This window comes from Prenolepis imparis, unplaced genomic scaffold (assembly GCF_030444845.1).
Source record: "Prenolepis imparis isolate NDT839.2.m4 unplaced genomic scaffold, iyPreImpa1.0 SCAF_8, whole genome shotgun sequence".
In the NCBI taxonomy this organism is placed as follows: Eukaryota; Metazoa; Arthropoda; class Insecta; order Hymenoptera; family Formicidae; genus Prenolepis; species Prenolepis imparis.
In genome coordinates this window covers 11,018,830-11,163,008 of record NW_028141166.1, presented here as the reverse complement: position 1 = coordinate 11,163,008, position 144,179 = coordinate 11,018,830, and the positions used below count along the sequence as shown (strand labels likewise).

The window sequence follows — 144,179 nt, the reverse complement described above, 5'->3', positions numbered from 1 at the left end:
TTCTTTTTTTGACAGCTTAAAATGAGAAGCGGAAATCCTTATAATAATTATATAATAAGACATCAGATAAATGCGGTTATTAATATGTAAATACTGTATATTCTTAATGAAGAAGCAATCTAAACTGCTGCCTTATTACGTTATACAATGATATTTTGCGAGACAAATCAATGCAGTTTCAATCGAATAAAATGTATAAAATAATCATCCTGTTTCGAAATTTAGCTTGTCGTTGCAAAAATATCAACCAAGATTAAAAATAAAAATTTTATTAAAATCTGCTCGAAAACTAAAGATTTCATGATCTGTTTCACATGCAAAAGAGAACAAGACAGACCTTTCTCTACCCACGATACGATCGATCGATCGATCGATCGGTCGGCTGATCATTATGGAAGACCCGCACGCACCCGCGACTTGTGTAAATCCACGATGAGAGTCGGGGGAGGACGAGAGGAGGAAGAAAGGGAGCGAAACTTTTTACGATGATGGATCGCCGGTCGAACCGGACAGAAACGTCAGGTTCGCTGGTTACGGTCCCACATGTTACACGCCGTGGGTGGGGACGCGGGAGCCATACACGTCTCCCTGGGCACACATAAATTCGCGCGAACCCTCATAAATCGCGGACGGGGGCGCGGGGACGTGTCCGCTTCTCGCGGTTTCGTACTCGGCGATGCGGTCTCGTTTGGGAATCGCGTTGGAACCTGAGTCTCTCGGGCCGGACCCCGCGTCGTAGTCACGAAGGCATCCGGTATAAGGCGGCGATCGTCGAACCGCTCCTTCGACCGGTTTGTTTCTCGCCGCGAATATGAATGAAAGCGTCCTTTCGGAGCGCGGCGCGCTTTACTACGGCGATTACCGGCTCTCGATGCGAGACGTATCGCGTCCCAAATTTATATCTCCGTGAAAAAAGTAAGCATTATTGTTATGGCGAGAGTTGATTTTTCTTAACGTGTTCGAATGCCTTTCGTACGATCGATATATAAATTCGATTAAATTGAATGATCAGTGAATTTGTAAAAAAAAAACTGATAATTTAGTTGTCTTATGTTCTAAAGAAAGAATAAATATATTTATATACATCGATGTTTTAAATAAGGGGGAATCCATTGCCAGTAATTTAAATTTAATTAAAATCTAGATTTACTTACAATTATATTATTTAATATATTAATAATTTATTCACATTAATATGTATAAGAATGCCGAATTTTTTATATCGAATTATTTATTATTTTGTACTTATGTTTGTTGTATATGATCAGAGTCAATTAATTATTTTGTACTTATGTTTGTTGTATATGATCAGAGTCAATTAATTAAAACTTATTTTTCTTTTCCATATATTGTATATGACGTATTTGTTCACCAACTGCACGACTGACTGATTCATCTGTAAATCGATACCACCTGCGGATCCACGAGCCAAAAATTACCGGTGTTTTCGTAAAGCGTGATATTTATGAGAAATGTGACATTCGCAAAACATCCGCTCGCTGCTCCTTCATGTGTAAGCAACTCGTCGAACCATTTAAAAGAAGCGAGGAAGGTGGGGCTCTACAGAAGGGAACAACGGCCCTTACATACTTGTTGGCCCACTACGCGATACGCGTTCTGCATTGATATTATTTCATTAACTTTTTGCCAATCGCCCCGCTTGTTGGTATAGTGGATCGTCTCGTCTCCTCCTTTCGTGCCTCCTTTCTTCCTCGCTATAAAACCAGATCATCTCTCTCCTTCCGTCTCGTCCTCTCGATATTATCAATAACCATTGTACATGCACCTGCCTGCACGGATATATATAACGCGTGTTTCGCGGGAGGAATGTAAACGCGGTGATTTCGAACCTGCTCTAATTTCTAATTATTTTCTGATCTGCGATAATTTGATAAATGACGAAATAGCCAATTTTCGATAATAAAAAAAACAAAAATCGTACACACTGATTGATCTGTACATTCATTAAGATTCTAATCGTCCGTAGCCTCGAGTAAATCGACTTCGGTAGCCGCGCGCTTGTCGACGAAAGCAACACGCCGCGGGCCGACTCTGATCGCGCCGCGTCCTGTCAACGCAAACAACACGCCGCGAGCGGACTTGTATGCATGATATTAAAAGAACGCAGCCTCTACGATGACGAGTCAACTATTGCGGACTCGAGGAATGTATGTTACAATTTTCTCCGATTTTTAAAAGCAATAATATTAAAAACTCACATCAAAAATGAATAAAATTATTTACACACTATTAATTTCTTCAATATTCGAGCTGTCAAATTACACGATCTTCGCTCAATAAAAAATCTTTATCAGTATGAAATAATGCAGCACATATCGATTCAAATAATCGATTTTATACATGATTTTTTAAAAGTGAACTATACTTTAAATGAGAGATTTGCAATCTTGTGTAATTAGTTCGCGTATGTGCGAGTTCGTGGAATAATGACATCTCGCAATGCGACAGTCGGGAGTTAATCTCAGGCTTGGTCGGCTCGCTTCGCTTCCTGCATGAAGTTGCAAAATGCGGGTCGCGAATCGCGCGCGGTGAAAAAGAGCAGAGATCGGCGCTTTATTAACGAGGCGTTCCGCAATAAAGCGAGATGCGCGCGAGCCGTATTGCTCTCGTCTCGGGTCGAGAGAACCGCACGGAGGCCGCGCCGTTATCGGGCCAATCTTCCGAACGGTTCCGCGCGAGTTCTTCCTTCGTAAGGAAGGCGTGTTCGAGGAGCATGAAAAGGGATGTAGGTACGCGATACATCCGCTGCTCTCTTGCTTGCCCTCTCGCCCTCTCGCGTCCTCCTTTGTGCGCAAGTCTCTCTCTTGCTCTCTTTTCTTGACTGCGAATGATTTTGTAAGTTTCTCCCGATCCGCGACCTAAAATCTCTTTTGTATCTTCTATCAAGTTTTGAAAATTTTCCATAAAAATATAGCGTTATTATTGACAATTTTTTGGATATATTTCGCAAAGTATATTTCGCAACCTTTTAAATAAAACTCATTTTCGATTCAGCTCCGATTCACACACACACACAATTCCAGAGTAGAAATATATTTTATAATCCAATATTCAATTTCAGAAAGAATAGATAAATCAATATCTATCATATTTATTTAAATAAAAATCCACATATATCTAAATAAGATATAATCTATAAATATTATTGATGTTCGATATTCTATTATTGTGTCGACTTCATTGTCGGAATAGAAGTTACTTTATAATCAGAGTTTTGTTCAGAAATAAAAATTTTATATTTTATTTTAAAAAAAATTTCTTCCATCCAATAAAACTGAAATAATATTTTATTTCTCCAATTTATGCCTAAAGACTAGATGTCAATTCGAATAAACAAAATAAATTATGTAATTCGACTCCGATTTAAATTTCTATATTCGTAATTTACACTTGCTCATGCGAGTTCTTACGAGTTCTTATATAGAATTTATAATATTTATTAGAAATTGACCGAAGTATAATAATTATAACGCAACTTTCTCAAGTTATTCCTAAGACTTCTCGAGAGCATTTCATGCATTTCGTACACCGTCACCTCATTTTTACGAAACTTCTTGTGTGGCAAAATTGATCATATTGTGGTTTCGGTACCGTTTCGTTCCACTTTCACAAAAAATTTCTATGAGAAAAAAAAACTGCATTTTGAAGCAATCAACATATCGAATGATATACTGCGATATATCATTATAGGTACTTGTGCACCTATCTTATCTTCTAACGGAAAATTCATTCTTTCGCATGAGTGATTTCGTAAACCTGCGCTCCTACGCGTTTGAAAAGCGCTCTCTCTCTCTCTCTTAAGTGCACCGACAAGTATGCGAGGCTCGCAACATTAAGAAAGCGAGCTCTTTCGCGTATGTACACGCGTACACCATGCAATCGCAATGGACTCTGCATTAAACATAAAGCTGCCCCACCCCTCACACCCCTTCACCCCGTAGAGGAGGGCCCCGCGCGCGCGAAAGGCGACGCGGATCTCGATAAAAACCAGTCCCATTTTCCGCGCGTACAACCGATCTGACGCTCCGCTATGGTATCGCGAGCGCGTTCCTACCTTCGTATATATCCTCCCTCAGAATTTCTTTCTTACATCTTGGTCGCAGCCTCCCTCGTTGCTCCACAACAAGCTAGTCCAGTTTCATATAAATACGATAATAAATCCTGTCACGTCTAATTCTGAGGGTCTCCTTCTTCAGTCTTCGTCCTCTTTTTCATCATAACGTATATTTTCTAGTCAAATAAGACTTTACTAGGCATTTTACTGGAAGAGTAATTATGCTGATCGTATTTATCAAAAGCGTTCATATATTGGCAACATATCCAGATATAAATTTTTTTAATGATTGTAAAGATCTTTGAAATGTAATAAGTAATAAATACATGCACCCTTAACGCGATATGTCAGTAGAAACAGTTCACTATCACAACTAGATGCTGTCGATGGATTAAAAGAAAGACGAATGAGTACCGGCAAAAATCGTCTCGGGTCCCACATCTTTATTCCGCGCCGCCGCTCGAATTCCACGTAGCGTTCACGAGGCAACGTCGAACGGATCTTCCCAAGGGGAACGTCGCCGTCGTGCGGAGGCGCATATCGAATCCGACGACACGGGCCCCTCGGACCTTTTACGGGCTAAACGCTCGTTCCGAATGCCGTTCTCCTCGATGGAGACTGTGACAAAGCCACGTCGTCGTGCGTTTTCCACTTCTTGTCGACGCTTACGCCGTAAAACGCCGCTGCCATCCGTCTTCCGAGAGGCAGACGGAGGATATATCCTGAACGCATCCTGCCGTGGAAACGCGAGCTCTCGAAGTGTTTATGGAGAACGCAAGACAGAGAGATCTTACCCAATAATAATAATAGGTGCACATTCAATCTAATTTTAGAAAAAGAAACTTCTAATTAATTAAAATTATTAAAAATTTATATAATTATTTAATTAAATTTTATATAGAAGTATAATTTATTATAAGCTCGTGAAAAACGATCTTTTGTATCCCAGAATATTTCAGAGTTACTATCCTGAACTGTCTTGCGATGATATATAATCATGCGAAAAACAACGAGTGGACCGCGTAGGCGTTGATAAGGATTTAACGGCTCATTCACGTCGAAGTGGCCCATAAATATGTTCTCGCGAAAAATCTCAGGAATGCTGTCGCGCGATCCCACGCAAATCGTGATCGATCCAAATCTGGGGACCGGATTATTAATTGCGACGCGAGGTAATTCCGATGTTATGCGCGAAAGATCGACACCAGCTGCCGCAAATTGCATTAATAACTTATTAATCAACGCATTCGCGCCGAAAGTACGCACATGCACTTTCCGCGCGCGGAATGTCGCGGAAAGAATCCGCGAAAACCGCGTAGGCGGTAACCCAGCGCACGCTAGACTTGCGTCACGAGAGAGTAACACATACGTAATTTATTAGCGACGCGGGGAAAGAAAAATGATTCGATTTATTCCACCGTAGAAAGGCATTCGCGGAAAAGTTATGGCGTTTAGAGCGCTCGATGGCGTTTAGATTGCCCGCGGCACGACTTAGTCCAAGGGCTATTAGGACGTAGAGAGAGTCTGCCGTTACGCGAACATCAACTATCCGAATGTTTTATTGTATACGAACAATCTATTACTGAAACGATTTGCACAAGTATCCAATTTAAATGCAAAACACTCCGCGATACAAAAACTTTTTTTTCGCAAATGTGATACGTAATATAAATTGCATCGAATCGCGTGGAGAGAGATGCAAAATTGACTGCTTGATAAATAGGACAAAATCGGATGTATAAAAGAAACAACAGTATATATATCGGAAATGTATATTATTACCTTTCTCTATATATAATAATTTTATTTTCCTAAACTCTTCACTTTTCTCGGCAACTTGCCTGAAATATGCGGTTATTTAAAAACTAAAGACGATAGAGAAAGAAACGTCGACGAAATGTAAGTATGTTGGACGAAAAATAAACAGAAACGTAAAGTAAAAGCGAAAAGTAAAGAGAAGAGTAAGTCGGAGAAAGAGACGAAGATTGAAGAGACGAGAGATCCCGACGCGATCCAGCCTCAGAATCGTTATTGTCATTTCACGTTGCATAATAATACGAGCCTTGATTAATTAACAGTTTGATAGATTGCCTGCAGTCATACGGTATGGGAAATAATGAATCCGGTATATACTAACTAGGAAGATGAAGATGAATTGTTGTAACTAGAAGAAAATGAGAGGCGGTGCAATGATGATGATGATGACGATGAAAATGAGAGACGATAGACAACGAGGCATCGTCGAGAAGAAAAAAACAATCGACATTATATCCATCTCCTTCGCAATTTTTTTCACACGGAATTTAATCGCGAGATCGATTTACGCGGGATTCAATCACTCGGCTCCCCCGGAGTCGATAAACACGTTTCATCACTTCCGTCACGTAGCACCTTAAACAATATGCGAAAGCGCCATCGATTCTCGCATCTCGAATAATACGATGCAAATTTATTAGTGGATAATCTTTTTTTTTGTCTTTTTAGAACTTAATTACAGCCCGATTGCGAACGCACGAGAACAACAAGATTTTTTTTGCCACCATGCCGTCGTATTCCGCGGAGACATCTCACCTGCGGATCGCATCACGTACAGACGTCGATTCGCATTATTTATCAGACCGAGACGGACAGACGAGAGCCCTGTGCGTGGTTAATTTGAAAACGGGTCATAGCCGGAGCATGTCCCACGTCGATTCTTGCGGGATTAATGACAGGCATTAAGGCAACGATAGCCGCGCTTTAACATAAAAGACAATGGGACCCGCTAACAGCTTCGCGCGTTTTCCTTAATGACTGTTGACTGGCAGAGAGTTTCTAAGGTGGCACCTTTGCACGCGAAGCGTGAGACGGTCCCGGACTCGTTGCGCACCGACCGGCAATCTGCTCGTGTACAAATGACACGTTAGGCGACAGAGTTAAAACGGCGAGTTCAACTATTTTACCCTCTCAAGAGATGCTGCGCATCCTACTTCCACGAATCGGCGTACGCCTACCTGCAAGAAGTGCACTGAACGAGGAGAAAACGAGCGCTCGTAGAATGTCGATTAAATCGCGAGAACAGGTCGCGAAAGTGAAGATTTATTGAATAATTCATCGAATAATTAATAATTATCAACGTTATAATTTTATAATCATAATCAATATTATAATTATCAAATAATCAGTAATTGAATCAAATTATATTTATAGCAAAATATATAAATTATTATCTATATCATGGGAATTAAATTTATATTCTATTATGTTCGACTTTTTTAATCTTTAAAATAAAAATTGAGAAGAATCAGAAGAAATTTAATTTTTCAGATATTGGGGGGAGGGGGAATATCGAAATTAAATTAAATTTATTTACATCTAAACCTTTTGGAAGGCTTGCAACTTGTCGCAAAAAAATCACAATTCTAAATCCATTCCATAAGCATATCGCGGTTCCATCCTGTTTCAAAATTAATTAAATTATAAAAATTTAAATGCGTTCGTGTATTCGTTCTTATAAATTTGCTTAAATAACTTTTATATCGTACGGCCAATCCCTTAAAAGAAGAAACGTCCGTTCCTCCGCGTCCTCGAGAGATGCTCTATATAATTAGGTGGTCGTTTAGAAGAAGGCGATCGCCGTAGAAATGCGGGTGCTTCGAGCGTTAATGGGGACCGTCCTGGTCTATCATTACGCGTAATACGGACGTGTAATACCGACTGGTACCTTGCACATTCGTACATACGTGTATACATGTAACGTGTACTTAAAAACGAACGCGTTTCTCTGCCGTTCGGACGAAAGAAGAGAGAGAGAGAGATGCGCGTGGACGAGAATGGACAAGCTATCGCCGTTAACATCAACAACATCCTGGGATGATGGGTACCACCGTCGGTGTTGCAAACCCATCTGAAATTGCACATCCAGGATCTAATAATACATGCCATTAAGCCATCGCTTGTTACATTTCTGCTGAACGGATATAGATATTTTAAATTAACAGAAAAAACAATGAGAAATAATAGACATTTAGATAGAGAAACCTCTCAAACTGGAAATAAACATGAGTGATATTTTGTTATTTTCTATAATTGTAAAATGTTAAATAACAAAAATAATGAAAATGCTATAGTATAAAATGTGTGATAGAATAAGAAAAGTAATAAAAAGTCTTTTAGATTATCATTTTTAGTACGTAAATATGTTTATAAGAAAAAAAAAAAAAAAAAAGCAGAATTCTCGGCAGTTTTATCGTTTTGTCTCGGAAAAGCAGAAAACAGGAAGACAAAATCAGGAGTCCAAGGCGACGATCCTGATGCGATTCCGAGAAACGCAATATTTGTTATCATTAGCATTACTATTCGCACATCAAGCGTCTTCTGCGTGAGAGGATGATCGTTTACCGGTGACGAGAGAGCGAAAACCGTCCGCGGAAACCGACATTACGTAATTAGCTTGAGAGTTTTCATTAGAAATCATTATGAGCTACTGCTTCTGTGCGATTGGCGGCCGGCAACGTTGAGGAAACAGAATTATCGCGGAACTTGAAGATACAAATAAATATGGCATCTCTCTCTCAGTCGGCAGACACGGGGGGGATGCCTGGTCAACTGTTACATTCAACCATCAAGGTCGCAATTTTCTGGTACCGTTATATAAGACGCTATAAATTAATTATCCGCGTGCTTTTGCATCGGGAGGGAGATTATAGTTATCGCGTATTGTGATACCGCGGCAATCATGGAGTCTCGCAATAATTTAATCTCTTCTAGAGACATTCAAATCACGCTGTAGCCAATGCGACACGTGATTTGTATAGACACTGTCATGATTAACTCGTCTACGTTCTAACAATCAACGATAAATATATTTTTTATTTTTTTATTGATAATAAAATATAATATAAGATTATTTTTGTGTCGCCAGTGAAGAATAAAATTAAGCAATTATTGTAAACGACCCAACTGGCTTAATTGATCTTTATTAATTCGATATCATATATAAATATATAGATTACGTTTCGACCTTTGGTTCAGGTCCTTATCAAGTCTAAAATTAAAGGATAATACTATATAGAAGGAATCATTTTATAAAAGCATAGCGCAAACCAAAGGTCGAAACGTAGTCTGTATATTTATATATGATATCGAATTAATAAAGATCAATTAAGCCAGTTGGGTCCTTTACAATAATTGCTTAATAAAATATAAACTTATTAATATAAATTTATTGATATATAGAACAAAAAACTTTGAATACATCAATAGGTAATAAAAAGAACTAATAAGAGCCAAATGCGAGATAAAAAAATAATTTAAACAATAATTTATTAATTTTAAACTAATAAATATTGCCTAAATTATTTAAGAGTTTTTTTACTCGCACCTTTATCTTGCTCGTTATTATCTATTTATTGATATAGTTACTGTATAATTAGTTTAAACATTTCAAATTCTAACAAAAAATACATCGTGTTACTTTCTTGCGAAATAAAATAATAATAAACCGATCAGATTCTGAATTGACTAATTCCAGTTTCTTCCTTTCTATCAAATTTTATGTCCACTAATAAATGCCATTACTCCAAAAAATATAAAACATTTATTAGTTTAAAATTTCATTATTATATCATCAATTGTATTTTATTCAATCGTTTTCAATAGTTCGGCTTTCTACAATCGTACTAAATGTTAAACGTTATCTCCCAGAAACATGTCGTTTGTACATGGTATATCATATCGATTATTCGTATCACATTGTTGCACACAATATCGTGCCGTTGGATCCTGCGATCAAGACATTCTTATTGACGTTCCTGCGGCAGGAATCAAGATCTAAAGCTCGAGGAGCCTTACTGAAGAAGAAAACTGGTAGCCTTGAACGGCCTCCTATCGCAAACATAACGCTCGAGGCATCGAACGGCTCGCATTATCGAGGATAGAAGCTAAACCCCCGCGTATTGTGCTGTCTCATGTTGTCTCTTTCTCTATCTATCTCTTTCTCTCTTTTATTTTCTCGATTTATTCCTTATTTTTCTTTCTCTTTCTCTTCGTAGTGTGTGTTGTCAGAGGTACACGCACAGTTTATAGTTCTTGTCAATAGCTATGAACAGCCCACGAAAGGCGGAAGCGCGTTTACTGCCGGACCCTATGGCCCCTATTCGGATTTGCGATTGTGTTTTGACACCTGAAGACCCTAGCCGATCTTTTTACAAACGCAAACCAATAGTCGAAGTGTGTGTTCTACGATGGTATTTATATTCTTATCATGAGAGAATGGAATCTTTATTGATAAAAAATTAACGAAGGATATTTAATGCAGAAAAAACAACTTGCTCTTCACTACTTTTATAAAGACAAAAAAATATATGTAAAATAATATTTTTTTCATAAAGATAAAAGAAACATAAAATAATATTACAAAATAACTATAATAGACTATAAAACCAAATCAGAACTCAAAATTTATAAAATTGTATCTTTGAGATAAATCATAATATAAATAAAAAATAATACTAATCTATTGATATTTTATCTTGATTGAAATCGAATGATTTTATTATAACTTCCTCTACTGCATAACTATATAATCAATCGATCTAATAAATCGAAATAATAGATTATAGAGAATTCATCGATCCGGAACGTCGTGAGGAAGAAGTTATTAGCTTATATTATAGAAATGTAAAATCATAATCTATAAAAACATGTGCTGTATGATGATTCGTCGCGTGCTAATTAAATCTTTCAAGAGAGTACAAACTGTAGAAATATGAAGAGCGCTATTATATACACAAACGATACAATAAAAGAATATATATTCATAAGATTTATCAAAGGGGGGGATCGATATGAAAAATCGCAGACAAAATTGTGATGTACGGCAGAGTCCTTTCTATAAATATATCGCCCGAGGCTTTGGGAGAAACGGGTTCGCATTTTCTATTCGTACATTCACGTGCACATTCATTCGAGCGATGTGCACTCATGACAGGAGTGATCCGCGAAATTATGATCACCGACAGCAAATAACATCGCAAGATTGCCAACGTCATTATGGCGTAAATTTACTCTAATTAATATTTTATTTTTTCACAAAATATAAATTGTATTATTTTAAAATAGAAAAAAAACTCCAAAAATAAAACAACGTTTTATTTTAAACTCTCTAATGCAGCTGAGAACAATCTAATACTGATGCTTGTAGAATTGAAAGGAATTAATTTATTCGTAATCGCAGAGTTAAAGTCTCTAATTAAACTGTTCAATTCTAATAATCTAATTATAATATTGTTGTATATAAATTATTTGCTATTTTCCGAGTTCAAACCATCATTAGCCTTCTAGGCTTCGTGACAAGAGTGATCCGTGAAATTATGTTCATCAACAGGAAAATTATATTATTTTTTAAAATACATAGAAAAAAGCTCCAAAAATAAAACAACGTTTTTATATTATTTTACACACCGAGGAAGAATCGGGTAATTCTCTTTCGAATATAGCTGATAACAATCTACTGATGCTTATTAGAATTGAAAAGAATAACACACATACACAGAATTGGAGTCTCTAATTAAACTAATTCTGATATGAATATTGTTGTATATAGATTATTTGCTATTTTCCGAGTTAAAACCATCAGCCCTCTGGGCTTCGGCCTCTACAGAGAATTACGCTCGCGACGTTCATACGCTCAATTACGCGTCGGTACGCGCACGCAACGGCCCCTGTGCACGGCGCATTATCCGCTGCTTACGATGGCTGATGGTCGGCTGATAAATTTACGGCCCCGCTCCCGGTACGCTCGGAACGAGCACAAGAGGCGAAGCGGCCCGTGTATTTACGGGTGCAAATGCTTTTTATTATCCATGCATGCGGTAGGTCACTTCCTCTCGTTCGCGTGCCCCATGATTCCTTTAGGACGCGCGAGAGCGGGAGCGCATCTCCTCTCGCCGAGGGGACAATTACGCGATTAGCAGTTTAGCACTTTTTGTTTTCGAGGCAGTGCAGTGTGTGTAACGCGGTATCTTAATGTCGTAATGTCAGGTTGTCATGAAAGATTTGTTGACTTTTCTAACGCGATTCTTAGATTTAATAATACAAGATTCCAGGATTTTTTTTAGAATCTAAGACTTGTTTGAAGATTCAATAGAAGAGATTATGTATAGCAAGTATCTATAATAGAAATAGATCAATTATTTCTTCTTTTCTAGTTTAATATTTAACATTTATCATCTAAATTCAAACATAATAAAATAATATTAAAAAATTTTCTCATATAAAATCATTAATATCTTATTCAAAGGATTATATCAAAAGGTTGAATAAAATTCAGAAAATGTATTTTCCAAATTTGATTATCTGAGAATATATTTTTTTAACTGAAAGTCTCTCCAAATCTCAAAATCTGTATATATGTAGAATTTAAATGCCGTGACATAAGAAATTCAATGCAAAGAAGCTAATAGTTAAAAATAAGATCGCGACGAATATTTACAATCTCATCGGCGTTGAAGGAACAATCAGATATAAAATTCGACAATCGCTTCCACATGCGGCCGATAACGCCAATAATTTAAAATAAATACACGCGAACTTTCCACGCGGAATTGATCAGAATCGATATTGCTCCAACGTTAAGCGGTAATTGATGCGTTACGATAAATTATAATGATCGCGGTCCGCTTGTTGGTAATGATAAATAAATTACGCTGGTCCCGATATTTACGAGAACCGCGCGCGCACGCGGGACTACAAGAGATCTATGGATCCTCTCCTCTCGTAAATATAATACCGTATCGCGATAGCGTATCGGTCGATAATTCAAACCAGCTGATCCTGTGGCCGACGACCCAGAACGAGACGCGCGTTTTAACGTGCGTCAAAAATTTTTCGCCGCTTATCGGTCGCGCGCGTGCTCGTGGCACGAAGAAGAACGCGGATCGCATCTCGCTGAGCTTGCGGAAACTGGAGAACCTTCGGATGCGCTTCGCTGCGCAACCAACCGCGCGCGCGCAATAAGCGCCGAGCAATAAAGTATCCTTAATACGCCCGTCGACCAAATACATTATCGCCTTAACGATTCGGAATGCGGACTGCCAGCCGTAATCAGATGCATGCTTGCGGCATGAAGATTCAACGACGTTGGCGCCAGAGTTCTGGATTCTATTATTGTGATGACTTCAATAAAATTTTATGGAAAGAATTCACTCGCGAAGAGAGAGAGAAAATAAAAGGAGCAAAGTAAAGAATAAAATATATTTTTACATCAGCTGTGTTTCCTATTAAAAGATTAATATAAAACAATGCATTTGTATGTTAATTACAGCCATTCAAAATGTGTAATTGATTTTATGCAAATCAGAAATAAATATCTTAAATGTGCATTTCTCGTTAAAAATTTCTAGTAATTAAAAAAATAATTAGTTCTCTAATTATAAAGGTATAATAAAATTTTTTAATAGTCGGAATACTATCGCGAATATTACAATTATCTTGTTTCAATCTTTTATCAAAATTGCTTTCAATTTTTAAAAAGTTAAACATGTCATATCACAGAATTTTTCTTACATATAATAAATATTGCTGTGACAGAGAAAAAAAGAGAGAAGGAAAAAGGAAGAGCGAGATGCTTGTTTTTTGGGAAGGTGCATCCAACGGGGGCCGAAGACGGATGATTCTTCGGCCGGGTACCATTTGACCCCCATTACCCTCTCATTCGTTCTCCGTTGGTCCCTCGATTTCCGTCTCTTAATTTTTCTGCCGGGCATTGAAATCCCCGACGAATCTCTTCTCAAGAGATGTCGTCTACAAACGCAAATGCATTTCTCACATGACATATCACAATTAATGTTTCCATTACTTCAGTATATATGTAATTTCTCAATTTCTCGTTGTTCCGCGATGCTCACGCGATACATTATCACATCACGACATAAAATCTCAAGAACTTCTTGAAACTTGAAAGCATAAATATTTGATTATTTTTTACATTGATCCATTTATACAGACAACCACACTTTGCACTAATTGCGTATCTATCGTTGTGTCAATGATTCTATTTATACGCAATAGAAAATTTCTTCAATCGATATCATAAATTTCATCTCGTCATTCACCTCTCGAAATGTCTTCCTTATCAATTCACGCGAGCTAAATCGATTTCTCCCCAGAAGTGCATTATTCCATTATCGAATTATCATTTCGAACTAAAACGGTACTAGATTCTGTTACAGATCGATTTTCAACCGAACGCCATTTGACCTCCATTACCCTTTCGTTCGTTCTTTCTCGCTCTTTTACGATCTCTTCCCGTCGTATCTCTCTTTACCTTCTCTCCCTTTCCCATCCCAATCGCTCCGCTGCTGTTTCTCTCAATTTTTCTTCTCCGGTATCGAAACTCCGTCGGTGGAAACGGACCGCCGGAAGAGCGGGGGAGAGAAAGAGAGGGACGCGCTATTTATTCCCAAGAGTGTACACCTAGGGTACACAGATATCTCGCCCCGAGGGCGGTTGCGCAAGGATAATAATTATCGTCCCGGCTGCGCGTACCTGGAGAGTCGTGAGCGGCGGCGATCAAACGAGTCTGCCGAACGAGCGGAGTCGCCGCGAGGTTGGCGGGGACGAGAAAGGGGCCCTGGGGGCCTGGAGAGAGAAACCGGGGTCCCGCCGCCAGCACCTGCCGGGCCAGGGCTCTCACAAACCCACGAGGTCGCGACACGCGGATCGATCGAAGCGGGCCGATTCCTTCGTCTCTTTTGTCTCTGAGCTTCCCTCGAATCGCTTTCATATGCCACCGTAAATATTTTCACTAATCAAACTCTCGACGTTAATGACACATTGTGTAATCACTTCGACTCGGTAATAATAATGTAGATTACAGCCATAACAGGATTAAATTGTAATTAATTATAATAATGATAATTGATAAATTTTATTCAATTTGATTAATTTATTTTTAAGATCTTGTTATATAAAAAATAGCTCGCGCATTTTTCTTCGACTTTTAAGCTCTTTTGTGATGTCACATCATTAAGTTTATTTCCTGATAAAGAAAATGTCATGAATAATTTTATTCAAAAAAATAATCTACTATGCAAATTATGTTTGCATTTTAGTAATTGCAACCTAATGAGTTTTATTTGTATCTGCTTGTATCTAGAAATAAATGGCTCATGTATACTAGTTAGCTTTTCCAGTAAACATTATTGTTTTTCTCTTTTGAACCTATGTTGACTCGGCATGCAAACCGTATATGGAAAACCGTTTATGGAAAATGTATCTATTTCATTTTTTTGACATATTATGCGACCACTATCGTACTGGCCATATATCGCCCTGTCAGAGGTATACTTGTATCGTGGTTCTGCGACAGAAGGACTCTCGAAGGAGCATGGATCCGGTGACGCGGCTCGAGCCTATAAGCCTCACGCTGCACCCTGGTCAGTGGCCCCCGGAGGAATAATATTCCCACGCCTGCGCGCAACATCTCTGGACCCCGCCTTACCGCTTTACCACCGAGGCAAAACAGGTAGAGAAAGTCTATTTAGTTAAATGACATCTGTCCCGATACCCATTAAATTTAATCTATAGACTACGAATTACTCTAGACATTCAAACTTTTTTTTTGTATAAATTTATTATTATTATTTAATTAGCACATTTTAGATATTCATAATAAAGTAAAATTGATAAATTAGAAATTATTACCGAGTATTTCTTAGATGGATACAAGAGACAGCAAGTATAAAATCCGCGCGTGAGTGATGAAAATAAAGAGACCTGACGCGATTGACCATAATACCTAAGGGTCGCGGGACCCTCTCTGCACAATTCTGATAAATTCCCGGTGCCAAAAGCTCGTATATGCAGATAATTGCTAATATGGTAGTCGAACGCGCTTCTTCCTCCTCGTGGGAACGTATTCTCTACGCGTCCTCGCATCGCCCTTGGCCTCCGACGATGGCTACAAAGTCAGCGCACAAGCCGCGCTTATCACTCGCTGGGATTGTAAACCCATCGCGGTACAGCTCGACGTTCCTACGTCGTCGCGTACCGCGATGGACGCGCGATTAGAAACATCTCACATCGATGTGCCTGTCAGCAATTAATGTCTGCCAAACAAACTTGAACATTGACTCAATAGTTGAAGAGAGATTGTATGAATTGAAACATCGATATTTCTTTCAAATTAATAAATTGATCTTGTAATTGTTCTTGCGATGTTATTTTGAACAAAATTGGAAAATCTTTATATTAGGTATAATTTCGATTATAAATCAGAATAATGCAAAAGTTTTTGTAGTTTTTTCAATTTGGTATTCAATGAATTAAAAAAATAATTTTTCGGTAGTTAATTGCCTAATTATGAAAGAAAACAACTAAAAAATTAAGTATGATATAGTAATGAAAACTTTATCTAAATTCCTTTATAAAATTTTATTTTTCTGAAGTATCAATTTAGAATTAATTATATAATAGAATAATTTATAATTAAAATGTATTATTTCTCTCATAATGATTTCCACAATATAATTAATAGCAATTTTATAATAACGATATGAAATAAATGTTTCAATGTTAGAATGAAAATGGTTGCTATTGATATACAGATACTAAATTATTTTCAAAAAAAATTGCTGCATTATTAATTAATTAAATATTTTAGAAGATTGATTAATCGTAGAAATTAAAAGATTCTTCATGATAATCATCATCAAATTCTTCGAAGCGACAAGCGTGATTGAAATTGAAGCTCGCATGTGTATAACAGAATTATAACTCGCTACTGTGGAAAATGAGCCTTGACAATCTAATTGACACGTGTTTTGAGCAGGTAGCCATCGTTCTCATTAAAATACGTGACGGAGAATCGCCGCAGGTAACATCGCTTAGATTTTAATTGCCTAAAAGGTATATTAAAATTCGAATCTACCCGACAAGCTAGTACATATGTCGTGTATATGTTTGCGTGTATGTAGCATTCCACATATATATATCTATATGTATATCTCCACGTGTGTAGAGCAACATCTGGCATCTTTGTCAATTAATTATTATTTTCTCGAGGTACATCTTTTTAATCGTCCAATCTCGATATCAGATTAGAAAAGATAAATGTTCAAACAATTGCTATAATCATGACAAATTAATGTAATTCTAAGATACAAATACCAATACACCTATACGGTTATTCTTTACTCCCTCTAAAAAAGAATAAAGAAATGCAAGTTGTATCAAATATTTCTCCAACTATTATATGTATCGAACGTGTAACACCAGAAAAACGCGTGTTCAGCACGAACGAGGATTCACAAATGGCGTGTATGTATGTAAGTCGCGCAGCACAAAAACGCACAGTGACAACTGGCACCACCAATTCGTCGTCGGCTACGACAGCGAAAATTGCGACAAACGGTACCGCCGTTCCCTGGCTTTTAATTCTCGCCGTCCGACTTGCTTGCGATCGGGAGGGAGCTTGTGACCTACTTTTTCTGTATTGCTATGCGATGCGCGTTGTCGCATCACCAGGACAATGTGCATCGATCGATCAGCTCGAGAAATACACCTGCGGTTTTGCGCGTGAAAATGTTTGCGAAATCGCTCTGGTTGCGAAATCCATGTTTATCGCATATAATCAATGGTGGACATAACTCTTATTTGAATAGTGTGTATTTTGTGTTTCAATAAAATTTTATTTAAAAACTTATTTTTTTCTAAGAATAATAGAGATATAAAAATATTTATTTGACGTAAGAATTAAAGTTGTTAATTTCAAAATTTTTTAAATACTACTTTTCTGTTTATTTACAAAAAGGAGATTATGTCACATATTATAATTGTAAAGCTGAGAGTAAAAAGTTACAATTGAGAGACAAGTATTTCGAGGCAAGAAGGCTCAATAATTAGATCGTTATAGAACCGTTCTGTCCTGTAATTGATATCGAATCATTGACACCATCAACCGCATAGTTTGTCGACTCAAGCATGTAGGTGGGCATGTGGGAGCCGCGTCTGGACCGTATCTCTCTATCGAGTATCCTTCGCGGTCTCCGATATATCGAACGAATCGCGAGCGAATGTTGCGGACGCGAGAGTTCGAGGTGCGGACAAGACTCGGATCTACATGAGAATACCGTGTACAGGCTCCATAACGAGAGACCGTGTAACGCCCACGCGATTGCTCCGCTATCTTCGCTTCTACACGACGGAGTCATATGGCGATCGTCTTCCCTACCGTCGCTCTTTACGCTTGTACCCGGGAAAGATGATGAAGAGGGCAACCTCCCGCGGATAGAAGAAGATCCGTTTTAACGAACGCCCTTCGCTGGATTTATGCCGCCGTTTATCAAACACGGATGAAAACGTAAGCGAAACGCGTAATGAAACGCACTCCGAAGCGCACTCCGAAGCGCAGTGCAGCGAATATGTGACTTTCAGCGACACGCACGCTCGCAAAATACGCGATCATTTTAAGATGTATATATAATCAAACAAAAAATATTTTTTATTCATGCATAAAATCTGACTTTAAACCTGAAAGATCTTTCTATACTAATTGTAAATTATTATTATAATAAGAAAATTTTCTTCTCATATTAATAAATATATATAGAAACAATATTTTTGGAGCCTTATGTAAAGAGAGAAATATTTCAAAAGTAATTGTTTTAAATGTAATTGCTTGAGCAAATTCAAAACGAAGATTCGAATGATAAGCGACAATATAATCGATGGAGTTCAATCGAATCGCTTATTATCTCTTTGAATGCCTGAGCGGTGATGAAGTTTGCAGGATTTATACCGTCGCTTGTGTAATCCACGACACGATAACATTAGCGATATGTCTTTATTAGTTCGCTATCTACGAACTGTCTTCGTGATCAAGTGTTAGCAGTTGATTATGGGCGTGATCTCGACTGCCGCGACTATGAATAAGATCCAATCTGGAGAAAACTCGTTTCCCGGCGCTCCACTTTCGATTATGATTAAACATCGGCCGGTATTCACCTACTTATCATACTCGCATCCCCTTTTATCATCGGACAGGATGGCTCTAGGAAGCTAGAGCGATCGCAAAAAAAATTTATGTCGCGACTGCCGGACTGCCATTAAGTCGATGGATCATCGCGACATCGACGTACCGAATCTATAACAGTAATATCAGATCCTATCGACGCGGTGATGTCTTCCTTCTGCCGGTGCAGGAAGAAACAACGGTGACGATGGAACGTTCCGCGACAGGTAGAAACACCCGTTACGGAGAACGGCTTCCCGGGGCGACTCCGTCGTTTATCAGACACAGGAGGAAGGAAGCCCGCGCGCTCTGAAGGATAATGGAGCGTTTGATTTTTCTTCTTGCTCGCGCGTGATACAGCGACTTCTGCGAAAGACACGCATTTTCATGGGGGTCACGTAGCATCGATAAAATAAATGTCTGTCTTCGCCTCGCGAAGTCGTGTCCGCAGGCCTCTATCTACCGTTTTCTCATTTATCGCGTAATTGATTTTGCAGATAAAGAAGAGTATAGAGAATAAAGAGGTAATGATTTCCGATGGAAGAACAATTGAGTGTAAAAAATACTGTGTTATTGGAGTAATATATCAATTTGTCGATTGTTAATAAAATTATGAAGCATTAAATAAAATTTCAGAATTTTACGGTAATTATTGGATTTTGTGTATTGAAATTCGAAGGCTCATTAATCGTGAAATAGGGTATACATATAAACAAAAACTTTTGTGAGTTCCAAAAATTACTACATTATAAAAATTAAAATATAATACACGCACACATGCAAATGATATACAATACGCTATTATTCAATAAAAGTATGACGTATAAGAAGAACATATGTCAATATCAAAATTAAAAACACTTCATATCTCCTAATCATTTATCAAGTTTATTTCAAAAGTACTTATCAATATTCATTAAACTAATGCTCTCAAAAATACAATTACCACAAAAACCACCTATAACATCTCTGCTTACATAAAATCTTTATCATATTCCACTTCCTTTTTGATGGTATTATTTCATCAAACAATAAAATGCATGTTCTTTTAAAAAAAACACTCATTATAACGGACTTTCCTTTCTAGATATCAGTTATCAATTTCCGAATCGCGTGCTCAATCATGAAGATAAGCGTGAGGCAGATCGATAAGAGTTTCCTACATCGGCCCAATTGGCCGTAATCATCAGATACGATCGCGCTAATGAAAGCGATTATGACTTACGTAAATTAAGATACAAAGTGTACGTAGCTCGCGCAGAATCGATATATCAAATCTATATCGGTGATATAAAATCGCATTAGAAGTATCTTCCTCCTCCGTGTACCGGGACGCGGATGATGAAGAGGACAATCACCAAAGAATCGACAGATCCTTTCTTCAGGGCTTCCTGGGGAGTTACACTCCCGTTTATTAAGAACGAAACAAAGAGCAAAAACCGAACTTGCGTGTCGCAGAGTAATCGAAATCATTCGTGTGTAGTGATCAAAAATAATTATCAAATATATATAATAAGAATGCAACTCAACAATAATTACACAAATTAATTATCTTCAAGAATATGTTGCTAGAAAAAATTGTTAGATCAAATTTACTTTATATAATTACCAATATATATTAAATATAATTATTGCACATTTTTCTTTTGATAGAAATAGACATTTTATTTTGCTATCTGTCAAAAAATATAAAAAATAAATTTTAAACGAACGCAAGTAAGAAAAACTGAATGAAACTCTGAATATTGATATTTATATCGCATAAAGAACCGATATTGCTAAAGATATCTCGAAAGCTACCTTGAGAAATTGAGTTCTTAGGCTGAAGCCCTTCGGAATTCAAAACCCTCGACACGGTAGTCGAGTCTTAATCTGGCTCTAATTCGGCGAGTCTTCCAACAGCTGCGGATTAACGCGGTAGCTAAGCACTAACCGCATGGATGGACGTGCGTTACGTGCTTCTTGCAGTTATCTGCTCGTCAAGCGGACTCGGCGGAAGCCGTCTCGCGAGTTTACATCGATTCACCTCGCCGCGGCGATCATATACCACCATCATGCTGATGTTGCGTAATTGCGGCTTACGACCGACTAAGCAAACTGATGAGCAATAAAATGGTACCCGAGTCCCTTTTGCAAGCCAGATGAGAGCGCGCGACTCTCGAAGCCCGTTATCGAAAATCGATCTGTCGCTTTCATTCTTCGAGGAACTCTCTTATATCAGAAACGTTTTGAAAAAAAAAATAATATTAATAAATTATGGAACATTTTATATAAAGCCAACGTCGATCGATCATTATTACTTTTATAATAATGTAAGCAAGAGATCAGAAAAATTTACAATCTAAAGAAATTTTTTTAATCAGAAGGAATAATATCGAACACGTAATTTAAACTTCATAAATAACATGACTAAAAAATAAATATGCATCTTTGTATGTATATCAAAGATGTGTATATGCATTACGCAGCAATACTATTTTCATTAATCATTAAAGATCAAGTTTTTACGACATGTAGGAAATACTCGCGACCTTTTCTACCAGGAATCGATGTCTCCTGGTTTACGAAGAGAGTTCAAACCGGCTGACATTAATCGAGACAAATGATCATTACGCGAAAAAAGAAGAGAAATCTCCAATTAAGAATCGAGACAATGTAGGGAATGCAATTTGATTCCTTTAGCATCTTACACAGCTTATACCGCGAGATTTAATTTCTTGGTAGTATACAATTAAATGTAGAAGAAATATGTTGTAAAATAATTTTATCGATAAAGAATATTGCAGTATAAAATTGAATAGAAGTTATGAAATAGAATATGCAAAAATATTGTTTAAGAAGTGATTTCAAATTATAATATAACTTAAATAATACATGTTATTAATTTACTGTTGTCTAATTAATTCAATATCTTTCATTATGTATATATTACATATTATGATTTTTTTTTCATATACGTATAAATAAAGTAAACGTCATATTAAAATTTTATTAAAGTTTTCTGGTAATATTATTGTAATTATGAAAGAGAGAGGAAGATGGAATAATTTTATATACATGTGGTATTCTTCAAGATATTATACGCGGTGATGAAACGATACGCTCGGGATATTAAAGTTAAAGTAATAAACTTTTTGAATCTTTTACTTTGTTAATAATCTTTTGATGCGCCGTTAATATTTCCGCGTGATACTTAATCACCGTTAATTTCTCAATTAAATGGAAAATATTCAACATTTTATCGGGAGAGAGATCTTTATCTTTGGACATTTTATTACATTGTCGAATTAACTCTCTCCCGGGTGGCGTTGAAAGAAAAAGATTTGATAATTCGATCCGCGGGAGGGGACTTGGGGAGAGGCAAAATCAATTAGCCGTTAAATTTAATTCGACGTAGCCGCGCAACGTGTCGCAAGAAACACATTGCGTTCCGCGCGGATTCGCCCGCGGCCATTAACAGCTCCGCTTGTCCGTTCCGCTCCGACCGTAATTAATTAAGCTGAGCTTACTGCCTGCTCACTTACCCGTCGGCGTCAACCGATCCTACCAGGTACGCGAATATCAGCAGGAAGTGTCCGCGCGAGACATCTCGCTGACGAAAATATCGTTATAAGTTGCCCCCAGGCCAGCCGCTCAGGGCGTTACGACGAAGCCGCAAACAAATAAATATGACGAAGATGACGCGGTGCCTGTGTGTGTGACTCGTAAATCAGTTCGACTTCGCGCCTGTGGATTCTGCGCCCGAGCAAAAGCTCGGATTCTCATACGCGCCGGACTTGTAAGGATATTTTTCCACGCCACAGTTCTTTTCCCTTCCTTTGGTGCACAGGATATGCCGGAAGTGTCGCCTACTCTCTCCCGCGAGAAGAAAAGAATATAATTCTCTCAAGGTGAAAGAGAATTTAAAAAAAAAAAAGATTTTATATGTACTCTTTAATAATCTCTTGCAGATTCACATAAAAAATCGTATAAATTCGTAAATTTTAAATTCGAAAAATCGCAGCTTTTTTTCACAGATCTAAAGGGGACTTTGAATTTCTTCACGTGATATATATACCGTAATGATAATGTGACAGTCTAAAATCATAAATCGTAGATCTCATATAGGCGTGGCTGTTTTGCGCGACAATCAATCAAGATCTAGTCCGTAATATATTTAAGTAGTACGTTCGAAATGTCCAATTTATCTTCTATCAATCTATCAATCTTCAGTGCTTACAAAGATTCCTTCCATTCGGACAAGTAGAATTAGCCGATGGCTCTCGTTGGGGCGAACGACCGGAATTAGAATCATTATTAGTGGAGGCATGGACTTAATTACTCCTTTCGGTAATTACGCTTTTTTTTGTGGCGCTTCTACTTCGCAATTGGAAAGGAGCGTTTCATTATTGCCTCGTATAGTTCGTGACACGATACGTCATGGTTATAACTACTAGGAAAAATTTAAATATTCCCGACGTTATATTGATTATGCGGAGATGTATAATCTCACGATTCCACAGTCGTCTATTGAAGCACTTAAGTATGGCTGATCATGCACTCTGAATAATAGAACAAGCGGTTTTGAATAATAAAAGATACGCGAGTCATTAATCGAGATCACAATCTACTTGTAAATCCACTTCGTCTCTTCCTTCCCTCTCTTTTTCATCTCAATTGATTAAAGTATAGATTCTTATTGACTGTTGCTGCGCATATAATAATCATTTATGCTGCATCGCGTGAAATTATCAAGCGTTATTTTAGTGTGACGAATTTTATTATTAAATTTTAAAACGTATAACAAACTACGGGATATCTCATGGAATTTTAGTTTTCATAAAATATACGCTAATCTTTATGTTGCTGGGTACAAGAAGCCGAGGACTAAGAAAATAAAATATGCTAATGTCTTGAAGATACAAGAATCCAAGCAAGAGCTTGTCTTGTCCGAGTCTCGGAAGATGTATGGATCATAAGTCAAGGATATCTCTCGTTCCTGCTGATTCGCGACGTTGACGCCGCGCAAATTGTGGTCTGGTCAACGCACAATAAGGGCGTTTCGCGAGGGGATCCATTGAGTTAGGCGGAAAATAATGCGCGGACGTGATGAGACGATGACATCAAAAGAGAGACGCGAGGTTCCTCTCTCATAGCGAGGTCGCGCGAGAACTCGTCGAGATCCGTACTCTCGCGAACAATTATCTTAATAGCGCGAACGGCTCTAACGAATAGCGAGGTTTTTGCTCGGACGGAATAAGGAGAGAGAAAGGCAGGCTACCTCGTCCCTCTGCGGTCTATCGTCCGCTCGCCTGATGAACCGCGAGGCTACGTGAGGCTCGTTATCTCAACGAGAGTACGAAAGAGTCGCTCGAGTACAATCAAGGGAAAGCTCATCGTTAAACTGTAGCGGCATGCAAAAATGTCTGCGAAATCGCGTCGAAAAGAAAATCTCGCTATGAATTTGAATTTCACTCGCGGACGCGCTTTTCTCATTAACTCTCATTAACTCTCCTCGTGCCTCATTCGACAGTGCAATCTTATCTCTTCGCCTTGTTACGCGCTTTAGAAAGTGCAAGACTCTTGTTGGTATATTTTTTTTCAGCAATAAGATATAGTCATATTTTTTCTAATATATGTTAAAAATATTTTGTACTTATAGAGAATTACGATTTTAAAGTGACTTCAAAGAAATTATTCTCAGTCATTTAATGCACTTCTCAGTGCACTCGATTCATGTCACGTTTTTCATGCTCACGTAAGAAGTAAGAACGCTTCGTACAAGTTAAATCATAATTACATTGAAATTATATATATAAAGTTGAACAAAGTAAAATACGCCACATTTTTTTATCGTCACAAACTTACATAGTTGCAAAATTTTTCACCATGACAGATATCTTAAAATTTATTATTATAGACTAAAAAAATTATACAGGAAAAAGAGTATTTAATTTTTAAATGTCCATTTTATTTTTAAAATATTTATATTATCCCCATATTATACTGTTCTTATCATTTAAAAGATCTCTTTATAGATTCCTTCATTTTTGAATGATTAATTTCAACTTAATTCGTTTTAATCTAATCTTAGAATTTCAGCTGAAAAACTCTATACAACAGTTTATACAAGCCCTTACAAGTTTATACATCCTTCGTACAGCCTATAGAAACTAAACAATAAAGTACACATGAAAGAAGGCAGAAGGATGGAGAGAGGCTGCAGAATATACCAAAGAATCCCTGAGACAGGCGATTATTAAACCTTCGCGAAAAAAAAGTGCTGGCAGATTCACGGCGATGAAGAAACGGCGTATAGGCATTTTATCGAAGGCTACCGACGCGACGACTCGATTGGTTATCGAGAATCGATCACCGAGATTGCTGAACGTCGGTCCAGCATTTGGAGTCGTAGAAATCTCCTGTTGCTTCCTTGCGGCTCCTATCCGCTGAAAGATATGACGTTGATTGCTCGTCCGTGGAGAACCCGATGATGCACAGCGCGAGTCGATGACCTCTGCGACGCCCGACCTTTCGAAGAGTGAAGAGAGAAAACCACAAAGAGAAAGAGAGAAAAAGAGAAAGAAAGAAGAGAGAGAGAGAAGAAAGGTTCGCGATAGAAGGAACTCTGACTCCCTGAAACGTCAGTTTCTTCGTCATCCTCTTCGAAAATGACGACGACGCTTCATGGACGTGCATAGCGGGCGGCTCGAATTCTTCGATGATTTCTCCAAGTTTTTCACACCTCGGGATTGCTAGCGATATCCCGTTAGCGAGCAAAAGGTTAAACGACGGCTAATGTTAACGCGAGTCGAACGATGACGTTCGCAAATCGATCGTAAATTCGTGACAATTGCAATCAATGATTATCCTCGCGCTTCGATCAACCGTCAGGCGATCTCTTCTAGGTCATTTCTTTTGCTCAAGTATTGCAAATGCTTTAGTCTAACCAATTAGGAAACAAAACCTAATTACTTTGAGAGGGTAAATCTAAATCGATAATCACGGATCACGACTAATAGTGAACATTAGATATAAATTCACGTATTGGAAAGTATTTATTATCAAATCTGGAATAGGTATCAATTTTTATGGAAATTCTCGATCAGGTCAGAAATAACCTGATGTATAAAAAAAAACCACACACACACGATTAACCGGCTTTCCCTTCGATGGACCGATAAAATTCCCCCCCGAAGAACGGGCTAACCGGACAACGTTAGACATCGTAAAAATTAGGATAACGCCAAAGGTGCCGATCGGACAAACGAGTCGTCTCCGCGCTCTTTTATCTGTTTACGAGTTTCGGAGTTGAGACGAGTCGCGAGGCAGGCGGATAAAAAGTCGATGCCGAACGAATGTTGAATGACGCGGGTGGGGTGGCCAGCTCGTACAAGAGGAAGGGACTTCTTTCTGCAGGAAGAGGAAGAAAGAAGAAGAGAGAGGTTCCTCTTCCACTGCCTTCGTTCAAGGTGAATTCGTCGATAACGTCCCACGCCTACCCGCTCGAATAATTAATCATCTGTTCCCGATGAACTGACGTACCGTTAAAGCGGGCCGCCTTCAGGGTACGTTGATCCTGCGCCGAGTAAAAACAATTTCGACACACAGCTATCCTGCGACATCAGAGAGATGCGCGGCTATATTTATTTTAAGTTGACATGGTCGAATTTTTAGTTTACAAAAAATAAACATATAATAGAAGGCTTTTCTAGAAATGGAAGAATATATAGCAAGACGTAAAGATTAAAGAAACACTTATGTATAAAAAAGACCATAATAAAAAAACCGTAAAAAAGATAATATAATAAAATAAAAGGAAGACATAATAAAAAGTTAAGCATCTTTTAAAATTGAATATGGACGATGAAGAAAGTCAATATGATACTCAATCAACCACATAAATTGACATGTTATTAACAGTTTATAATACTGCCGTGCGAGAGATATTATATTTAATACAGAGATATATATTTAATACAGAATCATTAATTGTAAATAAGAATTTTTTTCAAGAGTGTTAACTTTATATACATAATAATCCCGTAAAAGACATCGTAAAATATCGGCAGCGCATCTTAATCATGTCACATCTTCAGCAGTTCGCCACGGATGTTACGAATATATTGAAAATTCCCGGTTGAAAAGAAAACAAATCTTCTGTTTCTTTTATACAAAACACACTCGGCGAACGATCAAACTACGTACGCAATATGCGATTGGAATTTCGAAGAACTCCCTCGCTTTCTCAACTGTAAAGTTTCGCAGTCTATGGACCTGAAGCTGGTAAAAAGAACTTCTTTCTCTCTTCCACCCTATCTCTTTCTCTCCCTCTTTCTCGCGGTAACTCGATCTCACCGAATTTTACCGAGAATTTTTATGGAGCTGCTTAATGGCGTTTTAATTGCGCGGCCTCGCAGCCTCGGCTGATTAAGCAGTAAATTCGCGTATTCATAAAATACTGTGGTTTACGGATATACAGGGTGTACTTGTGTGTATGTGTATGTATATGCTTCTTCTTTTATCCCGCCGCTTCGTCCCGTCTCCCCTTTTATTATTCATCCCGTTTCTTTTTTTCTCGACGTAGAGGACCTCACGTCGCGAATTATACGCATCGCGGCGTCATTTCGCTCCTCAGCATGTCGCGGTCGATGCAGGAAAATCGCCTTCTCGTGTTTTACACGAAGCGTCAGTCGAGTTCCACATTGCACGCTCGGTGTTCCTTCGCGTTTAAAGATGATATAACGCTATAATTAATCGCGAAGGTGCACTTTCGTCGCGGAATGACCCCCGAAAATTCTTTACGCCAGTCGCGGTGGAGCTAATGAAAAGTAGCAACGGAGAGTTTAATCTTAATTTAACGCTCGTTAAATAAAGCGGCAGCGCGCGCAACCTTCTTAACCGTATGGTATATATAAGATACAAAAATAAGGAAGGAGAGAGAGAGATACGAAGCCGCCGAAGAGTGGATTTTAAATTTATCGCTCGTGCTCGGTGATTTGTTGCAGTAACAGAGTGTGCTGCGGCCTTGATCGGTTTTATAAGTTTATCCCTTTCTAGAATATACACACAGCTATAACGATATAGACAGGAGAAGATGAAAAATACAGCTGACCGCGCGGTAGCGCCGAGCCGTCATCGATGCAACCGGCCCCCGAGATTGCTAGCTACCTTTAATGAGATGGATGCGGTTGCAGATACGCGATATCTGCGCGATAAATCACCGGTGATTCTATCTCGACGAGGCATCAATACTTGCTACTTGCGCGATGTCGCCCGTCCGTCATTAACTCGATCGCGAGGCCGACGTCGAGTCTTGCGGATTCGAGAAAGGAAGACAGAGAGAGATACCAAGAGAGAAAAGATCTCTCCTTTTAGAAGCTCGGCACGGTGCTCGAAAATGAAGGAGGCGTGTGAACGAGAGAACCAGCTTCGTAAAACAGAAGAGGAAGAACACGACGAGAGAGGAAAGAAGAAGAAGATGAAGAGCGAAATGAGGGGGATGAGGGGGGTGTGTCTGTATGCGCGGCGGCTACCTGCAAAACCACTCTTGGACGAGAGCGCTATATATCGCGGTCCCTCCCCCGCGCCGTATCGCTTTAATTTTAAATTAAAATTCATGAACGGGTTATTACCTTTTTGTCGGATCAAGTTACGCACTTTTTCGGGGCCAGGCCGTCGCGATTCTTCCACCCGGCCGCGGCTGTTACCCTCGGCGCGGCGATACTCCCCCTCTCGGTCCCTCAAGGACGTTTATTTAATAAAACGTCATCGGCGCGACTAGATGCTCGCCGCTCGGCAATTATAAATCCTCGTTACGCTGCGAAAAGTATCGAGCATCGTAGATTGCCCACCACGAGCAGCGACTGCTTCGTGTAGTTGTTATTGCGAAATAGGTAGACGCTTTGTATCGTCTTCTTTTGCTCTCAAACGCTGATGACCGATACGCGTGATTATAAATGAGCCATCGAGTGGAATAGCAGTGTAACGTAGCCGTATTTATTTTACTTTAAAAAAAAAAGCAGGAGAATTTTTGAAAATATATTTTATGTAAATTGTTATTTATCTTATCATGATATTCTCTTTGCGCGAAAAAATTGTGTTTAAATATTTACTCCCTTTACTCGTGATTTATGTTGCTATCTCTCGACGAGGGTCTCTTAAATTATATGTATCAGGTATTTTTGAAACAGTTACAAAATCCGTTCTCGGTATTGTTGATATTCCTTCGCGTAAATTGCGAAGGAATTTCTAACACGAAAGGAAGGAAAGTGGCACGAAAGAAGTCGTCTACGGGAATTCGACCGACTTGAAAGTTATATTTACAGAGTTCTAAAGTTAAATGTGTGGGTCGGCATGTGCTCTAATAAAGCTAGGAAGAAATTGCCCTTTTTCGCGTAAAAACCACCTTCGATGATCGAAGGACGACACTTCGTGGTGCCCTTGGTCTTCTCTGACTAACCCAAAATTATTGTTCTCTCCGTGCCGATGATGATTCTTTGAATGTCAAGGACGCTCTTAACGTGGTCCTCTTACCCGACATTGAGCATTATTGTGAAGATCATTGGAGTGACCTTTTGTTAATAATCGCAATTTATGACGCAATATCCACGAGTCTAAATCAAATATTGTACAGCCAATAACTGATAATAATCAAATTCGCACTTTTACTTATGTAAAACTATAAGTATTATATTAATATAATAATACCAGAAACTTGATGAGGAATAGCCATTTTATATTTATAGAGAGACATACAAATATCTATATTTCGATTCCTTCAATTTTAGAATTTACTTTTTGCATTAAAAATTGAGATACAATTTCTATAAAATTATTATTATTTATTATTCTTAACAAAGTGTGTAATAATTGAACAATTGAATATATAATATTTGAAACAATAAAAGATACTTTTATATTATTTTTCTTTTATATAAAACGTCAAAAGTTGTAATTTCGAATTTCAATCGTGTGCAAAATATTAACACCTTGTTGAAAAAAAATGTAGCGCGTGCTTTTTGTATAGATTTAATTAGCGGTAAAATCGTTTACACACATCGAGATTAGATCGTACTTTGTTTTTATACGCACGATAAGCGCATTTTATACGCTCGTGCGCTTCATATTAAATAGCGCATCGTAAAATGCGCTTCTTTCCCCGTGGTTATTAATTTTTTTCACCCCAGCGAAATAATCTCCCTACACAAATCTCGGAGTCGACGAGTTACGAACAAGATCGTTGCTTCTCGCGAGGAGTATCCACGGTCTGCGCGTCCAGCAGGACGTAGGGTACCACGTCATTAATTAGGAGCGCGCACAGCTCCCTGCATCCCGGGGATTCATTTCGGTTCAGTAATGAAACTCGAGCAACATGCAACCGAGGCGTATCGAGCAACAGCAGTAAGCTTCGCTCCGTATATAAATAAAGTGTGTAAAACATCACGAGATCAAAAAGACGAGGGAACGAATTGTCTTTAAAGATCTCTCATAAAAATGTTACAAAATAAACAATTTCTCACTCACCGATACGTAGAACAGCGAAGTTGTAGTACACAGCATATTGATCTGAAAACAAAATATTCAAGTTATGTATATGTATACATATGTGTGTGTCGAATATCTCATCACACAATGCAGTTTAGAAAAAATGTTTTTATTTTGCATACCTTACAGTTACCCCGCTGTCGCCCGATGCCTCCCTGGGCCTCCTCCTCCTCTCTTGGTCCATGGTAGCACTCACGACACTCGCAAAAATACGAATAATTACGATCGCTCGACACTTTACACGGCACTCCCGACACGCGAAACTTTACACGACACTCCCGACACGACGCGTGAATCGCAATGCTACCTGTAACAAATAAAATACATACATATTAGAACAATCTTATTATTTCGCATTATAACATACACAATATAAATATGTAAACTAGAATTAACGATAAATATATTCACGGAACGCAACACATTCGCGCGCGCGACAACAGATAGTTGGGTTATGTTGGCAAGAGATTTTGCATCGAATTTTTCGCGAAATGTATACGTTTCAAACAATTACGCCTACATATTAACGTTGAAATTATGATACGCGATTGATAAATATTACAATATAAAGGTTAGAAATCGTTTCTAATGATTATGCTTACTAATTAATCACAGCGGGACGCAGCTCGAACTGTCTGATACTCGCGGCGTTTCGGTAATGGCTAATGGCCGCGGCTACGAACATCGGCAACTTCATTCTAATAGCGCGCGCGATACTATATACATGACTTAATATTAATAATTAATTAAAACTCGAAAGAAATTCGTTCGAAAAGATATAGCTTTAGAAAGAAAAAATATTAATCGAGAATAAGGTATAACATATTATTTACAACATATTACTATTTTATAACTTTTACCATATTATTATTTTTAAATTTAATTAGCAAATTATAACATACACAATATAAATATAAATATGTAAGTTAGAATATTTAATCAGCAAATTTTCGCTTTATTAATATTTTTTGATAGAAATCAGCTGATTAAAGCGTTAATTTGTGTGCTAATTAATTATTAAAATAATAATGTTATAAAAATTAAAATAATGTTTTAAAGAATATGTTATAATACTTTAAACTCGATTAATATTTTTGACAGTTATCAGCTGATTTCTGTCAAAAAATATTAATCGAGAATAAGATATTATAATATATTATTTACAACATATTACCATTTTAATTTTTTAACATATTATTATTTTAAAATTTAATTAGCAAATTAAGGCTTTAATCAGCTAATTTCTGTGAAAAAATATTATAATCGATGAGTTTAAACAAACTTTATATTATTTTTTTTTTAAATATCATTCTTTTTAACATCAAATCGAATGGCGCGTGCGTAGCACGCACTTGTGTTGTTCTGGTCATACAAAAAAAAAGATTAACGCTGATTTCTCGAATATATCTTGGTTCAACATATTTCTTTATATATTACTAGAGAAAGAATCATCATGAAAGACGTTTAAATTTGCATATCACAATTAATGCTTTGAACGTAGGCGAACTTTGATCGTTTATCTTGTATTATTAAAAATCTAATGTCTTCCGCCGTGTCCTCGTAAAGTTATGTTCAACGACAATGTATTGCTGCATTGCGAGGCACGCAGCAAGGGCGTTCAGCAACACCCTAAGCCATACCGCGCTCTACGACGCTATCCGTCGCAATGAAAAACATTTATTTGCATACCTATCGATTACGGTGCAATTTAAGAGAATATATAGCGGACATGTCCGAAGTGTTCGCATAGTACAGATGCCACAAAGTGAAACTCGTGGCACAGCGAACGAGATAGGCGATCTATATACAGGAGCGGATTTAAATGAGACAGTTTCCAAAATTCATTATTACAAGTGATTCATTAAAAATTTATTATGACAAGTAAACATGTTAAATTCATTCATGTAAACATACCTATTACGTTGCAGAAAAACATTGTATAATAAAAATAATTTCTGTCATATTGTGTTTTATTTATTTAGTAAAATATTCAGTTAATAAAATAAGCTTTCTCGTAGTAATAATAATTTTTCCACTGTATGAATAAAGTTTAAAATTTTTGATTAAGGAAAATTATATATGTATAAAAGTCCGCACATTAATGTATATTGCTACACCGTACTTTAATCGTAAATAAATAATTTTTGTAGCAATTAATATTCGCGCCTTCTCTCGCACATTTAAATATATAATAAAAATAATATGTGAGAAAGGAGGGAAGAAAAACGATGATGGAAATTATTGCTTTGCGGAAATGACATCATCCCTAGATACTGGAAAGATTAAAGAAGTCAGAAATTTGTTCTACAAGATACGTTTATCTCTCCTCGAGAGACTGCCTCTCTAGATCCCAGTCTCACGGGTCCATGGCTAAATCCAGCGCTGGCGGCGGCGTGAAAACTCGTTTCCACGCGGACTTCAGCGGCCGGCTAGACATGCGTAGGTGTGCGTAACGTAGCGTAACGCGCGCGCGTATAAGAGGGAGGCCGGAATAGCAGCCAGGCATTTCCAGATAATGAGCGGCACTTAGGCCCGCGTGGGTGGTTGGAAATAGCCCCGCACCGGACGATACCGGCCGTCGTGTGGCCTGTAATTCGAGCCTCGGTCAGGTGCGCCAGGTCGATTACCTTAATTCTCGAAACTCGTTCCCTTCTCGATTTACAGGCGCACCCAGAGAGGAGGAAGCGCTGCAGCATCCCGAGAGCTGCGGTAACCTCGGTAATACCATCACCTCTTCGCCAGGCGCTAGCGCAGAATTGCTCACTTAACTTTCAGTTTGAAAACAAAAAACTTACGAAATTGAAATATTGTACTTAAACGCGTATCTCGCCGCGATTATCCTCGCCGTTTTATTTAAATCCTTTTGGACTTCTTATTCAAGAAAGGCCCATCATCGCTAATAGAGTAGTCTTGTCCAGAAAAATTGCATATTAATTTATTATTTTATATGTTTTATAAATGTCTTTTTCGCAAAGACTTTTTTTATATTTTTGAAGAGATTCTTATTTTTCTAATCTATGCATTTAATTTGCATCATTTATTCGTGAAAGGAAATTGATTTTAAGATTATCTGCAAGCCTTACTAAAGTATGAGTACAATTTGTCAAGTACCAAAATTTTGTAAAGATTTAAAAGAATTTTTCGCTGAATAAAATGCACGTGCATGCTGGTAAACACGTCAGCGGGTCGCCGCCATCAAACTTAAACATAAACGAGTATCGGACAACGTGTGTAATGACGCTCTTCCGTCTTCGCGCCGACATTAGCCACACCAACCATCAAGTATCTTCGCCGCGATGTTCTCTAGGAAGGAATAATAACCGAACGCGCGTAGAGGAAGCTTGTTAAAACTCTAGTTAATCATGACTCGAACATCGGTCACACGTTGTCGTGCTTAATTCTCGAAGTACGTCGTTCCTCGTTTGTCCTCCGTTTGTCCCACACGATCGCATACCGTCCTCTGATCCTTCTTTATCACGGTTGGAGCCTCTCCTCTTTCTTTCCCTTTTCCCTCCGCGTATCGAACATCCCACATAGATGTATCTCGATCTCCGTATCGCGGAGCTGAAAACTCAATTACCGCTTAATGAATTGGCACGAAGACTCTCCGGGCTCGAAGGAGGTCAACGCCTCCCTTTTCCTTCTCCTCTCTCCTGTTCCTGAACGGGGTCCCGCAACTTACCGATAACAAGCCGGACGGTAACCCGCGCAACCTGCACGTATATATACTTCGGCTGCGAGGAAGATACGGAGCCTGAGATACGGAAATCTCCTGAGAATCGATTCTCCCCTTGCGCGATCAGCTAAACGCGCGCCGTATCAATCAATCGCGCTCATCTCTTAGCACGTACAGATCGATCGGCGACCGCGAGATCCCGTAATCGGCGATTTCCCTGATCCAAGATCGACACCCCAGGGGGAAGGGAAGGAGAGAAGTACCGGTCGCGCGGCCTCAAATTTGATGAGAGATACTGCATTGAACGAGATGGGCGGGATTGAAAAAGTTCCGCGTGCGCCGCTCACGATAATCGCGAGTACGTGTGTAAGATTTAATGAATAAATCTTCCCCCGTGTCTGGGAAGAGTCGTTAAACTTTCGTACTTTCGGTATCGGAATCAGCCAAATACCCGAAACTTGACCGAAAAAAATCCACGATTATATATTACAACTCAAAAAATATCAAAGGATTCGATTATATATTGATTTAAATAGTTCTAAAAAAATCTAACGTGAAATTAAAAGTGCAGAAACATTTTTACTTGAATATATATTTTTTATTCGATCATTCATTCTCGATTTATCCGCGTTCGATCGTGAGAATTGGGATGACCGTTCGAAAAGTCTTGTCGAGAGATATAACTTCATTAAACACAGCTGTGGGAGGATCACGCAGAATTTATCTTGCCACGAGAGGCAACCACTTACAATAAACGAGCAAAGTTTTATAATAAAAAGACGGCATATGGATCATTAGCGCCGAACGAATATTTACGAGCGGCAAGCGCACGAACGCAGAGTTTAGATTCTGTAAAACGTAAAAATTAGGGATATAAAAATTTTTCTGGACCAACTTTCGCGCACATATTGCCTTCCCTGCGCGCTAATAGGTCGTCAGGACATTCTTGTTTTCCTCTTCTATTTTTTTTTCTTTCTTTTTGAACACGTACGAGCCGAAGTAAAAAACTGTGGGTTTCAGGAGCATGTCTGCTCCTCCCATAGAAGTAGGGGCGCAATTAAAAAGGGCCGCATAGAAATCGTGCGATACGCAATTTGGCGCTAAGTCCATGAAATACCGATGACGTTAATCGCCCGCGTTACCTAGCGCACGATCATAAATGTAAGACGTAAACGCGCCGGGAACCGCTATGATTATCTGGAACATTTTGACGAGACTCTTCTCGTCCTAAGAGATAGAGAGCAGGAAGCCGACGAGCTTGTCGAAATGGTCTCTCGAAGGCGCCTCGTTAACTATCGTCAGTAATATTGCACTCAACGAAAAGAAGTTTACTAAAATTAAAATTAATTTTTGAGCTTGTATTGAGCCTAGTATAGTCAGATTGAAATTATTTATACAATATTTCGAGATACTTTCCGTGGATGTGTCTCATGGAGACTTTGATGCTTGATAAAGCCATTAGCCGGGAAAGTTCAACGTCTGCATACGCGATGCTCTAAGAAAATAGCCTACTTACACAATATTCTTTTATAAATATAATTAAATAATTTAATTATAAAATATAATTAAGATATATAATTAACATAAATATTCATTTATCTATCAGATAGGTCCAAAATAAAAGTAAAGTAAAATTGTTTGTTAAAATTCGTACAAAGATAATTTTTAGATCGACTTATGAAAGAATCAGTCTCTCTTTTAATACATCGTCTATCGATTCGCAGATTGAAAAACAATGTTTCAGGACAGAAGAGAGCGGGAGATGTTGCCTTGTCAAAAGAAGTATGTTCCTCGCGAGAGCATGTCGAGGTGTCTTTGGCCATCGCGTGGGCGAGCAACGCCGATAGAGCCTACATGCTCCACGGCAAGCCAGACTTTGTGGTTGCTCGACTTTTTCGATTACCTTCCTGCCTTTTTTATTAGCCGCTACGTCGGGCCAGCACGAGACTTGTCGCCGAGAGAAAGAAAGAGAAAGAACCCGACACTTGACGCGTGGGAGGAACGAACGATCGAGTTTGCTTGGTTAGAGAATCGAATTTTAATAACCTGAATGCTTCGGAGATTCTGATTGATCGCACAGTTCTTGTCGCAAAAGAAGACGGGCGATGACAATCCACGATTGTCGATATAAATATTACAACGAATGTCGAGATTTATACTTGTAAATGTAAAGTGACATTTTTTAATCTTGTGCGCGAAGGCTTTATATCCTCTTAATTATATTATTTTCGCGCAATATATGAGATATTGATTTTTTTTATTAATATCACGATTCTCTCGATTTTACGGCGCGACAATCAATCTGAAATCTATTGAGAATCGCTTATTATCCTCGTGAAAACGATAGAATTTTAATTAAACGTTTCCTTAACCGATATACATAAAATTAGCATACTTAATTCGATCGAATAAAAATATTCTTCGACTTCGGCAGATAATTATCACCGCGACGTAACAGACATTGTCTTAAAAATTACCCTTCATTCCGCAACAAGATACGCTAATGGGCGCGCACCTGCTCGCGAATATTGGCTCTTCCACGAAGACCCCCGCTTCGTCGAAATCGCATCGCGGAAGGTTCAAGGCACTTGCCCTGTAGATTATGCATGCCTGTCCTCCTACTCCCCCCGGATGGCGAAGTGGAGCATCGACTGCACCCACGGAATGAATATGCAACGCGCGTCCATTGCGCGAGCGTTGTATTAAGCCTCATCTTTAGTTGAGGATGAACAAGACAAGCTAACATAAAATTACACAAGTCTACCTGTGCCCATATTTAAACGTTTTTTAATACATAAGAAATCCAAAGATATAATTTTATATATTATGATTGGAATAAAAATGCAGTTCAATAAAACAATACAAAGATAATACAAAAAGTAATTAAAAAATAATACAGTGTTGCTTTTATTTTATATGTATAATTGCATTCTTATGTAAGCTTAATCATATTTTATATTAAAGAAAAAAAGAGCAAGAGAAATACGCTTTACACAATTAATCTTCTATTTAATTGCTTGTAATAGATAATTCAGATTTAAATTAACCAAGTTAACAAATCCGAAAATTTGAATAATTTAATTTTTCAGATATTAAGTTTAAATTATTTTGATAGTTCAGATATCTCCTAACTTATATAATAATTAATAATTTAATAATAATTCGATAAACCAAAAACCCACATGTCTAAATATTAGAAAATTCGAATTATATATGTATTTATATCTTTCTGGACCGATATAAAAACGTTCAGAATAAAGTACCAAGTCTCTTTGAACAATATTTACTAGAAAGCAATTTGAATGCGTTGAGTCTCACACCACTCGATATTTTCATTAAAAATTACGGAAATTATGTGCTCGAATGGATTAAAGACAGAACTCACACGTGCGTGCGGCGGCGAATGGTAACGAATATATGCTGTGGACACGGTACATCGATAAAGACGCGTGTAAAATCGTACACGTGCGTGCCGAGGGTGAAGCGCACACGTGGGTGACTTCTCTCTTTCTCGACTCCACCCACGCCACACGTTCGCTCTTTGCTTGGCTTGCGCGGTGACCGTACCTCGGATGGTAATAAATATCAATGAACTCTCTTCGTACCTGTCCCGCGTTAATTACCCGAGACCATTGCTTACTCACGCAGCTTGAGAGCTCCGAGAAAGATAAAGGTCCTCTTAATTACTCGTAGCGGACGTCCCACCCCAGCGCTTTCATTCAGTTCTGGCTCAAAGGGGGCCGGATATTAAGAGGGTTTTCGAGTTTTAGTACCGTTAATGGTTATAAACATCATATTAATAAGATATAGTGCTTCAACGAATGAATCTGCCATTCGAAATCTCGATAGCCTAAAAGATCGAGTAATTTAATCTTATAAATTAGTTTTATGTCGGTAGTCCGTTAACTCGCGGAATTCTATAACTAAAAGGCATTGAACGCATATTTAATTAAAGTCCTTTGAAAATGCGAATAATGCTGGTAGAAACTTATAAAAATGTAAATAGAATTCACAGCAGGTAATGCATAACATTTAATTAATTATACATATAAAAATTAAATATATGAATATGCTATATAAATATATGCATAGTTGTAACCGTAAAAATACACGAGTTCATCACAGCGGAACAAATATATTATACACGAAACATGAATGTGAACTATAATTTATATTTTTTCATTAAAACATTTAAAAGATAAAAATAATTATGCACTTTTCTCGATACTTTACAAAAGATCAGCAGCCTTTCAAAATTACAGCAAAAAAAGAGATAAATAGTAAAACGAGAGAGAAAAAGAATCACAGAACAAACAGTGAGAAGGTCACTTTCGATACTCAGCTGAAAATGGAGCCGAGAAAGAATAGGCAGATATATCAACAGAGCAACGGCAATGCATGTTTTTTATGTATTTTATGTTGCAATCCCCTTGTCCATATAAACTCTACCGCGTCGGATAAGCCTCGATACTCGCAAATACTTAAATTAAAATTATCTATCGATACCTGAACACGTTTTACATGAAGTTGTTTTCTCGATGTTTCATTCGCGCATGATTTTTATATCTATAAAAATAAAATTACTCTGTGCTCTCTATAATCGAACTTAGCAAGTGCTCAATAAATAGATTGAAATAAAAAGAAATGTGCGATATATAAAAATATAAAAATTTGAGATAACAAAATAATTTTGATTTTTTTGCAAAAATATAACAATATATATAAACTTTGACATTATCGAAACGCATATAAAATTCAATAAATAAGCATGAGTGTTCGTGCGTGAGTTATTTATTTTCTAATTTTAATAATTGTGTCTCATATTTTTGTTTTATCGTCTACATTATTACGAGCGCATTATCATATGCATGTTATCAAAGCCATGTCTCTCAGAGAGATACAGGTACTCCATATAGTATGTAGAATCGATATCCGTCTCCTGAGATCTCGTGATACGTATTCTCGACTCACGCATTATGTCAGCCGAAAGAGTACCGGATTTATACACGAATCGTCGGCTGGCCGGCGCTTTTATCGTCGCGCCGTTCAGGTTTTCAGGGTTGTCGAATCGGTTTCGGTTATCTAAATTGCATCGGAATCGATGTCGGTGCCCACGGTTTTGCCGCGGCATCATAAACCAGCACCTGTTGATACCGACACGTGCACGGGGTGGTCCCGCACGTTGTCGATGGACGACGTGTAAAAAACATGAGGACCGCGAATATTTTTACTTAAAGTATAGTCGTTAAAAGAATGTGGATATTTACAAATGTAGTGACGAGAATCGGAGAAATAAAACAGAAGTTTTACGTACAAGAAAAAATCGACTACAAATGATACACCAAACAATATGTTAGAAGAACTTTTCTTGACAAATCTATTTATCATACCTTTTCGATTTTTAATGTTATAGATAGTTTGATAAATAAGCTCACTCCTAACAAAACTAAAATATCTATCCAATTGAAACATAATTTTACTCTTCATTTGTATTTTTTAATCAACAAAAATCTCTCTTTATTTTCAACATATTTACTGTTTAATATTAAATTGCCTAAAGCACTTTTATTTAAAAGTAATTTTAAATTTATTAAAAAATATATCTTTTTCGGTAGAGAGACATTACATATATTCTCTATTGAGACATCGTCATGTCTCGAGCGAACGAGCCACCAGTAAAGTGGTGCAAAACTTGTTTGAAGGTGTGTATTTTGAGTTGACGCAGAAAGGGCCAACGAACGAGGAATTCCTCGAACTGGTCGACCACACAACTCTTGCCGCGTGCCCGCGTCCGCCAGAAGGTAAGCCAGCTCACTACCTTTGTGGAATATTTCATCGTCTGATTAACGCACGGCCTCTAATCACTCACACGCGCATTTCTCACATAGGTACGGCGCGTACGCGTTAACGTAAGTCGTGTACACACGAGCTGAGCCGCGTACTCGCCGCGGGACGAGCAACACTTGTCACGGTACGATAATCTGACATTGAATAATGAACTGTGAATAATTACGCAAGGTGAAAGGCGCGCCACCGACTCCTCTGGCTCTTCGAGACGTTTTGACGTTCTGGAAAGCTCGCCGTCTAACCATCGATCGTGGATGAAACTCGCAAAGTCGAGGTCGCCACGCGACCTTCCAAAATGACCAAAATGGGACGCATCATTTTAACGTAAATCTGCCTAAACGAACTATCTTTTACATCTGCCATTACATCAGTACTGTTCGACAGTCTTTCATTCATTTATTCAAGATAGAAAAAATTTTTATCTGCATTCTCTTTTTCCTTCAATTAAATATAGATATATAAATATTTCTTTGCATACAAATTTTGTAATTAAAATTTTGTACATTTATCTCTATATATATACATTTTATTTATTCTATTCATTTTTACATATTTTATATCTAAACCTCATATATAGTTATGCTTTCATTTTCTATATATTTTTTTGTTTCTTGCTTGTCACTAATAGTTCTTGAGAATCATGTAATTGCCATTTTCATATCATATTTTTTAATTTTGATAATTGATAAATTGTAGTTTGATAATAATGCGTTAAATAATTACTAATAATTAATTAATAACTGTTAATAATTAATGACATTAATAATAGAGTACTATTATATCGCGTAATTCATAATCATATACTTTATGCTTTCAGTCAATTTCTTAGGATCAATCTTAGCGGATAATGAACATTCACTCTTCATCTTTCTTTTCATTCTTCCTATTTCTTTATTTTTTCCTTATATATGACGGAACAATTACAGAGGAATTCTTTTCTCTATTTTTATCTTTAGAAAGTAGCAAGAAAGTTCAGAGTTTTCAAATTATTTCCCTTTCCATGATATCGTTATGAAAGCAATTCGATTACGCGTTCCATATCTGAAAAGGATTATGTTCTCTATAAACTGCAGTGATTTATTAGTAGATTGACGTTACGCGCTTAGAAGAGAACCGTGTCGAAACATCGAGAGACAAAGACGAAACGAGTCGGCTCTACCGACTCATTAATTTTCTCTATTAATGACTGCAATCAGCGATACAAGTGTGCCCGGTGAGCGCTCAATTCTGTTCTCGATTACGAATGATCCTCGAGATGCGATGCCGACGCCTAATCACCATCAGTAGGAGCGCCAGTAATCATTGAAGACTCGGCAAAGATCTCTCTATCAACCTTATAATATTGCCAATTCATGTTCAGAGGATTCCGATGCAAACAAATTACGGCAATCTACAATCCGCAAAAATCAACTATTGGTGATACCTGTGAGATGCATTTGAAATGGAAAAGATAATATCAGCAAATATAAATAAAATTCGAAATCGAAAATTCAGAATAAAATCCTTAAGAAATGTTATCTCAAATATTCTCTCAAGAATATCTCTTCGTCTGTAGTATTTTGTATTCTTAAAAAATAATATATAATTGACTTTTATAAATTAATAAATGTTCACAAGGATTAAATAACCAAATGTTGCAAAAATTCGTCAAAAATAATAAATATGGAGGAAAATCTTTTACTCTCTCTCTTTCCAAAGGGTATGTTAAAATGTCGTAACTCGCAACTCTGAAAATTATGAAATATGAAGAGGAAGTAAACTTCTCTAGAGACATTGACCAAGATGCAGATTAGTCCTACTGCTTAGCATAAATAACAAGAACAAGTACATATATGATAAGTGCCTACAGGCGACTCGGGATGTCAGTTCCTCTCTAGTTGAACGGAGAGATAATCCTTCGTTGAAGGGCTATGAAAAGAGCTACTACTTCATGGCACGCCTCTACTCTCCCGCGAAAGGGAGAGTAAAACGCGTCCTCCTTCCTACTTCAGCTGTCCGAGTTTCCCACAGTTCCCCGCGAAGGGGTGACCTTTGTTTCGGATAAGACGACCTAGCCACCCATCATCTCCCTTCTCTCGCCCTACCTTGCGTCGGTTTTCACTACCAGCGATTTATCGACGGCGAATCGTGAAAGTTTATGTACTACGTTACGCTGTGTTTGCGTCGAGCTCTCTTAACGACCGGTTCCATTCCGAGGGACGAATCGAGGAACGCACCCTCTCCCTCTCTTGTTCCCCAAGAAAACATGATGCGTATCGATTCATCATCCTGAAGGGAACTTTATACCATCAACGAATTTCGTGGCAAAGCTGTGTAGCTGTTGTTATCTTGAAAACGCGTAGAATAAAGGATGAAAAGTACACGAAATTTCAAAATCGTTACGTATCTTACAAGAACAACAGCAGTTCATTCAGTATCAAAGTATCGATAGTTTTTGAAGCACAATGATTAGCTTTGTTATTTAAATTGATCTATGTATTCGAGGAAATATATTATTGCATTCATCGAACAGCTTTCACACACTACTGGAGCAACATTTGAATATCAAACACTGAATACCTATAGATAGGATCTAGCTGTGCGCCGATCATCGAACAAGAAAGACAACAGAATAGATAAAAATAAGAAAAAAAAGAGAAATCGATTTAGAGGTAAACAAAATCAAATTGATTTTATTCGAAGCTGTTAGATGGAAAAAAGAACTAAAATAAAGGCTGATGTGTTTACCGATTGTATGTATATGTGTATATGTGTGTTTGGCTTTCTCTGTGCAATATGAACCGGGAGCTCGTTAATGCGCGTGCATGCCGGAACATAATGCGCCATCGGGCACGCTAATAGTTGTTTCGTTCCGACGACAACCTCGTGAAATAGGCCCCTCGGGCCGGTCCATGTATCGTACGCTGGTACTTGTACGATTCAGCCGCCTACGCGAACCGCGGATGATTCACGCGACGCCTTCTTCGACGAGCCGACGCGACGCTCCTAAAGGACTGTAAAGTTGTCTTCTTTACTTTCTTTATTCGAGCCGTTCTGTGCTATATACATATAATGCCATCCTCTTTTCATACGATATTTGATGAAAATTGACGACCACGCGTAAAATTTTTAGCCTAATTGTCTCATCAATATCTACGAAAAATCGTGATGTATTTGTACGACAAAGTATACAGAAAATTTTCAAGAAAATTTTAGTAATTCATAAAGAAAGAAATTTTATTTTTAGACAAAATATTTTACAGAAAGCGTTAATTAATGATAAACAAATTTTAAATGCATATTGAATATAATTGTTGAAATAGGTCTTTTCGAATAAAAATTAATTAACATACGAATAAATTATTATTATTTTAAATTAACTTAATTTGTGTATGCATATCACTGTAGTAGAGAAATGAAATATTTTCTTAGATATTTTTATTTCCTATCTCAAATATATTTTGTCCAACTTTACCGTCAATTTGCGCCAACTCGGCTATAACTCTCGTTGTAACAAGCGACGTTATTACATAGTAATGTCAGAATAATGGCAACTCTTACTAGAACAATGGTGTTGGCGACACGACGACGTATCGCCGTCCCAGACACCTTTGCTCGTGGGCAAACACGATGTTTCTTTCCTCCTCTCGCAAGAAAAGGCATTGTGTGGTGTGGCAGACGCGCCATTGTGTATCGCGGTCTTCGCCACCCACGTGAAAATTTCAGAGAGACGCGACGCGACGAGACGAGACGCACAACGTCTCTCTACTTTGCATGCGCATTCGGCAGGCGGATCTTGTTGCAACGAGGCACGTGTCAGATCTCAATGTACGGGATAAGGTACTGCGAAATGCGGTGGTGTGTTAAACACGACGGTATGAAAAACTTTTCGCATTACATTATTATCGTGAGAAAAAAGTTATTAGGATACCCTTTATATAAGTAATGATTCTTGCATTGTACACTCGAATTTTCGATATTCGTACAAACGTGTCATGTTTCTTAATATTATCATACTATTTCTTTCTGCATATTTTATATTTTAAAATATCTCTACATTGAAATTAAAATAAACAATGATCAAAGTCAGATTTGTTTATCTTGCGCGTTTCTCGTTTCGCTCAAGAAACTCTGAGGGATGATCTCAATGATGTCATTGACCCTTGGAAAAAGGCATCCAGGTGTATGCCCTGGCATGTCTTCCGGGATCTGGGCACGCATGAAAACGCAATCGGACGACGGATATTGATGGAACGCTAGAAAGAGGCGAGTCTCTTAGTTTTCCCAGCCAAACAGTAAACGGTTTCCCCTCGCATCTTGCGCGATCAAGAGAGAGAGAGGGGGAGAGACGTGTTCACATGTAACGAAGGTGTGTCGTGCAAAAGGCAAAAGAGAAAAAAGAAGGGAATGCAGCCTCACAGTTCCTCCGAAATATGCATTCCGGCGGGACGAACTATGTGAATACTCGCACACGTGCGCTCGCTTCCGTCAAAAAAACGTGGGGGGTGGCGGTATGTACTCCACGTAGGAGCTTGAAAAATTCCCTCAACAATACTCGTTCTCCCACAAGCCCGATCTAAAGAAATGTCATCGTCCTTCGCGTAACGCGCATTATTCCGACAAGTCAGATTCTGACAGTCTTTCATGGGAGGACTTTCACAAATTGCAACCGTGTTATAAAAGATTATAATATCGAATTACCATTTGGATTAATAAAAATAGATTTATTTCCTCATCATTCCTCTACAACTAATTTTGTAAAAAAAATCAATTATATACTTATTAATAAATTCCTTATTTTTTGTTTTTTTTTATTTTAATCTTAAATATAAAATTTATAAAATTAAAAAAAATTAAGATTTGAAATATTTCTTCAAAAGAAAGAATTTACTTGTATTTTTGAAAGCTGTGAATCAGGCTTTTGTATAAGCATCCGTCTTTCATTGATTTTATAGCTCATTGATTTTATAGTGAACGTTACGTAGTCACCTGCCAGAATTTTGGCGGGAAAGCATCGACGACCCCGCACCCTCGATGCATCAGATCCCTCGCGTGACGTGTCGGCAGCATGTGTATGGGTCGAACATGACGTAAAAGGTTCTCCGACGGTATTTTTGGCGGGAAGTAATAAGGTGTCCCGCTTTTAAAGCGCGTCTGCGCAGTTCCCACACGAGAAAAACTATACGCAGCTCCGAGATTTCACCTCTCCCCCTCGTCATCCCCTCGTTAATAACTCCCTCTGTGACAATAGAGGGATCCCTCCTTCATGTTCCTCAAGCAGGCGGAAGGAAGGGGATGCTGACTGGATAAAGAGAGCCGGTCACCACCTGGAGGCACCGTACTCCTCAACGTGGGAGCTGTTTGTTCATGATATGTTTTCTGTATAGGCAAATCTCAAACACATACCAAAATTTCAAGCAAACGGTATAAAAGATTGGAAAGTATATATGTATATTTGAATTGAAAGGTTTAATTAATTTTTTTCAAACTTCCATCTTTCAAGCTGTAATTTATCAATGTACACAAGCCGACGAACAAATATAGATATTATTAGAGTATCAACCTAATTTAGATACAGAAAACATATTATGAGCAATTCTTAATCTATGACCGACGAAAAGCACGTGCAAAAAGTTTGTTTAAAGCACAGAAATGTCAAACAGATATTGAAATTTCGTAGCTCATACTCATCGTCAATTCAGTATATAAGATACAGTGTAAGGCGTATTACGATTGGTATTCGAGCGATTTGCGATCTGGTACGATTGGCGTACCTGTTGCGCGTCGACAGGTCGACACGGAAGGATCGGTCGTACATTCGTTACACGAGCAGTACATTCGGGATTGCATTGTGGGATCGAGGGGCCGAGGTCAGATTTTGAATCATCTCGATCCTCGATCCTTATCGGTCCTGTCGACTCTCCCGAGTTGCACGGCGAAAGGTATCCGAGACAGGTAACTCTCGGTCGCCTCGGAGATAAGTCACTGCATGTCTAAGCGCCAGGGCCGATTATCGTCCTCGTCGATCGTGCTCGATTATCTGCAATTCAAAATGCCACCAAGACGACGACGACGACGACGACGACGACGAAGAAGAAGAGGATGACGACCGCGCTGTCTTTATGCGGGAGTCGCTTCTGCCTCCGGCTAGCGCCGACTCGCTCGCAATCAGCCATGTTGCTCGCATTCGCATACGCGTCACGTATAAAGGCGTGCAATTTGTAGTACGACGGATTGAAAGATTTTGCATCGGTGAATCCCAAGTCGCAAAGTGGTCGGCAGTAGTGCAAGAGCAATTGAGAGAGTGCAAGAGAACTGTCGTAATTTCTCATGCAGAACTTGGCTCGTCCCGTTCGCATCCCTCGAATTTATTTCAATTATTGATGCAGTACTTCAATTATTGATTGCACTGCACTATTTAATATCTTTTTATTTTCATTTCTTCAAAAATGAAGATTTCATGAGAATTTGAATAAGAAAAAAAATGCGAGAGTTAATGGCAACATGTTTTTTCAGCAGAGACATTGCGAAAGTCGTTCGCGCGAAAGCAGATTAATGTAATAAAGTCTGCTTTGCTATAAATAACAAGCTTCGAAAGAAAACAAAGCTCGAACAAATCTGATAATCGATTAATATAATACATAGTATGATATACATATAATAAGGAATGTATGCAATATGTAACGAAAAAAAACGGTGTTATTCTCGATCCTAATTTCTTTGACACAGTTGCATTGTGCGATTGTGCCTAAACGGAAGCAAGGCATAATCATACGCGTAACGTACAATCAGTTTCGGAACAAGCAGGTCACAATCGCATTGTTACCAAAGCACAACTAGGAGCAACAACAACGGTGGACCTAATTAAAATGCTGGGGCGAATAGCGGAGGGCGGTCGTGGGAAAGGCGTAGAAATAAAGAGCGGCGATATTTTCGAAAGAGGATATCGAGAAACTCCTTATTTCTCTCCTCACAGAGGAGATCTCTAGCCAGGGATTTCGGCGCCCTCAGGGTCGCTCGAACCCTTAACCCCTTCGAGACGTGGACGGACGTCTCTAATTTGCATGCGCGCGCGACGCAATATACAGTCTTTTCCCTCCTCCTTCCTCTCTTTCTTTCTTTCTTCCTTCTCACATATGTTTTCGTTCTCTCCGTTTGACCAAGTGAACGACGTGTAAAACGTGACGTCACGTCACGTTACCGCGAGGAACAAGCAACCCCCGGCGAAACAGCTGCTCGCAGATTTCTCACGCGTCCAAAAGCCACCGCGAGACAATTGAACTTGATTCCGGTTCGCCTGGGGTGGTTTCCTCGAGGTGTAAGAGACGAGGGCGAAGAAACGAGGGAGAGAGAGCCAGTCTACCCATATGAGCACGCACCTTCCGTCACCGAAGAGCCCGCCCCGATGACGCTTCCGGAAAAATCGATAGACAGGTGGAGCAGATGCAATCAAGACGCTTAGACAATATGAAAATCGCTGTTGAACGCTTGGAAGCGAATTACTCAACGATTTATCGATAATAATTTAAAATCGAATTGTATTGTTAACATTGGTTCATTGTGTTAATTGTTATCAAATATCAAGTCAAATAATTGCTGAAACAATTTTTATGTGCATATTACGCTAATATTGTTAATATGTTGTAATACAACTTTATATAAAAATATCCTAAAAAATAAATATTTACAAAATTATATTGTTTAAAATAAATTGTGACTTATTGAATAATTAAATAAATTATTATATATTGACAAAACAATTAACACAAATGATTTTATATGATATAAAATTGTCAAGAAACGAAAGACTGCAATACTTTCAAGATTAAATATTGCGGTATCTGAAATATCTGAAATAAACTATGCAAATCTCAATAAAAATAATCGAACTCTGCAAAGACGAAATCATGATTTTATAGTTGAGCAGCCCAGAGGATCTTCTGGCAAACGAAATAAAATTTTTCTTTCGAGGACACGCACACTTGATCGCAATCCTGTTAGATCCTGAATCTAGGTCCTCGTCGAAACGCCGTGGTTATCGATGTCGAATTATCTCCAGACGATTCGGCGATTCGACCTCATATTCAGAGCGGAGGTCCTTGCATCCTGATCCCGCTGTTCGACTCGGCTAGATATCCTAAGGTAATATGCATTCGCCGGTCAGTCGAATGAATTATGCAAACTCTCAGGGATCCGATCGGCACAGTCTTTATATGCATCGATCTTCCTTCCCTTTTCTGCCTTATTTTCGTTTTCTTTCTACATCGCTCCTGCTGACCTAGAATCTACAAATGTTTAGAAAAAGATATTTTCTAAACATTTGTAGATAAATATCTTTTATATTTTTATTATTATTTGTTCGACATAACTATTAGGACAATGATACAATTATACTTTGAGAATTTACTTTTTAATCAGCAGTGCAATAAAAAAATTTGATAATAAAATTATGTACAAAAAATTTAAGAGATTTAAAAATAGTAGATTAATAAAATATTCTAATAAAAGTGTAATAGATCATGATAAAAGGACCTAGATTCAGGATCTAACAGGATTAATCAAGTGTGCGTGTCCTCGAACGAAAAATTTTATTTCGTTTGCCAGAAGATCCTCTGGGCTGCTCAACTATAAAATCATGATTTCGTCTTTGCAGAGTTCTAGGATTTTTATTGAGATTTGCATAGTTTATTTCAGATATTTCAGATAGCGCAATATTTAATCTTGAAAGTATTGCAGTTTTTCGTTTCTTGACAATTTTATATCATATAAAATCATAATAAAAATCCTTGACGTCTAAATGCGTAATGGATAGAAACAAATGGAATAGAAAGTGGCACTTGTCGATTGTTTATTATTCGCGACGACGGCACTGTCCGAAATATGAAATGCGTGCGTGTTGCTAAGCGAATTCAGGTCGAACCTAGCAATGGAAACTGCACTCGGCGAACTTACGAATCTAAATTCATTTATTCGACCGCACGCAGATCAACGCAGTCTGGTATCTGTAAGCGATGCAAATATTGAACGACGAGGCGTGGGTCTGTTTGCAATTGCCTCCCACTTTCTAGTGCTACTGACAAAAGATCTAAATGTAACTGACTACGCGAGCAAGTTTGTGTTTATTTATATCCAAAATATACAATACTTTGGAAAAATTGATATAGAAAAAAATAATATTTAATGTTATATTTTTCTTAAAAATATAAAGAAGTATTTACGTCAATTATAAATCTTTATATTATAAAAAAATCAATACATTTTTAAAGCACTATAGCCATAAAAAATGCATTAATTAAGATTAAATATAAAAACTTGATTTTTATTTGTAAAATCAATTAAATGTTTTAAATAGAATAAATAAATAATTATTTTATTATTTATTATATTTATTATTTCAGCAGAAAGAAATAACTTACGTAAATATTTTTATTTTCTATTTTCTATTATATTTTTTTGTACTCTCTCATCTCTTTTTATTGCTCTGGAAATCGATATATCCTCGATATATTTCATCGTCATGATGTCGCTATTTAATGTTCACAAATAGAATTGCAACGAAACTATGGCCGGATTGCGACAACATGGAAACGTTTAATTGACGCTGCACTACGACGACACGCCACGCGCGATAATTATTCACGATGTCGACAACCATGTTGCCCAGCTGCCCGTTAATCATTCTTTACATCGGTGTGCTCGAATCCTGCACGCTCCCATTCGCACTTGGCAAATGACTTATTATCAAAGATCGAAATTAAGATTAAGAAACGGCGGACTTTAATATTTATGTAGATCGCTTTTTGCAGAGCGACAATACACGAGACTCGCTGTTCTATATATATATATATATATATATATATATACGTATATTCATAAAATGTTACTTTCGGTAAATTAAGATTCTGCATCATATATCAACGTAAATACATGTGCACGTGTATAACCTTTCCACTATTCATTAGCAATATAATATTAAGTCAGTACATTCGTAATACAAATTTAAATGGAAACACATAATCTTGTGGTACAATCCCATCCGTCATCTGTCAAACTTCAGGGTCATTTCGTGCCAAAAAATTTCACGAAAATGTTTCTTAATACGCGACATTAATTATTGTGACCCAACAACTTTGCTGAGATAAAATGTGAGAAATCTTTTCTCATAAATATTTAATGATATATTTATTTATTAAAGTCCGTTAAATAATTATTATTGCGATTAATTGTCAGAGACAGCACAAGTGGTCCAGTAAAAATTTTGATAATTTTAAAGATAATTTAAAATTTTTATATATAAGATTATTATTACTATATATAAGATAAATTGTAATTTTAATTTTAAATAATTAAACCAGAAAAAAGGTTGTGATCAAGAGATCCGAAAATTACGAGAAACTCATTCTATACAAGTTTACAAAGGAAAGAAAAAAAAATGAGAGAGTCCATCGCGTCGCGGTCCGTGACATATACGACAGAAGATGAATGCTCTGCGCTTTTGTGAGCAAGCCGCAACTTCTTGGGCGGGACGCGTGTTTCTTTCGTCTCGCTCCGACACCGTGCATGCGTAACTCTTATGATGAATGTCTCGACATTAACTGAAACAATAATTCAATTAAGACTACCGTTATTCGCGGTCCGTTGGCGTCGCGAGGTCGACAGGTATACCTCGCTCATGCGCGCGTGCCTATTGTATACATTGCGTATAATGTTGATGTCGATCGGAGGATATACGATTGAAAGTCATTCATAGTCGATACTCGATTTGACGTCGGCGTTACGAAGCAGAATACAATCGCGATTGTACGAAACTGTATCGTAAGATATGTATACGATTATATTGGTGTGATTGTCGTCGTGACCTCGCAAGGAAAAAAAAGATAAACGAAAAAAAAAAAAAAAAAAAAAATACAATTTGTATTATCAATAAGTAAAATGTGCAAAATTCTCTCCAACTTTCATATAAATTAAGGTTTCAATGAAAGGTGTATTATATTCATTGATCCAAATAAAATTGCATTTTATTTTTATTTTGGAACTATATGAATTTAATGCTTTTTTCGCTTATGATAATAAAATATAATATATTGTATAAAATATATATTATACTCTATTTATCTACCCAAATACAATATTACCATCTGAACTTGTAAATGCTATTTTATAACTTCTTTTAAAAGTGTTTGTGTTATTTTTTTTAATGTAGAAGACAATTATCTTAAATTATAATCCTCGCTGCAAGAAGAAAATTCGCATTCATTATTTACGACATTGATTCGATCCATTCCCAACAAGTTTGTATACTCTCGGGATTCGTGAATGCGCGGGACCATTGTTTCTACGTTTCATTTGCGGCTGTCGGCTTCCACTCTCGCTCTCGGCGAGAGATAACGGCGTAGGAGAGAGAGATGAGGGTCTCTCAACCAAGTATAATTATTAGTCACGCTGTGGTCAGAGAATGTATACCTGGATGTGGCCGCGGTCCGACCGAGACCAGCGTAGATTCCATGTTATTTCCGCTGATTACATTCATTATCGGATTTAAAGTTAGTAGACCCTTAGTTAAGAGCGTCTCGAACGCGTGTGTGTGTCTCGTTGGACCCGCCAAACCTATGACTTTGACTGAGACTCTTGACGCACGAACACGGTGAAGGAACCGACGAGAACCGTATATTAATTTTATTGAGCCACGCCGATTATTTCGAACTCTGCTGTTCGCGTTTTTCACCGCGTCTCGTATTTCATTATTTCTCATTTCGCCAACGCGAAAAAAATGGACATCGTTGCTCCGAAACGACTAGGGGGCACCCCGGGAATCAAATCAATTAGATCGAATTTCGTATAAAATAAAATGACATTTCTAAGCATCTAGATATACAAAGTAATCCCAAATTAGTATCCATAGCTGCATAGTGCAAATTTTTCATCAATCCATTTTTTTTCTTAAAAAATTTGCTACGCAGATTTCAATATTTTACAGTATATATATATTAAAATTTTGTTTAACTAATATTCTGTTAAAAATAATACAAATATATATTTATTTTATTTATTAGCACTTCTGCAGCTTCAATAAATAATCATCATATTAGTTCAACATATTTTTGTCAACAGAATTCCAAATTAGTACAAAATTCTCATTGTGTGTAATAAAACATGAATTAATAATAACACTTATCACCAATACTATAGTCCCATATCACTAATATAAAGTATCTTTCTTTATGTGATAAATGTTCGTTAATTACCTATATCATTATTAATGATAATTATATCATTATTAATGATTGTTTATATACCTCTCATGTACATGAGTGATTAATGATTTGAGTTTGAAGCTATGAAAGAAGCAAGCTTCCAGATATCGCATATGTCACAAATACTTGCGAAATACAGAGTTGCTTATCAGCAGTGGGATTGCTATATACGCCCACGCAAGATAATGCGAGAATCGTGTGTATAGTACACTTCGAAAGTATTCCAAAAATAAGCGCTCTTTCTCTCTCGCGAATATACGCGTTATAAAACGTTTTATATTTTTCTCATACGGCGGCATGATATCACGAGCTAAAGAAAAAGTTTCAATCGAGTGATCAGGTTAAGAGTTATCGTCTGAATTCAAAATATTTTGTCCGCTGATTTTGACACGTCTAATGATTAACTTATTTTTACGGTTATGAAAATTAAAGAAGAAATTAATATTTTTCTTCTAATAATAAATAAAAAAATCATTACATATTTATAGAATATTTAATAACTCTTAATATTCTGTCTCCTTTGTAATTATTATTTAATAAACTGTAATTTAATCTTTAACTCTTTATATATAAATTATTGTCATCAAATTCAAATTTATTCTTTTTTATTACTTGTTTAGATTTTATTTAGATTTAATAATACTGTTATACATTAATTTGCCCTATATATGAAAGAAAATTATATACTCTGCTATATAATATATTATATATCAAACAAGATAAGTTTAACCTTCATCTTGCAGATGCATCAAAGCATGAAATGGTTCAATGAAATCCATGGCAGCATTCTTTCGCGGAGCAAGAAAACGCCAATCAAACGATGATCATATTGGCCCCGATCGATACAATTGCGGCCAATTGTCGATGTTCTCATTCCCCATCGATCGAATTTGCGGTGGGTGTTGGATAGGAAAACAATGTCGTATTAATACAGATGCGAACGACGCAATCAATGAGTGGCGTTCAAGACGCCCACTCTGAAAATTACGCAAACAGTTGATAAATCTGACTTTATTTAGCTTTATTCATATGTAGTCGAAATGTTTCGTTCAGCATACTTTTTTTAATCTCCAATTTTACATATCCCCATTTTTGTCTCAGGTTAACCATGATAAACGAATACAGACATACAAAAATGGAGATTAACGATTTGAAAAAATAACGATAAGTATTATTTTTTATTTTTAAATATATAATTAGTTTGAAAAATGCAGATTTATAGAAAGAAATAATATTAATGAGATATTAATGAGAAATATTAATGAGAATTATACTAAGATTTAGAAATTTTATTAATAATGGTTTAGTTGAATATAAAATATTTAATAAATTCATAGAAAATCTTATTTATTTTTAATTATATTTCTAAAAAGAAAAATGTTAGAATAAAGTCTATCAGAAAAGTTAACTATATTAAATTCAAGAGATTTGTTATTTTTATAATTAATTTTCTAATACACACAATTACTGCATTTGCAAAGATTAATTAATCACGGAGGTAGGCACTGTCAATCGCGCTTAAATTAAAACAACGTGTTGCATCGCGCGCGAAAAACCGTGACGTTATTAAAATCTACGATCAGCCTAATTATTATCGACGGGCTTTCTACGTGGGCTTCGAGAGCCGGTCTCGGATACGTCTCTCAAACAAGATGACGCCGGATAAACCCGTGGCTTGCTGCACTATCGATACATTAATTAAAACATCGATGCTCTGACTGTGACTGACAGCGAACTCACGCCCAGATTTGATCGCTCGAATATAACATCGCACTTTTATTTCGTCTCTGTTCTCTCTTCGCGCTTGACACATCTTGTTCTTTCTTTGCGCTTGTTTCCGTCTTCTCCTATAAGCTCCATCAGCAAGTTTCTTGCATAAATTAATCATTGTATCAGGAGTGGTTAGTCTACTCAAATGTTCAAAACTGATATGTTTCAAATGATTTAGAGATTCTTTCCTTAGATTTCCATATTATCTTTTTCACATTATTGCTGTATCAAGAAAATATAAATTTATATATTTCGGCAATAAGTATTTTTAAGATATAACTACAATTTTTGTGATTATATTATTGCTTAATATATTGCTCTTGAGATAGAAAAAACATGTTCATATAATTATTTTCAATATTCAAACATTTTTTAATTCAGAAATATATAATCATAACATATATTCTGGCCTGCTCTTGTCATTAAAAAAAATTATTTATAGCATATTTGAAATTTAGTTTTAAATGCAAACAATTCGTGATGGAATCTGAAGATATTCTCTATAGACCTCACCACCACCAGTTGCTTCGAAATTACATTACCCCATGTGCAGCTATGCTCAGCGTGGGACACGACGGCGAATAAATCTCAACCCCCGGCGGACGTACCGGGGGCGGCAGCGGACGACTTCCGAGAGGGGCGCATGGTAGTATGCGCTCTACCCTCGGAGAAGGGCGCGTCTCCAAGGGAGGAGTCCAGGCAACGAGGATACCATCGAGAAGGCGGTGGAGGAGAAAGGACGAAGGGAGGAATTGCGGGACGCGGCGTGGGAACCAAGAGGGAGAGAAGGCTCGCCACCCTTCCTTATTGGAAGAGGAACGGACAGGGGGAGGTGAATTTTGCAACCTGGAGAGATCGTTGACGATGAAAATCGTCGTCGCTGCTTAGTCGTCTCTCGTTCATTGACACGCGTGGGTTTGTTTTTCAATCTCGAGACACGCAAGACGCGTCGGCGAACTGTTCGGGTGTGAAGGAGGAGATATCTTTCCTGCAGCTAATATATTTCTAATAATTACAGTAATTTACGTAATTTTTAATAAATATATTAATAATAAATATCAATTTAAAAATATGCGGGAAGATTTATGTTTTCACCATTCATGTTTTCACATCGGTGACATTATGCAAGAATGTCGCGTGTTTTTAATTTTGAAGTAATTTTAGAGATAATCAAGTCATTCTTTCTGTTCATATATTTTGATATATTATGAAATGCATGTCGTGTTCCGGGAAAGTTGCCAAATTGCTACCTATATGAAAATTTCTTACAATGGTGGAGGTGATACATCCGACATATGTGAATGAGGAGCGAAACTTTAAAGCGGTAAGTACAATTGCGTATAAAAATAGCTCATTAGCCAAATTATTATATTATATTTCAAAAATACTCGATAATTTCGCTATGATGAGAGTTGGCATTATTACCCACAGAAGGATTCTTATCGATGAGATGATATTTTACTATTATATATTAATCATTTCAACATTTTACACGTTAACCCCATAAGTGTAAAAATTAAATGACTGTCTATATATATAATTATGATAGACATTTCATCACAATCAGCCATACAATAATTTTGTTCCCAATTTATTCTGTATTCGTTAAAGAGATCGTTCTTGCATATTCCATCAAACACATTATTAAACAATTATTTAATTAACAAATTAAAATACTGCAATGTCTGATTATTCATATCGGTCAAATATCGCAGTGCTATTAATTTATCAGACATGTGAGGTCTGCGTAAAGCGATATCTGTGCACCGCGAGACGTTTCGAAAATAAGCACGCGTTTGAAGGAAGCCGAAAACAATTTTTTCGCGAACTAGACGAGAAATCGAAGTATCAATCGAAGGAGATGGAGTGGTACATACGGCGCGAATGAGAGGCTGGTCGGCCAGAGAGAATCGTGTAGAAAAAGGGGAAACGCGCGCACAGGATGCCCGATGTGGAGAGGAAGAAGAGGGTGCCCCATAAGAGAGAGAGGGGCCCGTGAGGACCGAGAGGGGACCGTACATACCCCCACTTTTGTCTGACCCTCTCTCCCCCAAGACTTGTGTCGCGTGTCCCATCTCCCACTTCTCCCCTATCGATACATACAACACCGACACTACCGTCGCCGCCGCTGCCGCGAATCGGATGTATCAGCACATGCGTAAACGTCAGTGTGTGTGTGTGTGTGTGTGTGTGTGTATCTGCAAGTGGTTTTGCTGCAGTTGGTGGTGCATTCATTCTGATGGAAGACACGGCCTGATCGTTGTGCAAGAGAGAGAAAGAGTGAAAGAGGGGGTGGTCTGCGCGATCGGGGGATCGAGAAGGGTGGTGAGCAGAGAAGGGGGCTGTCGGAGATGTGTTGGCGGCCACGCGTGTAGTGGAGAGAGATCTCTCGGAAGAGAGAAGCAGACGAAGAAGAGAGAGGTGACTTCTCTCCTCAGGGGCCTTAGTCGTCGCCTGTCCGCTACTACGTACGGTGTTACACCATCATATCGTCATCGCGTTTGACTCTCTCTCTCTCTTTCTCTCTTTCGTTCATCGCTCTTCATCCCTCCCATTCCACTCTCGCTCTTTCTTTCTCTCTCCCACTGCGGCACATATACCTTTGATCTCAGTCATTTTCGTGCATCCCACGTGAAGATCACGCCTCGGAACGACGAGAGCGCAGTGTCCTGTTCAAAATTCTTGAAGCGATTATCACGTGTCCTAGAAATATCCGGAAAACGCTCGGCACAATTGGATCAGTCACATCTTGAAATGAGAATTATCAGAGAGAAAGAAATGTTTCCGACCATAAGCTTCATCATGTCAGAGGATCATCATCTATAAGAGCGCAATCTTTAGAAAGAACTCTCCTTGAGAGCTTATAAGATATCGAGAAGTTTCGTAATCACGATTTGGTTTTCAACACGGCAGAGACAATATTGAATCGACATAGTATTCTCATTCGAAATTTCGTGGAATTCATCTGTTGACGAAATGATCATTTCCATGATCAATTCACGACGACCATGAATATCGGAGTATAAACAAGATCATTAGCACTAAATTGCCGAATATATCTTTCACGCACTATAAGAACGCTGACATTATTGTCGAAAATATCTCTGTACGTTTCTCTTCTCTCACGCCAACTATGAATATAACTGTGATACAAATTGATCGGTGTTTTGAGAGAGACATAGGTCAAAGACTTCATGACAAAGTAAACGAACCGTTATCAATCAGCTCCTAAACATACCTTCCTTTTTCGTGGAAACGAAAATTGGTTTGTTTGGAAGGTGAGATTCGGAAAGTGTAAAACCAAAATGCATTATATGAAACCAAAGTGAAGTGGAGACTACAAGGTATGGACTGAAGTGTACTGGCATTGAAAAGTGCTCTCCATCATCGCCATCATTGAACGACCGTCGACAAACGGATTCACGCTGCCATCTGCACGAGAGGTGAGAGATCGTCATGATAATACTTTCTTGTAAATCTTTTCGGATCGATGTAATTATTGTTAATTCTCTAGTTTCAATCGTATCTAATATACATTATATAATTACACAAATAACGACAAAAATTAGAAAAAAAATTGCAAGTCGTTCCCTAAACTACAATATTTATATATTGTTAATATATTTTGATATTAAACATATTTTAATTAAAACTTTACAATATTCTTAATAAAAAATATATGTGCTTTATTATAAAAAGGTTCCAAATAACTTTAGTAATTAGCGATTGAGAAATTGACGATGAGCCTCAATTCATTTACATTCAGCTAATATTATTTGATTTAATTGTAAGACATATTAATATTATCGGTAATCATTATTGCGCGATTTTGTTCCATTTGTGTATGTGCGTGTATGCGTTGTATCGTTTGGAATTACTCTTCTTATTCAATATTTTTCTAAGTTTCATTAATAGAAAAGAATAATGAATTCCTCTTATTATGAGGCACCTAATCTGTGTCAGAGATATCGGCAGGAGATATAACGAAAGTTAGTTTACTAATTGCTCCGAGACGGCGGAGGTGAAGTCATCCGCATTCGATGCAACAACGCGAGTCATTAGAGAGAAGTGATCGTTTGCCTTATCGCGGAACATTGATATTAGACGTTCCGTATCTTTTGCATCACAAAATTACATTTATCAATCTTTTCTCTCCGTCACGTTGACAATAATTAAATCGCTCCTTTTGTTCACCATTTGTACATATGTCAACTAAATGTCAGTCCCGGCCCAGCAACAACCAGGCCCGACGTAAAACTGTCAGTGGAAACGATAAGTGTGCGTTTAAATTTATGAACGTTTCCTCGACGAAACGTACATTCGGTAGAAATAAATCTTCGAATGATATCATTTACAGGGGAGAGAATGTTGATAGAGAAAAAGAGAGAGCACATGTATGTACATATATCGGCGTTCGCTCGCTCGCGCGTTTAATGAGCGCTAATAAAAATATCTAATAAGCTACCGCGCCACAATAATTAATTCCGGCAATAGTATTAATCGTTGCCATCGGGGCGGCAATTATTTTTAAATGTACCGCCGTTACGCGTTTCGTCGTAAAACTTGTATACTACCGGCACTTTTTTCCTACCCGATATCCCGTAGCGGCGTAAAACAGACGGTTTTCTCGAAAAGAGAGGCGCGGGTTTATCGCGCATATAAATGGAACCTATCTTCAGAGTACTTGAGTATTCAGGATAAAATATTATCTGAGATTTTCTACACGCATTAGTTTTTTCAAAAAAATTTAATTGAAAATAATTGCACTATATATATAATTTATTTAAACTTACATTAATTATATCTAAACTTGATATAAAAAAATGTTAGATTTTTTTATTATATATTGTCAATATATGTCAATATATTATGTCTATATGTATATGTCAATATTTTATATTTTTATTATCATTCACGAAAGTTCCTGAAAGACTTATAGAGATACATAGTTTGTCTATAATTGTAAGCAATAGAGATGGATAACGCGCTACTTGTAAGCGCGAACATCCGCAAAAAAATCCTTTGATATTTTATACTGTAAGACTTTCCTCCATGAATTATCGCAGAGACAGAGAACCATATAAATCACGCGCGAGTATGCGGAATAGACGGAAAAGAAGTGAGAGGTGCACACATTACATACGGATACACCGTGTAATACGGACACGCTGTCGTACAATAGCAATAGCTCGCGTATGCAGTGTTATAACACACGCGCGATTCGGTTACTTACATAATTCGCGTACGTTACAGGTAGTAACGCAGGTAGCCGACATGCAATCCGCTCATTCTTTCGCAGTAGAAATTGATTGCATCTGATATGGGCAGTAGCCCGTAAAAGCACGTCAGTACAAATAGCTCTGGGAGAAGGAAAATAGACCATTCCTTCGCTTTGCAACGCGCGGAAATCACCTTTTAACCTCTTTCTACTTCTTTCTCTCTCTCATGTAATATATCTTTTACATAGACATTTATATCTCTATATTGCTTTAATATGAACGGGATTGAAGGAAACGGGATTATTTATATATTCCGTTACTTGCTATAATATTGTATATATATCAGAGATTATAATAATTTTTATATATTTCATAAGATCTTGAGAAAAAATTCATTTCAAAGCATTTTTTTCTTATCTATCATTTAAATTTATTTTAAATATAAATACTAACTATAACACGTTTAATAATTCGACTCTAATTTATTCTCCATAGTTTCGCACATTTTCAGTTTTGATTATTTCTTGTTAATCGTACATTTAAGATTAATTTTTGAATCAATCGAAACTTGATACCTCCTTTTTACGCGAGACATTTTATTTCATACAATAATTCGTCACTTCAACACCAATAATGCAGCAATTGCTTTTCAATTAGTCTCGTAACGCATCTGATAAATTCATTGCGCGGAACATAGGAGCGAATCAGTATCTGTTTTCTATTGTTCTAGGAGAAACTTGCAACCAGCCTGATCCGGTTCTTGGCATGTCTTCTTTTTGGGATTAAAATGACAACCGCCCTTACACGACCGTTGTTCCCAACGATTATTTACACATTCGTAGTAGAATTTGCAGTCACAATTGTGAGGCTTTCGATCGCCGTTCTTGCATTCTTCCTTGCAAATCCCGCCCTCTGGATTCCGAACGCACTTTTGACACGTGCGACTAAAACGTGTACCCTTAGCACATTCACGCGATTTCGGCTTACCACTTATGCATTCATAATATGATGCATTATTGCAGTCGTCTGGATCAGATATCTTTGAATTAGGAGGCGTGCATTTGTCATTTTTGTCCTCTTCCTCCTTCGGACAACTAGCGCAACCAGCCTGCCATGGCCAATCGCAAACTTGTAAGCGTCTGTTGTAATGCAATCTTTGATTCGAGTAACCCGGAAGTCCGGAAAAAGGACAATCCTGCACTACTGGTTTACCCCAATCACATTTATAAAATTTCGTGCAATCGGTCTCATGCGGTAGATTGGTCGCATATTCCTCAGGAAATGGGCATACTGTCACGGGACAGCCTAACTCCCATTCTTTTGCGCTAATCACGGCCCAACATGCCGAGAAGGCAATAGCGAATACGTACATTTCTGTGAAAAAATTATTACTAGACTGTCAATTGTGCGGTATAATGGAATCGCGATTTAATCGACTTTTGTTAATAGAAGAATGTGTCAATTATTTATAAAAATTTAAATTGATAAAAAAAACTTTCAGCATAATGTAATACTAGCATATATCGATAATTTAATGTTAATATAATCTAATTGTAGAAATTTCAGCATTTACTCTTCATCGTCTATCGTCTACACGATCCTTCGTTTGAAGAAAAGAAAAACGTATCGTTCGTTTCGTTAACACACCTTTCTGAATCCTGTTTAAATGTATGACTGACTGAATTTAGATGAATCGGCTTTTATATATATATATATATATATATATACATCGTTATCAAACGAAACATATAATGTGGCAAGAGATTATCATATCTATCAAAGATATCTTGTATTTTCCTTATTTATCCGGAAGAATGGATTATTGGCATTATTCTGAGAAAAAACTTGACCAGAACATGCTAGATATGACCAATTTTCGTCGGTCGTGAATTGATAGCTCAGAAAATATGCAGAGTTGTAATTATAATTACATTTTATATTCTTCTGTTTTATCCTTAAATCTTATTTTAATCAAGTATGACACACACACAATAAATGAATAAGATTCAAAGATAAGTAGTATAATTTAGTGTAATTTTCTCAATTTGATAACATAAACAAAGCTTATAAAACATTTTATCATTCAATGAATTCTTGATACATTACTTTGTATTACCTACAATTACGTGAATTTTTAAATTTGATATTTTTTTATCAGCCCAAATCTTGAAAAATTTAATCTGAATCGGCCTTTGGTACGAAATTATCAAAGAGCTTAATCTACATTATTGCATACTGATATCGAAGTAGAAAAATGATTAATACAAATAAAATTTCCTTATATATGTCTGACTAATCGAGCGAATGTAATGGATTAATTCTGCGAGTGCAGCAAGATATCACAGCGCACAGACGACTAGACATAGAAAAACATTTTTAAATACAGCGAGATACGGTCAACCGAGCGACGTATCATCCGTCATCGAGAGAAATTCTGCACCTGATGACATTATAATTCTGACCCGATATTCCGATAGCATAACAAGTGGCCAACTGTTCTGCCGACAAAGTTTATTGCTGTATTATATTATATGTATAATAAAAAGAAACATCTTAATATTCAAAGTTAGTCGTATATGAATAAACACGCACGAGTGTCTTTGATTACGTTTTGTAATTTCGTAATCGTGGGATCTTTATTAAATATGCACAAGAGTATATCATTTATTAATTACCACCTATTATTAAATTTAGAGGCTAATCACTAAGATTATAATCAATTTGATTACAGTACATATACACAATAAATTAATTAATCTTTCAAGAATAAGTTATGTTGGAAAGTTAATTGTAAGTCTATTTTCAAGTTTTCTCATAACATAAAAAAGAAAATAAAAATATAAATAATTAGGAGAACAATAGAAATTTAGAATTAAGTCAAAATATAAATGTTAAAGTGATACCAATACAGCCTCTTTGGTCTTCAATGATATGAAATTGTCGTCAGCATTGTGACATTATTTATTGTGTGTGTGACAACTGACAAGAATAAAATATATTATTTTATTCTACTTTATAATATATATAATGTGATCATTCTACAATAAATAATCTTTATTCGAAAAGGAAACAACGCGCAATTAATAATGATACGATGTCACAATTCTCAAAGAGATTTCGCCATCGATTGATTTCTTATTCATTTCGTCGTGTCGTGGCGTACTGATACATAAACAAAACTGTAAACGCGAAATACAACGAAGTGAAAGTCGTTTTAGTCGGACTTGTTTCACCGGATCTATTATTCCTGATTTATTAGTGATGTTATGACGATGGCGACGTTCGATACAAAATTTGTTTGCGATATGTCAATGCCGTAAAAGAATTCCAACATTATCGTACCTGCTAACAACAATTAACACTCAAGCACATTGCGATAATATATCTATCAAACAATATGAGAAGCACTAATTTGTCGATTATTGATTTTAAATAAAAAAGAAATTGTTTTCAGAATTTTTAAAAAATATTATTTTTTATATATCATTTATCAATTCAAAACTTGTGTTCCTATAAAAAAATACATTGTCTATATATTATATACATGTGATTCAAATACATATCAAAAATTTTAAACTCGTATATATATTTCTATCAAGTTATGTATTATTTCATTTTTTATCTTGACATTATATTACTTTCTTAATAAAATGCTTTTCACCACTTGCAAAATTTGATGAGTCTAAGACTGATCTATTTTCTATAATAAATTCCAAGGGCAACATAGTTGCACCCTATATTTCGATATGGTCTACTGTAGAAACTTCGTTCGTTCATAAGTCCCCATGCGATTCCAGTTATCGCGTTGAAGCGGGCTGCCGCTTGACGGCAATTTGTTATCGGTGGATTTATTGCATCTAAGCGGCTGTCGTGGAACGTCGTGGTAAACGAAATCTATTCAGATCTATTCAGGATCGCGATTTCTGTCGACAGCGATTTCTGTATGTCAGCTTATAGCAAGAAAGTTTCAACGCACGACACCGTAACCCTTGCACGTACCAATTAAGGGCTGTAATGTACAAAACTTATTTTGTGCGTGTGTGTGCACCATATATCACTATATATAGCTCTCTTTCGTGCGCGTGCACGCACATATGTACCTACGTCTTACGTTACTGGATTACGTGCACGCGTCATACGTATAAATACGTTCCATGTCGCGATCATATGCGTATATGCGTGTACGCGTTTTTGCCCTAGAGGAGACAGATGCGTAGCGCGCACGCATTTGCGTTCCCGGCACGCGAACACTTTCGTGAGACTCTTTTCTCTTGCATGACAGACTCTACGAACGATTCGTTCAATGAGATAACGCGTCTTAGGATAAATTATAAAATTATATCCATGTAACTATATAAGAAAGATCTATAGATTTGCAAATTTTAAATTGACAATAAAAGAAATGAAACTATTTTTGAAAATATATTGAAATATAATATTTTTGCATATGATTGAATTTTTTTTAACATAATGATAAGAACTTAAATGGACACAAATAATATAAGCTAAGATATTAATAAATAAGATCGGCGATAAAGCACAAAAACTTCCTGCAGACAATATTCAATTATCTTGATTTAATCTTCCTTTAAGTCGTATAATAAATTATTTTAATAAAATAAAAGAGAAGCAGATTTTGCATTTCATTAATTCTAATAAATTCATATACACATACGCACGCGCGTATATTGCTCTTTCATTATTTTTTTTATAATTTTTTACTTTCTTAAAATTTTTATATATATATTTTTAATTTCTTATCAAACAATATTTATTATACAAAATCATCGCAATACACTATCGATTCTTCATGCAACTCAAGATGTTCGAACAAAATTAAATCAGGTCATGTCATAATCAGAAGATAAAATCGCTGCGCATTATTCATCATAGTCATTGAAGATGGACCCGACTTATAGTATATATAAAGAGATCCGTACGCGAGAGACACGTGCCGCGGAGAAATCGCAACTTCGGTGGAGCAGCTGGCGGGACGAGCCAAAAGAAACGTCGAGGAGTTCTCTGGTCTAGTCCTAGATCCGTCTCTAGACGTACGAATGGACGGTCAGACGAGTAAAACAGACAAACAGGGGAGAGAGGGAGAAAGACAGATCGCCAGACGGAGGGCCCAAGGACCCACGACGATGGTTAGCACGTGCCCCATTCAAGACGTTGTTCCGGGGACCCTCCACCCTCGTAACTTAGTCTAACCTAATCCAACCTCCTTCTAGCCGAAGCTATTCAACCGGTGACGAGGCCGAGGCTCTTTGTGACCCGATCAAAGTAGCGCTAGTCCCGATTCCTCGCCGTCGTCTCGCTTCCTTTCACGCTTTTTTATCGCGTCGCGCGACATCAGGAAGTTATATATAACGTCCGCTGCCTTTGGATGGTGCCAAAAGCCTGCGGTCCCTTTCCCCTCGAAACTGAAGAAGGCTAATCAACGCGAAATAATAGAACAGAGTACAAATAATAAAGATTGGAGAGTGTGATATTTTTGTGAAATTTTTGCGTATTTTAATCATTCTTGATACCATCGCGATAGAAGGAGCTATCAAAATCAACTGATGTATGTCTATATTTTTTGTTACAATTGCAACAAATATAGACATGCATATTCAAAATAAGGATTTGATAAGTAGATTTTGCCTTTAATTTTTTTTAGCACAGAATTGCAATTATAAATTCTATTTAAATAACATAATTTATTTTAATCTATTTCAAATTTACAACATTAAGTGTTTTATGTCTCATGTTTTGTCTCATGTATCTTTTATAAAAAACCGATAGGAAGATTATGGCTCAATATACAAGAGATTAAATTTCAAATTGTCACACGCCAAATGTCGTGTGATGATAAGCGAAATAATAAGATAAGAGGAATCAGAAATAAATCCAAATGTCGCGCGATTAATTTGCCAGTTTCGTCATAAACCGCAAGAGTTGACTACCTTCTGCCACTTTACTATAAATCGTGTCTTCCAGCTGTGTGTACAGTCAATCGTGTCGTCGTTTCTCTTTTTCTTGAAAGAAAATTCGGTTTTCCAATCGTAAGTGCCAATTTGTCAGAATGTCGCGGACAAACGTTTAACGCGCGTAACCGCCCTCGCACATAAATCAGGAAAAGAATATTAGCTTCAGGTTTGGTCGTATAAATGTCTTCACACGCCCTTCAGAGCGGTAGGGGGTTGCTTTCACTGCCTCTTATAAACTCAGTATTCACAAAGGTTCGGAAGCTTTTCAGAAGCTTCGACTTTCCTTTCGGGATAGAAAAGGATGCACGAGAGCAACATGGACCAGCGCCTTACGAAAATGGGCCATTCGTTGATCCAGTTTGCACCATTTAAGGACAATGACACAAGCTATACGCCTTGAAATTGCATGCTGTTAGTAATATTGTCCCTTTCAAAGAACCATAAAGAACACCACCCGAGATATCCACCCGCAATGGAGAAAAGAAAGAATGAAAAACCGATTTAGGGAAAAGAGGAAGCAAGTATAAAATCTTCCCTAAGATTCTGGGATCCTTTCTTTGAAAGACGCTTGCTATGATTATTGTTGTGATTATGAATTTGTAATTTCCCGATATAAGAAACTTTTATATCTTTTATTATATCAAATACTGTCATTCATAATTTTATTCATATTACGTCTTGTAAAGTTTAATTCTGAGCGTTTTAACGTTCATACTTGCACGTTTTATTTGCGTATGTATTAATTATTATATTTATATAATATATAATTAATTAATACCAACATTAATTGAGAAAAAAAGCTACGATTAATAGTGTATTTCAGGAGGCTAAAGAATCTTTGTTACATATCGCGCAGTCTCTCATACGCAGTAGCCGGGGAATAATGACAATGGCCTCTCATTAATTCTCGGAAACAACATTCGTCACTAAATCCGTCTAATTACGTAGCGGCTAAAGAGTGAATGAAAACGACCACGCGAAGTAGTGATGGCACATACAATTTTCTTCCTGAAGAATCTCACAGTGTAGAGATATTTATTTAAAATTGTTAAAATTTTATTGCCTTTTTTAGAAAGAAATGTTATAATATTTTAAATTCGATTAATATTTTTGACAATTATCAGCTGATTTTTATCACAAAATATTAATCGCGGATAAGATATTATAACATATTTAAAACATTACTATTATAATATTTTCAACATATTATATGTATATACCACCATTACCGCTATAAAAATGTTACAAAATAAACCATTTCTCACTCACCGATATGTAGAATAGCGAAGTTGTAGTACACAGCACGTTGATCTGAAAACAAAATATTCAAATTATGTATATACACATGTGTGAGTCGAATATCTCATAAGCAACGCAGTTTTTAGAATTTAGAAAAAATGTTTTTATTTTGCATACCTTGCAGTTGCCCCGCTGTTGCCCGATGCCTCCCTGGGCCTCCTCCTCCTCTCTTGGTCCATGGTAGCACTCACGACACTCGCAAAAATACGAATAATTACGATCGCCCGACACTTTACACGGCACTCCCGACGCGCGAAACTTTACACGACACTCCCGACACGACGCGTGAATCGCACTGTGTATCGCAATGCTACCTGTAACAAATAAAATACATACATATTAGAATAATCTTATTATTTCGCATTATACACAATATAAATATGTAAACTAGAATTAACGATAAATATATCCACGGATCGCAACACATTCGCGCGCGCGACAACAGATAGTTGGGTTATGTTGGCAAGAGATTTTGCATCGAATTTTTCGCGAAATATATACGTTTCATACAATTACGCCTACATATCAACGTTGAAATTATGATATGCGATTGATAAATATTACAATACAAAGGTTAGAAATCGTTTCTAACGATTATGCTTACTAATTAATCACAGCGGGACGCAGCTCCAACTGCCTGATACTCGCGGCGTTTCGGTAATGGCCGACGCTACAAACATCGGCAACTTCACTCTAATAGCGCGCGCGATACTATATACATGACTTAATATTAATAATTAATTAAAACTCGAAGGAGATTCATTCGAAAAGATATAGCTTTAGAAAGAAAAAATATTAATCGAGAATAAGGTATTATATAACATATTATTTACAACATATTACTATTTTATAACTTTTACCATATTATTATTTTAAAATTTAATTAGCAAATTATAACATACACAATATAAATATAAATATGTAAGCTAGAATATTTAATTAGCAAATTTTCGCTTTATTAATATTTTTTGATAGATATCAACTGATTAAAGTGTTAATTTGCTAATTAATTTTTAAAATAATAATATGTTATAAAAATTTAAATAATGTTTTAAATAATACGTTATAATACTTTAAATACGATTAATATTTTTGACATTTATCAGCTGATTTCTGTCAAAAAATATTAATTGAGAATAAGGTATTATAACATATTATTTACAACATATATTACTATTTTTATTTTTTAACACATTATTTTAAAATTTAATTAGCAAATTAACGATTTAATCAGCTAATTGCTGTGAAAAAATATTAATCGAGTTTAAATAAATTTTATATTGAAATATATATAAATATATTTTTAAATATAACTTTATATTTTTTTAAAAATTTTATTCTTTTTAACATAAAATCGAAGAATGGTGCGCGCGTAGTGCGCTTGTGTTGTTCTAGTAACTTTAAATATTAAATTAATAATATTATTTTATATGTTATTGTACATCAATTGAAAAAGTTAACGAAGGAAAATCGCTGCAGAGAGAAATTTTGCGTGATCGTATGCTTTAAAAAACTATTTATAAAAAAATGGTGCGCGTATTTTACATTAATATAATATTTTATCTTAAACAGTTACCCTTGCCGTAAGAAATTTATTTGCAAAATTATTCAAAAAAATTCTGAGCACAATATGTTGTCAATTTTTAAATTGTTATACGAGTCATTTAAAAACACCCGAAACAAAGTAATTCTCCGAGAAAGGAATAGAACAAGAAAAGAAACGGAGAGAAAAATCTTTTTTTTTTAATTTCGTACAATACGGGTCGTGCAATTCTGTCATGCTAAACGTTCGTCTTCCAACGTCAGTTTGCTCGCATGATGCATCGCTACCGGACGCTACCGCGGACCAATTCAGAGTCGTTTAAAAACACCCGAAACAAAGTAATTCTCCGAGAAAGGAATAGAACAAGAAAAGAAACTGAGAGAAAAGTCTTTTTTTTTTAATTTCGTACAATACGGGTCGTGCAATTCTGTGCTAAACGTTCGTCTTCCAACGTCGTGATGTCGGTTTGTTCGCATGATGCGTCGCTACCGGGCGCTACCGCGGACCAATTCAGGTTTCTTTGGGGGGGCCCCGGACTCTCCTTTTCACGTCACCTCGAAAGGAGAGCTCGATATTCTTTCAGAAGGGCGATAAAGGTACCAAGCGCGCTCTTTGAAAGGAGGACTTCTCGCAGCGTGTGAAACCGTCGCGATCTCGGTGCGATCTGCCGCGGGCGATCGTTAATAATAAGGCTTCATTATGAGGTCCGCGGAGCGACAGTATATAGCGTGCAATTACGCGTCAATTCTGTCAACGTACATCGTCACGCCGCAGGATGCCCGCGTTGCTGCTGCTGAAAAGGATTGTGGCACACTCACGTAACACACGCATCGCGATGTGAAAGCATCCTAAAGAACTTTCTTCTGCAAATTAGAGCATCTCGCGAAATCCTTTCTGATCTCTTCGCGGATCTCCTTGACGTCGAAAGGTATCGTCCTTTTGAAAGAAGATTGTACGGTCTAAAGAATATCTGTGATATATTCTTTAGACTGTTGCAACTTTTTGATGTTTTGATTCAATTATATAAGAGCTTGATGCTTCGTCATATTTATCAAATGAAACTAAAAACAAAATCAAGACAAAATTGTCACCGACTTTAATAATTAACTTTTCTCATACAGAAAAAATTGCTTAGCCTTGTTTTAATACAGAAAAGCGATAAATCTTTTGCATCAATTTGTACACTGAGTTTCTTGGAAAATTTAGAATACGCTCACACAATTCTTATAATTATATTCTACATCTTTTGTAGTTAGATCTTTAAAGTTTTCAATCAGACATCAGTATTAAAAGAGCAAAACTTGGAATCGTTTATAAACTTAATGTAATATTTGGGGAACAGTCATCCCTCCTGGTATTATTGTTCTCATAGCCAAAGTGTTGATATCACGTGAAGAAGTTTAAGACGTATATAATCATCCTCGCGAATCCTTTGATCCCTGGAAGTAGACGTAAACGCAAGGAGACGTGGTGTCGCGCACCTCTCGCGAAAGATACAAATTGAGATAGTCGCGTCGCACAGGGGGCTACATCGCACCCCTGCAGCTTCGTTGTTCCTGCGCCATTGTCCCGTGAATGCGTCCGCGGAGCGAGCGGGCGGACGAGGGCCCTAAAAGGCACGTACACGCGTGGTTTACACGCGGAGTACAAGGCAAGCTGCAACAGCGAGCGCCTCGTCATAACGGTCGCCGACGAGGTCACGGGGTATATACGGGCGACAGCCAGCCAGCCAGCTCGGGGGCCATTATTGTGTGCACGGACGACGATCTTTATGTAAGATCTTACACGGGGTTCCACGGGGGCCCCGCGGCGCACGCCCATAGCGGTGCGGAGGGTGACTGCGGTTTCACTATATTTTTCTTTCCCTCCCCGATATCTCCCTCCCGCGTACCCCGAGTCTCTGCGTAATCTTTTCCTCTCTCAGTCTCTCTCCATCATTTTCTCTCTTTTCTTCGTACTCTTTCCTTTCGCCGCCTCGTAAATCTCTTTAGGCGTTGAAATGCATGGGGAAGGATTTTACGGCGCTTCCTCCCCCCTATCATCTGCTTCTGTGAAAATCGCTGGTTAGTAACTTATTTACGACTTGTTCGGTATTAATTCGAAACGAAGGGTTTTAATTTTTAAAAACCGATTCGATTGATTGTCAGACAAATTTATGGTTTTTTTAGAACAGTTGAAAAAACCTGCTAATTTCTAAAGATTAGTATTCTTTCTTCAATGCTTTTTATCGTTCATATTGATTGTTCTCATCAGCCTTTCAATTCAAAGTATTATAATTTTTATTCCATACACAAGAGTATAATAGATTCTTGTGCATATAATCTATCTATATCTGTGCAAATACAATGCAAAAAGTACTTTTCCTCGACAAGGGGTTCTAATTCCAGAATACAATAAATACTCTCACTCATCTTTCTATCTCTTTGTTATCATCGCGACTGCTCTTTGGAACATTCGCGCAATTAAACTTTGCAATGTGTGTCTGTGTGTGTGTGTGTATGTAAAATGTCTTGTGTCTTTATAAAAACGTCCGCATAATTTCTTACTCAGCGAGTCATTATTTGCCTTATGTAACTGACGTTACAGTATTGTAAATACATATTTGCATTTAGATTCCGCCTGGAACGTATATTCCATACTCGCAGAAAATAAATTGCATTTTTTCCCTATCCTCTTGACGTTGCGGTGCAGAAGTGACGGTAGGGGCAAGTCTTAATGAGGATCCCCCTTCCCCTCTTTCCATTCCTTCTCTGCACCGGCCACAGCCGACCGGCGCAAAGTAAATGAGCAGGTGCCTCTGGTATGCGCCCCGCCTACGCTTTCCACTCCGTTCATCGTTCTATCTTCTATTTTTCTCCGAACCTTTCCTCTCTTTCCTCTCGTAGGAGACTGCGTCGTGGAAAAATGGTCGCCGCGCCCGACAAATTATTCGTTTTCCAGCAGCCCTTTCTACCTCGCCCCCTTCCTGTCCCTTTCTGCCCCTTTCCTACAACGGGACCAGCTAACAGCGACTGTATTAGGGTGTATTAGGAAGGCCAACGTCATAATTCACGCTCGAATTCTCGGTGTTCCGCTTCACCACGTTTGGGAAACCTGTTGCGCTGTACGCACCACGTCGTAGGTGGATCGTGTAAATTACTTCTGTATTCCGTGTGCCACTTTTATGACACGGGTATTAAATGTCTTCTGTATTTTTTTCTTTTTTTATATTACTTCTATAGCTCGTGTACTAATCCCTGTATTTATGATATTCAAGCGGCGCGCTCGCTCATTATGTTATCTTATAAGTTTATTCCACGGATATCTCAAAGACGAGAACTTATGTATATTTGGATAAAGATATATCGTGCGTCCAATAAAAATATCACAACTGTAAAATCGTTCTTATTAGTTAATTGAGATATTATGGAGTATCTCCTCAAACTTTCGATTAAAAAAAAAAGGATCCAAAAGTCACGTATATCGTAGTGCGAAAAATTCGGGCCTGGTGTTACTTTTTTTCGGCGAAAGCAATTTTGAAAATTATGAAAAGAGTCGACGTGTAATCCTCTTATCTACTCGATCACGGATGACGGATCGACGCGACGGTCGTTAGACTTTCAACCTTGAGAAAGACCTTCCGAAGGTGAGCAGAGAGACGGTGACACGGCCGGCTAAATCGGGAGGAGAGTTCTCGGAGCAAGACTCCTCTCTTCTAGTTGTACGTGCCCGCGAAGAGGTCTTCGAGACAGAGCAAACGCGCTTTTTTAATACGCGTAGTCGTGCGTGCACAGTTGCGTGCTCGCACATAAACGTGCGCACGCGTACCTGCACGTGTTTGCTTAAAATCTTGACGCATGACCGACCGTTTGATTTGTTTTTCCTTTCTCAGGGTCGGAGTAGCTGCTTATGCAAAACTGATGTCGGCCGCGAGACTCTAAAGTGTCTAGCGATACCAAGAAATTGTCTACCTACAGATATATCAAAGCATATCTATAAAACTTCCTAATATTAAATTATTATTTAATATGTGTGTTTTGTTATTTTTATAATAATATAATTTTTATATAATTAAATATTTCATATTGATAAGAAAGGAGCTGCATATCTCTTTCCTCTCTTCTTGACGTTTACATCACGAGAATGTGATTTTCTCAATCAAGATGACATCAAATGTAAGGTTGTTTGATACAGTTATTTTTCTTGTGCAATTTAAAATAATTAAACTTAAACCCCGGTAGAGAATTAATTTAGATCATACACATTAGATTTATCTGACAATTATTCGGCTGCAATAATTTAAATTTGCGCCAGAGCTTTATCCGAGCCTGTTCGATTTCTGGAAGAGAGGAGTCACCGTCCGTCCTTCATCGATCGTATACTACTGGCGACCTTAACGACGTATACGTCTCACTCCGTTCGTCCTCTGAAGCCGTCATACCTTCTCTCGCCTCTCTCGGGGAAAAAGGACAAACGCCTCCCTATACGGACCTTCCTTCGCCGCGATATGTAAATACGAAGAACGAGAAAGCTCCTCATCTCTTCTCCCGAACGACCGACCGCGGTGCATCGTATCGTATTCCGCTGCTATTTGTCTTCGCGATCCGGGATTACGTTACCACGATGATACACGATGACATTTATTTCGGGATTTGTTCGGCCCGGGGCCCGTGGTCCTCTCTTTCCCTCTCTCTTTCTTGTCCGCGGGAATCTTTGGTGAACGGATCCTTTCGTCGCGCGAGCCACGCGTATTTTCGCACAGCCGGACTCGCGCGAAATTAATGTCCAAAGAAAGCATTATTTTCTTAAAGAACTGTGCTTTCGCGTTATAAGACATAAGAATGATTGGCTTCATCCATTTAATTAAAAAGATTATTTTATATGTCTCTGATATGTATAAAAAATATTAATCTAAATATCTCCTCCAAACGTTAAAATTATAGAATTCCAAAGTGATTAAAAAAAATTATTTCTCAAATATCACATGTGTGTTGGCGCTACTCATTAAAAAAAAATTAAATCTCTTATAAATTATATAATATCCATCACAACTTCTGCATTTTTAGTTTGAATTTTTTGGAGAACTTTATATAATAATGTAAATTATGGTAACTATATATATAATTTTAATTTTTCGAAAATCTTTTCCTGAATATGTAATGGTGTAAAAATATGGCCCATTTACCGTTACGATGTTCTCATATCGCGCCGGGGATTAGCAAAATCTGATATAACGTGACATTACGAGCGCGAAGACTTGTGTAAACGCAGATGCCGTTACGGAATCCCGGCGCAACGTAACGTAACGCGCGCAAGCTCCCTAAAAAGGGAGCGCGTGGCGGAGATCAAACAGCTGGATCATCTCGTGCGTGCCTTTAGGTAAGGATCTCTTTCTTGCGGGAAAGGTGGGTATATACCCAGGTGCAAAATTCGGAAGGCGTGCGTGACAATGCGCGTACATACGCGCGCGTGTGGTATGTGCAACGTGTCGTGAAAGTCGCGCGTGAAAAAAAAAAAAGAAAAGAAAAAGAAACAGAGAGATGCAGAGAGGTTTTACGCGAGTCAACGACCGCTTTCCGCTTTCCCGGAAATTTTAGAAGTGCAGTCGGAAAGATGCGCAAATTACCCTTATCGACGGCATCATTCATCATTGAATCCTCTTGTCATAACGATCAGAAACGTCATTGCGTTGTATTATGTGGCATTTCTTTTTTTTTTTTAATTATGCAGATATAATTGATAAATTAAACATGATACGAAACCAACGATAAAATATATATTGTACATTAAAGATTAATTTGTTTGAAATCTCTAGGGTTCTCATGAAAGAAACAAATGCTTTCAGAGATACATTTTATGAATTATATGTTGAGCGAATGCAGCAGTTACGAAATCCTCGATTGTCTGTCTTGGTATTGTACATTTGTAGATTTATTAGTCTCAGGTCATGGCACGACACACTCTCTCGAGACCATGTAATTACATGTTAGATTTTACGAATCGGCCGGCGACGAAGTGCGTGGGCACACGCACCTCGCGAAGAGAATACCGTGTATCTCGGATCGTTTCGTAAGTGCAACGGTTTCCTAGGAGGAGTTAAAAGCCGGACTCGGGGCTCATTAAGGCTAATGACGCGAGATCGCGCAATTATTCCAATAAGCGATGGCCCACGAACCTATCAATTTATTATAATTACAGCGCGAAAGGAAGGGAGCAGAAGAGAATATACATGTATGTGACTTCGCCCTAGTGTACGCACTTACCAAATTACACGTCTCTCGATCATACGCGCCTATATTGCTAGATGGAATAGATTAAGATCCATTTGGCTCCGAACGGGATTCACATTGTCACGATTCACACGAGACTATTGACCTCTCATCTCGGAGGAGAGACTATATGATTATTATTGAAGAGTGCCGACAAACAATTATCGCTCGGAGAGCGATTCTTGCGCGACCATTCATAAATTATTGAATTATTCAGCAATGATTACGCAATCTTCTTTTTTTTTACGTACATTAGACGATGCTCGATTACTCGCCAAGAGTATATATATTAAAGAAGAGAGAAAACGGACAATCTTAAATTTGAATTCGCGGCACGCGAGCTCCTAAAATAAATCAACTTCGACTATTCTCTTCTACGGTTCTCCATTTGGCATTGGGTCGGCCTCTTCGGCTTTAAAGAAAAAAATTAAAAGAGGAAAAAGGCAAATAACAAACGTCTAGAAAAAATTCAAACGGTCCAGCGGCCACTTAGCGAGCACTCTCGACATGGTGGACACGTGTCTAAAGTGTGGCCGGAGCCTCGATCACGTGTCAATATCTCAAGAGGCATTTGTTTACAAAAGTCGTATAGAAGGAGAGGACGGCGCGTCGTCAGGTATTTTTATCAGAAACTTTCCAAAAGGCTATATTTGAGTTTCCGCGTTCGCGCAGAGCGGAGCGAATGCAACCGAGTTTATCCGGACAGCTTATCCGGAAGTTACTCTCGCGAAAGAATGCTGAATAAATGTATGTCTCTAACTCAAGGTAAAAAAAAATTTGAAGGCGAATGATAGATTATAACAATGCTCGGTAGTATTTCTCAACGCAATCATTGGACGGAAAAATATATTTTCTGAGATAAGTTATCTATATGTTAGAGTCTCTTTCTCCCTCTCACATTCAGTGGCGGTTCAGCGCTATTAAGCGTGCGCGACGCCGGCTTCTTTATCGGGAAGCCTGGTGCACGCAGCCTCGAAGGAACGCGTGGGCAATCCCGACGAGACGCCAGCCAGCGAGAGATAGCTCTCTCGCTCTCCCTTCGTCTCGCACATATACGCTCGCGTTTCCCTCTCGATTCTACCCTCAGCAGTCGGCTACCAGTGCGTTAGTAAAAACAGCGCGAACTGGTCGGACGCGTGCACGAAGTAGGGAGATAGGCGTGGCACGGCGTCCGTACGTGCGTCCACGCGCTAGAGTGTGCGTGCACCCACCTAGTGCCTAACGTGCTCGGTTAGGCTGATGCATACGCTCGAAGAGAGGGAACTGAGAGTCCGGAGGAGAGTTCGAGAGGGAACGGTAGTGGGGCCAGCTGGCACGGGTTTAGGCAGGGGTGGCAGAGGAGAAAGCATCATGAGGGAGAGGGGGAGGGAGCACCTAAGGTCCGTGGACACGAAAGTCAACCAAGAAGGAAGGGGTGGACGTGTGCGCCGGGTCGCGCACGTGGAGAGAGAGGGGAAGGTACAGCGCGGCGGCCGAAGGTGAAGCTGCCGAGCCGCCACAGTCTCGCAGTCGGCGCGAGACCGCGCTACTGAAAGGATCACCCTATTGTCGGTTGTGCGAACGTGCGCTTACCTTTTTTTTCTCCCCTTTCCTTCCTCGTGCTCTCTTTCTCTTTCTCTCTCTAGTTACCCCTTTTTTTCACCCCCGCGCGACGAGCAAGACAGCCGAATCGCGCGTGCAAAGAAGGGCCATCGAAGGGAAGCGCGAAAAGGAGAAGCCTCGCAGGGGGTTGCTCGGAAGGGAGGGTGCTGAAAAGAAGCGCGTGTGATCGTCGTCCGTCGCATGTTGGAGGATCGTCGTCGTCGGCGGGGACTCTCGGAGCTCGCTCGCTCGCCGCCAGTAGTTACGTCCTAATCTTGTCAGACATCCCGACGGACCGGACCGGAGTAATTCTGTGATCTCGATGTGCCTGATTGATCTTGCTGTTGTGGTTGCCGCGAGTTTCTGCTCTGACTATTAACTGAATATACCGGAATATCGAAAGAGGATCTCTAGGATCATCCAAGGGTCACGAGAGAACACATCGTCGTCATCGTCGAGTAATGCGAATTCCCGACGGGAGGAGTGTTCGTTCGCACATGTATGAGAGAGAATTGCTGAACAAGTGTCGCGAAGTTGATTGACGGATCAGCGAGATTTTTATACGTGTAAATGCAATGTGACAACGCCCCCCCTTCGACGAGCGATTGTTGTTGTTTGTCGATTGTTATCGTCGTTCGAAGATACCAACACGAGTAGTCCGACAGTATTATATATTCACCCCGCGGACTGTGCGACGGCTCTAGACGTTCGATTGTTGCTGTGATAACGGAGAGAGGATGGTCTCTGTATAAGCTAAGTTCAGTGCCTGCTCTATTGTGATTTGTGACTATAAAAAAATAGATAAGAGGAGAAGAAGCCCAAGGTTAAAGTGTCCCAAGGTGGAGGAGGTTGAATCTACGAAGGCTCGGATGCGTGGCAACCCCTAACTGTTATCCGGTAAGCGACGCGATTTGATCTTGATATTTTTTATAGACACCGCGATGTCCCCATCATACTTATCTGGCTCCGGCTCAGGTCGAGAGAATCGCAAAGTTGCTCATAAAAACGATTTATTTATTAATAGTGATACAAGAAGAACGTCTTATATATCATGACACATCATAATGCTTGACGCTATTTAACTATATATCTTTCATAATAAAATAGCATTATTCTTCGAATGTTAAATACATAAATATTTTTTAATTGCATTAATTACAAGTCACAAAGCGTAAAGGGGGATAAAGTGCGTGATCACTATACACGAAACATAAAAATAAATGCCGAATTCGCGAGAAAAATATAACGATTTTTTTTTTCAAGAAAAAAATCCGTATCACGAAAATGAAAATAGAGAATCGATTACAAGTGCAAAGTGTGATACGTTATTAGAATACGTTGCATATGTGATTAAGTGAGTAGCGTGCATTTTCCCTCATAGAAGTATGCTGCCTATCATGTTATATAAAAGTGTGACGTTAATCGAGTGTTACCATAAAGTAAAATAAGCGCATACTGTATCGAAACTCGGTTAACAGAGTAATATTTCGTCGTAGTTTTATTCGTTGCAACTTTATCGTTGCTTGCCCCACATTAATATCACGTCTTTAATCGTTGCTTTTATTGCACGTTGAAAAACAAAAAAAAACACGACGTATGAACAAAAAATCATGCTGCCTCTGCAAGGGTTGTACCGAAGGTTTTTACCGATTAATTCATAAATTCAGAGAGAACCGATATTATTCTATATATACTGTTATATATTAAATATATAGATAATATACATATATATATTGAGAGATCATTGCTTATTGTTTTAAATAACGCACAAGAGAGAGAGACTCTGATCGAAAGAATCGAAAGAGATAATTTTCGCGCAAACCGCCATTTAATATCAAAGCCGCTTTTTCCACCCTCGTTGACACTAGAATGCATTTATAATCGATCTCATAGAGGCCAGCTTTCCTGTCCTCCGTTGCGAGGGCGGTTTTAACATCGTTACACCGCGCTCGTCAAAGCATCGCGACGCTGAGCGTCGGAAATGGAGCGGACACGCGTGTTAAAGTAAATACGTGCGAAGAGCGTGTTCTCAACTGCTCGGTCTTTTTTTTTACACTCGACCTTTTCCGCCTCGCAAAAGTTTGAAAACGCGACTGGAAATATGTATTTATCGATCCTTGGAGGGAATGAGGGAATTGTATCGTAGAGAGAGAGAGAGAGAGAAAAAAATGTGTATATACTTAAATGTATTTACTATATTAAATTATTTATGCAGCAAACGCATTTAAATGATAACGCGAATATGCATTTTATATTTTGACTGTCATTTACGTGGGTTCTCCTAAAATCTTAATTTTTTATACGCTCAGCTTATCAATCTGTGTTATTATATAATCTCGTTGTCATACATAACAGAATCAGCTGTGAGAGTTATGGCTGCAGCTTAGCATGTAAAAATCAGAAAAATACAAAACAGAGATATGACATTGTCCAATTAATCTTGAAACTTGTCGATTTTATCTGCATGATGTATTTAATTATATGACTGATAAGAAGATGAAAGAGATTTTTTTTCTTTTTATTCTCTTTCTTTGTTTCGCTATTTTAAAACAATACGACTTTGATGCGTCCAGATGCGTAACATTATCGAAGCTCTTGCGATTTCGATAAAGCGATTGCACGGAGTTTGCGTGATACGTAAGGACTCTCGCGGGGGCTTTGAAAATATCTTCCAGCGACACATTACGCTGAATGCCACCTTGCGCGCGAGGGTGGCTTAATGTTGGAAGTGGAGCGGACACGCGCGTTAACCCAGCCACGTAGAACGATCTGCCGCGACCAATCTCACGCGCTTCGTCCCTTCACGCCTCGTGACTTTGACGCGTGCTGCGAGCGTGACATGTACATTAAATCTCTCTGCTGATGCTACTGTCGCGCACGCGCCGATTTACCGCGCGTTATATCCCTGAATTTTGTCACGCCGCGAGTGTGCAAATTGTCGGATGATACAGATTAAGAAACGTAATACGCCGATTTGGTTAAATTACAAAAAAAATAATAAAAATTATTGCAATAAAAATAGTTTCTCTCGCATCTTCTGATTTTTTAAAATGTTTCATGTGTACAAAGTATAATTGGATATGTTTTTAATTTATAGTTTTTCGTAATTATTTTTGCTTTCACAAATAATGCAGCTCAAAGCAGTAAAATTAAATAGAAAATATATAGAAGATATATCTCATTTCTTTTCATACATATATCTGTCATATATCACATATTTCCCATTAAGTCTATTAATTTTGTTAAAATTGATTTTTAATAATATTGACTTGTGATATTTAATAAATAATATATTCGATAGTATAATCATAATGTACGTTGGCCCAAGATAAATTAATGATATCTCCAAAATTTCTCGCGCGCTTCGGGTTTAATAAAAGTTTATTGATGCCCCTAGGACACAGTCGTCGACGAAACTTATTTCCATTGTCTTAATGGGTTCTTCATACGACAGCAATCCGAGTAGTAAAGAAAGTGGCCGGACACTCGGAGCACACAAAGTGTCAGATGTCACGACTGCCCTGTCTCATTTGCAAACAACGCGACGAAAACGTTCCTCGATACCTCGATTTAGCGAGTGAATCTTTGGGATATTCACTAGCGTTTTTTAGTATTTTTATCTAGGAAATGTTATTATCTTTAGGAATAATTTATTTTTTTATTTATATGTAATTTCACACGCAAAATTCTATGCAAACAATAATTTAACGCAATTACATTTTTATCAAATTTTTTATATTGCATTTGGATATTATATGCGCCGCTCATTTCACGAGAGATTTTACCAAAGGTAGATTCTATTAAATTATAAATCGATGCAAATTTGAATGACTAATTTACTTGAATGTGACAATCACGTTTACGCGAAATTTTAATTATAAGTTATACGTCGTTTCCCCGATAAATGCAATCGTCGCTATACAAATAAAGGAAAAAGTATACCTACATGTTGGGGGATTAGATACGCGGTTTCTCTCGATCATTATCGTTGGGCGATTGTCATCCGTCGATCGGTATCTATCGGTAGGCACACGATTTATCGTGCTTTATGCGCATATTCGCGCCGATGCGATGCAGCGGCAGCTGCATCAACGGGATCCCGGGGTCCTCGCGCGCGCATAATGATACATTGCGCCGGACATGAAAGTTATAAGCTTTAATTCGAGGCTCGCGCGATTCACCGGTGCGCCGCGTTCGCCGGTCACCGTATATCGATCGCCAATTTGCTATGCAGATCGGGAGGAGGCCTTTCGGTGCGCCTCGGCGTTCCCTGACGCAGCCCCTGCAATCTTCCTTCTCCTCCCCCTTTCACTCCTTTAACCCCTTTGCATTCCCTCTTCCCAATCTCTCTCGCGTTCTCTTTTTCTTCCTGGCATCTCTCGCGCTCCCACGTGAAAGAAACGGCGGCCGTGCAGAAATAGAATAAGCGAGGATTAAGGTAGTCGCTATCTCGACGATAAGATTACACGTGACTCCTCCTGTCCAGAGAGACAACTACCAGTGCGCCCGAGAGCGTTTTGTTGCTTCCCCGCACAACGATCGCGCTGAACCTCCTCGCTGAATCTTTGTTCCCCGAAGCGATTACGAGTGGTATATCGCGTAGAAAAAAATATTAGGTAAAGATGTTTCTTAGAAAAATTCCGCGGCAACGGAGTCTCGGCGCAGAGACGATCTTGTCAGATCGATTCCGCAATAAATACATCTCTCACGATGGCGCGGAGGAATACGACGGTGTGATTTTTACCGATTCGACGGACGCGGAATGATCGAACGTGAGTAATCTCTTTGTGGCACGGCGCCGCAATTAGGAAATCCATTTGGCGTAATTGCGCCAACAACCGCTCTCGGTGCTAGCTACCGCGCTTAATCAAACGGCTGCCGCTATCCGCCTTATTGCCATTTACCTGTACCTGTACAGAGCATCTCGCAAAGCTTCCAAGGCTACAAAGTGCGTATTTTCTTGCGTTGCATATATGTATTCGAAAAAGTCGATTTCTTCTTTCCAAAGATTGGAAAATCAAAATTAATTATGAAGCCATTTAATAAGGGAAATAAAATTTTGCCAAGATATAAAACTTAAACGAAGATGCAGATGCAATTAGATGTCACTTGTTTAAAGTCCATCACCAATGTGGACTTTAAACAAATCTCGACTCGAGGCTTAGTCATATTGATATCTTCTCAGCTTGGAAGAAGATTATTAAATATAAGTAGACTCCTAATTTGCGGTTTATAGTAATTTGCGGTTTTCCTTTTTTTGCTTTTTTATTTCATGACAGTATTTATGTTCCAAGATATAAATAAGTCTTTAAATATATATCACCCAGGAGAGAAGACTTGAGCCAAGGAAAAGTCGCCCATCAATTAAAACTTGAATCCAACAGTTCGAAAATTATAACTCTGGCAGAATTGTGTGACATTTGTCGAAAGAATAATATTAAAAATATTTTCGAAACTATTTTTTTTTGTGAAACACAAATATCGCTTGAAAAATGAATAATATCAAAATGATAATAATATATTAATAAAACTATACGTTTCTATAAATTTTTTGTCTTTCCTTTAAGAAGCATTCTGTTTTTATTATAAGTAAATATTGTTTGGACAAATTATAATCAACTCATACGAAATTCGATGAAAAAAAACGTGTCACGTATCATGTATCTGATCAATCAGCGATGTTCTTCAACGAGATCGCATGTGTCGATTATACATGGATACATATTTGCGATCATGATAGTCAATCGATGTCGATCCATCGGGGGCAATGACGATAACAAAGAGACGGTGACGATTGTTAACGATCGTAATAAGGGTTGATTATTGATTTAACGAGTGTAGATCTGGATAGCCTCGTAACAAACTACAACTTAAACTTCAGGGAGCAAATAATGTATGCATATTGTACGTTCTCTTTCCGAGGGAAATGTTTCAAACAGAAAAATTTTTTAAAAATCACAATTTTACAAACGCGCTTACGGTGAGTTTCCTCAATATAAATTATCATACATCCGTGTAAGCCAGATGACTCATAGGAAGTAGCACATAGAAAACCGGAGCGCGTAATATTAAATATATCTGTACGTGGTGAAAGAAATCTTAAAGGAGAACGTTCATTATACAATAAATGCAAGCGATGGAGTAAAAGAAAATTTTTAAAAAGACTTTAAAAATATTAAATCTGTTCATATTAATTCTTAATGATTTCAGAAATTTCGTGAAATAAATCACTTGTTTTATAAAAAAATGTTTTACAAATTATAATTTATAATTTATTTTTAAGTAGCAAATATATCTATTGCTTCAAATTGTATTACATAAAGATATACAAATTAATTGAAAACTCTATTATATTATTCTTTCGCATCTTTTGCGTTAATGCATTTGATTGTTTCATTATGATTTGTTTCTCAGAGAATACTTGTTTGCGATTTCAAATGTACGCCCACGAAAAATCTGGCGATGTCGATCCGTAATGATCCGTCATTATGTTAATATGCGTCACGAATTGTCACCTGCGCAAAGAACGTATTGCGAATCGTATACTTGCGAGGAGGCACGAAATGCAAATCACACCTCTGAGGCAGTCATAATTGGGGATGTCGATTTTTAGAGACGTACATTCAATACGCTAGTCGAAAAGCATTGCGAACGTAAACGTCGCGAAAACCTATGTTTTGTATTGTTAGTCTAATGATTCGACGGATCGTATAGCCAAGCGTACAATGCCATTAATAGAAACTCTTCAATGAGACGTATTTGACCTTTGAAGAACGATACATGTGGCAAGAAGAAAGGCTTGAAGCTATTCCTACGTTAAGAATTCAGATTGTTCCGATTCGTATTTTTTTATAAAATGATTATGTAGCGTTTGGAAAACTTCAATTCAATTTCTCTCATTTTTTTTATAGTATTAATTTTAGCAATTCTCATAGTAATCTGCATTGCAATATTTAGATTAATTAACTCTTCATATCCTGAATTGTAATTTTTTGATGTCTAATGTATCGGTATATAATATATTCAATTATATTTCTCATTTTCTTTGCAGTCATTTCTATATTGTAATATTTAGTTAGATTAATTAGATCTATATATTCTGAATTATTATAAATTTTTATCTCTCGAATCGATAATTGACAGACAAATCTGAAAAACACTTTTGAAGCATCCCCGAAAGAACGTGTCGTTGAGATTTACATGCCGTAATTGTATGCGCCGACGACGAACGGACGCACAGAGGCGTGGGAATCCTCCTCTAATTAATTCTTCGACCGGACCGATAATGGAGCCCCGGAGTGAAGGAGCGAGCGAGCGAGCGAGCGAGCTGTCGCGTAGGTGGGCCCGAACGCGGCGGAGTTTCTTCATCGACGGCCGCGTGCAGGTGTAGTCTTCGCGTAACGAACGACCAGTCGATAGCTCTCGACGATATTTTATATACCGTTGTCCGTCCTCCGTGGATTCCCGCCGAGAGATCCGTGGAAAGTAAACGCTTGCGTAAAACCGTCGATCGGATACGGTCTCTCCTCTACCTTCCTCTCTCCTATCTCCTATCCCAAGACGCGCGACTTCGTATCTGAAATGTTCACCTCGGCGGAGAAGAGCTTTAAGCATCCTACGCTAAACTCTTCCAGCCGCATGAACGCCGGGGAATACACTTGGCTTACGCGAAGATGTAATATTAATTATTTAACGCAGCATAATGCGAGACCCCGATGTGAAACGAGAAAACACTTTGAAATAAAACAACGAAGAAGAATAACGGAGTAAAGTAAAGGAGATGATGTGAAAGAAAAATAATTAGAATTTATAATTTTATACATATATTAGCGTTTTGTTAAATGTATCGCTTCGATTAATGTATATACGGGGGATTAGAGAAATATTATGTTTGTGCCCTACATAATCTCAGTTATTAGCGCTCCGTGTCAACCTATTAACGAACTTTGTGCCACTTTCAAGCTGACGGGATGACGTTGGTTATGCTCTAGCAAGCGCGGGGGTTGTAGTCGTTAATCACGACACCGTGAAGCTTAACCGGGCGCGCGTGAGAGTCGCTCGAGGGTAACACGGAGGGTTGGTTTCACCGGCCTTGACCGTGAAACCTCCAGCCACCCCCTCGACAGGGCACGGCACGAGGTTGCACAGGTCGGTTGGGTTCGTTCCACGGTACGATGCACACACACGGTGTCCGTCTCTCGTTCCTCCTTCACTCTCTCTCCCTCTTTCGCTGGAAATCAATATCGCTCTCTATGCTCGTCCATCGGCAGAGAAGCTGCGTCGCACATACAGACTGGTCCACTAACAGGCGATATACGGAATGTGATCTGGATACATCGCGGCTTATCCGCGATTGCATTGCATTTTGCGGATATGTTGAATAATAATTATACATGAAAGAGTTTCTCAAGTAATATAATAGTCAGCTATTGTCGCTATATGAAAAATTCGCATTATAAAAAATATTAAAGATAATAATAAGATGATATAATCGTCGTTTTACATAATATCCAAATATCAGGACTTAGACTTTGGGGTATGAAACGATTGTAATAAACGGATGCGGCGAAAGCACGAATACACACAACACGTTGTAGAGAAGCCGCGTGTGCGGGCGAGAATTACGGTGCAGTATATTCGTAATACAAAACTGGTAACGAGCTGGTACAAATGTTATGACGAGCCACGTTATGGAGTACACACACCCGTGTTATAAACCGCGTCATTCGCCGCGACCAAGCAGTATCTAGCCCAAATATATTACGAGCGAACGTTGTTACGACCGGTACACACAGATTTCGTGCTAATAAATCTCACGAGCCTCTCGCTGGATCCCGGATTATTTTGTAAAACGATATGTGAAGACAATCTGCGTCTCAGGGAAGCCCCGAAAAACGCTGAACAGATATTTTCCATTATATATTAGTCTTAAAAAATAATATTAGTATTTATTAAAGTAATATTTATTATTATATTTATATATCTATTATATTATAACAATCAATATCTCATAAATATCAATATTTTGTTTCAATATAATTTTGCTCGTCCTTTGTACTTCTCACATTTTCTTCAATGATAAATATTAAATTGTTTATTTATTAATTGTTAATGATTTAATTTAATTAACTCAGTTTAATCGAGCTGCTCAATATTTTTATCTTAATACAAAATGTAATTAATTTTAATTTTATTTTGTATTAAGATATCGAACGTAATTTCACATCATAAATCACTTTTGTTATTAAATATAGCAATATATGATACAAATTATATTTTTTTAACAGAGACTAAAGAAAAAGACCGAAGAATCTATTCATTGCAAAGTTAATCAAGATCGATGTAACTGGCCAGAAAGAGAGAGATACAGAAAGAGATGCACAACCGCAGCCTATCTTCCGTCGAGCGTAAATATACTTGCAATGTGTCCGGGACACAGGTCGTATCTGTCGACGTTTTATATACGCAGCCGGTATCGCGATGTGTAACACACACTCCCACTAACGCGATGCGACAGATTTAACGGAGTAATTAACGCCCACGCGGGCGACTTGGTACCGCCAAGTGTGTGTTTGTTGGCGATCCGTTGCATGCAAATCCTCCCGCCGATATCTGGCGACGAGCAGCAGGATACATCCGCGGCGACGGATGTGACGCGGCGGTTCGCGATTTCCGGCGATGAATTTTTTCGCATTTTTCACCAGCGGGAGGATCGTTAATTGCCTGGCAGCGGCGAGAGACGACATCGCTTTGTCGCCGGCGACTTGCGTCAACTAACAAAAATCGACGTCCACGCGACAAGCCGCATGTTTACTGTTAATTGGACGCTGGTGAATTTGCATTTTAATCGATCGCCGGTTCGAGGAGTCGGGTGCGTTTTATTTACTCGTGAATCATGTTTTTGAAATTTTCAAAGCGACGACGACGATGGGGGAAAACGCGAACGAAAATCGAAACGACCAACGGCAATTTGAAAAACTAATAGGTAGTAACATATATCGACATTGTCCCTAAAATAACCCGTCCGATAACATCTCTCGGTATCTCGTTAACGCCGGTTTCGATGGTGCGATGGTGATGGTTCGATTCAAAATTATTACGCAATATGTTTGTAGGCGGATTTACGTAAACACATCGCGCTCGCTTTATCGCGTGCGGTTTTATATATACTATATATAGTGTTAAAAAATTTGTTTCTTCTACTATTTTTACAGAACGAAATTAGAAGATAACGCGTATCAAAGTGCAAAGATATTCATTTATGGTTTTTGTAACTTTGTTGGATGTTTACACGCGAGAAAAGTTGGCAGGATTCTTCACACTTCATATTCCCTCTCGTGTTCCCTCTCCCGGAATTCCCGATGTTTATATAGGTCAGGAGACGCGCGTGGCGCCTATCGATCGACCCTGGGATGCGAGTTCAAGGTCGCGCATCTCGCGTTTCAGAGATGCTGCGCCGTTCTCTCTCGCGTACGGGAGCTGCTACACCATACATTTGCATTTGCATGCTGAGCGCATGCGAGTGATAAACGCGATGTTCTCCGAATTTTTCCAATGATTTCGAACATGCCTATTGTGCTCTATTGATATATTTTATTTAATTGCCGAGCAATAGCTCACGTGATATGATATCCGATGTTTTAATACATTAATATCAAAATTCTATTATATATACAGGGTGTCCGGTAATAGTCACGCCAACTGTTGTGTGCAGATTCCTGGGATCATTTGGAGACGATTTTTCCTCAGCGAAAATGTCGAGGGAGGTCATTATTTTTTGCATGTTTTCAATTTTTGCCATCGTGTATCTTTGTAACTAAGCCTTAAATTAAAATTCTATTAAAGTAAACTCTACCTAAAATTAACTGAAGAATGTGAATTTATTATTATTTTATTTCCACAAGGCTTAGTTTGCGAAAAACCCTTTATTTTCAATCGCTTATAACTCGAAAATTATTGGTGTCTCGACATTTTTGCTGAGGAAAAATCGTCTCCAAATGATCCCAGGAATCTGCACACGACGGTTGGCGTGACTATTACCGGACACCCTGTATATAATAGAATTTGAAAATTAAAAATTTAATATACAAGTTTCTGCACATGACGATTAGTTGAAATATGACATTATTCGCGTGAATGATATTGATATCATATTACAAGATATAGTAATATGATATGACAACGTTTTAACAACAAATCTTCTTCTTTATACGCGAATACCGTCGTCGATGGGTATTTAATGTTTCATAATTTACAAGATTTTTTCCAACGTAACATTATATGTATATAATTCTTACATAATATTTCCATAAATGTACATAACTGGTTTTTTCGAGCTTTAAAATATATGAATACGATGTTCACCTTCGTAAAAAACCAAAGTATTGCGACGCTTGTAATAAATTGCTCTTCGGCATCGTTATAAACATTCATGTTTCTATTCACAACATTTCGCGTAGAATAAAAAGACATTTAAGATAAAAAAAATTTTCTCTCTCCCGTAGTGGCTAGGGTTTTGTCGCACAATATGAAAAGTGTTATGTATTTTCAACAATACCATCACACGTCTTTATCTATACGTAATAAAAATGTGTAAAATTAGTGAGACATTCTAACACAATGATGTGTACTTTATCATATTTATTGGAATTATTACTCGAAGGTAATACGGTGCAATGAAGGTTTAACGATGTATCGATCGCGTCGCGGGAACGCACTGATTTCAGTTATTTAGCGATAATACTCGATTCTCGCTGGAAGCGTTAATCTCCGGACGGTTCTTCTCTCGTCCGCCTCTCTGCATCTTGCAGCTCGCTCGCTTCCGCAACAGTTGCTGTCGCTGAGCGATCGCCGGCGCTAGGAAAACGATCATTCTCTATGGTCGAACAGGTAGCTGGGTTGGGCCTGGTTGGGTCGTTAAGTAGGTGTACGTATACCTGCCGCGCGTGATCGCGAAGTCGCCAAAGTGCCACTCAGCTACCGGAGTTAACGAGTTAAGTCGAGCTTCTCTCGTCAGATCCTCGCACGATCATCTACTCCCCGTTCCCGCTTCTTTAGGACTTGAGAAATATTGAGGAGAAAATCGACTCGGAAATCATCAACGTCGAGAGTATTTATAGATCCTCTTTTCAAAACGTCTAGGAGGAATAATGGGTGATTTTTTTTTCACACGATTGATTAATGGTCTAATCGTCGATTTATTCATTACCGTTGAAAAATCGTGTTTAATGTTATATATATATTAATGATAAATCGTCTCGTTCATCCTTTTTGCAATAATGATGATCACAACACTAAACAACGATAAATTGCAAAAGTAACAAGACATTAAGAAATGATTGTCTTTTACGTGACGCTCTCTTGAAAAGCCTGTTACACAAATCTATCGAACCTGTATTGAACTGTTGAAAAATTCGATATCAATATTTTATCGAAGACAAACGCCAACTACTTATAAAATATCGATCTATTAATTAATCGAAATTTAAATAACCAGAATAACTAATCAAGATTTAAATAACCAGTTTTGAAAATTGCAAGTAACAAGATAAATAAGAAAAAGAGAGATGTGTGTGGTATCATTTTGATTAATCGATCAAAAATATCTCTAGTTCTTCGCTAACCCAACTGGTATCTGCGTTTTCCACGCGGGAGGCAACGCATCGCGAGATATCGATACTCGACCACGCGCCTCGAGAGTCGAAGATGAGATACCACCGCCTCATCTCTGCGGCGCTCTCGTATTCGCGGCTCATATACATACAGAAAGCGGCTCTTATCGAAGATCGGATCGCTATCCTCTTACTCTTACAGCAGCCCTACACGTTTGACGTCTCGAGGCTCTCGGTCAGTGGTTCCCAAGGATCGGCTTTACTCGTACAACAGAATGCAATATTTCGCATAGAAATGCATAAATTGAAAAATTTCGCGATTTCCGATTTCTAGAGACTGATAAAAAACGCCGTCTCCGTAAGTCATAAATTTTTCTCAAAAATCTTAATAACAGTGTGAGAAATAGTTGTCGACATCTTAAAGGATTCTTTCAAGATATCCGCTTTAATGTTTCTTTGTAAAGAATGATGAATCTTTTTTAGATATCTCTTTTTATGTGGATTTTATTATGATTTTTTAGCTTATTTCATTTATTGTGTGTGAACGCGGATTCATATGAAAGTAACGATTAATTTAGAGAGAAATTATTCGGAATTGCGATCGAAATCAAAATCTACTAATAACATAAATTATAATCGATTATTATATAAACGTGAACGATAGCCCATTGGATTTTCGGTTGTTTGATGTCGCGGGTCTCAAACTACAGCTATTCTCTGAAATTGAGACGCGTTGACACGTGCGCACGATTTGGGACGCATAATTTAGAACCCGATCACGTGCGAGAAACACATTCAATATTGACTCAAGTCAATGCAAACACCGAAAAAATATTTACATTTTTGAGTACGCCAGCGTCTCGAAAATCCTGGTATCCAAATATTCAACTAGCCAAACATCCAGATGTTTAAACAAACCGTCAAATTAGCCATATGTGGAAAAAATATCGACTACTATTATTTAACATAATACCAGTATACCTTTTAACGGAACATTAAACATACAGACCCTAATTTTAATATATAGGACAATATATTTACTAATATCACTTTATTTTCAATGTGTAATATATTTTAAATATGACTGATTAATAATATTTTTTTGCCCTTTTTTGTAATTTATACTTTAATAGAATTTTTAAATAAATCGAGAAAAAGAAAGAGATAGCCTCACACAAAAAGAAACATTATCTCTCATATACCTGCTTTGAGGTACCAACATTTTATACCATCAGACATGCTATTATCACTTTTTCGCAGGCTCATCGCCTTATGTTATTATTATTTCAATTTATACCCCAATTTATAAAATATATATTTGCCGCGTAGGAGATTGGGTGCGAATATGGCGCGCCAGGTGTGTGTCTTCTTCGAAAAAATAACTACGGGCTCGATACAGGTCGCGGATCTTCGAATACCTTCCGGACTACGGCGATGATTAATTTTAATTGGCCCATCTGTCCCGCGTTGCCAAGTCGTATACTTCGCTTTTTGAATATCTACCTTAAAAGGATGTCTTTATCGATCGTGATTTGCGTACGGCGATCCCTCTATATAAATTCGCATGTAAAGACTTGCATATAATATTCGCGTACAATAAATGTAGATTATCGGTATGATAGATATAAAGTCTTTCTGTTGACAAATTAACAAACGCAATAGCATTATAAATTCAACCAAGATTTTATTCTAATTTTGTCTTATATTAATGTAATGTAATTATAGAATGTCATTCTATTTCATATATTAATTGTAGATATCAAAATTATCAGACTCCCTAAAAAGATTTTCCATTTGCTTAGACTTGGTTTTTTTGGCACGATTGATGATTACGTCATTTTGACTACCTGCAGTCTATGAGAAAAGAAAAATGTTGTGCTTCGGATTTAATGCATAAGCGAGCGAATTAGATTGTCCCTCTTAAAGTCTCGTCACTTGAATCGTCGGAAACGTTGATTGAGAGTTCTCAATCTGGTTTACCGGTGATAAATTTTCAGGAATTTAAAGCCAGCACGCGGAACGGTTAACTTTGTCACGGTCGGTTAAACGAATCGTTCTTTTTCAAAGTGGAACGTTTATATCTGAGTATATATAATTTATTATCTTATATGTATATTTTATATATAATTTATTTTCTTTTTTCAAGTTTGCTTTGGTATAAATTATATATACATATATATACAATATTTTATTTACTTTGAACTTATTTTAAAATTACAAGAATAATGGCCATAATAATCTAATGATATAAATGTTCCTTTAATTAATTTTTATTTTCTCACTATTGCCTCTTCTTACAAATATTCACTATTGATACGTCAAATTCTTTCAAGCATCCTGTAGCGGTGCATTTTTTTTGTTGTCGATGTAATAAAGAAATAATCTTCCTCCGTTCGTCCGTGGAGATTTATCACCTTTAGCTACGACAAAAACGGACGAGAAACCGTCTTCTACGCTTCCGGACGTCTTCTGCCGACCGCGCATTTCCTTGATAAGATCGGCCCCTCTTGCGGGGTACTAACTCTAATCTTCGAAGGGAAGCGGCTAACCGATGCGGAAGTCGATTGCTACACCGCACTCTCAAAATTATGTTACGGAAAGTACGTTGATTAATAATATATCATTCGGATTTTCCGCAAGCTATTATATCATCAAATTGTATTTTATTTTGTATTGACTAATCGAAATTCATCTGGTTAATCATTTGGTTAATCATTTGGTAAATCAAATTTCGTTTTTATGTCATATTTGTGTTATTAATTTATATGTATATATTATAATTTTAATTTGTCTTAATTTAAATTGCGCACAATTTTTTCTTTTTAATCATGATCTCTGTCGTGCATTTGAGATTCGTTGTGTTACATCTACCAATAAAACCTACTAGTAGTATATAAAAACTACTAGTTGTATAAAGCAATACAATTGTCGATTGTTAATTTCGATAGCTTTATTTTCGATAATTTCTCTTCGAGCTATTTTTGTCCCTTTGCCTTGTGACTTTGTCTCTTATCATCAAATTATTGGATTCTTAACCTTGGAATTTACGACGTGAAAGTTTTCGGTAATAAGTTTTTCTAGTATGTTATAATATGGAAAAAGAAAATTCGTTTTCATTCTATATTTTCTTTTTTTTCATGCTATATCGTACAAATGTGAATATTGCTTTTGCAGAAATTTATTTGCATCGCGTTGGGTTAGCCATAACATTCTATGTATTCTTTTTATTTCTCTCTTATCATTCTTATTTATATTTTGCTTAATAATAAATATTTGTGTGTTTTTTACTCGTGTAAAACCGAAATATATATCGTAATTACAATGATATACTAGCAAGTAAAAAATGCATTATAATAAATTATTATTGTTTTTTATATAAAGAACCCCGCACTAATCATATGGAAAATCTATCCCGGTAAAATCAATTGGTTTTTTCATATGTTGTAGCTTATGACTTACTGAACAAAAGATGTAATGGGCACAAAGCTTAATAATGGACAGTTATCGAGTTATAACCAGTCAAACATGAAAAATTTGGGCTGCCGAATAGTCAAATCTCGGAAAGTATTGATTTTTTGGAAAAATATTTGAAACAAAAATAATAGGGTTTTACAAAATCTGTTAGCTGGTGACATTATTTTTGAATTTTGAATTTTGAATGACTTTGAAAAGCTCCGTGAACAAAAATCTTCCACAAAAATGCCTATTTTTTATTATATTCGTGTAGCTAAATTCGAGATGTTTTCAAAATATTTTTGATGAACCTTTTTTCGACTAAAACTTCCGAGAACTAATATACGCGATTTACCATCTCTGGTTATGAGTGTAGAGTTATGTGTAGAGCGTTCTATACTATTCGGCAGCCCGAATTTTTCATGTTTGACTGGTTATAACTCGATAACTGTCCATTATTGAGCTTCGTGCCCATTACATCTTTTGTTCAGTAAGTCATAAGCTACAACATATGAAAAAACCAATTGATTTTACCGGGATAGATTTTCTATATGATTAGTGCGGGCTTCTTTCTTATCGATAAATTTATATTATAATCCATTATTTAAATATAATATATTTTCAACTATATTTGTCGATTGTGTCGTAGATATAAACTTTTATACTTTATTTTTAAATAATTTCATGTCTAGTTTAATTATAGACTAGAGTAATGCATCGATTCTTCATGTCTTAGATAACGAAGTTTCTGCTGTGCAAAGTTTTCTTATCTCGCGATGTTAAAGTGCGAAGCACGGAATGAAAAATATATAAATACGTCGCAAATGTTGAAACAAATATTTATCGATTGCCTTTACGATCTCTATACAAAACGACAAGTACGTGATGCGTCGTATCAATCTCTATAGCTATTTTCTAATCAGGTGAGATAAACTTGGCGAATTAAAGAATCTTCAACAAACTCAACCAGGATAAATAACAGTCGAATTCCGCATTCTGAAACTCCCCTTCGGAACCAAACACACATAGCAAACTTCCTATTCTTAGTAAAATTTTACGGGACACTTCAACCAAAGATTCGGCGCGAAGAGAAGTTCTTCGAGACTGCTCTGCAGTTAGGGCGAGGCACTGTAGCGCAGCAAAGTCAAAGTGAAGTCAAGGAGCCTATTCTAGGTTTAATGCACCTGCGACCACGGTTTTACGACCGGCCGGGAGATCGACGTCTCCTCGCGAAAATAGAACGTCATTTGGGACATTGTCGCGGCTCTCCTTACGTGCGAGCGACGAAGATATGAAGCAACGAGGATGACCGCAGGAAAAAGAGAGAAAGCGCGGAGAGTGGCAGTAAGTGATTTAGAAAACGGTGTCCGCCAACGCGTCCGTACAAAAGCGCGTACGTAATTTCCGAGCTAAAGCTCGCCCCACACGCAGTGTCCCTCCTTATTCGAGACGCGCCGAGCTGGATAAATTGCTCATAAAAAATGAATTAAAAATTCATAATAAATTTTCCAATAAAATAATTAAATACTTTAATGTATATTTTGATTATCGTAATTAATATCAAGAATAATAATTATAAAAATTAGAATTATTAATAATTAATATTGTCACTTTAAGCGAGATCAACATAGAAAAATTTTAGCTCAGAGTGCCTCACTTCTAATATTATCCTAGTGTATGTACCGTTGAGATACGCAATTGACTTTAAGATTCATATGCCGGTGCAACGCGGAGGCGCCGTGGCGACTTGTACAAACGTGAAGAGATCGACGCTAATGTCTTTTGTTTGTCCTCGCGCGGAATCCAGGCGGAGTGAGTGGCTTGTTTGCAATTTCGTCCGCTCGAAAATAAACAATCTCGTACGGGATGTCGGGAATACCGCGGAAACTTTCCAGACATTCCTGTCGTACGCATCACAAACGTTTCTCCATCATCGTTTCCACGTTTTTGTTTTTGCGCGCGGTCGTCAAAACCGTCGACAAAAATGAGAAATTATCTAGGAATCTCGGCGAGAGAGAGAGGGAGGGAAAAAGAGAGAATCTCCCCTTCGTAATGCATAAACATCGTGCGGATGATAAAGAGCCGCGATTACACATCGGAATGAAAGAATTGCGCGATAATCGTTCTCATCTCAAGACGATTCGTCGTCTTGGAAAAGCGACGATGTCTGTCGCTTCTCACTCTCTCCCTTCCTTCTCCTCGGCGCTTATTTCCATTAATTCTCAACGAGGATTCGGGGGATGGGAGTTCTTCTTCGGAAGGACGACGTCGCGACGTCGCGTGGGGCCGTCATTACGTGGGTCCCGCGAAACAGCTGTAATATCTCGCCGGGCCTCCGCGGAAGGCCGTAACGCAATAATGTGTCGACTTTATGCGACAATTATGGCAAGAGCTCATGGCGCGGAAAGACGGCGAAACCGCCGGCGAGATCCCATTAACCGGCCATGGTGGGCGCCCTAGCGTGTGGCACCTGTCCCAGATCGCGTATTCTCCCTTCTTTTCTCGAATTCTATGCCTCTTATTTAGTCTTCGTCTTCCTCGCAGACGTAGAACTTCTCTACGTACCAGAGATCGTTCGAGGAATCTCCCAATAGAACATGCAAACGTAAGTAAACCCACGAGAATCATCGTATGTGCTCTGATTCTTCTTCTCGAAATTATATATCACCTATTCTTAAACTTCCGATTGAGACGAATGTTCGTATAATTTTTGGAAAGAAAGCTTCGAAATCTTTAAGATTTATAGACATTTGGATTTTTTCTTTCTCACAAAAATTCATTCGCAATAAACACGAGAAATTTCACAAGATATCTGAAAATTAAAATTTTTATAAGACCCTGAAGTCAAAAGACTATAAAATCTTTCAAAAAGCTATATTTTCCTGTAATATATTACACTCTGAAGAATAAACATCAATTTTTTTAAATTAAAAACACGTATCTATGAACTCTATGAATTATTATAGTATATATATCCACGAAATAAAATCGCTATAACGATATTGTCTTTAATTTCATTGGTACAAAATAAATCGGCCGTCAATCAAGCTAATAATTAAACGGTACAAATTAGTCACCGGGTTTTACGCGGATGAAAGTATAGTCGTGTAAAAGCAAACCTGCTGGCGTAATAGCTGTGCATACAAGTTATTCTATCTCCTGTTTGTGCGACAGACCGTATCAAACCAATGATTATCGATCTCGATCGGAGACCGGAGATAGCGGGTGCCGTTTGCGAAATTGCGCAAAATCTCATCGACTTTAATTGCTTTATCGCGAATTCGCGAAGTTCCTCTCACGACGAGTTCTTGCGTACGCGAGTTCACATGGATGAGACACTATAATTTTCTTTTGTATGAGTGATATAAAGCATATCAAAGCTCAACGATTATCTCGATTCATCGAGTCAAAAATACTCGGCTGTCCTTCTTATAGCGATAAGATACTCGATGCATAAAACGACAACAAAGTCATATTGAGACATCGTTGACATGGATAATATCTCAATGTCTCAATATTTGTCTCGATTCAAGAAGCGATACGCGGCTGCGTGTACACGCACTTTGCAGAGACTCAATGAGATGCATTAGAGTTTGATTTGTTGCAGCAAGTGTGCTGCACTCATTTTCTGACCTTTCCTTGCACAGACTGCATATTGAATTAGCTGACGAACTCTCAAAGATTAAGCCACATTCAATACGGATGACATAAATTAAATTTAATATGCTGCTAAATTTTATATATAAACATGTCGCCAATATATTTTTCAAAATAGCCTCTTAACGATAGTCGAAGTTGTCATTATTTATTATATACGAGTATATAATAACATAGCTGTCATTATTTATTATCTATATAATAACATAGTAATATTTTGTTTAGATTGCGAGATGGGGGTAAAATTTTTTTAAATTAAATTAGAGTCTATAATAGTCTACATAATTTAGAAGAGACCAAAAAGTCATGCCTGATAAAGTGAGACTTGTAATGAGTAATAGATCCTGTAACATGTTTCTTCGCGCGAAACCGGATGTTTCTTCGGAATTCTCACCGGAGATGAAAGCGGCACGTTTTACTTCGTAATAAATCATTGGAATTAACGAGTCGCAAGGCGAGCAAGATGAAAGTCGATAACTCGAAAGATTGTTAATCGATCGTTTTATTTTGGCGAAAATGTATCACACGCGCGATCGGGAAGAGAAGCAGCGAGGGAGGTAGAGGAAGGGAAAGCCTCTTTGTCGCGAAACCGGCGCATTCGTCAAAGTCTTCATAATTATGTTTGATAAATGAACGAGCGGTGCTTGATCGGTAGGTATGCGATCGATTTGGTGATTTTCGGTCGGCGATGTGGGCTGAGCGTAATTAAAAATGTGTCATCGTTATTAACGATCGTTTCATCTTTTCCCGCCGAGCTCGAGGGAGGAGAAAATCGCCGATGATTAAAACAAGTTAACACGCGTTAATTAAATCGCCGATCGGAAGGCGCGTTTTCTTAATTGCATTCACAGAATGCGCTTTTTTTTTCCTTTTCTTTCGGTGAAAAAAATCCGTCCGTATTAATCGTGGATTTAAATTATGGATTTATAAAAAGTTAATGACGGTATCGCAAATATGGGATAAAAATCGTGATAAATTCGAATCAAAATCGTCAACATTGAGTCACACGCTAATATGATTGATATATCAATCATATTGATTGAACGGTTCCTTCTTCTGAAGAGAGAATCTCTAATTTCGAATTAATTTGTAATACTAATCCCATTTTCCACTAATCGTTTATCAAGTATTATTAATTATGCGATTATCGAATAAGAATAAATCAATATCGCCTGAAGGCGCAACTCACCGAGTTGGGCAACATTTTTCCTTCCGTCTTATAAAGACATGCACGCAGCTTGGAATTCCGCGAGGCCTGCAACAAATTAAGATACGATTACATACGATTTCCAATGATGGAAACATGATTATTTTATTATTTCTTTCTCCCTCTCTATCATTATCTATCTATCTTTATTTTTATCTCCATTTCTTTCTGTTTGTCCCGCTCGTCTGCGTCAATTTTAGCGCGAAGAGAAACTACTACGAAACATCTTTATTGCGGCAATCAAACCCGTGTTTCCTCGTGGAGAAACTCACGATCCTGCCCGAGTATTAGAGGGATCGGTTGATCCGTTGCCACCGATGAAGCCGTAAAACAAAATATCTGCAAAAACGGGGAAGACAACCGACTATCCGTAGACTAGTTGCGAAACGGTGACATAAATCAGTTTCTGTTATGCGTTCTGTCAGTCAGAAATACACGAAGGAGTGCATAAACGCAGTCATTGAGAACAAGATTAGCAATAAGTATACATGCATTTTTAAACCTTTATATCATTAGAAAGGAGTACATAATATGCTACTTATTTATTTATTAACTGATTCGTTATGGAATTAATTAAATTTTATGATCTCTGCGAGAAGTTAACACATTCTCATTCTTCTATCTATTTGTAATATCTATCAATCTACATTTCTTATCCTATTTTCCTTAATAGAAATTTTCTTTTATTCGAATTCTATAATTTTATTTTTTTGTTACTTTTTTTCATTTATTCATTACGATTTTAATGTATCTAAATTATTATTGTTTTGGTGCAAATGCTGTCAATATGACATGTGTTCAACAACTAATTAATTAAAATTAAAAAAATAAAAAGCTACATATTTAACTTATATTTAAAGCATTCATTAATATTCATCGAAAAATGTGTGTTGTGGGTTCCGTAAACACATTGTATGAATAACGCAAGTTCTATAAATTCTTCTGTATGCCCCGAACAGATTCCATTTGTCTCCCATGTTATCTGTTTTCTGAAATTAGTCGCGTAAATCAGTTTTCGTTCCGTGCATCGCCGAGAAATGTTTCTGCGGGTCGAAAACGCGAAGAGGAATAAGAAGACACGCGACGAGCTATTCCAGACGCCAGGTCCCCGCAACACGATTTTCTCATCCCCTTTTCGCCGGTTATAACATTCAATCTCGGTTTGTAACGATCTGTAACAACAAAACCTATAACCCTGATATATAAATTATGAAATAAAAAAAAAAAAATAAAATTAAACGCTTTGCAACACACATTCTGTTCGGAGTATAGTTTCTTTCTTATTAAAGTTAAATTTCAATACAATTGTGTAAGAATAAATTAAAAAAGATCTATAATAAATTTAAGAATTTTTTTATATTAAGCGACGATGTGGAGTATCATAATTCTCGCGTCATTGGTTTTATATTTATGTTCAACAGATTTTTTGGGAATACAGCTTCGTTTAATCGTGCGATATTGTATAAGATATATGCAAAAAAACGAATCTAATTTACGCGAATACGATGAATTTTATTCAAATCTGTCATTAATTATTCAGCACATGGTATATCCTTTTTTTTTTCTCCAACACACGTGTTGGATTACTTCCTCATTAACTCATTCTGAAATAACTCCATCCCACAAACACCTGTTTATATTATATGTACAGGTGAAAAATATTTATATCACTGCATCTCATGGTTTGTAAATTTATTTAATTATGGAAATTATAGACATTTTATTATCAAATTTTCTCCTTGATTTTTTCAAAAATAACTTTATATTTTTGAAAAGAAAGCTTTACTTTTGCGGCTCGTCCGACAAACAACGACTGCGGAAATGCAACGGTGATATCCGCGAAAAATTGGTGGGTGCTCGTAACGTGAGCTGTACAGTGACGTGGTGGAAAGTCCGGTCGGTCATGCGAGGATCACTTAGGGAGGTAATGACGATCGGTCGGCCAGATGGCCGCGATAAAAACTCGCCTTCACTACTCGCCATAGTCACCATATAATACCTTCGCCGTCCATCTATCCTAACGCATCTTCTCTTCATCTCTCCCTTCCCCCTTTACCCTCTCTTTCTCTTGCGGATCATTTATCTTTCCGTTCTATCTGTTGAGCTATTTTCTTATACTGATCTCTCGCACCTACAAGTCTGCTAGTTAGCTCTAAAAACTTTTTGCAACGTTCCTGGGTATTATATTCTCTTCACCGTAACATTTTCATTTAACTATTTTTTTAGTGATATTAATCTAAAATCTCTGTCACACAAAAGTCGTAAAAATGTTAATTTTTTAAAAGTACAGCGGATATTAAAAAAGAGTATTCTCGCAACGTTATAAGATTTAACACATTTCTTGAAATCGTACAGTTGATCAAAATAAGTTTCGAGTTACGGTACATACATATTGCTTTATCATGTGAAAAAAAAACATGATATATCGATATTGTATATTAGATTGCCAAGTATATTTTGTTGCTAAATAAGAATGAAAACTCATCATGGCCTAAGGTATGAGAATTCGGAGAACAAAAAAATGTGTAAAACCGGGGATTGCTTGTCTGAAATACAATAGTAATTGAATCGGACGTATCATTCTTTTTTTTCCGACGTGATGGATTCGTGTTATCGGTGCCCTATAATAATCGCGGACATGATCGCATGAAAACCACTGCGATACGGTTAATCAACACTTTATCGTTTTTGTCACATCCGCGGGACCGTTAATTTCTCGCTCTTCGCGTCGTGAGATTTAATTTCGTAATTTAACGAGCAGCGGCTCATAAGATGCTTCCTTTCCTCCGACGAGAGATCGAGTCGATTTATATATCGAGAAGGGGGTAGATACATCTTGATCCGTATCGAGGATGCTCGCTTGCAGTCGACGACAACGAGCGCCCACGCTGTTGGGTGGATCGGGTGTCGAACCAAGATTACTTCGGATTGATTTACGACCGAGATGCATTCTTTATCGATCGACTTGTGCGCGCCGATCGCTTCTAGATCGCTTCGCGAGCGTTCGTAGCCGCCATTGCCACTGCTTGACAGCTATCAGCTGATCGCTCCATCTTTTCATTCGCAATATCCACAGCAATTCAAACTCAAATTTTTATCGTACCGTTATTTATTTAAATATTCTTATTTTTTGCATTAAATATTTTGAAGTAATCAACGATACCTTAATCAGGTTCTGATAAAGTTTGAAGTTAATTGGATATATGTTAATTTATTAATCTCCTTTCAGAAAACTTTATTTGAATTAATTTCAAATATTTTATAAAAATAAATAGAATTATCTCTATAAAATTCCTTTTTCTTCCCGATAAAGCCGTCAAGTCTCGCAATTGATTTTCTCTTCCGATCGACCATCAGCGAGCGGTAACGCTGCTCGGGCGGTCGATTCGTTGAAAGACAGAGAAAGGCAGAGCGCGTGTGCGGAGAGAAAAAGATTGGCCATCTCGTATCGATACATCGATACGAGAGAAGAGGAGTGCATCTCTCGCGCTCGATGACTCGGCCCGATCTGCCATCCAGATATCGTGGCGGCGATATCGCGCCATATTCCTCTCTGCGAGGAACTCTGAAAATCCGCGGGCGGACTTCTCCCCGTCTTGGCCGAGCTATATAATTTCAAAAGACTCTCTCTCCACGACGGGTGATTTATGTAGGACGCGTCGCGCCCGCGTTGCGGCGTATGGAAACCGCCGAGGATGCCATGGCGAAGAGGATGAAGGGGGAAGCCATCCTGTGAGAGAGATCGCACTTCGGATAATTCTGTAAACTGCGGTATATTTCGCCTTTACGATCCACCAGCGCGTTTCTTTTTTTTTTCCTCTCTCTCTAACGCTTGACGCCGCATTTTAACATCGCGCGAAATTTTTCACCGCACACTTTATCAAATGAACGTGGCATTCATCGCGAAAATGATTTTGAATCCGACGAATAGAGACGATGATAAAGATTTAACACGATTTCAATTTTTTAATAAAGTTTCAGAAATATATAAAACTTTATTTTTTTAACCATGTAATTCTAATTGTATGTGTTTTGTATCAATTGACAATAATTGCTAACTGAATTCGAAAGATACTTGATATCGAAAACTTTGAATTTATTGGATAAGAAAAAATGTCTCGAAGAAATAATATCCGTCAGCATCCGGGGCAATTTACTTGTTACGATCGAGCATTAGTTTTGTACATGCAGATACGTTCGGTCACCTACAGCTCAGCATCTGTAATTTCACCATTTCGCTATGTGCACGTGAATGAGGAACCCGTGAATTTTTACGTACCGCCCTCCATTCCCCTCATTTTTCCCCGCATTTTCGCTCGCACGAATCCCATTTTTGCATAATATACAACATACGGTCAGTCGCAATTTTATATGCCTTTGTAGAAAATATTAATAAACGCTCGTGCGGATAATATATAGGGTCACTTCTTTCGACACAGTGATATCAGGTTTTGGTAAAATATTTCGACAAGTCCGTTCCGCCCATCGACTTGAGTCACGCACAAAATTAGCCCGTGATTTACCATCAGTATCATTTCCGCGCGTATTTACGAGAGCGATTGTAATATATTCCGTGCAAGAAAATCATGTGTTAAATTACATATGTATCTTATATATCTTTTACTTATCCGAAATTACATATGTAGCAGTTTTAAATAATTAACATATTTTTTCATATATTGTATATTACACATTTTACAAATATAAACGCGTTTGAGAGTTGAGAAACAAAAGTACTTATTGCTCTTTCAATATTTTTTATTTTTTACGGATATGTCGTCCAACTTTTTTAGCACTTGTTCTGCTATATAAAGAAAAGTTTTATGATTTCCGATGCGGAATTAATGTCGTTAAGTTGCAGACTCGACTCATAGGAATGCGACGATCAAACAAGCAACGGGAAGTGCGTGCGCGTGATGTTTCGAAGAAAGAAAAAAACCGCGTCGTCACGAATTCATGTAATAAGCAAACCTTGCATTTTTACGCTACGTAATGATCGAGTACAGTCAGCCGGTACGTTTTCGCAGGAAAGAAAACCGATAAAGGCGCGCGTGTCCGGCCGACTTTTTTTTCAATTTTCGTGATCGGTCGCAGCAGCAATCGGTGGTCGTTAGATCGGCACCTGTTCGCGGGACGGCTCTAATTATAATGATCGCGAGCGCGGATACTGTTTACATGGCCGCAAAGTAAAAGAGAAAGAAAGAGAAGGACGACAGCGAGGAAAAGAGCGGGCGGTTTGTGCGGACTCTAATTTCTATCTTAGGCTCGTGAACGCGCGCGTTTCGCTGTTTCCGCCATAGTCGGCTGCAAGGTTTCCTCGGCATCTCGGCTATACCGACACGTTAATTAATTGCGCTCGCCCATTCGGGCAACTTTAATTGGAGCCTCCAATCTTATGCGGCGCGTGCACTTGACTCTGCTGTCTTCGCAATGTCGAGAGAATACTTCAGCAAGTACCTCAGAAAAATTTTTAAACTGAGATTTTGACAATTTATTATGTATTATACTGACAGGCTTTTGACAATTTACTATAGAAACCAGAAAAGCACGTATATACGTCAACTTCTTTGATTTAAGCAGCTGAAAAATGTTAAATTCTCTCTTGTCCTAATATCTAATTGATTTTTACGATTATAATTTACAAAAATTATTTCAATATTTATGGTCGAGCGTTTCAAGAAAATATAGAGAGTTGTCAGTATAAATCACATATGAATTTCCTTTGACATAAAACGACAAAGAAAGCTCACATCTGTCACATCACCGTTCATTGGAAGCCGAAATAAAAAATTCTTTATGCACATCATCTGTTTGCGCGGACGCTGCACAAATAATAATTCGCGCGTATCCTTGAAGCAACGATAGACAATTATAAAGATTACAGGCAGTGTGAAGAAATAGGGAGCAAGGTAAGAACACTCTCGCGCGCGACACGCGACGTTCATTAGAAGCCCCCGGGGTCGGGCTGCTGCGAGCCTCTCTTTTTTTTTTAACCCGGTGTCCCGGTGCGATATCGCGCGCCTCTGCCCCTCGTTCAAGCCGTTATTCGTCGGCGCGTCTCGTCGGGGGTGGTTAATTTACGTGCCGGCTAATTTACGCCAGCCACTCATCATCGCGCGCGCCAGCTTATTACTACTCTCCTTCTCCTCGTTCTCTCGTTCACCCTCCTTCTCCCGCTTTTGTCGCGTCTCTCTCCTTCTCTCTCTTACCATCTCGGATCTTTCGCGATGATCGCGACCATCGCACCATCGGGTGGAGATACATACTCCTTGACGTTTAAGACAAAGTACGCGCGTCTCTCTCTTCATCATCGCTGACTACACGCTCGCGCACCGTGACGATTGCATGCCACATGCGACCGAGTTGTCAGCACTGCCGCGATTTCTCGCGGCACAATGCAACTTTGTATAATAAAGGAGTTTCAAGAAATTGCCAAGTCAGAGATCATTTTTGGAATTGGAATTTGAAAGTTTTTTATCGTTTTTTTCTTTCCGGAAATATCCCACCAATTTTTAATATTATATGATATCAATTTATAACGTTTTCTCATTTTATAATTTTAGGATTTTTTACTTACACTTATTAAAATGTTTAATTGAGACTAGATAAGTAAATTATTATTAAAAATTTATGTATTATTTTAATACGCGCAGTTTTTAAATACCGTAATAAATATACGTACATACATTAAAAGTATTACAACCTATTAAATATCATACTCGTAAAAGCGTCATAATATTCGCGTCTTGTATGCGCGGGAAGTTCATGTGTATAATGGGAGTTATAGCGGAAACCCATTTGCCAGCGACCACATATCCGGTAGTTCGTAATTCAACTCTGCGCGAAAGTGAGTCATCTTGGCCCTTGGCACATTGGTCGCTACTTTCTTCCTTCATGTTTTATGATTTGACCTCATATGACAGCATATCCATCTTTTTGCATATAGTGACATTGATTTTTGTTAAACTTTTTAATTAATTTATTCCAACATTGAGAAATAATGAAAAATATAAAATATAAAATTAAAATATAAAATATAAATTTGAAATTCTTATAATTACTAGACATACATTAAACTTGAAGATTATGTAGATGACAAAAAAAAAACAAAAAATAATTGCAAATTGTCAATTATTTAATATCATAAATTTTGAAAAAATATCTTTTTGTCACAATGACTTCTCTTAAATTTAAATTTCTTCGAGTGAGCATTATTCTTTATAAGTATAAAGTCTGATAAATCATTTCGAGCATAAGAAATCGTTTTCGAGGAGTATTAGGACGACGACAATCGTCAAGAATCGAGATATGGAAACGCGGGCAAACCGAAAAGGGGCAAGCATCTCTTTAGGCCCGAAGCAGACCGCTTTACGCGATGGCGTGCAAACTACCGTACAGGACAAGAACGGCAGGTAAAAGGGAACGAGGGAGGTCGATGATATTTGCATACAGGAGATCGCGCGCGGGTTTGCCGCGAATGAGGGGAATGTTTACGATATCCGCATAATGAGGGCGTGGGCGTTTCTATTAAGGCATACGGGTTCAGGTCTATACCTGGCAGCCAAAGAAGCCCCGACCTATCCGAGGCCTGATCTCTCTCGGCAAACTTACATTTTACGCACGCGTGTGTTAGTTATACATAACGCACCGACACATGGAAAATCTTGTATGCGCCATCGGCAACCGAGAACTTGGAATCGCGATACTCCGTATATCCGACTGCATCGACATCCTCTTTTAAGTGCCACTCGTTCTTCAGATTCCTTTGCTTTCTCCGTCTTCAATCCCGGAGAACCGATTCTTTTTTTTAACCATACGAATGAACGAATGCCCGCGCACTGTGAATAAATGATTGAATCATGTTCGATATCCCGACTTCGTCGAGATCGACTTTGTCGGTCTTCAGGATTTCCTTCGCTCTGTATAGAGTTTATCGACATACATATCTAGAATTCTGCATTGCGGGTCACGTCAACGCAATGGAATATAGATTAAACATTAAACAGTTATGTTTTCTTCTATCTGTTTATCATTGATGCTTAATGTCCTTTATACAAAATTAAGGATTTGTCATTAGAAAAATGTGTCACAAAAAATATTAGAATACAGCTATTTTTAGAGAACATATTTTCTAAAGAACATTAAAATAAAAGAATTATATGTTCTTTATATATATGTCAGATTTATCATAAAGATTTTAATCTGTTCAAACAAAAAATTATTTTATCAAATTATACAAGTTTGTAATTTTTTATATCAAAGAAAACGTCTTCAAGATATGTGTACAGATATAAGGATCTATACAATTAGTCCTTTTAATAAAAATTTTTTACCTTTGCCCTTTTAATAATAATTTAAATAAAAAAAATTATTTTAGTAAAATTTAAATCGAAAATATTTTCTAGATGAAGGTAAATTCCTAAGATTGTTAATATTCTCAGTAAAACACACGATTTTCATGCTTTTCGTATATACCCGATAAATAAATCTTACGCGTCTTCTCTTATTGTAGTGAATCCGAGAGCATTGTAAATGAGCCTCTAGATTTCGCGCGCCTGATTTCCATGTAAATTATAGCCCGAACAATCGTCGGTCTCGCGCGACGAAGCGTAAAATATGTTCAACGAGCGCTAGACAGAGATCCCGAGAGACTACTAGGAGACGTCTCTGTCATTTGGCGAATGCGGTTGCGTGCAGCTACGCGAAACGACAAAACGAGACAGGCCTAAGGAATCGCCCACGCCTTGTATGCTGTCGCCTGCCAGCCTCGAATTAACCCGCAATTACGCGATAACGTGCACCATACGAATGCTGTGGTTGTTTGCGACTGGCTGCGAACATCCGCGTGCGTTTACGTCTATACACGTGCGAAAAATAGTACATACATAAATAGAAATTTAATTATTCATTATACGAACGTATTTATTATATATATTAAAAGATATATTAGATTTTTAAAATTATATTTGAAACGTAGTTAAAAAAGATACACCGTCTAATATTAAATTGTACAATATAAACTATCAACTTTTTCACATTAGAAAATTAAATTTTAAAGAGTTATTCATTTGTTATAATTTTCAAAATTTAATTATCGAGATTTATTTTATTCTATTATATCGAATGTGCATTTTATTATTAATAATATCATTATATTTTAAAGCTTGTCGACATCGATTTATTATTTACATCTGTTTTGCATATACATGTATGCACGTATATTTCAAAAAATTTTTAAAAAGGTTCTTGTGAAAATCAGTTAAAGTACTATCTTGTAATTTATTCCATCTTATATTGCAGATTAATCGATTATTTTTCAATGTAACTCTATACATGATGCCTATCTTATTCATAATAATGTGCTAACAATCACAATTTACTATCTGAAATCATAAATTTCGCGAACGATGTGCAACTTTTGAAACGTCAAAAATGCCGGATTGACAATAAAATAAATTTTTTTTCTTTCCATCACTTTTATCAGATATTATCATTAAAGAAGAATAATTATTTGTAAAAAATATAAACTCGATGGTGCGCGATTAAACTTTAATATAGTCCCGCACCTCGTAATGTATACTTATAGTCCGGTTTCTTTTTTGGGCGAATTTCCGGTGCCTATTGCATTTTTCCGACATAGTTGCGAGTTTTCGTGACCGCATACTGTATTACATTTCGGAGCCTGCTGCAGTCCTGCTGCACTGCAGTGCCATGACTCTTCCGATGCGGCATCGAGACAGCTTTGCGCGCATACAGCATCCTCCCGCCCTGCATCATTCCGCGATATCTCGGATCAAAGTACTCCGAAAAGAGCATTCCATTTGAAATAGCTCTTATTATTATGGCGAAAGTTTTGCTTACTTTTGCGCAGAAAACTCTCTGCCATCTCCATCTTATTTATAAAATTTTGTCATTTGTAAAGCTATATATGATTTATTTTCTCGCATAATATTATTTTTGTAAATTATACATTATAAAATGTAATTGAAGGAGAATCACAATCTATCTAAAATATTTTTCCTTCCTTCGTTAAATATTATATTGGAACAATAATTCAGAAAATAATTTTATAAAATGTGCCTTTATTTGATCTTCTCCTGAATTTAAAAATCTCTAAAATTATGTAAAATATTCTTTTGACATGAGAAGAGTTCAATAATTCTTATATATTATGATTTCCTATTTCGTCACGCGTTCGTATATGTAATCGTCAATCTCGCAGTCAGGTGGTAACCAAGATTTATGTCAGAACAATCGGACAGTGATACTTTCTCGTACTCATTGCACGGATATCGAATGCACAGTGTTTAAAGGCACGCTCGTGAATCGCGTTTTTACAGCAGCTCGTAAAGAATCAATGTTCCTTGATTTTATACGCGCGGCTTTCTCTCTCTCCGCAATACGAAATTATTATTTTCCACTGAATGCCGCTCCCAGGAGCAGAACATTATTCTCCTATCGCATTCTATTCGCGAATCATTTTATGCATTTCGGTAGCAAGTAGCCGGTTGAAGTTTCGATATTTACGGTCCGCGATGTGTATACCGTAGTGACAACACGCAAACGTATAAATCGCGAACACTGTTATAAACGATACTGTTTATGCTGCGCTGTCAATGTTATGAGTTCGCGGAACACTTTAGAGTCGTGTGACGCAAGAAAATCGACTGCGAACAATACGAGCAAGAGCAAATGTTAAATGAATTGGCTATTTATTTGTCGAGGACATCGCCAACACTATCGCATTGTCGTCATTTCGCTCCTGTATATTCTACATTGTCACAATATTCGTCCATTTCATCTAAATCATTTTGCGACAACCTAAATACATCTGAATTAATTTAACTTGATAGAGAACTGATGTTGATAAAGTTTACGAAATTTAATCAAATTTGATAAAAAAATTTGTCCCGTTCATCAGTGCAAGCTCTTTAAAGTGTCTCTCTTCGGTTTTGAAGAGAAGCGCACTAGATTGTTAATGATTGCCGGCCAGTTTTACGCTGGCTCGTAAGGTGCCGTGTCTCATATCTCTCCCTCTCTCTGTCGTATTACGGTGTGGCATGGCGTGGCATGGCATGGTGTGCAAGGTGCAAACCGTAAAAAGCCAACGACGTCGGCGGACAAACGACGGCAAGCAAAGTCGCGCGAGAGTTTAATTACCGGCACGCCTCTCTTTCTCTCTCTTTCTCTCTTGACATTCAGTGAGGATCCCGGGATCGCGGGACCGACTGACTAACGACTCGACGATCTTCGCTGCCGCGGAGAAAGATCCCTTGGCGGATAACGATAATTTCAGAGCGTATTTTCAGACTGCCTCGTTCGGCTCCTCTCTTCGATCTCTCTCATCGTCGTCATCTCCCTTCCGCAACTATAGCCGACCGGCAGCGAGAGAATGGAGAGACTTAAATAATAACGTCTCGGAGGAAACGGGTCCACTCTAGGCGGCTAGATATATCTAGAGCCCGCACCTCGGAAAATGAGACGAGGGAGTATCGAGCGTTTAAGCACCGTAATGGGACGCGTGGGTTTTGCGGCGATGGCCAGATGGAATGAAATGCGAGGCGGCGCCGCGGGAAAACGCGCGATGACCGAATGAGAGATCGAGATAATCGGATTATACGCGCCCGTCGAAACCAACTTGCCTTAATGTCGATAGAACGGCGTGACATCACGATGCGTTTCGGTTGACTATAATATCGCAAGGTGTGGTAAGAGAATTTGATGGACATTCGGAATTATGACAAGCGGTATTTTAAGCTTATTCCGATATTCTAAATACAGAATTATAGAATAAGAGAAATAAGTAGAAGTAGAATAAATAGAATAAAGATAGTTCTGCAAAAATAAAATTCTCTATATTAAAAATTAATAATTGATTAAAATTTTTAATTCTTTGTAGAGCCTAATCAGTTTCTCTAACAATAAGTAAGAAAAACTGTCAAACTATTTAAAGTAGACTATATACTATATATTATCTGCGCGCGCGGGTCGATTTTATGAAAATCGATAAACACTGGAAGATAATAATTTATCTATGATAATGATGCGAACTAAAAATGCGATGTACCTTTAGCGTACTATTGAACCGTAATGCATTTATACATAAACGCGCAGATAAACAATTGAACTAGAAACTAGCGGACAAAGAGAAGAATTAATATAGTACGCAAGAGAATATATATACAGCACGCAGGTAGGCATGCCTGTTTTCTACCTCCACCTGCATGCTGTATCTATACATATTGAATTAAAACAAAGAATACGGAATTAATGTCTTATTAAATAATGCATGATGCCGTTCCAAGCGCGGTCGAAGAATACGGGGCGTTATTGGCATCGGCCAATTACCTCGACGAGATCGGTGTGATTCAGTGAATTCTAGGCCCCTTCCCCTTATACAGAGACAAGGACGATCGATTACACGCCAATCGGATCGCGCTAACTAGATCGTAAGAGTCGAGGACGACAACGCTCTCTACACCTGGCTCTACGACAGCCAAGTCCCGCCTCGTCGTCGCGATCGACAAAAAGCCACTCGGGATGACATCTTTTCGTGGAAGTTATCTAATGGAGGAGAGACTCTTGGCGAGACTCTTCGATGATCGTCGCGGTGTTCTCTGTGAAGCGAAACCACCAACGGTGCGTCATTTTTATGCGCTCTCGAAAAAGATATTCATAAACGATCGACGATAATTGGAGCGAAATCGATAAAATCGATTAAACAGTTATATAATTAAATTATGTAGCTACGATTTTAGGATATGTGCATTTTTTGCCGGCAAATATATTTGTCGCTGTTCTTTCAATAAAAATGTCAGAATTTCTGGCGAGCGTACTTCGTTTCCGTTATAAAGTAGAATCGAAGCCACACCGTCGATCGTGCTACGCTTTTATATGCGTCGCGCTGCATGCACGCGACAGAAAAAAAGGAGACGTGGCGACGCGTTAGCATCTTTGTCAGGGAAAAGGATGAGCTGACGAGGATCGAGAAAGAAATATACAGAAAGAAAGAGAGAGAGAAAAAAAAACGCGCGCGCGCCTTGTTCGTTTCGTAAAACTTTAAATCAGCTCTAGTTGGCCTGTCACTCGCGCCGCGAGCGCGAGCACACGCACTATATCTGCACGATGCACAAATTGCCATGCGTTTAATTACCGTTCAATATCCAGCGGGGGCCATTAATCACTCTCTCGATAACCCGTAATTTTCCACCGACGATAAAATCTGTCGCGCGGCCGGACGCGGCATGCGACTTCTTTGCATCGCTCTTTAAAGAAGACAGAGATGCGGGAAAAAGATGAGATTTAAAGAGTGGATGGAGGAAGAAAGAAAAAGGAGGAGAGAGAGGGATGAAAAAAGAAAAACGAAGCAAGGAAAGTGGCTTCTCTCTGTAACCCGTTCCGCGGAAAAGTGCATATGTGCGTGAACGAACGAGTCTTCTGGCGTGTAGCTCGTGGGCCTGATATAGATTGTCAGTCTTCTCCTAGACGAGCCAAACCGGGGCCTGGTGTACTGCCGCGGATAGACTTAATGGTTAACGAGTGCTCGTTCGCGTCGAGACAGATCGTCGACCTTCGATCGCCGGCCGACTCGATCTCTTTCCCGCTTCCCTCCCTTGTCTCCCCCTCACCCACCCTCTGTTTCTTTTTGCGGACCTCGCCCTCGCGGAAAGATACGCTCCGATGGTTGCCGCGCACGCTCTTCCACTACCTCCGTAGCCTATATAGATACCAACCACCGGCTTCCCTTCGGTAGCCCGTCTGGTTTTTTGGTAGCAGTTCGCCAGAATCCTATCGCCACCGCGGTAAGCCTGTTTTGCCCTAAGGCTGCTCTTCCTTTCTGAAGCAGGAACGCCGGATGGACGGCCAATAGTGATGGGTGCGGGACGCGTTCACAATTATGTATAGATTGCATGTGTAGAGATTACAGAAGACGTTATTAAGGCCTTGAAGGCATTAATGATGCCTTCTGTGCTTGACACTTCTTGCCAGATTTCTTTTTTTATTTCTCCTCATACTATACTTTTTTTTAAATTAAATCTATCTCGTTTAATGTATAATATTTAGCCGCGTGAACCCAATGATCTATTTACTTAAAAATTATATAAAAAAATGCCACGTTAATATATAAACCATGCTATATATTAATATATAAATCGCAGTGTTACTATACGTTCGAAAATATGTAGCTATTTCGATTACAAATTTTGGAATAATAAAATAATTAAAAATATACAAAAATTTATAAAAGTTCAAAATTAAGATCTATGCTCTTTTAAATTTCGCTTCTCGTGCAACATGTCTGTTACTTATCGGAATATCTCCAAAAATGTTACTAAAAAGGCGTATCTTAAAAAAATATAATTACACGAAACTATATACATGTGTCTTTAAGAGACGATATGAATGCAGAGACTCGCGCGCTGAACATTCCCATCGCTAGCGTGGCGCAACGTCCAGTATATGGACAGATCGTGCGGGAGAGAAAGATCAAGCGCTCCACCCACGCCCACGTCTCAACCTGTTCTGTTTCTCCCGTCGAGCCGTGGTTACAGGTGCCTGCCCGAGGGCATTCCTGCTGGAATTCTTAACCGATGATCCTCGCTCCGGCTCTCCTACAGACTCGCGCATCCTCGAATCATCGCGCGTGTAATCAAACACGCGTGGATACAAATATCTTTCCCGTGCGCTTCCGATACAATGTTGCTTATGTCAAACGAAGATGGTTTAGGTCTTTCCTTTCCGCGAAAAGGGAAGAAAATCAGAAAGCCTGAAGCTGTTTTGTAGTTTCTTTTCTTTACTTATTTACGCAAAGAAAGTGAGTCTTGTAAAAATATGCGTAAGTCATAAATTATGTTGCTTTATTTTCTTCTTCTTTGATATTACTTTTAAAATTTAATTCTTTTTTTCATTATATTTTCTTGTTTATTTTATTCAATAAGAATGATAAGAACAGTTTCATAATAATCTTTGATCTTCTCTATAACTCTAAACTCTAATTCTTTTACTGTACACTATATTCTTAAGAAATTATAACACACTTTCCACGTGTCTTAAAATCTTTGTGTATTGATCAAATTTTAAATATCAGAATTTTATATTTAAATTTCCTAATCTACGAAAGTTTTTCCATTCTTGGATTCTCCACTTTAATCTCTTCAGCTTATCAGCGTTTATTTGAAAGATAATATCGTTTCCATCTTTTTTAGTAATTTAGAATATAAATTTTAAAAAATAAACGAAGAAAATAAAAAGGGAGTAATGTGAAATATCGTAGCAGAATATCTGAAAGATACGAATATCTGTCTTGACCGAAGAGAAAGGGGAGAAAATCAAAGCAGTCGGTGTAGAAAAAGAGTAAGTACGCCCACACCGCCCTCTTCTCGGGGACCTGTTCTCGGCGCATTTACGTTCTGACATCTTTTCACTCCGTTTACGAGTCCCCTTTACGTTTTACGACCGATCATCGAGGCCCTTTCTCTCCGTAAATGAAGGCGGGGAAGGATAGGACATGCGGCGGCGGCGCCAAGGAGAATAAAAGGATAGCCACTGTAGCGATGAGGGAAGAAAGACTCGAAGCGCCAGGCAAGAAATTAAGACTGCCAAACAAGACTCGGTACTATCCATCGCGCGTTTTTTTTTTCGATCGAAGTATATAGTATTTCGTAGAATGCTCAGCTTTAAGAGATGTCGTACATTCCTTTTTGATCGATGCGGTTTTATAATTAAAAAACCGCAAGTATCCATTTATAGATAGTAAATGTAATTTTTGTTAAAGAGATCTCTCTATTTCTATACATATTTTTCTCTCCTTTCTCTCTATAGCCAAACACTTTATATAAGAATAATTCTACGCGTTATTTTCTGCAACGTGCCCCGCAAGAGCATCATGTCCAGCTAGCAAAAACAATCAATAGATTGACGAGACTTTAATGTTCATTCTATCTCTTCAAGAAAACAGCGCGAGAAGACTTTCGAGCGCATAAAGCAGTTTTTTTTTGCACGGCAAAGGCGCGACAGTTGCGAGTCCTTATTCTAGAATCCCGAGAATGCCCCGGCGCGGCGGTGCAAAGTTGAAGGACGTGCTTGCACGTGGACTAGAATAAATCGCGCATTAAGCCGCGTCATTTAAGCGGCTATATCAGAGTCCGCCTCTCGCCGCGACATCGAGACCTATGGCCAGGAGGAATTCGCGTGTTTCGTCACGAATGCTTTTCTCGGTATTCATCGTAAGTAAGCGGCCACGAAGATCGGTCCCGAAGCAACTACGCACTATACGCATGTACGCATCGGTATGCAACGCGCTGGAGCCGCTGGAGAACCGTTGGACGGTCCTCCACGTTTAGTTTTACTAGGAAGTCTAGTAAGAATCTCTTATTCTACGATCGTGGCTCGCTATTGAGACCGAAGGCAGGCTTGCAAACGAGATTATGCACGCACGCATGGCGCCGAGATACCGTCGCATCGCCAGTCATTAAATGCCACCGGTTTTGAGGAGGCACGTCGTGATTAAATTTTTTTTTCATATTCACCCCCCCACTGTTTGCATCGAACAAGATCAAGAACCTAAAAGTTTTATTTCTCCCCCTCCTTCCAGTTTTCACTTTTCTTAATTTTATTTAATACACGAGTTCGAAAAATTAATTGATTTATCTTCACCATGCTAAAGAAATAAATTGTAGCTATTGTAATATGTATTATGATTTTTTTATATAATCATTGAAGACGCGCGCAGAAGAAAATATATATGAGATATAAATTCATATATGTATATATTTTTACAATCATTTTTTCTGATGTATCTCTTAATATGTGCTTTTGCACACAGAGATGATGCGAAGTCTTAAGTTCTAGTAATATGTAATTAATTATTTTTGATGTATAAGAGAGGCTAGATAGCGTCGCGTCTCAGATAATTAATTACACTACGCCTAATCTTTAAAATTTTATTAACTTTTCGCTCATAAAACAGCCGTAGATAATCGATGATAGAGTTTCGCGAGATAATTTTAGAGTGCTAGAACGAAACGTGCAACGAAATTTCGCCCACACTATCAAAATGAAAAAAATTAAACAAACACCGAATTAAATGCCAGTCATCGGTTGTCCGTCCGTTGATTCATACGTTCGTGTTCGCAAGCGATTTAAATTTCAAATATTCAGCAGATACATCTCTCGAGTTACACCGCGCGCAGTCTTATGATAAAGTGCCGTTGTCACGTCGAACAAGACGAACAGAGTGTGGTTCACCGGTGGATTAAAATAAATACTGAAAAAAAATCCACGTGACACGCACCGTTTCTTCCCGTCCATCATTCCGTGGGAATTGGGACATTGGAGAATTCTATCCAATGAAGAACACGGCGTATCATTATTTATATGTCGCTCGCTTATCGCAAAAGTTGTCAAAGACGCGCAGCTTTTTTTTCTCCTGCTACTCTCGGAAGTGGCAGTGGCGATTTAATGGACACTCGAATGAATTAACCCATGATAGATCCTTTCCGTTTGTTATTAATTAATTTCCTCGGCAACGATCTCGTCGTCGATAAGTGCCGCCTGTTTACGTTTAAGTGGGCGAGAGATTCCTCTATCGAAAAGAACGTTGGGAAAAAAAGAATGTTCCGTTATTCGGCGCGGAACGGCCGAATATCTGCGCGGCTGCGATATTGTATAATCGAGCGCGATCTCGGATCTCGCCGAGAGGCGATCGTCTCTTCTTAGCTCTTTTAATGGCAGCCGTCTGCCGCTAATGACAAATGGCCGACCGATATCGCGGCGCAAAAACGCGACGAATATTCTAATCGCGGCTGCTTACGACGGCTTGGCACTTTTTTTATCGTCCCTGCTGCCGTCCCCCGGGAGGCACCTCCACGTTACCACCACGACCGACATACGTTCCGAGACGAGCCTCCACACCTGTTGCCTTCGCACGTCGATACCTGTTCTTTTGGGATCGGTAAGACGGCAAGATTCTATGCAAACGATCCGTCGCTTTCGCAATAACGATGTCAACATATGCTTTCAAAGTTTTGACAGGCAGCCGACGTTCGCGATAAATTCTCGGCGTTTTTCATGCTTTGACGTTTACCTCGTTAACCTGTTCAGTTTTAACGCGGACAATATTTTCGCGATATAAAAACAGCATAGATACATAACTAACTTGATATAACTTGCCGCGAAAAAAAGTTTCCGTTGTAAAATGCATAATAAATTATATTCTCTCCTACTGTTTCATTTTACGACACACAGCTCTGCTTTTTATATTAACCTCTTAATTATTTTTTTTTCTTCTAGCTAAGCGAAGCGCAAGCATGTTTCAGAAATTTTGATGTATTCCTTATTCAGTAATATAAAATTTGCTCTTGTACGTGATGATTATATAACCGTGATTTTATCGAATTTTATTTTGACACTACATTATCATTATCTATATCGCAGCTACAGTTGATTCTGTCGTAAATAACATCATGTATAATTACGAAGTCATGGTTTATTAGCACCTAGTCTCAACTTCGTACATATAAATGTCGCCACGATATGTGAATTACTGTCATTAGCAATCCGATGTTGTTAACAACAACATTACGTCAACAAAAATACCATTTAGTCCAGCGGCGATTAAATCTCTCCAATAACAACATATAATTGCAAGCTTTTTTATAAATAATTTTTTATGAAAATTAATTTGTGATCAAAATCATGTATGTTTTGCGAAACTTAAAAATTAGAAAAATCTCCTTTCCTTTTTCTCTGTCTTTCTAAACAAGCATAAAATAATACATATATATATATAAGACTTGGCATATACCATATCCCGCAATAAAATTTTTTTAAACAATATATAATGAAGAATTTGAGATTAGCTCAAGTATAATCTTCAACACCGTATACTGCTTATTAAATGCGCGTAGGATTTGAAAATTCATTAAGCACGAGACATCCTCGAATAATCGAACCATCCCCATTTCGGTTGTTTCAGGACGAGGTGGGAGGTAGTACAGTGGTAGCCGAGGGTGTCGTAGGTGGCATAAGGGGCCCAGGCGGCGGGTGCCGCGCATCCTCGATGACGATGGCCGAGAGCGCCGTGGAGGACGCCGCAGCCGCGCCCCCGGGTCCGGCCAAGCCGCCACCGCCCTCCTGCACGAACAACAATACCCTTGCGGCGACGGCAAACCGTAACCATCGGAACCCCCGCAAAAAACGAAGACGGCTGGAACAGGTCGTGGACACGTTGCAAGCTCACCGGAGCTCGCCGTCCGAGGGCGAGGTATTGAGATTCGAGGGCAGCGGTCCCGTGTCCGAGGAGGAGGACGTGTTCGGTTCGCCTAGATCATCGTCGTCGCGATCCGTTGCGGACAGTACTCCGGTGATCGGTCAGCTGCCGTTAAGGCTGAAGGAATCGGTGACGCCAACCGAGGAGGAACTCCACGAAGCCGGTCAGCAACATCATCATCATCATCCCCACCATCGACCGTATCGCTCGTACTCGTATCATCATCATCATCATCATCGGCACCGTTACTCGCCCTACCAGAACAACCATCGACTGTCGACGCCTAAGTATCCCGATTGCATGTGCAGCCAGTGCTCGCAGTCTCTCGCCGCCTCGGCGGCGGCGGCGATGATGCTGCCGACGGCGACGTCCCTGCAGACGCCGCTGTCGCGAACCAGCTTCGCGTCTTACAGCAGTATATGCGGCACGTATAGCATATTCGAGCAGTATATGCACAACAAGTACCTGACGCCGTCGTCGTCGTCGGGCGATACCTTCCGCGGACGCAGCCATTCTGATTCAGACATGGTGCCTAGATGGGACGACACGAGGGTGCCCGCCTCGACTACCTGCTCGTCGTTGTCTTCCGTCGTAAGCCATCCACCGCGAAGCGGTTCCCTCGAGAGTGATGGTACAAGTCCCCAGGAATCGCCGTTAGATCTCTCCATGAAGAATCTTACGTTGCAATCCGCTGCAGCTGCTGCGGCAGCGGCGGCGGCTTCCGCTAGGTCGCCGGCTCTTCAACTTCTACCGACCGGTGTCGTGACACGAGGTGCCGTAAATGTGCCCGTAGTGAGGGGCGACGTAGCATCACCCACCACGAAGGAGAGCGTCGCGGTACGGTACAACCTAGAGGTTTTGCCCGTTGTCGAGGAAATGGCACCAGGCACGGACGTGGCTTACGTGTGTCCCGAGTGCGGGCAAATGTTCAGTCTACACGATCGTCTAGCGAAACACATGGCATCTAGGCATCGTCGGCAGGGCCTCCACGATGCCTCGGCAAAGGCGTATCTATGTGACGTGTGTCAGAGGAGCTTCGCCAGATCTGACATGCTAACCAGGCACATGAGATTGCACACTGGCGTCAAGCCGTACACATGCCGGGTCTGTCGGCAAGTGTTCAGCAGATCCGATCATCTCAGCACCCACCAGCGAACCCACACCGGCGAGAAACCGTACAAGTGTCCGCAGTGCGCGTACGCGGCCTGTCGCAGGGACATGATCACCAGGCATCTCAAGACCCACAATCGGTGCGCGGACGGCCCGACCCCGAAGACAGAACCGGGTCTGCTCGGCAACGACGAATGCCCCCCCTTCAGCCAGAACGTCACGGCGGCACCGTCGGCGGTAATCAAGGCCGAATGACAACGGCCAGTCGGATGACCCTGGTTGCACTCTGGCAGCAGATTCCAGCGAGGACATCGCGGCAGGATCGATCGAGGATCCCCAGGGACAACTTTCGCGGTTCGATCGGGGCTCCGTAGAAACGCTTCGAGGGAACGAGATCGCCGCTCGATCAATACCGCGACATCAGCCGGACGTTAGAAAGAGATTGATGCTTAAAGAGATTTTTTGGCGATCTTTTGGTGAAACGGATCGATGGGAAGATTTGTTTTGCTATCGAAAATTCAGGGTCCCGACAGACGCTAATTAGAGTCTGTGATCGTGGTTAAGATTATGGAACGGCCACTATTTCGAAGGAATTGCAGCTAAGACGCGTCAATTTCACTCTTTCGCTGCACCGCGTTGAGATTTATTTTTCGGCAAATTTACATGTTGATAAACTTGAAGAATTTATTATATATTATTTGCATATTAATTGTTATTAATATGTAAAAATATGATTATTTATTTCACAATATTGAAAGATATAGTGATAGTGTACGCAACATTGGCAGTTCACAGGAACTATTTTGCTGTCAAAGAAAAAATGTTTATGCGATCTTTTATCATATTTCCAAGCTTTAAAATCTCCCTTTACACGTCGTTCTCAGCGAAAGAGTTAAATTCACATGTCGGAAGAGCATCATGAAGAGCTGAGTGATGGATAGAAACTTCGCTCCCGTGAGTATATTATATTTATATTATTTGTCAAAAAATAAATAATTCTTTTTGTTTAATGATTTTTCGCGAATTGCCTAGAAATCAATTATCCTTTCATGCGTCATATACGATCGCGCCATATTCACGCGCGAACAATGCCGAACAGTATTATCGTACGTCTTCGATCTTCCGTCTGATTCCGCATTCGTGAATCGTATATTTTCAACCTTTAAAATTCGCAAACGTTTCGTCGCGGCACTCGTTTACGTGGTGACGTAAATCATACGACTTTGGCCGGAAAACAATCCGACAACACAACATGCAGTTTTACAAAAACCTTATTACTTATTAATCATGGAACAGCCTGTTAAAAAAAATTCAAATAAATTATTATAATAATTTATTAGCAAACTTACTTGTCCTTCAGAATATATCTTAATAGATCATTTGAGAAATTTTCGAAATAATGTTTCCATTATTTCGAAAATTTCTCAAAATTCGATCTTATATACTTCCTAAGATTTCTCTGCTTCATTGATTGATCACCGATGATTGTTCTCGAATGTTTTCCGACCGTCATCGTCATAAAAAATATTATATCACCGAGTACTCTCTTTATACATTTGCTCTCTCGTTCTCGATGCGTAAAGTTAAGTTAAACAGAAGCTGAAAGTAAAGCATTCCTGCTCGTCCGCGCAAATACAGCGCGGTGCACAGAGATACATGAAAGCGGTGCTTAAAAGTGCTTGGCGTCAGAGTCGAATCGTGTTTTTCTTTTTTTTTTTCTTATATTCATAAAACGAATATCACGTGTCCACAATAATATCGTATGTACATAATCGATCAAGTCGCGCGTTATTTCTTCAAAGACTTTCCTAATCTTTATCGTTGATTGTAAGAAAATTTGAACGTAGCCTGTCGGCGACGCGAATACACGTGCCAAATTTTTCGTAAACGGACATTTCGGATTATGTGATTAACGCGCATATCAATCCCCACATTAAACTGCACATCGAGATCTAATGAATTCCGATTTTGACATATATTTCTATCTTTCCTATTCTTTATATTGTATGTTCTTTAGCTGAAAGATAAATGCAAATTGTTGTGTATAATTTTAAATATGGCTAATAAATCAATCAATCTCGTATTGAAGATATGGCAAGAAATATAATAAAGAGGATTCATTAGACTCCAGTGAGCAGTTCTAGAATTACATCGTTTAGAACATATCCGTCAAGCTCGCGATTTTTACGGAGATAAATTATTGGTGACGAGATGGCGAGGATGATCTCGCCAAAGTAATGCAAAACGAGACATCGATCATTCAAGACCAAGTCTACACCGATGAGAAAAATTTCTCTCGTCGAATTTATTTATCACCAATATTTTTCTCTACGTGTCTATGTATGTATCTATAAATAGCGAGTCGCCATTGGTTGCCTCGTCGATTCGCCCGAAACCTGCTCAAGTTGTTGTTACTTGAAAAATTGTTAAGATGACTTCCTATAAGAGAAGCCGAAAAAAACTTGCGAAAAACAGTGATGTATTAATAGTTATAAATATGTAATCGCGGTCGTCCCTTAGCAGCGGACATTTCGGAGTCCATCGATTGCAAGGATGACGATAAATGTAAAAAAGAAAAAAGAAAGAAACGTATCTGTACCTGCAGAGAAAGAAAGAGAGGAGAAAACTCGACGTTAAAGCATAATAAAGCGTATAGAAATAACGTTAATTAGTGAGTAAATACTATTGACATTATTATTGCGTTCTATTATTGTAATTATTGTAATTATTCGCGCCGCCGCACACCAGTAGGGAGATAAAATATTTTTTTATACGTGTTTAACTTCAATTATATGAACGTGAGGCTTTAAGCTAAGAAAAATTGTTCTTACCTCGAAATAAATGCTAATTAGTTATGTCAAATGTCAGAAACGATTATGTTGACGTCGATCGATTTGTTATAGTGAGAAACGAACGCTGACGAAATTGATTCACGATCTCTTCAAGTTTTTTAGCATTTTCCTATGAAAATCAAGTATGTATACGTTGCGGCGCGATTAATCGAAACTGGTTGTGGTGCTTAAGCGAAGAAGGGCGAATCGGACAGGTATCTTTTGCGCTGTGAATCGACGAAGACAATCTTAAAGTATATATTCGAACTGTATGATCTCCGCGCAAATAAGGTCGCCGGGTCGAGTAAACGGCAAATCGAACATGCTAATGTCGTTTTAATGGAATTACAGAGCACGGAAAATGTTACTCCTTTTCCTTCCTCCTCGTCAAGGAGAGATACAAAATTAGAGAGGAAAATAAAAGAAAGTGATTCGATTATACAGAATTAACATTGAAACAGTAAGAAACTGTTGAAACTATAATATTTATATATTAGTACAAATGATGAAAGAGGAAGAAAATATTCCGTCTCTCTGAATCACGCATGTATGACACATCGCTGTCACGTAGTATTATCCGTTTGTTCGGCCCCGACGAACAAGTTCGTCTCTCGTCTCGGAAACGTCAATTCCACATAGTTTTACGAAAAATAGTCAATATGGTGACTCGCTGAGCAGCATAGTAACGCGGACGTTAATACTCGAGCTTATTCAGTTTCGAGGGACCGGACGCGAGCGCGTTTCGTCCTTAAAAATCGCTCTTATCCTATACATATACGTATGTATAACTCCGTGTACTTCCCTCCCGATGTGTCTCTTATTCCTCCTCCTCGCCGGTAAATAGAAAAAAAAGTATCAGCGCGCACTGATACGTGGCACGCACAATTGCGCGCGCATAGGTACGTATATCTGTATTTTTGTATATCGAGGTTTTTTCTAATTATCTACCTAATACCGATTAAGCGTTTCCAGAGGAATGGGACGAGTAAGTAGCTATTAAGGAGAAGGTATTGTCGCTCTCTGCTTGCCATTTTACTTGCCCCCTTGATCGAACGATTGCTTGGAAAGCGGTGTTTATATCATACGGTGCGACGTGCGAGGGAGGATTGTCGAATCAGAGGATAAATAATTATTTCGTCCTTTAATCGATAATACTCTAAATGTGCAAGCGTAAAAATCTAACCATGCTGAAAAAAAATTAAACTACTTAGCTCTTTCTTTAACATTTAATTGTTGATGCTTTCGTGAACGATAAGTTAGAAGTTAATCGATTGCGTGGTTAATATATGATATCTAATGACAATAATTATTGTCGTGATAATAATAATCATTTAATTATTATTATTATTATTTAAACAATTATTTTAAATTGAAAATTGTTACAAATTGATAAATTATTATGTTTGTCCCATATAAATTGAAAATTAAAAAACTTTTGCAATGCACTCTTTTGTTATCGATTTATTCTCTATTAATTTCGACAATTGCACAAGTGTGTCGTTCCTAATTTTTTTAAAAGTTTGTTTCGCGCAGCGGAAGAATAATTAATTCCGATGCTCGCGTAATTAATACTCATAGGTTAATGAATGGATTTACTCATTTATATATTACATTGAAAAGTGAATTGCTCAATACACTTCAGGATTCTATACAAGCGGAAAGTTGTTATATTCGCACATTCAAGTGTCATGCGATTAATTCAAGTGCCATCCTATCTTTGTTTTCGTTTTTTATTTTTTCTCATTTTTTTCAGCGATTATCGAAGCAAAAAAAATGTAAATCTCTGACTTGACATTATCCCTCGCACCGATTCAGCCTTAAATTGACAGAATCTCTTGCGTAATAAATCTGTAGTAATTTAAAGTAAGGAAAGACGTGAGAAAAAGGAACAAACACGTTCGACGTGTCTTCGGGCAGTTAAGCGATCGCCGTGCCAGACTTGTTCTTGTAATTATTAACAAGTGTAGCCATTCGTATGATTATTATTTTATTTCTATTATTAATATTATTAATATTATTAATTATTATTATTATTAATATTATTATTATTATCTCTAGTTACGTTGTTAAGTGATTAATCATGTTTAATGCTTCTATTATTTATTTTGTTATTCATGAGTCAAGCTTTCTATTCTCCCCTCATCTGTTTTTCCTCACTTTCTCCCTTCTTCTCTTGTCATCCCCGTTCTATAGTTTTCTACTTTATTCATTTATCTCTTACTGTCATTCCGTCACCGAACCAGAAGAGGGAGGGAGAGAGATTTCAACTCACTTGGTATCATAAAAATAAATTCGTTGCAATGCGTTTATAATTATACATTCGTCGTGTTCTCTCGACTTTACCAAAACAAAAAATATAATTTTGAATCTCAAGCTCATCCCCCCTTCCTCCTTTTTATGTATGGCACAAAAAAGCTTGTCTCGGAAAGAGATTTTGATCTCCGACTCCCAAGCGAAAGCATATTATCTTTTGTAATGATGAAACACTCACGAGAATTTGTGTAAATTATTGAAGATGATTGTGTACGTTAATTTATAAATTATGTTGTGTTTACGATTCGTGCCAATGAATGGAAAAAATATAATTTTTCAACGATTCACCTTCGTATTTTGTCATTTTTACCCAATATTTTTCCTGTTATATTCTGTTGCAATTTTTTCCTTTTTAATGTGTGTGTGATTTATCTTTGAAATTAATTATTAAATATTAAGACAGTAACAAAGTTGTATAATATAATAATATTGACTGAGAAACATATTTTGATATAATTAATAATATAAACTGATTTTGATTCAAAGTATAGAAAATTAATAATTAAAGACTTAAGATAGTTTTGATTTCAATTCTAATTTAAAGCAATTAAATTATATATAATTTTCATGCTAATTATGTCGGAAAGTATGTGGTGCCTTGCAACGTTTGAGAGCTCGTATCTAGGGTAGTAAATAAATAAATGAGTATGCGAAGATGTCTATCACATATCATTTTAAGGCTGAAAACAAAGATAATTATGTAGAAACAGGTTCCGAGCGAATTATTTTTTCATGCGATTCTCGGATAAGAAAGTTAAAAAGCTCTTTCCTATCTATATACGTAATTAAGAACTCGTAATCTATCTATATACACTGGCAGTTAGTGTTGTGCAAGACAATCGTGATCATTATCTAAATAAAATGATACCTAGTATCAAGAATATAGATGTAATTAAATCCTAGTTCAAGTGCTACTTTATACAATTTGATCATATAACATACAAAACAATTGTTAAAAATGATTGATTAAGCGATATACTGGTTTATATCGTAAAAAAATTGGATTAAAGAGATTATTGTACGACGCTTGATTACGTTTATCTATATATATTGCACAACACTACTCACGATATTTGCTACAGTATTGTAAATTTTTCAAGGCCTTTAACAAGAAGGGCATAAATTCGTTTTGTCATCTTTGTATTTTTTTCTACTGCCACGAATTTATAATCCACATATCTGTACATCGAAATGAAAACGGGAACCTGTATGTGCTGCACATCTACGATGGAAATATATATATACACGTTACTTGTTCCTTGCTAAAGGACCTCTCTATAAGTTTTCGCTGTATAATTATTTCACTCCTACCTAAGATATAATTTTATCTTGAATATTTTTAATCAAAAATACATTTTTCTTCTAAAAAAATATTTATCTACAACATAAGTAAATATCAAAATATTGAGCAGCGCATAATTTGGTAAAATAATATTATTATTATATATATCATGTTAGCACACTTTACATTTCAAGACACATTTATAGACAGCTAGAAATATCTACGAATGTGCAGTGGACCGTACAAAGTGTTTGGCTGAAGATGTAGCGCGAAAAAGAAAAGCAGATACGTCATGATGGAAGCAACATCGATAACCCGACCTGACCCAACCGTCTTACAAATTCGCAAATAATCAATACCCGTGCTTTTTCCGGCGTTAATAGATGTACAAGCAACGAAGAGAGTCAGTGTCATATTTTCTTACACATTTAAAGTTTCCATTATGATTCATTCTTTATCAAATTCACATTTACATATTTATTATGATTAGACTAATCAAAGAATCTCTCATTAAGTTAATGAAATTATATCGAAAATAGAATCATTATCGTCAGTATATAATTTTTATTACATAACTCACGAAGTAAACTGTATAAAATATCTTAATGATTCTTAATCATTGCGAGGTCAGCGCATTTATCGTAAGATCCAAGATAAGTGTCACATTAATAGCGATATCGTCAATTTCTTTTGATACAACTCGTCGAGAAAATAAAAGTGAGAGAAAAATGACAAACATCAAATATCTATATTACGATTTTTTTCAAGATATTTTTTTGTATAATCGGAAACGCGAATTTCTCAATCAGTATCTCTTATAACCGTATGTGACAAATTCGTTAATTTATTTAATAGCGATTCTTCTTTCATATAAACGCGAGATTTTGTTCTCGAGAAAATCGAATGTGAAAATTTGCCGGATACATCCTTGTCACAATACATACGTATATTGCGTATGTTAAAACGATAAATACAATATATTATTATATTCTAGGTATCGCTAATCATGAATTAATTAATCGCTGTCAAGGAAATGAATCGAAGACTTAATGCAGCATTTATAGAATGCACTGTGAGAATCGTATTATATCTATAATCGGAGGACGTGTTTACATCACGCGCTCGAACTCTGGAATTTCAGGTATACACCTCATTATACGCTCACCAGACGTACATCTCCCTTTCAGCGCGATCGATATCCCGGATAAGCGGTAATGGAATAATCGACGTTTCGTGTAAGGGATATTCGAATAATCGACTTGCCAATGCGCTATCTCCGTAACAATATTCACTAATACGATTTTTCAAGTGAACTGCAGTTGCGACAGTGCGGATGAAAAGGCGTCATAATTAGATTATCACGAATCCTTAAAAATAAGGATCACGAAATTCCTTGTGTTTTTTTCCATATGTGAATGTAAATATCGGCTAATACCGACCAAAATAGCTCTTATTTGCCGCGCATTCAAAGACTAATTAATACAATATTATCAAACGATTATAATGGCTCGATGCATTTACATGGAGTTTCACTTTTACTTCACATATACTGTTTCTCGCGTTTATCAGAGGCACATTTTAGCCTTATAGTATTATTTTCAAAGATTTATAGAAATTGATATTAGAGAGATGCGTGAGATTTATATTACATTTTTAATTAACGTTTAATAAAATGACTAATTTTTCATGAAAAAGAGAGAGAGAGAAAGTTGGTAATATACAACAAAAATATTATTACAAGAAAATTATACAATGTAATATATTATTTTCATACTTTTACTTGTCATATAATTTGTATTTAATTCAATCTAACTTAAATTAATCCTTAAAAAACTGATCAATTTTATGTAAGATTCCTTGTAGGATAAAATGATATGTAATTAACATCTTGTTTAACAGTCATGGATCGTACGAAGCGCTTTTAATTATATAAGTAAATTAGAAAAAAGTCTATTGGTACACGACCTCCTGATTTTTGCCGCTTTTATATCATTCTTGGACGCATGGAAACAACTCTCGCCATCTCGTTATCTCTGCGCAAGAACGTGATGATGCTATGATACTTTAAGAAGTACCAAACAGCATACAGCCTTGAAAAAGTGTCGACAAGGCGAATCGTGCTTCTTTCGCCTATTCTATTTCATTATAGTTTCACTCCGCGAACATCAGCCGTTAAACAATCTTATATTTGCGAAATGCGCGCGATTTGTTTTGTATTATATTTCACTGACAAATACACAGCAAATAAATTCGTAAAAATAGCATTGAAAAATATTCTACTGTCTACATATAATAAAATATATATATAAATAATTATTCTAATATCACGCGAAGTCTCTAAGAAGAAATATACATATACAATACATATTTATTTCTGTAATTCGCGGAATTAATTAAATACCTCAAATAAGATCTTAATTACAACATACAGAAAAATATTTTTATTTTATAATTTATTAAGAATCTTATAATTTTATTTTATTTTATAATACTTCCATTTTAAATATTATTTTGCGTTCATTTCTGCGAGGGTCCTACCGCCTATCGCTATACGCGAATAATTACGCGAAAATATCGAACGGTAGCAACTTCGGTGGCAATTTATGGATCTTCTCCTCCCACCGTCGTCGTCGCGACGTGCCGCCTTTCCTTTCCGCGATTCTCCCGTCCGTTTCTTCGCTCATTCACGCGGGATTGCCGGTGCAAATATAAATCATTGCGAACGACGGTCGGAAACGATCCTGAGACGTGAACGCGGGTAAAAAAAAAAGCTACGTAACTCGCGCGCGCGGTCCATTAGAAATTATAAGCGCCACTCCCCATCTTCGAGAGATCCCGACTCTTCCTGCCGACTCCTCCGTTTTTTTTTTTCTATCATAGATTTTTTCTTTCTCTTTTTCTTTGTACTTCCTCTCGGTAGATCGACTGCGATTCTACTTGTCACCGTTCTTCGTTCCACCCACGCCCCACCATGCTTGGATTCTCCAAAGTCCCCGGACCGGTCCCACTTTTTTGTCGCGACAACCTCTCTCGTTTCTCCCCGCAACTTCATCGGTCCCTTCTCGTGATCTGTTTGTTCGTATTCGCCGCGTCTCTGCCCGTTCGCCGACGTCTCTCTCTTTTTCTCTTTCTTTCTATCTCTTTCTATCTTTCGGTCGTCTCTTATACCGCGGAACCTTGCCCGTCTCACGGAAAAATATCGATCGCTCGCCAAGATAGTCGCCAAGACTGAAATGAGTTGTCGTTGCCGCGAATTGGCACCGTCATTCGATCACTATACTTGGTAATAATAACGATCGTTGCAGCCTATCCAGCGACTCGTGCCGATTGTATTATTGAGAACGGAAATAATTTCATCGTGTTGTATTTCTCCTTTAGAGGAGTCTTATCTCTCTACACTCTAAATTTTTTTTTCAAAACATGATAACAGGTATATAAATTTTATCTCCCTCTTGTACAGATTTTCGACTTGATAATATTAGAAAAAAAGGCTTAAATATTTTAAATAATTTTTTGAGAGGGACTGTTGCAGAAGGATAGAAATTCGAGATAATAATCGATTGATTGTAAGAACCGATATCTTTGCCAGCGAACAACGGAAGCGGATAATCGTCATTGATGATGGGTGCGAAGGGTCCGGCGCCGAGTCGCTCGATTGCTTTGATTCACGAGCGCGACGCTAATTGAAACGTACCGGCGTCGAACCGTTACAATTATCGGCGCTTCCAGCCGTAACACCTAATTTCTGGTAATGAGCGCCGTCAAGTCCCGGCACGGCGTAAATCCGCGGATCGCGCGAGCGCCAAGATTAACGAGCGCGATGCGTTCGTAAATTACAGTCGCGAAACGGACGATGAGGTGCGACGAACTTTGCTTAGGTCCGACCATCGCTAAGCGGGTCGGTTTAATAAGCATCGCATTTGGGAGGGCAAGTCGAAGATTAGAATAGCACATTGAGTCACGCATATATGTCGGAATTATATATCATTTGCCTAAACATTATAATAAGCTTTTAAGGTTTCATCCCCCGATTCTCTCCTGTCATTCAACTGAGGAGACAAACTTTCCACGAATAATCAAAATTTTGATATTATTTCTCATTATTTAATTTAATAAATTTATATTAATTTATTTGATCTTTTTATTAATTTATTTATTATTTTTTTCTAAGTACCTTAAAATTAACTTTGATCCGTCTATTGGGAGAAAAATAACACTTGTTATGTTTTCTAATTTCTCCATCTTATAGGAAATATGTGTCTTGTCATTCGCAGCCTTACTTAAGCGACTGTTTTACGATAACTCACAACCCGTAATTATGATCTTCATACTTTTCTCGCAAGCAGTCTAGATATTCACGTGAATGCCATTAAACAGACGATGTTTTCCATTATTGTGTTTACACGCATACACATACACTTTCGTGAAAGCGGAAACGCACGATAGACTGCAAATTCAAAAATATAATGATTATTATATAGTCGGTGCTGGTCGTCGACGGATCGAGATCGCGCTACGTTTGTCCGGCAACGTGACATTAGAGAGATCGCGACAAAAACCAGTTTGCGAGAGAGGCGAGAGACCGGAAACCAACAATAGACAAGTTCAAGCGTGAAAGAGGATGCGGGAGAAAGATGTAGCGCACTCGTTCGTATATATATATAGCGAAAGAAACGCGTGTGCGCGCCAAGGAAAGGAAGCATGGGGATGCGCAACTTTTCTTGCAACGATATGACCTCGAGGCATCCGGTCTCTCGCACGCACGTCGAGAACTTCTTCGCTGATTAGATCCTCGCGGCGTCATGAACGAGAAGAGCTTCACAGAATGGCCAAGAAGACTCTCCGAACTGTTCGGTCAACCTATAATGACGAGTATCGACGTTGCAACTCGATCCTTGGAATAGCGGTTTCATCGAATCTCTCGAATTTCGCGATATCTTCACCGATTTAATTTCTAATCGATTTAAAATTTTGTATTTTATTCTTCATTTTACGTTCGATTTTTTCTTCAAACGTATGTCCTACTATTTGCATCAAATTCGCGCTTATCATTAAATAAGTCGAAACTCCGCAAAACTCCGGAAAAATCAAATAAATTATGTCAATCCACGTGTTATCGAGTGACATGGCAATTTTACATATATAAAGTAATACGCGAGAGCTGTCGGCAAACTTAACAAAAGATCTGTCGCCGCGATATCGTAACCGATTGTAACAGCCATCGCGAGGCCAAATTTACCGCATTCAGTATCTCGTCCGTTAAATAAAGCGATTCTACCTGCGGATGTTAAGGAGAAATATTATGCGTCGTTCGCGAAGAGAGAGAAATAAAGGACCAGCTTCGCGGTGCGATATGACGTCGGCGCTGAAATGTCACTATATGACATTTAGGCGTAGGCGATCGCGATAGCATCAGATTGGCCGGATACTTACGTCCGGACACCTCTCTCTATATGTACGTACACGTGTCTATACGTACGCGTGCAAACTCTATCTCTATTACCTAGCTAATTTTACACGGCACGTCACGCCAAGCTTTGCCACGCGAACGCGACCAGAGCCGCGGATATTAAAGTCTCCGAGGTCTCCGAAACGAGCTCACAATGTAAATTCCGCGGCGACGCGGAACGGCGCGAGAAATATATTTATTGTATAAAGAAGAACTGTGTGTGTGAGTGTTCAATAATTTTGAATATCGCGGTAGCCAACCCTCAGCCAACACCTTAGTTCACGATGTATGTACACGTCCGTGTTCTTTTACGAGTCTGTTATCTACAGTGAGATCATCTCTCGCGAGCAGAATCTCCTTTTTCTTTCTTCCTCCTTTAAAGTCTCGTTTTTATATTTGTGACTATATCTCGGCTGTATTTCTAACGGTTCTCGTTGTTCTAAACAAGTTTATTGAATCGCTGAATTAGCCAAGCCATATACTCTCCTTGAGAGTCTCGCATACCTTTTAAATTCTTTAAATTATTTAAAATTTTTTCCTCTTTTATTTCTTTCTAGATAATAAATACTAAATATTTACATACCTATTTTATTATTATGTAATCTATTTTTCCTTTTTCAGTCTTGTAGTATCTTAGTGTCAATTACTTCAATTTTAAAAAAAATATATTTTGAATTTTTCTATGTGATTGCAATTTTTATATTTTTTAAAAATATTTATTGCATAAAATTTTTAAGTAGGACTAATAAAAGCGTTTTTCCTTAATTTAATTCATGTCTTTTCTTATTTTACGCTTTTCGTTTTCTTCATATTGGGATACGAAAGACACATAATTAGTGTCTCTTCACATTTATAAACGTTTATATATTATTCTTTCTTTTTTTACAGAGCTCCTCTTGAAATAAACATTTGCAAAAGCGTCGGCATAACGAATCGCAATTGCAGATAATCCACCTTTACCGCGTTTTTCACGTTACTTTTGTTGTGTTTATGCCTACCGCTCGCCGCGCTTAAAGCCAAGGAGTCGAGATCTCTCCGGAGAGTATCTGAAGAGAAAAGTCCCGAAGATCGTGCGAGGTTCACGGCACGATAATACGCTTATTCATAGCGGAATAATCCGCTTAATACGCCGCGACACTTAGTTATTATCACGCGCGCGCCGGTCAATTAGCACGGTTTTTCGACTCACGTCTGAGATTAAAGCGCTCGGGATTAGTATCGGTAATTATATTGTATCAGGCATTAATTATTCCTCCGTATTACTAGTCGCGCTACCTATACATCATGATTCTTCGGGAATAGGCGCGATATATCGCGGGATGAAATAATGCGTTTGAATATCTGATTAGAAAGATCTCTTAACCATTCAGTTTAATGGAAAAGTCATAATTATTTCATACACAATTATCGCGTTTCATTAAGACATATCTGTCCCCGAGTTTATTGATATTAAATTGTCGCTTTAATAATACGTAAGTCGGATATTTATGGCAGAAATATTATCGTCAGAAGAAAAAACGAAAAGTGTTAACTTATTAAGTATATACGAGAAAATCAGATACACACGATATATCGGAAAATATATACATACATATATACATCATGCACGCGGTGGCGGCGATAAATAATCGACCCTCGTTCGCGATAATACCAACGTACTAACGTAGAAATATACTGGCATATTTTTCACAAGTAGAAATTATATTCGACGATAACGAAGTAAGCAAGTAGCATTTGACACGATTGCTATTAAAAGCGATATCGTATTTCTCCGACGCGATTAAATTGTATCAAAGTATATCCGGTGGAATTAATGCCGACGCATAATAATTATTTCTCATGATGAACGACCTCTTACCGAATCGCGACCGATGCCGTGCGAAATAAGACAAATTACGGAGTATGCGCTTTGCTCTTTGTCGGGGACACGCATTTTCTAACGCAGAGATGTACATACACATCGATATACCTCCGATCGTTTTCGCGATTCGTGATCTCGGCGCGCGAGACATTTATCCCGACGTAATGGGCACCGATCGGACGCCGATCGAGAATTACGGGCGACACGATCGCCGATCGAGTGAATTGCGCGAGAGAAATTGTTAGCCGACGGGATCGTAATTATCCCTCACGATCATTAGTCGGGAATATATCAGCCGGGTGACACGCGAAAACGCGCACTGACGTGCGCACGCCGTCCGATGGACGGAAGATGCTTATCTCGGAATATATCGTATGCACCTTTCTTCTTACGCGACGCGGGTTGCTGCCGCAGGTGATCGCCGCGGCCAGCAATCGGCGCTCTTCGACATTGAGATACTTATTCGCCCCAGCACGAGCCTTAATCGCCTTACTTGCAGTTGGCTGGCTATATTATTGGGCAACGAAAACTTTTTATCCCGATCGATATATGTATGCGCACCCGCAAATGTCTCCGCGTCAGTAACAGTAGCGACATTATACGAGAAATCGATGAGATGTAAATACGAGATATACAGGTATATGCTCTTTTTCAGCTTTATTTTTTATTATTGTTTTATATATCGTTTCTTTCTAAAAAAAAATATATTTTATTAATTTTTTTATTTCTAATATTTTGTGACAGATAAACCGTAAAAATTAGATTAAGATCTTTTTTTAATAAATTCCATTATTTACAATTAAATGAAGAATTTGCTCATATATGTATATCGTTTCACATAAAGCCTAAATAGAATAAATATATTCTGTAATATTATACCTCTTATTTCAAATTTATCTAATTTATTTTAATCGGAAACAAAATTAGTCAAGTAATATTTAATAAAAAATTATTTTAAATGAGATTAAAATACTAAAAAATATCAAAATCAAATATCAATATCTAATTAATCAGCTGATAAATCATATAAGATCGGTCTATAGAAATCTCATATTCAGTTTTCTGTTTTTAATTGGTCGTCATACGATATGTTAAAAAGAAGAATATACCTTTGCGAATCTCAATTTACACAAAGCGTGGGCGTAGAAGATCATTTATCGATCGTTACTGTCGCTCGACTGAGCATGGACCGGTCGGATCGACCCTTTAAGGCTCAATTATGTCCTTAAGGTCGTCTCGATCGTCATCGTTGCATCTCGCGCGAGACCACACAAAGTGATCGACCGAATTGGGTGGGCTTAATTAATCGACATTAATTCTCCTCTCGCCAAAGAGTTTCGCCCCGATCATACCGATCGAAAACGCTCTTCGGGAATATCGCGGGCAAGGAGAAGACACAAAACGCGACAAGAGGCGAAGAAAGATAAAGCGAGGAAGGAAGAGGCGTGAGACGCGAAGGAGAAGAAACGGGATGAAGAAGACGAAGACGGGGGCGGAGGGAAAGGCAAGGGAGAACCGTAAATTTCCGTTATGGGACTCCTCGTAAAGCCGGCTCCCCGGTCGGCGCGATAAAAAGGCCAGTCTGCAGGTTGCTGCTCCCGAGGATGACTCCTTCCTCTTACTCCCCCTTCTATCCCACGCCTTCCTTTCTCCTCCTTTTGGCTGAGAACTGTCTGGAAAACTGTGCGAGGAGAGACGGCGGCTGTTGTCCCTCACAAAGGTGTCCCTTAAAATTCGTGGGACACTACGATTGCGGCAACGTTAAAGAGAAAAAAAAGGGTATTCGATTCGGAGAGCTTCTCTTCTCCGCTCGTTAAGCCGACGCCGACTTCGCTCATCGGTTGCCCCTCGCATCGTAATTGCCGATACTCGCCCACGCGAAATCACGCAAGACGTATTTACGGCTTAATGTCCCCCATCTCCCTCTCTCTCTCTCTCCCTCCCTCTTTTCCTCGTTTGCTTCTTTTATCATTATTCGTGCTCGTATTCGTGTTCTTTCGTCGCTCGAACAGATGATCGTGTGCCTTTTCATTTTTTATATTTGTGCTTCAGAGAGAAATCGAGGCTTTGACAAATTGGGAAATAACTCGTAATGAATTAATCATTATGACATGATTGATTGATCATTTTTGCATCGCCACAGTTTTAATATTAGCATTATGATTATTAATCAACCGTGTCTGCTTTGCTGACAGATTAAAAGGCACAAGTATGCCAGGCAATAAAATAAATTTTGTATCGTTTAGTGAAAATAAAAATCCAATGACATATTTAAACGATGTAACATTTACAGTGATTTAGAAAAATTTATGCACCTTTAAGCAATTAATTTTAGAAACTGTACGCTTATGGGTAAATCTGAGAGCTACATGCTTTGCTCTATTATTAAATGACGTAAAGCGGGTCGCCAGCCGAGATCAAATATTTTATCTTATTCGGAAATACCTTCGTGTGAGATTCATGCATTAACGGACGTATCGCAGTAACTTGAGCAGTCTGCAGCATTCATATTCAATAATACATCCTGCATATTCAATTCGATTAACGTGATTGACATTTGCACAGATTGAATGCATCTGAGCAAGAGAGCTCTAGAAATTTCGGCTAATAAATAACTAAATCGTTGTGAGAGGTCAGACGCGCGATATAGATTCGCCTCTGAGTAATTCCACTATCAGGATATATTTGAATATCTAAATTATCTTTCAGATGTCAATTAAGGGATCTAGGTCAGCGTTAGAGAAGCCGCGCGCGAGTCCCCCTATTTCAAAAGCGATTTATTAAATGAAATAGTATCAGAATATACACGAACGCAGCATATAGAATAATTTATTAAAGTTATAATTTTTGTCAATGATCACATATAGCAACTTTATAAATTTTTCTAACAGGATTTCTACGAGAAAGATAGAATCAACGATACTTCGCTAAGTAGTACAATTTAATTTTTTTGGTGACATTTCTATCTACAGCTTTTATCGATTTCACTTATTTACGTTTACCACAAGGCATTATTTTCCAACAAGCAAGAAAAAAATCACAAAAATAATATACACGGTCGGATCCGGTGTCTCCCATTTCCGATCATCCTGCGCTATAACTTGCAAACATTATTGACGTGCGTTTACATTACAAGTGGCTCATTGACATCGAGCCATACGACCGTTCGGGATAAAAAAAATGAAAAGCGTTATAGTAAAGTCCGACGACCAATAAATCGTAATTCTATCCGTCACGGAAGAGTCATCCCGACGTAGTACGACGAGTAATAAGACAATCGTTTCGCATTTCGTTTTCTCGATTCGCAATTGCAAGTCGAGCTAGATCGCTGGCGAGGTATAAATAATGTAGAACCATCGCGATCGTTAGAGCTCTAAAAGAGCTGCCTGCCTTCCCGCATTTCTTACGTCCGTCGTTGCTCTTCACCCAGACAGATTGTCGAGGATTGCAACGACGAGATCGATAAGTGGTAATTCGTCTAAAATTATCGTATTACGATCGTTTTCATCGACTCGACAAAAATCATTTGCATGTAATATTCTCTCTTAAACGGAAAATAATTAAAATTTAAGCATGACATGAGTAGAGATCGTACGAATTCTTTTCTCGATTTTAAAGATTCTTTCTTTCCCATTACATAAAATTTATTTTAAAAGTAATTGATAATTTACACGTTACTTACTCGTTATCTGAATAGTAAAGTACTCTTTCCTAAATCGTCGACAAGAAAAAAAAAGTTAAAAAAAGAAAGATAAAACCATGACAGATTTATTATTTCCATGACGAATGCGCGAGAGAAAATAATAATAAATAAAAAATTAATCTTCTTTTGTTTTATTTTAAAGCTCTAAAATTTATATAAAAAACTTTTCTGTCAATTACTTTCGAATTTGAAAACTTCTGTTAGTCGATTTATAAATAATCAACAGAATGCAGAAACTGTAAGCTTCTGATGATAAATAACTAGTGGATCAAATTCAGATCAATTTAAAGATTAAAAACAACACTTAATTCTTTAGAAATAGGAATATATGTTAAAGAGACGAATATCGGTTTCGTTGCAACAATCGAGATAGGAAAGCTGAGAGCAGAGCAGTATTCGCCGCCATTGGTCTTCCCACGGACGAAAGACGCTCGTGCACGTCTCGGTTGACCATTAACTTCGAAATCTTCGATTTACGATCGGTTTCTTGCACACTTTACGCGTGCGAACAATGGCCGCCTACACCGGAGCATTATATTTATTCGTCGATCGAACCAATGTATGTACGGATGTATGTACATACATGTGTATAAGTGTATCTATTCTCCCCCGCATTGTACGTATGTATTTATACAAGATATTCCGGAGCGACTGTCCACTTTTTCAGAACAATTTTTGCAAAAATGTTTGATAATAGAAAAAAGTGGCAGAGGAAAAAATCGAATAATAATTATTTTTCTATCAAACAACCTCACTTTTTTTAGTGCATCAATATATTGGAAAAATGCACGTCCATTATCTGAACATTAAGACAATGGATCTATGATAAGCATATTTTTTTATAATGTATTACTAACGAGATATGGACACACACACATCTCCAAAACATCAAACAAAATATAATTAGTCATCTAAAATATAATTTTCATAGATCCACGTTACCTCAATATAAAATAAAAATATGTCACTCACCGATCGATGCGCAACAGGGAAGTAGACTGCATTTAACTGCTACAATCTGCAACAAAATATAAGACCTAAATTATAGCAATGTTCAAAATAATTAATTTGTATTAATATTGTATTAATATTAAAGAATTATTATTATACGCATTGAGTTTTATATTCTTTTATATTCTCATTATCACTGACATTAAATTGTTAATTTGACAGTTAGTGACATTTCATATTCTATTTATAAGAGAGTATATTTTACAAGATCTTTTAAATTAAATTGAAAAGACAATTCTAGTGCAATAAAAGCTGGGTCAATGAATATTTTTATAATTTCTGTACGAAAAATCATAATCATTGTATTAAATATCTAATCGAGTTAAGCAAAAACGGCTCAAAATTTTATTTAAAAAAAGACAATATCGTTTTAATGCGAATAAAGAACATCGCGCCGTTCTTCATTAATATGAAACTTGCCAGGTTCAATCAGTAGTGAGGGAATTGGTTTTGCAGAATATATAGTGGATTATAAAATGAACGAAGCTTTTGAAACGGCAGTGTAACAATGAAAAATCGATTAGACGCCTATTTAGCGGGCTACGGAATAACAATGTAACACGAGGCCAGCGTCGAGCGATTAAAGGCAATTTCGTCGGATCAAAGAAATCGGGCTGACGATATCAGATTTTTTGTCGTATCTGCAACAAAACGAGCGAAACTCGTTCTCTCCACCTGCGCCTCTTCCATTCCTCTCTTCTTCTCGAAGAAGGTGGACCGCTTTCGGTCATCTTCCGCCCCTCGCTTCACTCGCGGAATCGCGATCTCGTTTCGGATTTTTTGTGGGTGCATCGCGAACACGCAAACACACCTACATCAAATCGTAAATACATTTATTCATGTCAGGCAACGACCAAGTATTGTATTCCGTTCGAGCGACTTGGTAGACAATGAAACGGGGGCGTTTTCGTCAGTCTTTCATTGAACGTATCGAGACAGAAAGGAAGAGAAGTTGTGGATACTTTCTGCGAGAGATGGCAACGTTTTTAAATTTATCTTGCCGGCAAAGATGTTAATTACGACGGTTTATACGTCGATATATCTTACTCTCTTTCTCTCTGACGATGCTTGGTATACAAAATAAATCAAAATATAGATAATTCGCATATAATATAAATCTGAAAAGTATATATTATACGTATATAAAAATTAGATTTTTTAGATTAATTAATGCAACACATGTTAATATTGAAAATGTTATTTCGATAAAAATTCAAATTTTTTATCGATTATTGTTCAAATCAGTCTTCACATAATTATTTCTTAAATACTTTTTCATATGTGTTTTTATATTATAATTATGTTTATGTTATAATATTTTTTATTGTGTAGATATGTTTAAAAAAATTTTATGGTTTTTTATACTATTAATGTATTGTATAATAATCAAATAATTTTAAATTTAAAAAAATTATTACTTTACACAAAAAATAAAAATCTAAAAAAACATGAAAGTGCTCACGAAAATATCGTATACCGAGAGAATATTACTAAAAACTAAAAACCGACGAAAAAGGAGTAAATCTGTCCTTGACGGAAGGATATCCGTTGCTTTCTCGCAATTGGCAATGGGGACGAGATCGATGCGCCGGACGTTTAATTGGCAATTATTTGTTAAGGCAACGAGACCGACACCATAAAGCATTGTAAATCGACTAAAGGATAAATCCTTCCTTCGCCGAAAGGACGATCACCGACGATTGCCCCTTTGTCTACGACGAACGAGAAATACGTCTGAATGCAACCAAGAGACACTTTCCTCTCATCGCTCTCTCTTCTGTCCTTACCCTCTGCGATTCCCTCTTTTATGTGCACGCGGACGAAGATGTACGCATAGAGATGCACAAAGAGCACCATTGTGCATCCGTTTGCCCACACTCGGGACTCTACACGATCGAATGACAAGGAGGAAAATGTCGCGAGAAACTTGGAATTGTCGTAAAATATATAACCAATCAATCTCTTTCATGCTTGAAAACATTTCAATGCACTTCAATACATGTGATTAATATGAGTTAACATCCGTGCGATATAGCAAAAAATATAGTTAACATGGCTAATGAATTTTCTTTAAATTCTATCATCCATAAAAATCTCACTGCAATTTTTTCAATAAGCAATATTGTACGCTGGTTATGTCATTGAAATAATATTAAAAAATTTTTGCATCAACATTTTCCTATTAAATTCTGTATTAAATTATATTAGAAATAAGGATTCTTTTTCTCTCTCTCTCTCTCTGGGGTGAGGAAAAAAATTGCTTTTTCCAGATGAAAAAGAAGAGATTTTTTTTTAAGCCAGTGACGACAATTTTATCTCGCTGTTACTATAATTTCAATTTTTATTTGATAAATATGAGAAATCTTTTGAACCAAGCTAATCTGCTTTTTTATTCTGATTATCATTCAATTCAAAAACTCTATAACTTTTATTTAAATATATATACAATATATAGCGTTAATAATTTCTGACACGGTTTTCACACTAAATAATTTTCTTTGCATTTACAAGTTCAGTCTTTCTATATATACATCCAAAAATTATTGAGATGAGTAGTACGCGCGATCCGGGAAATAAGCGCAAAGAGAAAGAAAAGAAAAAAAAACGGATCGATCGGCTCGTTAGCCACATGCACCTGCCTAGAGATGCACATATATAAGTTGTGTGCCGCCGTAGCGATCATGTGTGGGCCAATCTCGCCATCCGGCGACCTCGGGGGCTGTTCCTGGCACTGTGTGTGGAGAAACCCGGGACTGCAGGGAGCCGCTTATTACCGATGCGGAATCAATTTCAATTTCGCGCGGGTTCACCACCTGCGATGCCAGTCGCGAAGGCCGCGCACCTCGCCCTGAGATTACCCGGCAAACCTGTACGAGCATCGTAGCCCCGCTACCTCGCGTATACATGTGTTTTCTGCACGTTCATTCAATGCGAGCTATGCGTATACGAGCCACGTACGCTTAGGGATTTAGTGTGTACCAAGCTATTGAAGCAGGAAATAGAAACAAGCTGACTGATGGAAGGCTTCATATTATTTTGTTTCATAGTTTATCATATTTATTTACAAAAAAAAGTTATATTTTAAATAATGTTAGTTGCTTTTATGTATATTAACATTAAATAAATAATTATTTTTTGAAATAAATATTTATTTTTTATATTACTTTCTAATTATTTTCTCTATATTTAAGGTTATATTAATGATAATATTAATGATAATATTAATGATAATATAAATGATAAAATGTTTAAAATGTGATCAATGAAATTGGTAAACCTCGAATATTATTTCAAATAAGAATTTTTAATGAATCTAAAATTATTTTAATTAATAAACTTTTATATAGTCTTGCGTATTAAATAAATATTTCCTATTTATTATACTTCCATCATACTTATGGAAAATAAATTTTTAAATAATATTTTATTCAAAGGTGAGACAGGCACATCCTAAATCATTTTTAATAGTCTATATAAAATGTATCCATCAGACCGAAAAACGAAATATAAATGCTGCATTAATAGATTTCGAAATTATGGGACACAAATTCAAAGATTTCTATCTTTATTATTGCTTAATATACCAAGAAGGTGCTCAATAGATAATTGAACAATCTAATCTCGATGGCTATAAACTATCCAGCTTAGAAGCGCTTTAAATGCAACCCGTATATGCCAAGGAAGAATATGATATTTGTTTGTGCCGTGCGCGCAAAAAGAAGTCACTCAAAATTTATTACCGCTGGTACTTTTCGATTTCTCGCCAACTGTATATTAGTTCCTTTATAGTAGTATCTCTAGTATATATTGTACATACATATCCTTCTTCTATTCGATACTATTGCCTTTAATTAATTACTGCCGGTATACGCTACGCCGTTTATTACAATCTTTACATCGTTCGATATCGGCGCGATATACCGCAAGTTGCGATGCAACTCGCAACTCTTACCTCGCTTCGAGATTACCCGTGTAAATAAAGTCTTACAGTTATCCTCTCGCAGCTGCGAGGTACTAAAATTATATACAAGGAGTGGGCACATCGGAAGTGTCATTGTCGCCGCGGCAATTGTTATAGATAGATATTGATCTATTTTATTATTACGGACTCTTATATTCATGATTTCATTTATCACGTATATCTCACATCCGATTGGCGAATGTATTGTGATAAAGAAATAGTTGTCGCTGAATTCTCCATTTATTTCTCGTTGCAATGGTAAAACTTTCCTCCATTTAAATCTCACACGCGAAAAATTATATTATTCAACTACCAACAGATAACATTGAGTGCATTAAAGTTGTGGTACAACTGTTACAGTGGTGTTTTCGTACAATAGCACTCGCTGGTATTTTATCGATTCTCAACTTATCGATTCTCACGTACCTTTATTCATTCCTCCAAAATGCGATCACACGCATAATCATTTGCACGTGTTTACCCCGATACGATTTTATATTAAGCTGTAAATATCAAGCTTGGCGCTGCGCGAAAGCAGGTAAGGCACGATTGTAAGTCGCACAGGCAGGTGTAAAAGTCGACGAACATGCATATGCAATCGCACAATTTAAAATATCGCCGATAAAGTTCGCCAAGAAGCGATTGTGGTTGAAATCGCGAGGTTAACACTATATAGATATAACCATACTAAAGCGATCGAATCGACCATTTCAGCGTCGTTTTATTCGAGAAGTTAACAACTGCCGAAAGCAAGTAGCCTCTCAACTATGGAAAACGTCAATTTTATTGACTTTTATCGCGATGCACATCTTTTGCACGTCTTTTCATATTCGTGATATGTGAATAAAAATATTATATGATTCTTTAATTCTGTACTATCAGCTTCCGTTTCTCAAATATCGAATCCTATATAAATAATTTGAATTCTTCCATCCTGGATCTTGAGACTGATTAATTAAAATTCCTGGATCCTATACTTCCTATATAAATTTTATAATTATTACAAATTCGCAAACCTTCATTATATAGAATAAAAAACTCTAAATAATAAGAGAGCGATTTGACAAGTAAAATAATATCATTTTGATTATTAAATAAATGTTCCGATTATTAAATCCAGCATACCATTGTTATAGAAATATTAATATATAATTAAGCTTGTAAAATTTTCAAAGTAGGGAGTAAAAGATGCGAGTGACGTAACAAGTTCGAATCGGGATTAATTTGCTTCGCCGTCATTAAACTCTAGTCATTGTCATTCGATTTTCAGGGTACATGTGTCGCTATTGAGAATGAGTTGAATCTGTGAGTGAGTTTCACTTTCATAGCGAGGAGTAGTACGTGTACACGGATGCTGCTGATTGATTTGGCTCGCTTTCGTTCCGTTCGGAGGATGAGCGACGACGGCCATCAGGGCGATTATAGAACCGTAGCAATCGCTGTGGAAGAAATGAGGGAAAAGGAGGGGAGGAGGGAAAGGGAGACTCTCTCGAGGACCCCGTTCTCGCAGTGGAAGAAGACGTAGAGGTGGCCGGCGCTCCCGCTCTCGAGAGGTTGATTGAGGTTGGTGGGTGGCCCCGCTCTCTATCTTTTTCTCTCTCTCTCTTTCTCGATGTTACCCGGTAATGCCCTCTAATCACGGCCAGCCATTAACCATTATGGTTAAATACGATTTTGAACGATTTCTTCAAGCGCGGCAAATTCGACGGAGCCAGGCGCGCCCTACTTGCTCAATGTAGCTAGCATGCGACACGATGCGTCTAATATTTTATTACGTCATAAGTTATGTCATAATTAGCGTGTAATATTTCGTAAAGGCTCGGCCCGATGATAAAAATGATTCACGCACGGATTTAATTAAGACGTTTAATGTCTCTTGGAGTAATATTCTTGCGAAATCATACGCTACATTTCTACATGAAACATGAGCTCGTGAGACATAAATTTCTAATGACATATAGCTAAAATTTCTCTATATAAAATTTCTCATATAAAAGAAATTGTTAGAATATCGTAGATAAGATATAAAATTGAGATATTTATTTTCAATATCGGAGAATGTGAGATAGTTATTTATCTGACTATAGGCTTCATGGTATTGTATCTCTATCTTCATATTTATATATACTAAATATGTTACATGTATTAAATTTAACTAATATATTACGTATATTAAATTTTATGGATACATTTTTGCAGGCTAAAATTCTAAGATTTTAATATTGTAAGCTAAAAGCATATATAATTGTAAAAGGCTAGATAAATAGATATGACATTTTTATTTGGTGTTCTGCAATCCTGTTCCGGATATCACGATACATTAATCAGCTGACAAAATTTCGCAAATTCGAGACTCGGATCGGCCCATAAATCGTACACGCTAATTAAGCAACGGTAGACACCAATTCACACCATTCACGCGTATATAGATACCGTTAAGTTTTATCGTTTCACGATGAGAAATAGCAATATAGAACGTACGCTGATGCGAGCTTTATCGTCGGAAAAGCGACCATCGACTGACATTTACGGAGAAAAATACGATCATGGAGAATACCAGATAGAAAATAATAAATACACAGCGCGACACCCGGAGTCCGATCGTCATTCTTCCAACTGGACCGTAAAACGTCGCCGGTGAATTTATCAGACCCGGGGACAGAGCGCGTATAATACATAAGATACACTCTCGACGTCTGTTCCGCAACGCGGATTATCGCGGAAATTGCGAAACTGTCCGCCGCACACGGACGATCAGCGTCGCCGGTGAGGCGTACGGCGTAAAATCGCTCCTCTCTTTCTGGCGGCGGAATTCTGCGGTCGCGGCAGCGGAAACGAGCCGCGAAGATTACGGCAAAAACTGCTCCCTCGCTGGCTCTTTTACACGTGCTGCGATCCGCGCGAGTGCAGGCGCGTAAGAGCGAGTCCGCGAGCGAGCGTAGAACGAACAAGTCATCGCGTTCGACTTTTCCGGAAAAATTCCCTCAACGCGAGAACGCACGCGCGCGTTTCCTCTTCCTGCTACCCGTTACTGACTATTTCTGTCTCTTGAAGTGCTTGTGCTTTTCTCTTTCATCGTGATTAAATTTTCGTAATGTGTCTTTCAAAATATTTTTCGTAATAATCAAATTGAATAATTTAATTTTCTTTTCGAAGTTAATGTGTAATAGATACTTATTTGTTGAATATATCGAATGCAACACCAGTGTAAATTGTTTTCAAGGTAATAAAATATAATATTTGCTTCGAACAATTAAAATATATCAAACGCAGATGTGGAATATATATAACTATTAAGTTGAAATGAGATTGTTACCGCAATATATTGTTACTGCAATAATTAATTTCTAAAATAATCATGATATTTTTACGCGCCGAGGTCATTTTATTCTCTTCTTCAAACGCAATATTATTTCTGTTATCCGTTATATACATTATATTTTTTGTTATTCTCTCTCTTTATTTTTTGCTCCCTTTTTTAACGATATTCGACATTACGATCAGTCGAACACGCCCCTGCTCGTTATTTGACATGGCGAACACGATCGTGGGCGGAAGTTCGTATACTTCTTACAAACGGAAAATATTCAGAAAATTGTTAAATATTCGAGATCTCCTCGTAAACGCGGCGTTGCGGGACGTGGAATTCGTTTTAATTATATAAATCGCTTCCTCTTCCGCATGCACGTACTTCTAATATGCGCGTTGTAATTTCTGCCTTCGCGTATGACTCTTCCTCGAGTACTCTCAGTATACAAGGATTTTATATTCTCCCCGTCTCTCCCTCTTTCTCTCTCCATCTCCTTTTCTCTCCCTCGCACTCTTATCGAAATAAAATTTTAAGTACAGGTTTTGCGGCCGAAGTTATACTGGCTCTTACCTACCGCACGAAACGCATCCGCCCGCTCGACGATTTTACGGTGCGGCTCCGAGATTCGGGGCGCATCATCGGGACCGGAGCATGGTTTAAGTACCAATTAAAGTACATTTAAAGAGAAAAGACTTCATTACTCGACTGGCGATTGCACGCCGTATGTGCCCTACTTATTCCCGACATATCGTTTGATTTATTAATCAGGCACTACCTAGTTCACTAAAACTTTCCTCGCCATAATCATCGTACAACGTGAATCCACGTGATAAAGCGCGGAATAATGAAGCATGTTATTGCTACGCTAAAAATAAGCAGCCGCTAACCGCTAAGCGAACGTAAAACGTGTTGTTTCATTTATTCGCTGTTTAACGTTAGACCAACTTGAAGTGATTATTTTGGCCGATGTTTTCTAATTAGCTATGAAGAGTTTATACTATCAGCTTTTAATCAACATTATGTGAGGAATAGGTATAAATTGTATATTTTTTATTATTTGTGGAAATCAGGGTATTTTGTCTGAAATATTCTTTTAATTTCTCTTTCAATTATACTGTTAATATTACGGTAAGAAAGAAACACTTCAATCAATAAAAGATTATTGCATT

The 144,179-nt window shown here is 37.8% G+C and overlaps 2 protein-coding genes and 1 long non-coding RNA gene across 7 annotated transcripts; 1 reads left to right on the top strand and 2 right to left on the bottom strand.

The window, feature by feature from the left end:
* Positions 1-30,740: 30,740 nt before the first annotated feature.
* LOC145939345 (uncharacterized) lies at positions 30,741-66,922 on the bottom strand. The gene is made up of 3 exons (XR_014425809.1): positions 66,727-66,922; positions 66,580-66,621; positions 30,741-30,900 (listed from the first exon to the last, which is right to left on the bottom strand). It is a non-coding gene; the product is annotated as an uncharacterized LOC145939345 (long non-coding RNA).
* Klu (zinc finger protein klumpfuss) lies at positions 56,565-123,719 on the top strand. Of its 5 annotated transcripts, none has more exons than XM_083043596.1 (2): positions 56,565-57,562; positions 115,886-123,719. In XM_083043596.1, the coding sequence occupies exon 2, from the start codon at positions 115,970-115,972 to the stop codon at positions 117,542-117,544; it is 1,575 nt and encodes a 524-aa protein (XP_082899722.1). In that variant the 5' UTR covers positions 56,565-57,562; positions 115,886-115,969; the 3' UTR covers positions 117,545-123,719. The 5 variants fall into 5 exon arrangements, 3 of the variants coding, with proteins under 3 accessions (XP_082899722.1, XP_082899721.1, XP_082899720.1); XR_014425807.1 differs by lacking the exons at positions 56,565-57,562; positions 115,886-123,719 and adding exons at positions 75,745-76,878; positions 108,219-108,713; XR_014425808.1 differs by lacking the exons at positions 56,565-57,562; positions 115,886-123,719 and adding exons at positions 75,745-76,878; positions 85,269-87,111.
* On the bottom strand, positions 60,057-60,992 carry LOC145939845 (peritrophin-1-like). Its single transcript, XM_083044468.1, has 2 exons — positions 60,912-60,992; positions 60,057-60,712 (listed from the first exon to the last, which is right to left on the bottom strand). The coding sequence occupies exons 1-2, from the start codon at positions 60,916-60,918 to the stop codon at positions 60,057-60,059; spliced, it is 663 nt and encodes a 220-aa protein (XP_082900594.1). The 5' UTR covers positions 60,919-60,992.
* Positions 123,720-144,179: the final 20,460 nt, after the last annotated feature.

Bases quoted from the DNA above. Each gene is read 5' to 3' on its own strand.
- Klu (XM_083043594.1), top strand. From the start codon at position 109,450: ATGACATCTTTTCGTGGAAGTTATCTAATGGAGGAGAGACTCTTGGCG. The intron at 109,549-115,885 runs GTGCGTCATTTT...CGGTTGTTTCAG, and splicing joins GTGAAGCGAAACCACCAACG to GACGAGGTGGGAGGTAGTAC.